We start from the raw sequence: 134,769 nt of genomic DNA on the forward strand, positions 1-134,769 counted from the left end.
CCTACCGTAGAACGATTGAGCCAAAACTTGTTGTGGTTTTGAGGGTACCGTTGCATTCACAACCAGAGAATTGAGGTCAAAATCAGGTAAGCAGAGAATCAATGCACTGCTAGCAACATCAAGAATCTCATCCAAAGGCACTGGACCATAACCCCTAAGAATGTAGTTCTGAAGCTCAAAAGTCTAAAAATGGGATGCCATAAAAGCAATTGAAGAGACAATAGTGGCACAATTAATACCTAAACCACCCAGACGTAATCGGAGTCTCAATAAACGCCACTGCAAAACGCCGAAGCCATCATTTTTTTTTTTGGTAACCTAATATACATCAATTTGTTTTTTTTTGTAACATAATATACACCATTTTTTTTGGTAACCTAATACACATTTTTTTTTTTTTTTTCTTTGGTAACCTAATGTACATTAGTTAACTTTTTTTTCTTTTTGGTATCCTAATATACACCATTTTCTTTTGGTAACCTAATATACATTAGTTTTCTTTTCTTTTCTTTTTTATTACCCTAATGTACATTTGTTTTTTTTTTTTTTTAATCGTAACCTAATATACAACATTTTTTTTTGGTAAACTAATATACATAAAAAAAAAAAATTGGTAACCTAATATACACCTTTTTTTTTTTTTTTTTTGGTAACCTAATATACACCATTTTTTTATAAACTAATAGAAAATGTCTCTGATATAAACATGTCGGTATTTGAAACATGGAAAATATCGACAATATGCTGCACGGTACCCGAAAGCATCTAATCTACTCTTTGTGTAAACATGGCATAAACCACCGTCCAAGTAAAAAGGAATCATGAAACGGTACCAGATAATAGAACGATACTCCACCGGTGACATACACTGTCCAAGTTCCTCTATCGGACTAGCAAGTAGAAAATCATTTACGTGTTCCGACTGCAAACATCCAATGATTGCCCTTTGACGAGCAGATAAATCAAACTCCCTCTCAAGACCAGCAAAAATCCTACCGTAGAACGCTTTCCGCCAAAATGTGTTGTGGTTTTGATGGGACGGTAGCACTTACAACCAGAGAATTAAGGTCAAAATCGGGTGGGTAGAGACTCAATGCACTGCTAGCAACATCAAGAATCTCATCCAAAGGCACTGGACCACAACTCCTAAGAATGTGGTTTTGAAGCTCAGAAGTCCAAAAACGGGATGCCACAAAAGCAAATGTAGAGACATTAGTGGCATAATAAATACCTAAACCACCCTGACAAAATGTTAGTGTTAATAAACGCCACTGCAAATTGCCAAAGCCATCAGTTTTTGTTTTTTTTTTTTTTTTGTAACCTAATGTACCTCAAATTTGTTTTTTTTTGGTAACCTAATATACATCAGTTTTTTTTTTGTAACCTAATATACACCATTTTTTTTGTAACCTAATATAAAATGTCTCTAACATAATCATGTCGGTATTTGAAGCCTGAAAAATGTCGACAATGTGCTGCATGGTCCCTGAAAGCATCCAATCTACTCTTTTTGCAAACTGGGCCTAAACCACCGTCAGAGTAGAAAGGAATCATGCGACGGTACCGGAGAATAGAACGATACTCCACCGGCAACATACACTGTACAAGTCCCTCCATCGGAATAACAAGTATAAAATCCTTTACGTATTCCGACTGCAAGCATCCTATGACTGCCTTTTGACGAGCAGATAAATCAAACTCAATCTCGAGACTAGCGACAATCCTATCGTAAAACGCTTCCCCCAAAACGTGTTGTGGTTTTGAGGGGACGGTAGGATTCACAACCAGTGAATTAAGGTCAAAATTGGGTAGGTAGAGACTCAATGCACTGCTATCAACATCAAGAATCACATCAAAAGGCACTGGACCACAACTCATAAGAATGTGGTTCTGAAGCTCAGAAGCCTCAAAACGTGATGCTACAAAAGCAAATGTAGAAACATCAGTGGCACAATAAATGCCTAAACCACCATGATGGAATGGGAGTGTCGATAAAGGCTAATGCAAATCACCGAAGCCATCAATTTTTATTTTATTTTATTTTTTTTGTTAACCGAATGTACATTAGTTTTTTTTTTTTTTTTATTAACCTAATATATATACATCAGGGTTTTTTTTTGTTAACCTAATATACACAACTTTTTTTTAGTAATATAATATACAATGTCTCTAACATAATCATGTCGGTATTTGAAACCAGGAAAATGTCAACAATGTACTGCATGGTCCCCATAAACATCCAATCTACTCTTTTTGCAAACAGGGCATAAATCACCGTTCGAGTACAAATAAATCAAGATACAGTACCGGAGAATAGAACGATACTCCACCGGTGACATACGCTATCCAAGTCCCTCCATCTGAATAGCAAGTAGAAAATCATTTACGTGTTCCGACTGCAAGCATCCCATGACTGACTTTTGATGAGAAGATAAATCAAACTCCCTCTCAAGACCAGCAACAATCCTACCATAAAACGCTTCTACCAAAACATGTTGTGGTTTTGAGAGGACGGTTGCATTCATAACCAGAGAATGATGTTAAAATCGGGTAGGCAAAGAATCAATCCACTGCTAGCAACATCAAGAATTTCATCCAAAGGCACTGGACCACAACTCCTAAGAATGTGGTTCTAAAGCTCAAAAGTCTAAAAAAGGGATGCCATAAATGTAATTGAAGAGACAATAATGGCACAATTAATACCTAAACCACCCAGACGTAATGGGAGTCTCAATAAACGCCACTGCAAATCGCCGAAGCAATCATTTTTTTTTTGGTAACCTAATATACATCAGTTTTTTTTTTTTTTTTTTTTTGGTAACATAATATATACCATTTTTTTTTGGTAACCTAATACACATCAGTTTTTTTTTCTTTTTCTTTTTGGCAACCTAATATACACCATTTTTTTTTCGGTAACCTAACATACATCAGTTTTCTTTTCTTTTCTTTTTTATTAACCTAATGTACATCTATTTTTTTTTAATCGTAACCTAATAAACACCATTTTTTTTTGTTAAACTAATATACATCAATTTTTTTTTTTTTTTTTTTTGGTAACCTAATATACACCAGTTTTTTTTTTTTTTTTTTTTGGTAAAATAATATACATCAGAGTTTTTTTTTTTTTTTTTTTTGGTAACCTAATTTACACCATTTTTTTTTGATAAACTAATAGAAAATGTCTCTGACATAATCATGTCAGTATTTGAAACTTGGAAAATGTCGACAATGTGTTGCACGGTACCCGAAAGCATCTAATCTACTCTTTTTGTAAACAGGGCATAAACCATCGTCATGATAAGGTTATATACTAAAATTATTACTTTTGTATTAACTCTAATAATTCTTTATATTTTGAATGAGAATCATATAGGCAAATGTTATGCATATTATATATGTTATTAGTTATATGCATGTGTCTAATACTTTATGTTGTAGATGATATGGTGTGTAGTGACACACAGAATATCATATCATCAATACATTATCTAATATATATACTGATAAAAAAATGAGTAGAGGTAGTAATGTAAATACTAAATAGTGATAAAGACTTGATGGATGACGCACATTGTAAATGTGTGTTTTGGTCACGACCTTATGAGTAGACATAGTTTATATTGGAATTGAGTGATTGAACTAAAGATGGAGAGAATGTGAGCAACGAGCTCTCCTCCTTTTCCTAGCCTCCTCTCAAGCCTCAAGCCTCAATCCCGGCCCGGTTCGGTTCAGGGCGTGTGTGGCTTTGTGTGAGCCCTCCCTCCTAACCCAAAAGTCTTTGTACCCTAACGGCACACTCTTAGTATGGGACTTTCACTTATAAACACTATTCACTAATGTTTCCTCTCCAATGTTGGACTAAAGTTCTCTACTTAAACAACTATCCCACAAAGAGGTTAAGGGATCAAACCACCACAAAGTCACTCCAAACATAACCACTTGTTTTATTGAAAATAACTCAACAATCCCCCACTTATTTTTGATAAAAACAAAATAGAAAATATACTTAAGGGCAATCAATATCAGTATCAACATGTTATGCATAGATGAAGGTGTCCAAGACTTAAACCTTTACGTAGTGAAAATTACTCAAAGTATAAGAGTCATAAGTGAGTAAGTCTTAAACTTTGGTATTGAGTATACAATAAGTTATAATCACGCACAACATATCCAGTGTTCTCCTTTCATGTTCTGCACATTAAAGGCCTTGTGCTCTCTTCCTGGATTCGTGAATAATATAGAGAATCAGCCCTCATTCTCATCGAAAGCGGCTTCTACTTTTACATTAACCAGGTGAGTCTATCAAGAGTGGTCATGTAGCTATGCACTCCGCGCGGCCATAAGGACCATAGAACTTCATTAAGAGTTTTTCCCAGAAAACCTCAACCTTTATTTATCGCTACAGGATTTCACACATTTTATTATCCAACTACGGGACAGATAAGTAACAATGCATATCTCACTACTAAAATTCTATGACTTGTTCTTCCATTTGAATCTAATTCTTAGGATCTCCAGTGCCTAGGTTGGGTTACCATCATAGATGTTCATCTTTCAATTGGCTTCAGTCCCATGCTTCTGGCAGTAGTCCATAGTTTTTCTTTGGCCAAAGCTTTGGTAAATGGATCTGCTAAATTATCATAAGATCTCACAAAATCAATAGTCACTGCACCTTTAGATATAAAATTCCTGACAGTACTATGTTTACGACAAATCTGTCGTGATTTACCATTATAAAACTTAATGTGGACTCGCCCAATAGCAGTAGTGCTATCACAATGTATCAAAGTGGCTGGTACCGGTTTACGCTAAACTGAAATATGAGTGAGAAGATCTCGTAACCAACCAGCTTCCTCACTTGCACTAGCCAAAGCAATCAGTTCAGACTCCATGGTAGACTATGTTATAATGGTATGCTTCTTGGACTCCCAAGATACAGCACCTCCACCAATGCTAAACACATAGCCACTGGTGGCCTTAGAGTCTTCTGAGAGAGTGTTCTAGTCAGCATCTGTATACCCCTCAAGAACAGTAGGATATCTCTGATAATGAATACCCAAATCAATGGTTCCCTTTAGGTATCTCATTAACCTGCCAATTGCTATCTCTAATGCCAATGATACTTGCATATTCATTACTAGTATATTATTCCGAAATAATTTAACACCTCAAAAGGAGTACCAACAACAAGGGTAGGCAATGTCGGGTCTATTATACAATCGTAGCATATCTCAAACTACCAATGATAATATCCGCCGATATTCATATATAATTAATTTATTCATTTTTATTCACCATTATTAAACTAATAATATAAAACTATAAATAATTTAACAGTTTTTATATTGATCAAAATTATTTAAAGCAAATAAAATTTTAATTAATTTGCAATCCCGATATCCGAGTTATAAATTTTTAATATCCATTCTTCAACATTTTCCATCGGATGTAGTGTATCGGTATAAAATTTCGATTCGATTCGATATCTGCATATCCGCATCCCAACCTATCCGTTTGCACCCCTACCAACAGCCATGCAATCGATCCTTCTTCAACATTTTCTCAATGTAGTATGCCATCAGACGATCTTGTAATATATTTTGATTCCCAACATTACATCAGCCTCACCTAAGTCCTTCATATCAAAGTTAGAAGACAACAGGTTCTTGGTTTCTTTCACAACATGTAAATTGGAACCAAAGATTAGTAGATCATCAACATATAAGCATATAATAACACATATCCCATCATAGTACTTATATTAATAAATGCACTTGTCACTTTTATTTATCTTGAACCCACTGGTAATGATAAAGTTATCAAATTTCTCATGTCACTGTTTAGGTGCTTGTTTCAACCCATAAAGTGACTTAAGTAATCTACATACCTTTTTACCATTACCTGGTTCCACATAACCTATTGGCTGATCCATGTAAATCTCCTCTTCCAAATCCCTATTTAGAAAAGCTGTCTTAAGATCCATCTGATGAATAACAAGATTATGAACAGCCGCAACAGAAAATAATACTCTAATGGATGTTATCCTTGTAACAGGTGAATATGTGTCGAAGAAATCAAAGTTCTCTCTCTGTCGAAAACCCTTGATAACAAGCCTTGCTTTAAACTTGTCCACTAAACCATCGGTTTTAAACTTCCTTCTTAAAACTCATTTGTTTCCTATAGTCTTGCAACCAGGAGGCAAATCAACAAGCTCTCAAGTTTTGTTATCCATGAGAGAATCAAGTTTTGGTATAAGCGACTTGATTAAGGTCTTGATATGAGCGACCTGGCTGAGGTCTTGATATAATCGACCTAGTTAGGGTTTTGGTATAATTATGTGATGAGTTGTGCTGGACACGTGTATAATATACATTGGTTGTGTATATTAGTCCCTCACACACATACTTCAATATATTTCATATTCTATTACAATGCTTCAAGCGTTTAGGAATTCCCTTGATTTTAGTTGAATCTCTAGGGCAAGGTCTATTTTCGATCTTGAAGTATCTGAACTTCGTAACTGCAATTACTTTATTTTCTTCTTTCTAAAAAAAATTGTGGAACAATGGTGGTGATGCTACCGCTCTCTTCTATACTCTGCAGGTTGCCCACATTCCAGGCGCACTTTTCTTCGATGTAGATGGAGTTTCAGATCGACATTCAAATGTATGATTTCTGTTGTTTTTTTGGTTTAACTAATTTTAGCTTAGTCTTCAGTCTTCACAAGGAAGTGCAGTACAGGAGTGGACAAGGTACACTATTCTATAGCCCAGGCAAGGCCGCAAGGGCGATTCTTTAAAGTGAACAGTATGATGTGTACATTATTCCATGGGAGATGTTGTTACTTATTTGCTTTAGTTTGTCCAGTTGTAGCTTAATTGTAAGTTGTAAGTTCACTACCAGTTCGAAATATCCACATATTTCCGAGGATACCAGTCTTGTAAATCATGTTGGTTACTTTAAATTTGACTTCATGACCACGTTCTATATTAAAGTTAGATTGCTAAAAGAAGAACCTCTTTTGGCAGCTTCATACCAGTACCGCATAAAGAGTTACTAATGCATTCATGTAAATCATATAAATCACTAATAATAATGTAAAACCATACGTTCTTAAAATAGATCAAACAATTTGAAGGTCTTAAATATCCTTAACAAATCAGTAGACAGGGGTTGAAACATCATTGCCTAAATCAGAAGCAAACTACTATGAGCTCCTACTTAAAACCTAACACGACACTAAATTAAATATTGTCTAAAACCATAAACAAAGGACTAAATCTTTGTAACTTGAAGTCCTAAACAATGCACTCGAATACTTGACTTTTAATAAGCCAATCAGCCATACTCTGATATGCTTTTTCTGTCAAGTGAACTCCATCCCAATTTATATATTGATCTGGATCAGAACATGCATAAACTCCTTCCATCCCGCACATACTCATCAAACTAAAGTTGTAGTCACCTCCAGTTCCGCAACATACTTTTAGAATAGACTTTGTTTCAAATCCTAAAATTCAGAAAAAGAAACGAAGTTAATATTAGAATTAATTCATTAGCACTTGACATTGCTTCAGACATATTCAGTGTATAAACTTACCAAGTTGTGGAGCATTGGTAAGAACCCATTCAGAAGCAATATTGCCACATTAGGGTACTCTAACCTTAACTGTTGCAAGGCATTTTGTAGATCTTGATTGTGATACCTGGCAAAAGTGTTAAGACCCTTCAAACAACCTTTGTCATCGTAAGAAGTTGAATCGTTGTTTTTAAAGAGCGTAAGGTACATAGGTGAGCATCCAATTGGAAAATTCCCAGGAACAACTAATCGAGTAGCTCCAAGGTCAATCAGTTTCTGCATCCAGCACCCAATATCAAAGCAATTTCAGTTAGTCTTTTGCATGCTAGCTTAAATTAATTATACGTAGTAAATCAGCAATACATATATCTCCAAACAATATTATTGATATATATAACTAAATCTTACCTTGGCAACGTCTCTGATGTTGTTAACCACAAGAGGCACTAAAGCAGTGGCATCCTCGATGCTTTTACCTTGTAAAAAGGCATAGTTGTAATCATTACCTCCAGTTTCGCCCACCATGAAGAGACCCTTTGAGTATGTTATATGTCTCTTAATCTACAAATAACCAATAAAAAAATAAATTAGTTATGAGACTGTACAAGTATTCAAAGTTCATATAAAATTCAATAGTATGATAAATCTCATTACTTTTGGCAGTCTCACAGAGGTTCTGGTAATGGGCCAAGAACCAATCCAGTTGAACAAGAAGAGAGCTATTGGTGACCGGTGAAAGAATTCCGTTCTGAAGCAAGACTGAAGTGTTAAGTGCTGTTGATCCTGCTACGGCAAAATTCACTCCATGATTGAATGAAACAGCAGGTTCACCAGGTTCCAGGTACGGATTCGGAGTAGGTAAACCAAGTTCCAGGTACGGCTTCGGAGTAGGTAAACCAAGTGCTTGTGCTGCAAAATCATCAAATTAATACACACGATAATGACTAAACTGTATCTACAATATAAGGTACCCAATGATATATCAACAAACGATTAATAAGTGTCTTAGGGAAATCCATCTTGTGGTAGTTCAGTTATGGGTGACAGTATTCTTGGGAGTTTCGTGTACCAAAAGCCTCCAAAGAATAGAGACGTTGATGTTTGTGAGAGCTCCTTTAATCCAATCCATCCAAATACTATTAAACCCAAATTTATTTAAAACAGCACACAGAGAAATTCTCCCAGTAGCTTTATCTTATGACTCCCCTCAATCTGGGTATCGTTTTTTGTCCTAACTTTCACGTCCGGTTTTGAATTCTTTTGCTAGGCTCGTAATTAAAAAACAGACCCACTTTCTTATGACTATGATTATGAAAAGGTTACGACAACAGTCAACATACTCACCACGCATGGCAGTTCACAAACCCAAGAGTATACCATGGGTGCAACATGTTAAAAAGGAAATTTTAAATAAACATACACTTACCAATAAAATCAATCATAAGACGACCATTGGAGCATCGACCAGTGGGTTCACCAATAAGTTTCTGACCATAAGGGTTGTGGGCGCAAGGAGAGCGTGGACCAGCAGGCTCAAGGATCTGATTTCCAGTATCTGAAATTGAGTCGCCAAACTGAAAAATCCCATCGTACTTGCATCTTTGTGGTTCTGGTTGTGGTCTAAGGGGGCGTGACTGTGTTCTTGATCTGTGGGTACGTGCATCACATTGAAGAAGGGCAATAAAAAAACTTGACAGAACCAAAAAAAGAACTAAACTTGTCTTCGCCATAATTGAACTAAGATTTAATATTGGTACGGTAGAGGGTGAAGCTTGTATTTATATAGACATAAGGGGTGTACGTCCTAGTTTTAACAGGATTATACACTCATTAAAACTCGTTGTCCTGATGATGCTCGAATTCTCTCTAGATGACAATTAGGATTTAAAACTTCTACTTGGAGTGGTCGAGTGGAATATTCCAAGTAGATAATTTGGACTTTTGGGTCCAACGTGATAGACCAATTTTCAATTTTGTGACTGTTTTTCATCTCCACGACTCTAAATGTAAATATGTAATGTCCAGTTTTACAAAAGTACTCCGTAATAGTAAAGTTAGAAGTAAAATACGGCGATAAAAATTAAGAGTCCTAATCCATTATAATTTTATTGATGAGTACAGAATAATAGAGAAGTAACCAACATTTATGAACCAGTCTACAAATTAATGACCACCACAGATCCAATTGTAACTATTCTTGAGGAGTTTTATACAAAGGAAAAAAATGAAAACTGAAAAGCCGATGGTAAAATGGCACTGATATATCACGATTACAAAGCATTTTAACCCATTTAGCAACTCCTGATTCTCGAGTATCAAACCAAGAAACACGGCTTCCTTGTGTTGATAAGTAAATGGGGCAGAATAAAAGACGGCAATCCTGTAGCACAGCTTCGAAGAACTTACTGCATTCCCTTCTTCGTCATTGTCCAAAAAGCAGCATTATATCGATTCTGCAATACATAGAAGAGAATTGCACAAGGTCCTTTAGCTATTAAACATTCTTGGTTAGACAGTCTGAAGAAATGTTTGGGAAAAATGAATTCTGTGAGGAGACTAGAAGATTCCACATGGAGCCTGAATTTTTTTAGGTAAACTATCAGTCATATCTAAAGCACAAAAAGTAAGTAAAATGCAAAATGAGCCAACAAGGCTGCTAGATGCGGTTTGTGCAGGTTAAATAAATCTGATTGAACCATTATGAATACAAAAGCATGCTTCCTACACAACCCTTTCTAAACAAGCACACATATATAAACAGCCTTACTTGCATCATAGCCTGAGGATTTGCAGTGTAAGTTGTCTCAACTATCTTCTCATGCTGTCACAGGAAATTAGTAGAACACAGTCAGCATTTCAGCAAGGTTATATACTTATATATAGTTTCTGACTAGCTAAAAAACAAGAATTTACATTATGGTACCTCCAAAAGGTTATATACTTATATATAGTTTCTGACTAGCTAAAAAACAAGAATTTACATTATGGTACCTCCAAATGAAATCCATAGTCGAAAGCCACTTTCATCACATCTTCCAAACTAAGTTCAATGGACATCTCCTGAGCCAAGAAACCAGAAAAAAACTTAGCCACTAAAACCAAACCATCGTTCAATGAGTTTGTGCATGTCTGGTAAGAGGTCTTTCAATGAGTGTGTGCATATATATGTTACCGGGAAGAGAGAGAGAGAATTACATCTTCCGTTCCATATGCATCCGCAAAGTGATAAAGTAAGGGTCCCAAGTTTATCCACACCTATATTACATACAAGACAGAGAGAATATCAAGTCAAATAGACGTCTTCAGAATTATACACACAAGGTAATTTCTTAACCAAGGGAACAGCATGCATATAGCAAGACAGGACTTGTTAATCTTCCAACAGAATAATACTTACACCACCATCCTTGAGAATTCTTGATATGATTTCAATGTATTCTACAATGTTGTGTGCTGTGTCCAGGAAGAAACAGGTAACCACGGCATCCCAAGCTCCTGCGATATATCCCAGAAAGTGTATAAAAAAAAATCCAGTTTGATAATATAAGCACGCGCGAGATGTGTAAATTATCTTACAATTGAGGACATGTTAGTCAGACATTACTTTCCAATTCAGCAATCTCGACTCTAGTAATTGATGAGAAACAATTGCTCCGAAAGACCGAACTTATAGGGAGAGGCACCAACTATGTATTTAAAAGATCATTGGTCAAACTGATAGCAGGTACACTCCTTAAAGCAGACATGGGGGTGGACACTTGTTCAATGGAACTCCCCCTTCGCTTGGACCACAGGTCATAATGTCACACATACCATAGGTATTTTACCAACAAATGTGGCCTAATGTATATCAAGTTTTTTGTTTTGTTTTTTTTGGTAAACTAATATACATTTGTTATTTTTTTTTTTGATAATTTAAAATACAATTTTTTTTTTTTTACGTAACCTAATATACACCTTTTTTTTTTTTGGTAACCTAATTTAAAATGTCTCTGACATAATCATGTCGGTATTTGAAACTTGGAAAATGTCGACAATGTATTGCATGGTCCCCCAAAGAATCCAATCTACTCTTTTTGAAAACAAGGCATAAACCACCATTAAAGTACAAAGGAATCATGGGCCGGTACCGGAGAATAGAACGATACTCCACCGGCGACATACGCTGTCCAAGTTCCCCAATCGGGATAGCAAGTAGAAAATCTTTTACGTGTTCCGACAGGAAGTATCCCAAGACTGCCTTTTGATGGGCAAATAAATCAAACTCCCTCTCGAGACAAGCAACAATCCTACTGTGGAACGCTTCCGCCAAGGCCTGTTGTGGTTTTGAAGGGACAATAACATTCACAACCAGATAATTGAGGTCAAAATCTAGTAGGCAGAGACGCAATGCATTGCTAGCAACATCAATAATCCTAGGCACTAGACCACAACTTCTAGGAAAGTGGTTCAGAATCTCAGAAGTCTAAACACGGGATGCCACAAAAGCAAATGTAGAGACATCAGTGTCACAATGAATACCTAAACCACCCAGACGTAATGGGAGTGTCAATAAACGCCACTGCAAATCACCGAAACCATCATTTTATTTTTGGTATCCTAATATACATTAGTTTTTTTTTTTGTTACATAATATACACATTTTTTTTTGGTACCCTAATCTACATCAGTTATTTTTTTTGGTAACCCCTAATATACATCAGTTTTTTTTTTTTTTTGGTAACCTAGTGTACACCTAATGTAAATCAGTTTTTTTTTTCTTTTTTTTTATCGTAAACTAATATACACCATTTTTTTTTTTTTGAAACCTTATATAAATCAGTTTTTTTTTTTTTTTTTGGTAACCTAATATACACCAGTTTTTTTTTTAGATAACCTAATATACATCAGTTTTTTTTTTTTTTAACCTAATATACAACGGTTTGTTTTTTTTTTTGGTAAACTTATATAAATCTATTTTTTTTTTTTTTTTTGGAACCTAGTATACACCATTTTTTTTTATAACCTAATATAAAATATCTCTGACATAATCTTGTCGGTATTCGAAACCTGAAAAATATCGACAATGTGTTGCACGGTCCCCGAAAGCATCCAATCTACTCTTTTTGCAAACAGGGTATAAACCACCGTCAGAGTACAAAGGAATTAGGAGACGGTACCGGAGAATAGAATGATACTCCACTGGCGGCATACGCTGTCCAAGTTCCTCCATCGGAATAGTAAGTAGAAAATCCTTTATGTGTTCCGACTGTAAAAATCCCATGACTGCCTTTTGAAGAGCAGATAAATCAAACTCCCTCTCGAGACCAACAACAATCCTACCGTAGAACGCTTCCGCCGAAACGTGTTGTAGTTTGGAGGGGACAATAGCATTTACAACCAGAGAATTATGGACCAAATCGTTTAGGCAGAGAATCAATGCACGACAAGCAACATAAAGAATCTCATCCAAACGGACTGCACCACAACTCCTAAGAATGTGGTTCTGAAGCTCAGAAGTCTACAAATGGGATTCCACAAAAGCAAATGTAGAGACATCAGTGGCACAATAAAGACATAAACCACCCAGACGTAATGGGAGTGTCGATAAACACGATTGCAAATTGCCGAAGGCATCATTTTTATTTTTTTTTATTTTTTTGGTAACATAATATATACAATTTTTTATTTTTTTTTAGTAACATACCATTTTTTTGGGTAACCTAATATAAAATGTCTCTGACATAATCATGTAGATATTTGAAACCTGGAAAATGTTGACAATGTGCTACATGGTCCCCAAAAGCATTCAATCTACTCTTTTTTGCAAACAGGGCATAAACCACCTTCAGGGTAGAAAGGAATCATGAGAGGGTATCGGAGAATAGAATGATACTCCACCGGCGACATACGCTGTACAAGTCCCTCCATTTAAATAGCAAGTTGAAAAATCTTTACGTGATCCGACTGTAGGCATCCCATGACTACCTTTTGACGAGAAGATAAATCAAACTCCCTCTTAAGACCAGCGACAATCCTACCGTCAAACGCTTCCGCCAAAACATGTTTTGGTTTTGAGGGGACGGTTGCATTCACAACCAGAGAATTGACATCAAAATCGGGTAGGCAGAGACTCAATGCACTACTAGCAACATCAAAAATCTCATCTAAAGGAACTAGACCACAACTCCTACGAATGTGGTTTTGAAGCTCAAAAGTCAAAAAATGGGATGCCACAAAAGCAACTGAAGAGACAATAGTTGTAAAATTAATACCTAAACCACCCAAACGCAATGGGAGTGTCAATAAATGCTACTGCAACTTGCCGAAGACCTCAGGGTTTTTTTTTTTTTTTGTAACATAATATACACAATTTTTTTTTTGGTAACCTAATATAAACCATTTTTTTTGGTAATCTAATATAAAATGTCTCTGACATAATCATGTGGGTATTTAAAGCCTGAAAAATGTCGACAATGTGCTACATGGTCAACGAAAGCATCCAATCTACTCTTTTTTGCAAACAAGGCATAAACCACTCTCAGGGTACAAAGGAATCATGAGACGGTACTAGAGAATAGAACGATACTCTACCGGCGACATACGTTGTACAAGTCCCTCCATTTAAATAGCAAGTTGAAAAGTCTTTACGTGTTCTGACTGCATGCATGCCATGACTGCCTTTTGTCGAGAAGATAAATCAAACTCCCTCTCCAGACCAGCAACAATCCTACCGTAGAACACTTCCGCCAAAACATGTTGTGTTTTTAAGGGGACGGTTGCATTCACAACCAGAGAATTATGGTAAAAATCGGGTAGGCAGAGACTCAATGCATTGCTAGCAACATCAAGAATCTCATCCAAAGGCACTGGACCACAACTCCTAAGAATGTGGTTCTGAAGCTCAGCAATCTAAAAACGGGATGCCACAAAACCAAATGTAGAGACATCAGTGGCACAATAAATACCTAAACCACCCTGACGGAAGGGGAGTGTCGATAAACGTCACTGCAAATCGCTGAAGCCATTAGTTTTTTTTTTTTTTGGTAGCCTAATGTACATCAGTTTTTTTTTTTTTTTTTGGTAACTTAATATACATCAATTTTTTTTCTTTTGGTAACTTAAAATACATTAGTTTTTTTTTTTTTTTTTTTTGGTAACCTAATATACACCTTTTTTTTTAGGTAACCTAATATAACATCTCTTTGACATAATCATGTTATTACTTCAAACTTGGAAAATGTCGACAATGTCTTTGCATGGTCCCCGAAAGAATCCAATCTACTCTAAATGCATTGAAATAATTCGAAATAATAATTAGCGGAAATCAAAATGGATATAATTGCATTGAACTAACCTCAGCATAAATAATCGAAACTAAATCACCGGATGTATTGAGTAACCCAAAGAAGTTATTAACGGAAAAATTGGCGGATCCAATCTGATAGTATCTTAAGAATAGTGCGAAATATTGAAAAAATTGATGAAATTATATTTAAACTAATATAAATAAATAATGCTTGAGAAATAAATTTGATGTAAGCGTATTGAACTAAACTAATTAACAATCGAGCAGATGCAAATCGTTAGAGAAAACCTCAAAGAACAATTAACATAAAATCGGAAGTGGATGCATTTGCATTAATAACATAAAGAATAATTAACGGAAAACCAAACGGATGCAAGCTGCATTAAACTAAAATAAAATCGAGATTAACTAACGGAAATCAAAAAGTGGATGCAAATACATTGAAATAACCTCGAAAATAGTTAAGCGAAATCGGAAGTGGGATGTAAGCGCATGTGACCTCAAAGCATAAATGTCGCTTTTAAACCTTATAACATGAGTAATTCACGATAATGGAACCAAACATGGCGAGTTTATAAAAGCAGATCTACGTGTATCTGTGTATAGAAATTGTAAGTATCGAACTAACACAGAAAAACAATTAATGATAAATCCCAATTGGATGCGAGATGTATTGAACTAACCTCGAAAGTAATTAATAGAAAATTAAAACACGGATGCAAATCGATGAATAAATCTCAAATCTTAATTAACGAAACATGAAAGCTGGATGCAACTCTTGAATTAACCTAATGAACTAACAGGAAAATTATAAAGTAGATGTAATTGTCTTAAACTAACCTAAAATAATAATTGAAATCGGAATTTGATCTGTGCATTGAACTAACTTAAAATAATAATTAATGAGAATTTGGCTTGGATGCAACGTCTACACATTAAACTAACCTCAAAATAATTAATGGAAAATCGAAAATTTGATACAAATGAATTGGCCAAATATACTAAAACATATTTGTATTTATTATATGTAAGGGAATAAATGTAAATGAGAAATATAATTAAGTAGTGTTTATGTAGTGCTTTTATTGTGATTGAGAATATGCTAGCTATTGATAAACTAATAATATTATCTTACGTCATGATAAGGCATTATCGCAAAACCCAATCGGGCTTCTATTGTTAAACCTAACAATAAAAATAAATCCCGATGAGTTTTATCAAAGTTTGCTCTTTTATGAGAGTGGTGCAAGAAATTTAAATGAATAATTAATATAATTTTAAATATCTCATAGCTATGCATAGTTCTTGTATTTTTAGAATAATTTAATATAATCCACACCGTTAAGAAGACACATCCATATGATAAATCTTTTTAAGTGGGGTAGCCAGATTTCATGGGATATGGAAACAATCAATATGTGGTTAGTGATTTATGACACATTAAGACAAGAGCTGGCGGTGAGCGGTTACGTTAAATCAATTATAAATTTAATAAAACTATTATCACAATTTAGGTCTCGAGTTTAAGATAATTTCATTTGAAAAATTCTGATTAATATCTTAAACCACAAAGTGAAGAAGCATCTCAATTTGATCCTTAGTTTTCAAGTACTTGTACACCATGTTGCCTTTCATTAACGTATTTTAGGTTTATTTTCAATAAAAAATATATTCTAATTCAAAAAATTTTTGTTAAATCACCATAAATCTAAGAAAACTATTATACAAACTAGATTGAGTTTAAGATAATTCTATTTGAAAATTACGGATTAATATTTTAAACCACAAAGTGAAGATGCTATAATCCCTGCTCATTGACGTATTTCAATTTATTTTCAATAAAAATGTATTATGATTCGAAAATTTGTGTGAAACATTTTGTAAAAGCCTTTTCAGTACACAAAATATTTAATAGATCCCGGAGTATGCCCGGATCCAAAATCTAGTTTTGAAAGACTAAAATAGACGGTCACCATTAATTGATGTTTCATGTTTGCAAGGAGTCGCTCGTCAGTGTCGCACACTCGCCACGTGCATCTAACACACACATACTATACACGGCGACTTTTATACAGAACGTCAAACTTACTAGAATAACTGGGGCTGGGGCTGGGGCGGAGATATGGGTTTTGGCAGTGTGAGTGGGGAGATTGGAGAAGAGGATATGACCGTAACCAACCTACATTTTGGCCCAAGCGGTTCTCCGTTGCTAATATATTTTCACATGCTTATTCACCCCATACAATCTCTCTCTGAATTACTGGATTAATACATAATAATCAATTACAACTTCACAAAAGCATCCAGTAACTCCATCTCAGGTTGGATTAGCGAGAAATAAAACAAAAATACCTCCATCTCAGGTTGGTGGTGTAGTGTTCCACTTCTATTTATCACATTTATCATTCAGTCCTTTGCTTTTTCCTAGTCAAATGCAAATTGTCTGTTTTTTCACCTGACTGTCATACATAATCAATTACAAAGCCTAGTTACTTATCCTACTTCTCCTCCAACTGTTCCAGTTCTGTGCATACAAACCACTCAAAAGTAGATTCTTAATGTTCATTGCTAATAATTAGTACACACAGCGCCAGAATAATATTTGCTAGGAATTCTCATCGTGATGATCCGTCTCATCAAAGATCTCCTCCTACACCTAAAAAATTTAATATCCAGAGTTACAATCACGAATGGGAAACTATTGAGAAAAATTGGAAAGAAAATGGTAGTAGGTAATAAAATGCGTGCTGCACCTGTAATAGCCTTTCAATAACATCTTCCATAGTTATGATGCCAACAGCTTCCCTCTTCCTCATCGAAGCTTTTTGCAGTGGGTTCTCATCCATTTGCAGGACATCTGCATCAACGCCTCTAGCCCACTTTTTGCTCCTCGTCCATGATGTGCTCCTTTGAGAATTGATACCGTTTGTTGGGAAAACTTTTCCAACCCCTGGAGTGGTCTCATCTTTATGCTTTTATCTCTTGGCAGCTTTTCACTATCAATGTCCACCTTCACGCCTTTTGCAGAGAACGACCCAATAAAAAGTCAGAAGAGGGAAACAACACGCAATTTATGCTTTTGCTACAGATACGAACATAAAACCACAACTTACCATATAAATACCACAAAATGACAAAAATAGACGGAAACTGAAGGAAACCAATAAAATTACTAAGCATCAAAGTCAGCACTTACCAGCACCTCGAGAGCTTGCTGGATGGTTGCTCCAATGTCATGTCATGACGCCTTATGACCACAGCCATGTGATTGTGACCTTTCTGGAACTCGCTCAAGATTTCCTTACAAACAAGGGCGCTTCTCTGGAACTCCTGGGTACATACATAGACAGATCAGTTGAAATGTTATTGAAAACGTAAGCACAAATAAATGTATAATCATTCCACTATTCCAAAATCAAATACCATTGTTTCAACTGGGTAATAAATCTTAATCTCCTTTGGTCATTGTCGCCACAAAATGGAACTTAATGCCAATTCAGAGTTCAGACTGAGTCTGTAATTGAGGCAAAAATAAGAGATTCCATTTCACTGCGGTACACAATGGAGTGAATATCCTCAGGACAAATGTAAGACCAAACAGACAGTAGTAATACCTAATGCTACCAGTTTGAGATTATGAATAAAATGGTTTGGGGTGTCTATATCACTATATTAGTGTTAATGCATAATTAGTTTGCTTAAATATCTTAGCTTTAGAAGGCATGGGACACTACCTTTTATTTAGTTCTTATATTACTGTGACTACATAAATTACTAATTATAAAGTCAGGATGGAAAAGGTTTACAGTTGGCGTCCAACAGACCCAACTGAAGCAGCAATAACAGGTTCAGAAGCAATTCAAGGCGAGTCCCATGGTGGGGAAAAATGCAATTCCTGCAGTGGAGCCCTTTAAAAGGCTGGCTGCTTGCCTAAATGAACAAATCAACATAGTCTTTGCAAGTGTTCTTTGTACTTTTTAGTGCCAGGAAAACCTTTTAATGTGCTTTTGATAATGACTGGTTGTTAACTTATTATACTTATATAGAGTACAAAGAAGGTCCTGTTAAAGTGTTTAATAATAGTATATTAAACAGTTAAAGTGTTTGACTAGAGGCTGTTTATCTTTTCAAATCATCTCTGAGTCGATCACAAAAGTTGTAAGTGGATTACCCTACAGATATAATTACCTTGGAATCCCAAGCTGACGGTGACATTCTTGACAGGTATCTCATCTGCAGGATGAATTGTTAATAAATTCTTCACCTACAATTCAAAGACAAATTAGTTGAGAGCATGGCATACTAATTTAAACAAGTCATTTTGCCTACTTAAACTCTAAAGTTGTAATGGACCAATCTTAATTCGAATTTTTTCTATTTTGTATACCTTCCAAAATAAAAAGATATCGACTTAAAAGGGATGTCAGTAAATATATGTTTAACTCAAACCCTTTTTCTTCCTATTGGTAAAATTATAAGCCCCTCCCAATTTGGCATATGATTAACCACTTCAAAGAGGTCCACATATTCTAAACAAAAATAAAGAAACGACTCATTTCACATCAATAGCAATTATGATAAGAATGTAACTTACAAGAACAAGCCCAATTATGTTTGTAGGTTGCTCATAGTAAACAGGAACTCTGCTATGCCCTTTCTCCAAAATCAGCTTCATCAAATCCCTGGATGATTCAAAACTATTATTTGCATAAAGACAGGATGAAAACAGATACTAATACACTATTCTTAATTATAACAAGAAACGAGCATATAAATAGTTGGTTTACCCTTTAAACATTTTACATACCTGTCAAGTTTGGCATTGATATCAATTGCAAAAAGTATCAGAAATAGGAGTCATGGCATCACCAGCTGTTTTTTCTGAGAGCTCAAGTGCTCCTGCAATGATAGTTGTTTCATCATGAGTCAGTTCTCCGCCTTTTCCAGCCTGTTTACAAGACCAAGGATGAATATCAGTATATTGTACAAAAGGAAAATGGCTAATGAGTGTGGTAAAACTATAATGTAAGAGATAAAGACAGCTAAGTAAGAGTTTTCATGACCAGTTAAAACAACAAAAATAGCACGTATCAAAAACAAGAATATTACAAAGTCGTAAATTTCCTATTCTGCATCACTAACCAGAACAATGGTGCTCTTAAGGATTCACAAGATAAACTCTGGCAGACTGGTCGTGAAAAATTAAATGATTAAAACAGCACACTCACCTCATTTCCATGAAAATCCACAAGTGTTTTCAATTCAGCTCTACGGAAAAGAGCTACATGCCTGTCTCCCAATGTAAAGTCTAATAGCTGAAATATAACATAAAAAATTGATTTTCACGAACACAATGTTCTGAGAGAGAAAACAGTGTATAATGCACAGAATTTTTGGGTAAAGAATAGAAGAATTAGAGAGAATAAGAAACATAAACAATTCACCTTGCTTATAGGATATGCAACAGGAAAGCAGATCCAAACAAGTACACGTACAAGTGGAGCCACTGCCGCACCAATTGCCAAACCGTGTCGGGAACAAACTGATTGTGGTATGATCTACGAGTGCAGACAGTCCATTGAAGTCAACTAAGCAATTCAATCATGGGCTCATGGCAAAATTTAAAAATCAATAAATATATAACTCAATTCAACCTCCAGATCGTAAACTGTATGTCTCCCAAGGTGGGTGGTACTTAAGAAGAGGAAAATAAAAAGTTACATAATAGATCTTTCAGTCCATCAATCAGCATGAACTCAATAAGATCTTCCAAATAACACGTTGAATTGTTAATACATAAATGGGTGCTACTTCTTATCAGTATATATATTTATTTCTAGCTCACCTCACCGAACAAGAGTATCAAGGTGACTGAAATCAGTATTGCACCCCAAGCAGTAATGAGACCATCAAGAAAAATGGGGAGGGCCTGAAGAAACAAAAATAGCAATGATTTCAGATACCAATTAACAAATTGAAAACATTATTTAAAATAAATTGACCTCCATGGCTGCAGCATTGTAGATAAGTAAAGTGCATAGCAATAAATGCTGCTGTCTGACCACCGGCAATATTTTCTCTGAAAGGAAAAAAGGCCACCCATTAATTAGGTGAGATAGTTAGAAGTAACGAGTATTAAATTGAGATCGATAGTACGAACCAGCGTGTTTCCGGTCCTTGGGAGTGCCCGATTTGGCAAGGACTTCAAGATCAACTATACTTAACGACATGAGGCCTAAAGTGAGTCCAGACATCATACCCGCGAACATCACCAGAAAAACGATCACTACTATGTATATGAAAAATCCCGTCTCGCAACATCGATGCTCAATCGTCATTCACTTCAGAATCAACTTGAACAACTTCAGAATGATGTCAGTTTTTATGCGTGGGAATTTTCTGTTGTTGTTGTTATTATTATTATTATTATATGTGTGGGGAAATGGATAAAGAGAGATAGAAACAATTGCGTCACGACAGTTGTCGTGATCGAAGGCCGACTGGTTATAAAGGTGACACGAATGTTGTAACGGGGATTTTGTATACAAAAAAGATTGGAGAGAGAAACAGAGTGAGACATTGTTGGTGGGGTTTTGCCGCAAGTGAATTAGACGGTAATATTAACGGGCACTCGACGGTCACTTGCAAAGTAGTATGTGTCATGTGTGGGTTCAAATAAAGTACTTTGGTTATGGAGTCGAGATCTCTACAACCGAGTATAGAGATCATTTCTGTAACCGTGTTATCTCGCCGTTGATCCGAATCTAAAATATATGTGTGCCTCGATGCCTGTGTGTGCATTCCGAAATATGTGTGTGCAATAAGATACGAGATGTGTGTGTGGTACAAAGATCAATTTCTGTACCTGGTTATAGAGAAACCGGTCTTGTTGGTTATAGTCCTTATCATTAAGTCGACTGCTACAACAGAATCAATGACTCTGGTCTTTGAACCGCCTACCATGTGCGCACCCACCAAGTGGCCATAGTTCTTTGTCCTTCTGTGGTGGCCCCATATAAAAAGGAACTCTGTTAGTTGGATGTGTTTAGAAATTAGAACACACACATAAGCAATGGATGTGATTATCGAAAAAAAATCAAATAAATAAGCAATGGATGTGTGAATGTGTCACGTCGTCATATGCACGCGCCATATCATAAAATATTAGGGTATGCGCTACCCCGAGACACTCGTACACGTTTACGGTACGCGACATAATACCCCTATACATAGGGATATAGATAGTCAAAAAAAGAATAAAATATAGATATATATTTCAAATAAAATTTCTTATTGTCTTATTTATTTATTTAATTTTACCGGGCTTTATCATACCCGAAACCCGAACTCGATGGGTATCCAAAATATAGGGTTTGGTCACACTTCTCAACAAAAATACCCGACTCGAACTTCGACCCGCTAAAAACTAGTCCGAATTTGGATAACCGATACCGCTCAAAACCGAAAAATCGGGTTCAACCTGGTCGGTACCCGTTTGGACATCCCTAACCATACACCAAAAAGCCTAGTAGGTGCCGCGAATTGGTCCATTGTTTGTTGTGACTTAAAACCCAACCCATAGTCCAAGAACTATTGTTGAATAAGAAAACACACGACCCACTACAATTGAGTTTATTATGAAGTGTGATTGAGTGGATCACACAATGAGAGTAAACAATTTATAGCCCGGAATATATTGGATCTGGCCATATCATAATTTTTGAGAAAGATTTGTAATCACGGATGGAACCCTTTGGGTTCCACAGTTGTTTTGTTAGATAGATAAACGCCACATGAGAACATTGAAATTGATCTCCAACGGTTTAAACACTCCCACACCATCTCAGTTGGCGCATGAACCACATAAGCATTGCATGCTAATTTGAACATTATGTTAGTATCCCACTCTAGCCTTCTACGACGCTAAAATGCTACAACCCAAACACCACAACATCAACTCATGAGCGTGAGAGAACACTGCATGCCACTTATATTGTTGTCCCACATAGCACACCACTTACAAGTTACAACTAAAGACTCGATGAGAAATAGGTCAAGAAAGTGACTTGGTGAGAAATAGGTCAAGAAAGTGAGTTTAGGTGCTCGAGCTCGACTCATTACTTACTTTCCAGCAGCTAAAGCAGAAAACTGATGAAGTATACAAGTGAATTCATTTAAAACAAAATACCCATAAAAACCTCCAACGCTCTTTGTGTTCAGCCTCGTGTCCATTCCGCACTTTGAAAGCCAAGCTTTATGAAGCTTTGAACCTTGCCAACTCCCTCGATGACTTGATGTGTGCAGCAAGATGGATTCTTTGCTTGCGATGGTAGCGATGGTAATTCAGGTTTGTAATTTCGTTCACATTTCAATTAAATTGCAAAAGTTATTTATAAACAAAACTAATATGATCATGTGAATTTGTCAAAGTGATTTTAGGTAAGCAAAATGATGAAAATAAAAGAAAATAGACTTTGATTTCAAAAATAGAAAATCCGTTTCAACGAATCATATCTCCATTAAGAGTTAGGCTCGATTTTTGATCCCTAATAACGACTCTTCATCTCTCAACGAGCGTTATTAGCGTGTGAAATCGATATTATTAATCGTTATAATTATGGGCTTATTCCTAAAATAGGCCCTTAAGGCCCATCAGTCTTTGAAGTCCTGAACACAGCTAACAATAAAACATTGAAGACGAACGTAGAAGCAAAGAATTTTGTAGAATGTTGTTGAGAAGCATCTCCCAGTTACGAACACCACTGAATTCCATCCCACGTGCACTTGTCACTTCCTTAAATCGAATCTCCATCATTAATCAACTCCCACAACTTCCAGGAACCCACTCTTTTTCATCTCACTCATTGAAACAGAAAACAGATGAAATATCCAACCCAAATTTTATCTACAACAAAGACCCAGAAAAACCTCCCAAACTATTTGTAGTTCAACCTCGCCTTCGTTCAGATGTCGCTTTAAAGGCTAAGCTTTCTGAAGCTTTAAACCTTGCCAACTCTCTCGAAGAGCAGCGAGATGGTTTCTTTGTTGGAGATATTAGTGAAAAGGAAAGGCCGGCTCATGTCGTTGTTCAAAATCCAGTTGCTCGATCAATTAATTCAGGTTCTTCTCATAATTTACTTTTAAGTAAATAAAGTTAATTTTTTTAATATATATAATGTCTGTTTAATGTTTGTTCTAGGCACATACTTTGGAAGTGGGACTGTGAAAACAATTAAATGTCATATAGATGCTGAGGAGACAAAGGTAACACGGGGTTTATTTTGATTCATCTTTAGTTTACGACTTGGGTGAGTTTAACAAGGACCATTTAGTTTTAGCAGGATGAGTTTGATGCTGTCTTTATAAACGCCATTCTTTCAGGGGTCCAGCAACGTAATCTAGAGGCAAGTTATCTTTTGTTTATAGTAAAATTCTGCCTATACACAGATGGTATGGTATTGATACTTTCAGAATTGTAATTGCAGCGTGAGTGGGGGAAACCTATTTTAGACCGGGTAGGACTTATAATAGAGATATTCCATGCTCATGCTCAAACTAGAGAAGCAAAGTTACAGGTAATTTTACTAGTTTTCTTAGGGAAATTTGTCAGTTTTTAATTTTAGTCTCTACTGTTCTTTGTTTCTTATATTTTATTTTCAATTTTGCTAGTCAGAGTTAGCCGCGCTAATGTACAGGAGGACTAGACTTATCCGTTTGCGTAGCCTTGAAGGAAAATTTACTTTTGGAGCTTCTGGAGAAAATGAAGTTGTTAGTGCCCGAGGGTGAGTTTAAAACCATTATAAGTTTGAGTGCAATATTGTGATCATAGAAAGAACTCAAAGAAGTACTTTAATACTCTTTACATGTCAAGCTGATAGTTTTTTGTACAATTCATTGATCTGAGTACGCTTCACATTTTCTGATCTTATTTCATATTGTAATGATTCTCTGAACAGTTTCTTATGTAAATGATTATCATTGCAGGAGAGGAAGTGGAGGCCGTGGTTTTATCAGTGGTGCTGGAGAAACTGAACTCCAGCTTCAACGACGAAGGTGTTAAACATACTTTTATTTGAGCAATTAATCCTATAAACTCCACTTGTTACTCTTTGATTATAAGCTTATGTAAATGGAAGAAAGAGTTACTGGATTAAGTATACTATAGTACAAATATAACAGTACAACAATAAAAAATAAACAGACACGAGCTAAAGGTTAACTACAATGCAACACAGCATCTCACAGTTCTCACTACATACCACCCAACAATGAAGCCCATATGATATTTAAAATCTCAAATGACGTGGCCTCCAAAGGGGAAAGTCAATGGCTTTGCCTATTATACTATGTGTTGGTTGATCCTGGGAATAAGGAAAAGTGACTCCTAATTGCTCAACAATTAAAGATTATAATTATCTGGTCTAAATGGTCTGATTTCACCAATGTTTCATGGGAATATTACTTCTACATCCTACCAAAAGGATTGTGATCAATGAATCTGAACAAATACTCAAAATGCACCGTTATTCACATTGGATTTCAGAATTCTGGAAAGGAGACATTATTTGCTATCCCAAATTGAAGAGGTTCGTTTCGAACTAGGGCTCTGCAACGTGCTTCCCCAGGGGGCGTGGTGGCTCAGAAGGTCAAGGCCTATCTACTGTTGCCATTGTTGGGTATACAAATGCGGTATGTCATTCTAAATTTGGTCGTTTCTATTATTGACTTAAATAAAAATTCAGAGAATCTGGTTCCATTGTCTCATTAACAAATCTCTATCGACCTATGTGTTCTGTAACAGGAAAATCAACTTTAGTTAACGACTTTCAGAGAGTGATCTGTACAGTGATGATCGGTAATTACCCACAGATCCCGTTTCAAGTGTAGAGGGCCAATTACGTTAAATATTACTGATGTTGCATGTTTGCTTGTACAACCAATTTGCAGATTATTTGCCACAGTGGATCCTCGAAAGTGAGAAGTGTTATGCTTCCATCTGGGTAATTATTAATGAGAACATTGAGTACTTTATATATCCAACCTTTTGAAATTTGAAGGAAGCAGAGCTCCTTTGGAAGCACGCCTTTCAAATAGTGAGTTTGATTTGTTTGTACTGTTTGTATGAATATAGGAGGAAAGTGCTTCTTAGTGATACTGTGGGGTTTATCTCGATTTGCCCGTGCAGGTATGAGGAAGAGATGCATAAAACTCTAAATTTTCCATGGATTAAAAGTTTTCCTCTTGGTTGTTTGTGTTTGTGTTTATTTTTTTTTTACTTTTTGTACAATTTATTTGCTGACTGACATCTCAAGGTTTTCTTTTCTTTTTTCCTGTAGTTAGTGGAAGCATTTCATGCAACTCTCGAAGAAGTGGCTGAAGCTGATCTTCTTGTGGTATGAAGAATTTGTTGCGTCTCTAATCTTATAGTAAAGTAACTGTTCATCTAAGAGTTTATTTTAGTTTCAATGGACTATAGTAACTGTTCATATATAAGTTAGTACTTCTTTTTGAGTTTCTGATTAGACTTTTGATCTCATGAACTTCAGTAAGTCCTAATATTAGAAGAATGCTTGAAAGAGTGGTATAATTTCGATGACTTTTTTAACCCGAAAGAATGTAAACTGTCTCTCTAAGAAGTTTCATCCATAGATGCTACACAGTCCAAAGTAACCTATTCTCCCGGTCACCAAAACAAACAGACACATATAAGTTTTACCTAAATACTTTGTTAAATTCGTTGCAGCATGTAATAGACTCAAGTGCAGTTGATCTGGAAGAGCAAAGGTCAAGTGTACTAGAAGTACTACAACAGATTGGGGTCCCAAAGGAGAAGCTTCAGAATATGATTGAAGTGTGGAATAAAGTACTATTCGTTACTTTTCTTTTTTCAGGTTTTTATTTGGATGTTTATTCTTTTGCCTTTTTTGTTTTTGTTTTTCTCCTAACGTTATTATTGATATTTATTATTTTCAACATTTTTTGGTAGTCTCTTGACCTCTTGTTCATTCTTGGGCTTTTCATTCAACCTTTTTTATTTTACAAGTTGGTAACTTAATATACTTCTGATTCAGTCAGACAGATGCTGCATCAGATGAAGTATTAAGTATTAACTGAAGTCTCAAATTTACTCAGATAGATCTTCGAGGAGAACGTGCTGATGACTCTCTGAGTGATACTGAAGATGAGTATGGTCTCACCGAAGCAGATAATGGTACAGAATCAGGTACATTGTCTGAAGAGATTGTTGATGAGGATAATTCGGTGAGTGAACTGACACCAGGAGAGTGTCGAGAGAATGTGGATGAACGAGAAAATGATTCCTTGGATGACTGGAAGGCTGTAGATGACCAACAAGATTCCTTGGAAGACTGGAAGGCTGTGGATGATCAAGAGAATGATTCCTCTGAGGGCTTGAAGACTGATAATAACACACAAGGCGAGTTCTCTGACGATAATGTGTTGGATGCTGATTTACTTTGTCAAGATGTTAAACCGCTGGAAACCTCTGCTATTATGGGGATCGGATTGCAAGAGGTGCTAAACCTCATTGATGAGAAGCTGGATAAACAAAATGTAGCGGGAACAAGGACCTTTGATAAGTTCAACCGTAAGTGGAGGCCGCCACGTAATGCTGATGTTGACACGGCAGTTGGGCAATAATAGGTAAGCTGCCATGTATGCAGTATATACTTCAGAAATTCTTGTAACTATCCAGGATGAGTTTAATTGTAGTTTCCCAGGCATCGCTTTGATTTTACTGTTGCAGTTGGTCTTTTTAAAGATGATTTTCATAGCCTTATTTCACACCCAAAGGAACTGCATATCTTGAAAACTGAGCCTTATACAGTATAATGTAGTTGAATGCCTGTAGAGTTAAAGAATTCTTTATGGATAAGTTTTAATGTTGGCTGCAGAGTCTTAGGCGTGTGGTACAAATATCTGAGATATGGACATTCAAATAGGTTTAGTGAAAAGAGAATTGTAATTGACTCCCCAGTTCAGCTTGCCGGTTCAGGCGTAAATGTGTTTTTCCAATCAGTACTGTTTTCTGATTGACCGATTTAGTAGAGCATCGACCTCATTATATACTCCTACTCGAGCACAGTTGTCATTATGTTCTCATGATTTCTGTGGTAACTTTGACTCGCGTTTGAAGTAAAACGAAAATGAGCAGGTCTGTGAAAACAAGATTCCTGCAGTCCAAATTAGGAAGGTAAAATCTGACTTTATTGAAAGTGTGCAATGCCAAATATATCCATGTTATCTGCTGCCAATAGAATGAATAGTAGATAGTGATGGCGCTAGATGTTTGGGTTCTATGGGCTAGGACGCTAGGCTATGAGCCCAACCGCGTTAAGCGTGGAGTCCTCCCAGTCAGAGAATAAAAATGTACATTTGGGAATGTTTACGGAAAAAATAAAAATAAAAATGGATCGTCCATGTCGGTAGACAAGGACCTTATAAAAGGATAGTGAAAGGAAAGGGTTTTGAGGCATTGATCGTGACTTGCAGTGCTTGCTGTCACACAACTTGTCCTTAAAAGAAATATGAAGAATATCGAAAAAAAAAATACTTAAAAAAGAAATATGAAGAGCCATCTCCTCACCATGGTCCATTGTTTATTAGCGTGCTTATGCTCCACGCCTTTCATTTTTAATATTCAATCTGACACCGACACTGACACTTCAAGCAAATGAAGTAGTAACGATTTCCTGCACTTGATAGTTCATACTTCATAGCTACTTAACTACCAAGCTTCTTTCCATAATTCCATGTCCATGCTCTACAGCATTTTAGCTACCCTACACTATTTCGGTTTAACAACACTTTTTAATATTTAACTTGTACTCTGTCTAGTTTTTTTTGGTAACTATTCTGTCTAGTTGTCTTAGAAGAACGATGTTGAAATTTTTTATCGGTTGCTAAGTTGATCTTATTATCTTTTAATATGCGCCCAAAAATAATGTTAAACTAGGCTGCAATATATATATATATATATATATATATATATATATATATATATATATATATATAGGGAGAGATCCATATACAACATTTTTTATACAACAATTTATAGGTGACTTCAGATCGGATTAAGGGCTTTCGAAAACATTTTTTTTCGAATGGTAATATCTTTTTCAAATCCGATTCAATTATTTTTCGGATGGCAATTTCTTTTCCAAATTTGAAAAATTCATAAAATCGAAATTTTTTCAGAATCGGCAAAATTCATTAGTAAATCATAATTTAAAATATATAATCGGGTTCTTTTTTAGGATAACCATTTTTTATCCAGTCAATACATTCACTTAACAGTCATTTTGAAATGTATTAATTGAGTAAACAACTCGATCTTTTTTAACACGCTTATTCAACAAGTTTTTTTTTTTTTTTTTCATGTTAATACATTAATTCAGTAAATATGAAGATGAGAGAACGAGAAACACGTATAATAATGACAATATTGATTTTTTTTAAGTTGTGAGAGAGACAATTTTCTACTCCTCTAAGGTTTTTATTTGATTTGTAAACTATATGTAGTTTTAATTTAGTAACTATATGAAATAGACGGCTATATGTTGAAAATTTATAAATTAATCGGAAATCGGATTGGATTGGATTTTGAAAACACATCCAACTCCGATCCAATTATTTTTTAGAAAAATCGGATATTCGAAACACAAATATCATTGCCAAATTCAGAAAAAATATCATATCGAAATTCGGAAAAAAGTGACACCCCTACAATAGTTTACACAACACCTTGTTTGAGTTGATTTAAGAGCTAATACTTTGTAGGTATGATCTTTTTACTATATATAGATCATATTCACAAAATTTTAGTTCATTTCGAAATCTCTATCCATTTTAAAAGTAGATTTGAAAATGTGATTTTTTTTAACGGCCAAGATTTGAAATTTTGCAACTCTCTTTTGACATATTTAGAAATTTCTAAATGAGTTCATTTTTTATAGGAATGTTATCTACGGTGAGAATGTAAGATCCACGAAAGAAAAATCTTGAATGAATTGAGTTTGTAGAGTGAGATATAGACTATGGTATAAGTTATTGCATAAAAAGTGTTATATATATATATAATCAATATCTTAAGATGGTTGAGAATCACACAAAATCTCCAACTGTTTGAAAACTTCACAATGATTCGAATTTTAAGCTTTATGATTTTCTTTAAGCGAAGAAATTTTCAATTCCAATATCTTAATGTGGATTATTTTAAATAATATGTTTGGATTGTTGGGAACGGCGATACCAATCGATTTCCACTAAGATAATTTGTACTTTGACAAACTACTATTCCAACAAAAATATAAACTTTCACTACAACCAACAACAAATTCAACGTTCCAAGCAATTAACAACTATCACAAATAAGTACTAATAATGCAAAAAAAGTTAAGCATACCACAACACAATATGTAACGTGGTTCGGCCAATGATGTCTACTTCCACAATAGTTAATCATTTTATAAGTATGAGAAGGAATATTACAATCACTCATCTCAAATGTCTCCACTTTATTAGATCACTTATATTTTCTTACAAGTTTTTCTCTTTGCAAGAGTTTTTTTATCAATTTTGATTGCTCTCAAAATTGGGTTTCTATCAAAGACTTCGTTTTCCAAAACCTAACTTCTATTTTTATAGTAATCTGAAATTTTGGTGCGTTTGCAAAATTTCACATTACTGTGGAGAAAATCAGAACCCAACTTATTCAGTCACGAGCACAGGCGCGCTCTCAGATAGGCAAATTTGAGAGCGTGCGTCCTCTTATTTTCCCAGTTCAAAAAGTCCAGTAACTTTGTTTTATGAGAGGTTGGAAAAAAAAACTATTTTCTTTTCACGGCAAGGGCACAGACGCACCTTGGGCAAGGCCAATTTGAGCGCGTGCGCGCTCAAACTTATTCACACAAACAGTACTAGTTTCTCTCCACTTCCTTATGTGAGAGATAACTCTAACATGGATAATATGGGTGAGTTGCATACATCACATTCAGGGTCAGCTTAATTTTTTTTCTTCCTAATGGTTCGTTCACCTTATAATGCCCTGATTAGTTAATGTAAGAACAAAAACAGTAAAAAGTATAGACAAAATTGCAATCTACGGTAAATTTGAGTTCCTCCATAGTCCATACGATTTAAAAGTCTCACAACAAACCTCACTTTAGTAAGTGTCACGTGATAGTCAATTAGTCATAATGTAAGTTTAACCAAAAGGATTAACTAATTAAAGCAGGCGAAGGGGGAATATAAAAATAAAGCTGTCTCCAAGGAGGTAATTCACATTTCTACATTTCTATTTCACTAGACAATAGACTTCACAACCATAACCTCAGATTGGGTTTTCAGAGCAGAGAATCTGAAACAGAAAAAAAAAAAAAAAAAAAAAACAAAAATTAGATCCGCACTCCCAATGCGATTTCTTCTTTAATCTATTTCTCTCCTCTCATATCTCAGGTATGTTCTTCTAGATCATTAATTTGTTATTACTGAATAAGATTCATCATTAATCATCTCATAATAGATAGATCTCGTATTGTTAAATCGTTTTTTTCTATTAGTTAATTGAATCAGTGTGGAGCTTGAAATCGATAATAGCAATGTCAAGGAGGCCAGTAAATCCGGCAAGGCGATTCGCGGACAGTGCAAGTGTTCCATTTACAAATTCATTACATTCGAAATCACGCTCTTCGCCTTTCCTATCTATTGGACTTGTACTTGTGGTATATCTATTTTTCTCGTGTTCCTCGATATGATATTTTTTATAATTAGTTTTATAATTTCGGTCTTCTTATATTTTGCAGGGTGCTTTACTTCTTATTGGTTATTCTTACAGTGGTTCAGGTTAGTGTGTAGATCTACTGTTTTGTCTTTTTTTATTGCACTAGTTATTGCTTCTGATTTTTACGTTCTAATCTCTCACAGGTGGATTTGGTGGTGATAGTAATGTTGTTAGCAAGGCTGAAGGTAATTATATCATCTTGACATCTTGACATGACCGAGCTTGATGTATTGATATTGATTTGTTTAGATTTGTGAAATTATTGGTAGGGAATGTGAGGAGGTATTTGCAATGTTGTGGCACGGATTGTCAGTGTCCATAGAAGTATATAGTCATAAGGTCGTAGAAAAATTGAGAATATGTCAATGTCAGTGTCCATTTTAGGCTTTTAGTTGCCGCTATAAATTTTTTTTGAAAAAAATGGTTCAAGAGAATGAAGTAGAATTGAGGGAAACAAACGATCGAACATTCTTGCATTACTGCAGTTAATTCTTGTATGAGTTTGGTTAGAGAAGAAATATTGCAGGGTATCCATTCAACATTCATATTTTACGTGTTCTTGAAATTCTTACAACAACTTTTACGGGGTAAATTTCAAATTTATTATTGCACAAGTACATTTGTGAAGTTGTTCTCTGCGAGTTAAATTTATTGTCACTTGCATAAATAAAGAGATACTTGAAGGCGTAAACTCAAGTTGTTTTGCATAGTTATGCGTATCCAAATTTGTAAGACCCTTTTCAGTTTCCTTTTGAGAAGGATTTTCGTGAATCAGAAAGAATTTAGGAACTAGTAAGTACTCTTGTTATGTATTCGGTTTCGGCCTTCATGACTGTTGCCCGTGTTCATTTTTTATTCGTTGTCGAACATTTTTTAGGTGTAGTCGATGTAAAACGCCTTAGCAAGGTCGCATTTAGCTTAGGTGAAGCATCTTTGTAAATAGATGGAATAGTTTTCTGTTTATTATGAATTGTTTTACGTGAACAAGCATAGCAGATTGGTAGCAAGGATCTCCTGGACATATTTTTCCATAATGTTTCTCGTCCTTTTATTAAGATTGTTCTTAGTCAATGAAGCTTCTTCTATTTAAAAGTCCTAAGAAAGCTACTAAATTTGGAGCTTAATGCCCTGTACGTTGGAAAAATCTACGTTAATGATTCATTGATTTTTTTATAAGAAAGTTTTAACTGAAATGAGAGAAGGGAATGCTTTTTTTGCAGAAAGAAAGGGAGAAGGGAATGTTAAGTCACATTTTTGCATTTGTAATGCATCAAAAACTACTATGATTATGCTGAATGTTACCCACTTTCCACGTCCTTCTATTTTGTTCTATACAGATCATCGCCAAATTATGTCAAAACAAGATGTTTAATCTGTATTAAAATTTGAATGTATTCATGTCTGAAGGTGATCTCTCATGCACATCGGAAGTTCTGAGAGCAATACCAATACTCAAGAAAGCGTATGCAGATAGTACGCGTAAAGTTCTGCATGTTGGCCCTGATACTTGTTCTGTTGTCTCAAAATTGCTAAAAGAAGAAGACACTGAAGCCTGGGGGGTGGAACCATATGAAATTGAGGACGCTGATGGTAATTGCAAGAGTCTCATTCGCAAGGGCATTGTGCGTGTAGCTGATATCAAGTTTCCTCTTCCATACAGAGCAAGATCGTTTAATCTAGTTTTAGTGTCAGATGCACTGGATTACTTGTCACCAAAGTACCTAAACAGAACTCTTCCAGAATTGGCAAGGGTGTCAGCTGATGGCCTTGTTATTTTTGCAGGTAGTTTCCTAAATAAGTTTGTTATTACACACGCAAATTTCACAGTACATTACTGGTCTACTTGAGAAGCTCAGTTACTAATTGATGTGTGCATATCGTGCGTAATTTTTGCAACAGCCAAAAAAAAAAAAAAATGAATAGGATAAATTAATTAGATATATATAGAAGGAACTTTATGAAATACACAATACTCCGTATCCTCTTCCCCCAATATAGTAGCAAACATATTATCTCATAAAAAGCCTTGCAGTTATACCCTTCCTTTACTTACAATGGTATGAATCCAATTTTCATTCAAACAGATTGTATCTCCTCGATCATCTTTTGTTCACATATCTACATGCCTTACTTGTTCTTCATGAAAAGAAAATCAATTATAGCTTAGTTGGTAAAACCTTTAGGTGATGATACTAGAAGTCTGGGGTTCGAACCCTGCTATACACAATTGAGTTATTGATCTCTTTAAAAACAGGCTTGCCCACATATTTTTTTTTGTAAGTGCTTTCTAGCTTAGTTAGTAAAACCTTTGGGTGATGATACTAGAGGTTTGGGGTTCGAATCCCTCTACACGCTATTGAGTTAGTGAGTTACTGATCCCTTTAAAAACAGGCTTGCCCACACATTTTTTGTAGGTGCCGACTAGCAAAGTCGGTAAAACCTTTGGGTGATGATACCAGAGGTTTGGGACTCGACCCCCGCCTGCATTAAAGAGTTACTGATCTCATTTAAAACAGGCTTACCAATAAAAAAAAAAAAAGTTTAAAGACAGATTCTGCCTATTATTTATTTTATCATATATGTCTAAGTATCTTTCCTTTGACGACTTCAATCTCTAGGTTATCCAGGTAAGCAGAGAGCTAAAGTTGCAGAGCTATCGAAATTCGGCAGACCGGTGAGTGGTTATTAATGTGTATCTTATTTTTGGTTTCTTATCTATTATGGTTATAAAGTGTCTTGGATGTTGTATTGGATCCTTGGTCCTGAAGTCAGAAAACCCGTTAATAAACCTTTTTGTAATGATTTTGTTCTATAAGATATTTCGTGTATAACAAGCTTTATCACGTATGATGAGGCGTTAAACCTAATTTAATTTCAACACAGTATATGCATCTATAAATTGTATGGATCGAGAGACACGTTAGATCCATTAAAACTGCTAAAAATTTACCCATGCAGCTTCAGTAGAAGCCATAAAAGCCAGAACTTCTGCGGATAAAGCAGTAATAACAAAGTCAAGTTGTCGAAGAGTTTGGTTTAAAAAAGGAAGTACTGAACTAATGATCTAACAAGCTACTGCATCTCTATGCTGACATAGTCAGTGAGCTTTGTGCATCAAAAGAACCAGAGTTGTTTACGTGTTCCTTACACTGTTCAGTTACTGTTTCTGGGTGCTCAACTTCAAGCTAACCACTTGTACAACAGAAGTCTCAATGTGCTATTGAAAGTATTGATATTTTTATTTGGTTCTGGTTTTTGATTTATCTAGTTCTGCAGTACAATTTAGTGTGGGATATTTAATTATGCGAACTGCTTTGTCACGAGAAGTAGCCATTCTATTTTCTGTTTAATTATGAAAATGACATTTTGTTTTTTCTACTGAAGGCTAAACTGAGGAGTTCATCGTGGTGGATAAGGTACTTCGTTCAAACTGGCTTAGAAGAGAATGAGTCTGCCATCAAGAAGTTTGAGCAGGCTGCTAACAAGAGGGCATACCAGCCAAGTTGCCAAGTTTTTCATCTCAGCTCATACCATTGATACCACGATATGTGGGCAGCTTCTTTAAAATGGAAATTCTCCAGATATCTCCCAAGGTCGACAGGGATAACTTTTTACCCTTATGTTTGCTGGTTCGTAAGATACCAAATATTTTTTATTTAAACTTTTATAGGGAAGGTTACATTTTTACTGTGCTGTATTTGTCAAATTTGCTTATTTAAACTTTCTGTTGTAAAAGCTCTGACAGTTTCGTTATCTGTCATTAATCCCAAGGATTTATTATGGCGAGGAAATTTTCTCATTCCAGGACTGCTGTCGAATTCTAAGATATTCAGTTTTTTAATATATATATCAGACAATGATGTAGTAGTGACTAGTGAGGGCACTGTCTGCTCCAGCCCTTCTTTATCATGGTTGGCTACTTGGCTAACATATACCGAAACACACAATTTCGCTGTACAACATGCATGCTTGGGTTTATGGCTATTGCTAGATTTTCAATGTAAAAGTGAGAAACACTTTACTATACGGACTAAGATTAAAAATTTAGCAGCGCCTTGACAAGTTGACATGAAGTGAACAAAAGGGAAATGTCACGGAACAAATCATAAAGAGACGAGAAACCTTAGATAAGATGACGAGAGAGAGAGAGAGAGACGATATTGCTATTATCGACAAGTTGTATTTTATGTACATTTGTTTTATTGATTTGGTTTCAACATCTCTCTCTCTCTCTCTCCCCCCCTGTGTGTAAATTGGACCCAAAGCAATCATCAGCCAACAGGTTTGTCCTATCATTCCTTGTTTTCTTCTTTGTTGATTATAATAGCTGCTGCACACATCTCCACGCCATACCTTGTATTCGTTGTGTTGGCTGGACTCCTTGTTTGTTCATTATCTATTGCTCCCACACAGACCTGATGTTCAATACATTCTGCTGGATAGACAAATTGGTACTCGGTAATCCTTGGATTTTGCTACTGTTGAGTGTAGTTGTCTTTTATCTCGATGCATGTAAACGGTCTAATACCTTTTTGTATTAGCAAATCCACACCTCATTGATGCAACAGCAGCTGTGTAATTCGTTAGTGCTCATTACGCTGTTGTTGACTTGAAATTTATTTCCTTTATCTGGAAATTTACCCTCTTTCTTCTACGTAAATATTTCGGAGAAAAAATAAGTTGGTTTTCCTAAATGTTCAGTTTTGTTCACCACTTGAGAAAAAAAAAAGTATTTGTAGACCAAAGATTAGAAAGAAAAATCAATCTTTTCTGATTATCTTAACGCAAATTGGTTACTTCTGTTTTTTAAATGTTTTTATTTTTGCAAAAAGAATTCATGTTTTCTACTATTTTCAATTTGTTGGAAAACACTTCTCTTTCCAACGAATATGTACGTCTCCTTTATTTCAAAATTCCAGCGTCTTTTTCTTGATTAACGTTTTTGTGCTCCTTGTCTGAAAACCTTTTTGACAGCGTATGGCCGTATGCTGAGTAAAGAATTTCCTCACCCCAAAAGTCTCTTCTTTTCAAACAGTTTTTCACATTGTTTCTTTTTAAAATTAAAAAAAATTCTAATAATTTTCATCACTTCCTTTTTCAAAAAGAAATACATTGCTACCATATTGAGAGTCATTTTTTTTGGAGAAAAACAATCTTGGTTTTCTGTGATTTTAATTTTTAAGCACCACAACTAAAACCTAATCTAAAGCCAAAAACACCTGATCTACGTCAGATTCGAAAGCCACATATATATAATTAGAAATGTGAATTAGAAATGTTTTCCAAGTTGGATATATATAATTATATATATGCAAATAGTGTGTTCAGTCTAGTTTGCATGTTATTGCTACTGGGGCAGGCCTATTTGGCTCAATTTTTTAAAGAATGAATGTTTACTGTTACCAACTAGCAATCTCACTGTTCTCTATAACAACCCGATGGTAACAGTGATTTCTATCTTTGTCCTTGACCTCAAAAAAATAATTTTGAAAGAAAAAATCAAAGTAAAATTAGTTCTGCTATTGCACTAATCAATACTATAGGAGGAATGGATCAGAGTCCTGGCTTGATAAATCCCTGAAAAGAGATATATAAAACGCATAGTATAATCTTAGTCGATCATCTGGGGAAAGGCTCATCACTTCCATCCTATTTTCCCTACGTAGTCTTTGAAAAGCATCGTTATTTGGTGAAACCAATTATAAGTAATAGACTAATTGAAGGAAGAAAGAAAGAGTCTCAGACATCCAAGGAAGGAATAAAAGCAGCATAAGCTCTCAAGCCCGGCGAAAGGCGAAAGCTCTTAGGCGGCCACTGCGAATGTCTCTGAGAAACAAGCCTTAAAATTTGTCATCACAGACTCTTCCTAAATTTTTACTTTCAAACAACCAAGAAACAAAAAAAAAAAGAGAAAGAAAAATTTCAAGCTAATTCCGAATGTAACAGAGAAGTTTTCGAACGTGGTGAGTTGTGATTTGTGAGAGGTATATATATATATAGATTAAAATTAGGGTTTGGGTGGAAGGGTTAGGGTTTTAGATTTTGGCGGCTATGAAAAATGTGATAACCGAACTAATTCATTCAACAAATATGTTTTGGGTTCGGCCCAATGGGTATCAGTACAATCGAACCAGTATTGAAAACTTAAATGTGCTAAAAGGTCCATTTAAGGCTCAAGTCTCTTATCCATATACTGTACCAGATCCTACTGGTCTCCTTAAGCCAGAGGGAGGAATTAGGTAAGGAGATTCTCTTTCGCCTTTTCTCTTCCTCATATGCGTGGAAGTTCTATCTAGACTCCTTGACAAAGCTAAAATCAACAAGCAAATCCATGGGATCAAAATTAGCCGATCAGATACTCCCATATCTCATTTGCTATTTGTTGATGACAGTTTTATTTTTTGCAGGGCTAATATTAATGAGTCTCACAAGCTCAGAGATATCTTCGATGTTTTTAAGAATGTTTCTAGCTAGGAAATAAATTTTCAAAAATCTGGTATTTTCTTCAGCAAGAACACTCACTACACACCCTAGAGATTGGTGAAACGGATTCTGAAGATTAGCAAAAGCATTACTTCGGACAAGTACCTGGGAGCACTCTTGGTATTAAGCAGACGAAGTACACAAGACTTCAATGAGGTCACTACTCGAGTTTTTCAAAAGATGAAAGGCTGGAGAGCTAATATTCTCTCCCACACAGGAAAAGTTACTCTCATCAAATCAGTCCATCTTATCTTATATATGTCAATATTTGATATACCGGCTACCACATGTTTTAAACTGGACTCAATGAATGCAAACTTCTTTTGGGGACAGAACAAGAACAATGGAAACAAAATTCATTTCATCTGTTGGAACAAAGTTTTTCAACCCAAATCACAGGGTGGGCTAGGCATCAGACTTGCCTCAAACCACAACACAACTTTACTGGATGGCTAAGCTTTTATGGAGATTGATCAAAGAACCTGAAAAGAATTGGGCATCTAGCCTTATCAAAAAGTATTCTCCTATAACAGCCATTCTTAGAGTAAAAAACTCGTCTCATTCCTCCAAAATTTAGAAGGCCATTCTAAAAGCTCGCAATGAAATCCTACCAAACTTGTGTTGCCATATTGGTAATGGTGCAAACATTAACATTTGATTGGATCCGTGGATCCCTACCATACGTGACCATAAACCTTTTGGGCCACCACCCAAGCCAAACCAGTTTAAGTTTGTATCCGATCTTATTGATCCCATAACCAGGGTGTGGAACTTGGATATTATAAACGAGTTATTCATCTCTACATTGATAGACAAAATTCTTAAGATCCCACTTAGTGGGACTGTTTATGATACGATACTATTAGATGGTTGGGAGAGAAGAATGGTGAACTCACAGTTAAGTTAGTATACAAATATTTTAGCAGTGATTACCAATAAAATTCACATTTTTTTTTTGGAATTACATTTAGCATCTCGACACTGCTCAACGGGTAAAGCTCTTCTTATGGAAAGCAGTAAAAAATGCCTTGCCGACAAATAACTAACAACAGTTACACTAGAAGCGTGAAGGAGATGAAGAAGGAATGTGGTATCATTTTCCTATTGACGTGCTTCCTCCCTTTCCCCTTCCTCTCACAATTGTTTATTAGTTTTTTCTTCGGTGGTGACAGCCTACAGGTTACATATCAGACACACACTAAGATGAGGGCCTATCATCAAACGGCCTTGCTGATTTGTTGGTATACAACTCGCCTGCTATAGCTGCCCCCACCCATTGTGATTTTGGGTGGGTGGGTGGGTTCCGTAGCCTTACATTGTTTCAGGTCTCGGTTCTCAATTTTGATTCAGGCCGGGTTTGTGTGGCCGAATAACTAGTGAAACAATTCAGATAGGTCTGCTGCATTGATCGTAGAACGCCTTTGACATGAATATGACAATCACCCACGACTGAGAATGGGATGGAACCACTTGGTACTCTGTCAAAGCTTTGGTAAAATATCATTTTTTCATGTTCTTTGAAGAAACAGTCTTTTCTGTGCAATAAAAAAAGCACAACTAAAACCTTAATCTAACGCAAAAATTAATAGCCGTCCTCAAAAAGTCATTCTGTTATTCCACCACAAACCCAGTAATCCAGTGAGTCAACTCAGTTTCAAAGAATGTCTGTGTCTGCACAGCCTGCACTCGAGGAACACAAGCCCAAACAAATCCGACTTGAAGTTGGCTTTGAGGTTCTTTAACGACTCTCCATGATATGCGGATCCATTGTTGATGGAATGTAATTTACCAAGTGCACAACCACATGCTTTTTAAGCCCTGCTTGCCCATTAAATCTGAGAAGTTTTTTTTTGTTTTTTTGAATTGGTTATGGGGGTTAGGCAGACCCCAACCTGTATTAACTTTGAAACTTTTGGTACATGGTGCCTCTTGCATCATCATCTATCATTTCTGATAGTTTGGCATCAAGAGGGTGATTGATATACATAAAAACTATATAATTGATAATACATAGTTTTGACAAGTAATCTGCTGGCTTGTTACATTCCCTGTATGTGTGTTGTATACTGAATTTCTCCAGTCGGCTAATGAGGAGGGTAATGGATGCATGAAGGTTCAGGCAATACCACGGGATGGTTTCCTTACATTGAATGATTTGCATTGCTCTGTACGAGTCAGTAGCTACTCTCACTTTCTTAAGGTTCATAAGAAGTGTACACTCAAGTCCTTTCTCAACAGCCAATAACTCCTGAAACGTGACTGATCTATTGAGTGAGCTCCCTGTGTAAGCACCAAGAACAACTCCTTCTCTATTCCGTAGGACATCTCCATAACCACAACTGCTGGCAGTGACTGATCCATCTGGGTTCAACATAACTTCATCTTCTCCTGGTTTGATCCATGAGCATTCAATGAACGAGGGGACGTAGTTAACTTGCAGACCTATTTTGTGCATGAACTCTCTTGTACCAATACTATCAGTGGTGTCCTTGACTGCAGATTGCAAATACAGCTTCATAGTGTTGACCATTCTCCAGTAGAGTAATTGAGGCGTAGTACTCTGATTTCTAAACCTCCTAGCATTTCTTTCTTGCCAAATCCAGTAGACCGTTGCACATATCAAGGTTTTTGCAATTTCAGCTTCTTTAGAGGCACCCTACAATTTCTAAAGATATCATACCATTCTGACAGAGAAGTTTTAACCACAGATTCCCAACCAAGTAGAGCTCTCACATATGACCGCACTTGTTTTGTGAAAGGACAATCGAAAAACAAGTGATGTGAATTTTCTCTAGCATTACTGTCACATAAACAACAACTCGAGTGATTCAAGATATTTTTCTGCATCAGTTTATCTTGAGTAGGAAGCGCACCTACAAAAAGTTGCCAAATAGTAAAAGAGTGTTTGGGAATGACGAGTTTACCCCAAACAACTCTGAACCACTTTACCTTCCTTCGAATAGCCTTAAGAGCTGCATAGGCAGAGTTGACAGTGTACTTTCCATTGCTTATAGCAGTCCACACTAACTGATCATTTGGTAGCAAAGAATTAATAGGAGTTCCTATTATCATAGATTTGAGCTCACATTGAGGTAAATTGGTGATGCTATGCTCGCACGGAAAGTTGAAGACATAATCTTCACCAATAATCATCACAAGAACATCTACCTTCTTTGAAGCAGTGAAACCTAAGTGAATCTCTAACTGTAATTTCTCTACCAACAATGGCAGAGATGAACTTGATTGCGTTGTGGCAATCCCCACATATCCTAAGATTCTTCACCACAAGTATAGGTTCTCCATCTTGAGTGTTCATCAACCCAAATGCTACAGCAAGTTTCTCACTATGGTGTCCTAACACCATCTCCTTCTCCCCCTCTAAGCAATCATCCTTAACTAAAGCCCACCTCAGGTCTGGCACATATCCAGCTAGCTTCATCTTCTTGGACATCTCCTCCAAGAAAATATGTATTTCCCTTATCATTGGGTGACACCTATCTTCGGCAACAAAGACATGAATATTCTTTTTCACCTCAATCCAACTGCAACCAGGTTTCTTCTTTACTCCTCTGTCTCTCATCAGTCTCTTTACAGTTGCATACTCCTCCCATCTTCCAGCACTGGCATAAATGTTTGCAAGCATCACATAAGGAGCAGCATTGTTAGGCTCAAGCCGAAGACAATGGCTTGCTGCCTTAGCTCCAAGCTCTACATTTCCATGTGTCCGACAGGCACCAAGCAATGCTCCCCAACTAATTGAGCAAGGATCAAATGGCATAGTCTCGATCAATCTCTCGGCTTCATCCAATTTTCCCGCTCGTCCAAGTAGGTCAATCATACAAGAATAATGTTCGGCGTCTGGTTCAATCCCAAACTTTTCTTTCATCATATTAAAATATTTCCAACCTTCATCGACCATTCCCGTGTGTGCACATGAAGAGAGGACAGATACAAAGGTTATGCTTGTAGGCAGAACCTCTAATTCAAGCATTTTCTGAAACATAAGCAACGATTTGGTTCCATGTCCATGCTGTGCATAGCCTGCAATTATCGAATTGAATGACACGGTATTATGTTCTGGCATCGTCTGGAACAACCGTCTAGCATCCTGGAGATTACCACATTTTGAGTACATTGCTATTAATGCATTGCTCACTGATATCCGGTTAATGGGAATATCTGATTTTAGTGCCAAAGAATGAAGCTGCTTGCCTTGGGAGGGGGATGACAGGTTCGAACAGGCACTGATGACGCATACAAAGCTGCAGTCATCAGGATAGTAACCTACTCGTTGCATCCGTCTAAAACAATCAAGAGCATCTTCAGAATGTTTTTCTTTTTGTGAATAACCCGAAATCATGGTATTCCACAAAACCAAATCCGGTTCTCGGATCTCTTCAAACACCTTTTTAGCACCTAAAACGCCATCCCCACATTTTGAATACAAATCAACCAAACCACTTCCCACATGGGAATTCTCATGACACCCGGTCTTGATCAACTTTGCATGAAATTGAAGCCCACCCCTGAAATCCTCGACGCATGTAAACGCAGTCAGAACACAAGCCAACGTGAACATGTCAACATTGAAGTCCCTGAGTATCATTTCCTGAAACACTTGCAATGCTTTCAATCCTTCCCTATGTTGCCCGTACGCAACAATCATAGAATTCCAAGAAACCTCATCTTTAATCACACTCATTTCATCGAAAACCCGTTTCGCTTCCTCTAAAAACCCGTTTTTGCTATAATAAGTTAGCAACGCATTACAGACAGAGACAAAAGCATCAAAGCCAGAACAAACAGCTACACTATGAATTTGAGTAATCAAAACAATGTCATCACGAGAAGCATTCAACAAGCCAGAAAGAGTAAACCCATCCATCTCCAAACCCATCATTCTCATTTGAGTAAACAAGTTAAATGCAGATAAAGTATCCCCTCGATCAGCATACCCAGAAACTAGAATGTTCCAGGACACAATATCTGGACTTGGAATTTGGACAAACAAGTGACGGGCAATATCCATTTGAGATTCCTTTACGTAAGCAGCTATCATAGTATTGTAAGTGAAGACATTTGGATTATGAGTATAGTCGAATGCGTTGCGAGCAGAAACAATGCGACGACATTTGGCGTAGAGAATGATGAAGTGGTTGGAAATGTAAGTTGATGGAGGGATTATGGATTTTATGAAAAGTGTTTGAAGTGATTTGCCTGTTAAGATGTCTCTTTCGGAAATGCATGTTTTTAGGATGTGGCAATATCTTTTTAGGTTCCATGAAATTATTTGGTTCATCTACTACTTTGTGCTCAACGTCATGTCATGTGGTGGAACTATTTTTATAGGTGAACCGTGGATTTAAATGCCGCGATATTTGGTCACTAATTCATTCTCGAAATATTCAATGTAAAATTTATCACGTGCGTGGTGCGTGCCTACTTTTTATGTGTTTAAACCCCGTTTTCGTGTATAGCCCATGTGATGGGGAGTCTGGTTAAGCCATAACGCTGAGATGAGAGCATCTTTAGGTGAGACACTATCTTAGTATCATACACTAAATTTTTAATAATTTGGTGTTTTTTCATCTTTTTCGAGAAGAGAGACACATGTTGATGAAACTCAAAAAAGCAAAACACCAAAATTTAAAATTTGGTATTTGCTTTCAGTCTTTTTTGTATCAAATCTCTCTCATGGTTTTTCGAACACTGCATGGGCTTAGGCTAGAGTGTGGGCTTTAATCACGCAATTTTTGCGAAAACTGCGCAAGAAATTTGAAAATATAAGAAAGAATAAAGTTAATGTGCGACACATCGTGCGGTTTCTGGAAAACCGCGTGAGCTTGGGCTTCTGTGGTACGCTTTTGTATAGTTCGGAATTTCCGAATTCTCGGAATTCTGACAAATCCGAAAACCAAAACCGGAATTCATTAAATTTCGACCCCTATTACATTCGGAATTTCGGATGATTTTAGAATTTCAGATATTTCGACTCTATATTTAGAATTCTGGTTTTTTGAAAAACCAAAATTTCAAGCGGAATTCCGAAGTTTCGTTCGGAATCACAAACTATGGGCTTTTGTAGTACGGTTTTGTGAAAGTTGCGTGGGATATACAACGTGGTTTATCCAAAACTGCATCATTTAATGTCAACTATTTGATATGACTCCTGAAGTTTGGTTTGGTTGGTGTTTTTTAGGTTTGGTATTTGGTTTTGGTTTAAATATTTAAGTGTTTTCTTGGTTTCTCTTTTAAAATGCTCTAACGTCGTTTTCCACCTAATACTATATCAATGAAAATACAGTATAGTGGCATAGCAGAGGAAAGAGTGCTTAGAGAGAGAGAGGGAAGAGGGCAGGGAGAGGGAGAAAAGGGAGACGAAAAAGAACAAAAATGAGGCCACACATACAAACAGAAACCAACCAAATCACATTTTTGCCACATGCACAGATGAATGGACGATGATTAATATATTATATTGTTGGGTTTGGACTTTGGAGTGATTCTGCAGCACTTGTATTCTCTCTCAAATTAATGGCCGCGAAAGATGAGAGCTCGAAAAATAAACTAAACAATGTAAAAACTTTATTTCTCTCTCTTGTCTGCTTCGTTTCTCTTTTCCTCGTTTTATCATCTTTCAAAACTTCCACCTCCCAAGAAAACCACCATCCACAATCCCTAATAAAACCAACTTCATGTAACTACACTGACGGTTCATGGATCTACGACCCAACACCCACACCCATATCCACTATTACCCGCTACGACAACACATGTAAAGAAATATTCAAAGGCTGGAATTGCATTTCCAACAACAAATCCAACGCTCCTGAAATCACCAAATGGAGATGGAAACCCACCCGCTGCAATCTCCCTCGCTTCGACCCGGTTCAGTTTCTCCAACGCTTCAGAAACACCAACATTGGTCAGTGGCTTCAAAAGTTTATTTTTTTAATATCAATTATAATAGAGAATAAGTAATGAGTTGAGTTTGTAACAGTGCAGGGTTTATAGGGGATTCGTTGAATAGGAATATGTTTGTTTCGCTTGTTTGTACTCTAAAACGAGCATCCAGTAATGTAAACAAGTGGCGTCCGGCGGGGGCAGACCGGGGGTTTACGTTTCTAGATTATAATCTTACCATTGCTTACCACAGAACTAATCTCTTAGCGCGTTATGGTAGGTAAGGTGGTGCATTATCAACTTTACTATTGTACCTCAATGTCCAATAAAACTTTTATCTGTAGCTTTTGTTTTTAGTTTTATCTTAATTCGATGAGTATTCGCGTCCTTACCAAGTATTTGCAATCATAGATTATACTATTACTTCATTGTTGCATTATGGTTAATGTAATCAACATTCAATATAGGTAGTACACTGCATTTAATGAGTACATAAGTTTGACGCCTTTAATGAGTACACTGCATTTCAGATCATTTGATGGCTGCCTCAGGAGAATGGTGTTGTTTAGCATTATTAGGTCCATTTGTCCACATGCATCATCAGTTTCATAGCCCTTTGTTTGCTTTGTAACTTTTGGAGCTCGTTTGCTTAAGGAATCTAAAATTTGTCTGTTTTTTTTTTCTCCTTCCTTTGGTATGTCTGTAAACTAATCCGTGTACAGTTGTACTGCACTTGTTATAATTGATAGTACTGAATGAAGGACCTGGGCAAAAGCCATTCTCATATATTAACTTTTTTTTTTATGAAAAGGTGGTCAGCTGATGGTGGTGTCCTTGAATCTCTTGGATACAAGCAAGGCTTCAGGGTGGATGTTGATGTTCCAGAAGCCACTTGGGCAGAGGCTCCAACCTTTCATGATATTGTTATCTTAAATACAGGACATTGGTAATCATGTTTCCTCTCTTTTTTTTTTTAAACACAAACTAGTTTAGTGTCTGAGACAGACCTCTATTACTTGCTTTGTGCTAATTTTAGTGCAATTCGAAAAAAAGGGATGGGTGGAGTTCTGATAAGGCTATATCTCTTGTACATGAGGGACACCGCATTTGGGATTGCGGGATATTATTAGGGGGACTTGCTGTCCTTAATGTTGATAGGATACCTTGTCTTTTTAACCATATCTTACTTCGGCTATGAACTGGTGACATTGGGTAGGGTGGGGTTGGGGGGAATTCCGATATAGTTGTATGTTTCAGATGAGGACACTCCAGGTCTACGAGTGGAGTTTGGAGGGGATTCTTGTCCTCAATGTGTTTAGGTTACCTCAACGGCTCAACCTATCATGTGTTCCCTAATTAATTATTCAAATCTTATTGAATGTCATCTGGCATCTGTTCACACCTTTCCGGTAACAAGGAAAAATATACTTATACTTATACGAAGGTTAGAACAGTCCCTTATCCATATTTTGATTCTGGTACAATTGTTACATTTTCCATTTTACAGGTGGTGGGCACCTTCAAAATTTGATCCTATCAATTCTCCAATGCTATTTTTTGAGAAAGGCTTGCCTGTTATACCCCCTATACAGCCTGATCTTGGCCTAGATGTGGTCTTAAAGCAGATGGTATGATACTCAGTCCTTTACATTCTGATAAATCTATGGGAAAGATGTTTTTGATAAAATCAACGAGCCTAGTTGCATGAATACTCATTCAAATAGACTTGACTACTGATCTCGAGAAAATAAGATTGGCACCATAATAATACGTAAGTTATTTATCTATAAAAGTATTTATCTGAATTGTAATGTGAATTGAAAAATATTGGAAAGATAAAATTAGGAAAAAAGAAGATTTGCAAAGAAAGTGGAAAGGTTCATTGGATTAAAATTAAGAATTCGTGTGGATGATACTAATGCAGTCATGCAGACATGCAGAAAAGATGCAAGTTCATACTACTACTCATCCTAATGTAAGTATTTGACACACTTAGGTCGAGTTGCATTTTAAATATATAAATAGGTAAATTGGTTTTATGAAAATTTCCATTTGTAACATGTTGTTGATGTCATTTCCTCTTTCACTTTCATTCGTTATTAGTGGCACTATTTTGTTTTGAAATAATGGCATATAGGAAGTCACTATGTTTTCACTTTTCACCCAATCATATACATTGGTGGGTCATATCAAGTTGGGATGATTTTATTGCCTGTGGCAGTTTTTGCTCTATTGTTTGATATAATTTCCTTCTTAAATCAGGTAATGTTTGTGGAGAGAAGTATGGAAGCGGGTACAATCGCGTTCTTTCGTACACAATCCCCAAGACATTTTGAAGGAGGTGACTGGGACCAAGGTGGTTCATGTCCACGCGTGCAGCCACTGTTGGCGGAGCAAGTAATATGCTATGGCCTTTCACTTTCCTTGGGTCAGTCCATTTGGTAAGGGGAGACTGGTATAGTGTGGTGGTTTAGATCAAATCACACATTCTTGCACTCTGAAAGTCTAAATCTATATTGTGGGAGTTAGATCAACTTGTCATTCCATTGGATAATCTCTAAATAGAGATCACGTATAGGCGGTATAGCTGGTGATGGGGGTTGTCTACATTTTTAAGATGGGTATATATGGGATTGGTATGTTGATTCGATAGCTGCTGTTGCTGTTGCAGGTTGATGATTTCTTTTCTGTGGAGAGTAATGGAACAAATGTGGAAGCACGCTTGATCAATCAACACTTGTACAAAGCACTTAGAGGTTCTAGTTTCCGAATTCTTGACATAACCCGCTTGAGTGAGTTCAGAGCAGATGCTCATCCTTCAGCTGCGGGTGGCAAGAAGCATGATGACTGCATGCATTGGTGTTTACCAGGCATCACCGATACTTGGAATGACTTGCTCATTGCATATCTGAACGATATCTAGAGATGGAACTTCATTATTATTCACTTTCATTTAGAAAAAGGAGCTTGAAAGTCACAAAAGTATTTCCCTCAGCATTCTTTCTCATGGTTTTGACGGCTAATGCATGGAACATAAGAATGGAATGATTTCATGCCATTATCTTCAGGGAAGCATTTAGCCAATGGCATTGTGCAACGAATGTTTCCATCACTGCACTAATGATTGGCAGGGCTAGTGTAGCACAAGCTCAAGATGGATTTATATGTTTTCCTCCTTTTAATTCAGTGTCGACAATTTCAGTCTACAAGGAATCTCTGTAGTTAAAGTCGAATTAGTCGGTGATTTGGTTATTGGATCAAGAGCTGGACTACCCAAGCCTAACACAAGCTGTGAGTGGTCTCTAAATCTCCAACCCAAGCCCTGCACAAGGTAACTAAAGCTCAGCCCAGTTGTGTTTTTTCAGAATTGATCGGGGTTATTGGTTGATGGAATTATGGAAAGGCTTTATTTGTGTTAGTAATTTTAATTATCTTTTGGGGGCGTTCTCACTTTGTCGACATTGGATGATATCCTGGGATAAAACTGTTTTTATAAATCAGTTTGATATGGTTCTCATTTTTTAGCGTGCTCTACCTTGTACAGTGACAATGTGTGAATACTCTGGTAAGTACTAGCAAAGTAGCAAGTTCTATATGATAGATCAAGGTAAGTAAATTAGTTTAAGTAATGTTTATATAGCTATAATTCAGAGCTGAATCGTGAATGGTTGTTAAAATTGTGTTACTACCATATTTACCTGAGCACCATAATTAATGAAGATGAAGGGATTAATAAGATGGATTCAATTCCCTTATACGGAGTTCCTCCTTTATGGGATCAACTATAGAAGCTACGTTAGAGTGTTAGTAATTCCTTTAAGCCGATCTCAGTATAGAGGTTTTTTTAATGGATTGCCATTTCCAGTAATCCTCCTCTTGGAGTTCTCATGTCCGGATATGGATAAAAAACCAGGTCCAAACATAAGCATCTACGCCCTTATTCTATCAGTTCGCCTTTCTGAGCCTTTGTCCAAATAACTTGGTAAAATGGGTATGACTAAACTAATATCTCCTCTAGATAGGAGGTCCTCCTTGAAAAGTAGTACCATCTGCTTGAGCTTGAAGAATTCCTAGAGGACCAGCGTATTCAGGACCAACACGGCGTTTCTGTACCCTTGCGGATATCTGTCTTTCTAAGTTCTAACCACACAATTACCAGTACCCCTATTATGATTCCGGATACGGGAGTAAAAATAGGTTAAATAGGAACACATTTTAGTAGTATCAGAACGACCCAGCTTTGTACACTCAGTGTGGTGCAGCACAAGTTCACTGTCAGGTGGTCTGTGGTCATTGCAATGCCTCATGTCATAATGTGTTTTAACCCTCGGGTAAAGCCTTAGAGTCTGCATTAATATAAGTATAAACTAATCTAGTAATCCATAAATCATAATTGTACTATGCAACAATAATGTTATGCATATATGAAAACTACCTTCAGCTTCATGACTTTAAAATACTCCATCAAACCCTTAATGTTAACATATATAAAGAGGTCAATTCCAGTGCGTAAGTGCAATCTGTAGGCCACTTACTAGTCAAGAATCAGCAAAGATCACTTTCATGAGGGGTCTTATTGTCTCTATTGACTAGCAATAGAACACAAAGCCCACCTGCTTAATCCTTTAGCATGCATGGGTTGTTTTTTGTTTTATTTGGATTGATAGATAAACCTATTAATTAGAAACGGTCCCTTACTCAGATCTTTGATGTGAATCTGCTAAACCAAGTGTTGCTGCTGTCTATGGAACTCACGCTTGATGACCCACATATATATATATATGAAGACAAAATCACCTTGGTTGGAAAGAAGAATACACCTATAACATTGTTAAATGGGGTCCTCGAATATTAATGTTTGTCACTAATCTTGTGTTTAGTTTGATGGAGTTGTTAGACAACCTGTAAAGCATGTTCTACAATGTTAAGGAAGATTACTTATCCACTAACCAGCAGGTTTTATATCCGTGTTAGAGGATTTGCCGGCCGACTAGTCTATATCATATTCATATGTGGTTGGCGTTTCATAAATTCTTCCGAATGATATTGGTCTCTTTTTAATTGCTGATAAACACTTAAGGTTGGACTTCCAGGATTCAGCTGCTTTGTTTTTTTTTGTTTGCATCTACGTTATTGTTGAATTTTCAATTATCGTTCCTAGATGATAGTGTCATGGCCCTTTCATTGAACGGAATATTCAGTGGCTCCTACCAAGTACCAAGTGCCACATGACGCAATGATATGGGTCCCAATAATCCATAACTAGCCAACCTATGTTAATCAAAGAAAGAAGAAATCCACTAAAGAAAATTATTGTGGGTTCTGCATGTTGATTTTCTTTCTTCTAATTTCCCGTACAAAATGTAGTGGCGTTCTAGAAATTGGGCACCCATTTTCACCGAGTATAGTTGGCGCATCCTATGATGACAAGTATGCAAACCATGGTGCGCATTTATTATTATTATTTTTTTCTTCTAAAGTCTTAAAAAAACCCGTCCATCAAGTTCGATAGTTAATATGATTTTTTTGGATTATAATTGGTAATTGTAATTATGTAGAAAAGACTCATCTATTTTTTTAATAGAGAATAATTATGTTATTTAAGTTACATTAGAAAGGTTTTTCTAAATTATTAATAAAAGAGAACTTGTTCTAATATTAGCGATGGAAATTGGGAATAATTATATAATTTAAGTGATATTAGGGAGGCTTTTCTAAATTATTAATAAATAAGAGGTTTGTTCTAATTTTTGTGAAGGAGGTGTTTTGAAATTGAGCAACTATAGAGATTACAAATTGCCTACTCCACAGTGGAGAGGGGTTCCTAAATACCTGGCTATCATATAGTGTAGAGATGATCAACCCAGACGTTAGTCTAGCTTGTTTATAATATGTCTTTTGGATCTTAAGGGAGTTATGGCATCTAGGGGCGGCCGATGCAGGATTCTCCACCAGGGGGCCTACTAGCACTAATTCACACCATAGTACAAAATATCAGGATATGACAAAATATCGACTCCTGATTTATGGATATGTATCGTAGATATATTATCTTCTTTAGGGATATTTGATATTGTTTCATATGCAAATATCATGGATATATCTAAAATATTGATAAATATCGTAGATATTGTAGATATTTATTTATATATCATGATATATAATTTATATTTATTTGAAATATAATAGTAAATATTAAATAAAATTGTTATCTACACAAAATATCGTAAAATATCTCTAAATATTCCAAAATATTGTATATATTGTCAAAATATCACCGATATTTGCAGTCTTATATATCTCTAAACATATTGTGATATTTATATATCTTTTGTTGAAATCTCGATATTTATTGTGATATTTTGTACTATGATTCACACTACTATTTTTTTTTTTTTTTTTTTTGACTTTTTTGGGAGTATAAATTATGAACAGTTACCACTATAATTTATTTTTTGGGGGTGGCTACAGCCCAGGTCAGCCAACTCCTAGATCCGCCCCTGATGGCATCTTCAAGCACACGAATTAATGTAGGTCAGCCAATAAGTACTACATGATAATTATTATTTTTTGCTAATTGGGTGTCCAGGCTAGCTTACGCACACCTTGACTAATCTCAGGGTCCTAGTTGGAAATTTGACTGGGTATTGCCTCGCCAGTATCCCTGAAGGGAATTGAACTAGTGACCAATGGAGAGCAAACCCAAAGACAGACTAGTTGTGATACCCCTCAAGGTTGAAACTGTGATGATTAACGCATTTGAAACTGTGAAGGTTGGATTTTAAGCTCAAAATGATTACTAGGGAGAATACGTCTATGTGGGCTGGTTAGATATCAATACTCAATAGACATGCCTTAGTTTCTAAGGGTGGCTGTGGTAATGATATTAGCTAATTCTTGTACAAAATTCACATGGGCACATGTTTGAGCACCTGTGTTCCATCTAAGCATTTGAAAAAGAGAATAAACCAGAGCATTCCAATTCGAATGCTGATTAGTAATTTAGTACTATACAAAGAAATTAAAGCCTTAAATAATGTAAATGTTTAAATTTATTCTGATGGATTATTAGGACATTACACCAAATTAAAACTTAGTTCTTAGGTTAGAATGAGAAAAGATGATAGTTTTGGTTGTTGTTAATGGTTGCTCTTCGTAAGATGAAGATTCCTACGTATCAAGTTTGTGTATTGGGAAATGGTAGTGAAGTTAACTCAAATTAGGATTAGTAACCAGATTGGAATCAAGTCACACGTACTAATCTATTAGTTTGCTAGCTAGTTGTATTGATCTTTCCCATATTCTAGGAGATATATTTGTAAATCTATAACAACCTTGCATATATATGAAACGTGAACACTCTCAACAATTTGTGAGAGTCAAAACTTAGTCTTTAGCCTTCTTATTATTTACACGTAGTTTCTTAGAGTTGCTTTTATAGGCGTTGAGAGTGTGCATCGGATGCGACACATGTACTGACGAGAATAGGTTTGCAGTCGAGATAAGTAGCATGCTTCCAGAAAGGGGTACGTGGGTAGTAGCTATAAGTGTTGTCTGAAGTGATATAGGGTGTAATGATGATGAGTTCTCCGTAAGATGGTGAGTGGTTGTAATGGTTCACGTATTACGGTAGGAATGAGGCTTAAGGATAATATTAGTAATGATAACAGTGGCAGGTGATGATGTCACGAGTTGGAGTCGAAGATGATTTGCTGGTGGTGATGTGTATGCGAGTTTTGAGTTTGACGAGTGTCTGGGGTCAGCCCTGAGTGTGATGAGTATTCGTATGTCTACGGTCGATCTATATTGGAGGAGTCGTTATATGTGGACCTTGTGCACATCACATGTTTGGTGGGATGTCCCTTGCAAATAACATGATATCTCTTAATATTTTAGCAATCGAACGTTGAAGTATCACTCGGGTAACTTCAAATAACCAAACAACAAGGACAAAACGTGCAATATGCAAAGTGCAAACACAACGAGGGACTACGCCGAAGGTTTGGATTTTGGAGGGTCGAAATTTCAACATATTAGTGCTTAATTAAGACTTACGATAAGTACTAACACATACATGAGTTTTGGACTCTTTAGTAAACTGAAAATGCAGTTCCGAATTTACTCATTTCTCTGTTGATATTGAGGACCGAGGAGGGTGTTAACTGATGAATGTCAAAACTTTGAAGTCAAAATCATATTAGTTCTGACTTAATATTTTTCAAGACTTCCGTTGAAGCCAACATTGAAAAGTTGTACAATTAAAACATGAAATTGTTTGTCTTAAGGCCAACATTTATATGTTAAGCTGGTATATGTGGTTTTCGTTACCTCTTAAGGCTTTGCTTAGTTAACATTAGATAGGGTTTGAAACTTAAGACAAGTTAAATACTAAAAAACCCTTACCCAATGCAAGGATGACAAAGTTGGTGACTTGTAACTAAGTCACAACGAGGGTAGCATTTACTATTGAGATTTTCACTGAGTTGTGAGCTTCAGAAGGAATGTTTTATTCCATCTCGTGTTTTTTTTTTTTTTTTTTTTTTTCGCGTGTTTTTTCAATTGTTTTTCGGTTTTTTTTAAACTTCAGATGAGATGTTTCATTCCGTCCGGCGCGTTTTTTCGAATTTTACATTCAGACGGAATCAAACATCCAGTCCGAGATTCAAAGTCACCTCTACATTAGGCATCCTCACCTTGCTTTTCACCAAAACGGTAACAAAGAGGAGAAATTGAGCCTACATGGAGGTGAAAAACACTTACTTGCATTGGAAATACTCTTATGGATTCTCAAATTCAAATAAAGCGGTCAAAGGTGTTGCCATGTCATGTACTGGGAAGCCCTAGTACAATTCCCAGAAAATTTCAAGATTATAGGGATAGCTACTGAGTTTTAACTTTTAAGTATTCATATTCCAAACTTCTTACGAAATATAGTTTTTTCAGGGGTTTATTTTGTAGAGATTTAGAAGCTATCAGTTTATTAGATATTGAAATTTGCAGCTGGAAATTAGATATAGAAACGGCCATTTTGTACTATAGGGATGTATGTGAATGGCTAGGTTAGGATTTGAGGAAGTATAGCAGTTCTCACTCAACATTTTTTCATCTTTCTATACTTTGAATTAACCTTACTTCGATTTCCAAAACGTAATTATAGTATAGGTTTTTCATGACTAGAATCAGCTCTAGAATATAGAATCATTTGACTGAAACTTATGTAACAGAAAAACAAGGGTATTTATAAGGCCCAGAACTGCACTACGCCTTGCATCATTGTTTGAGGGTTGCCCACACTTCGATCTCCTCCCAGCCTGTTTTTTTTTTATCGGTAAAAAGGTGTCGTATTATAGATAATGAGGAGATACAAGGGAAAGATCAACCAGTACATCCTTACAGTGAGGGAGATCCTCACATTGATAACAAATAAAAAACCAAGTCCAGAACAGTATAGAAAAAACCAAGAATCTCCTCCCGGCCTGTTGTGGGTGCTTGAAACTCGTTTTGCTAAGAATGAGAATACAGTAGACAGTTCCTTCATTTTAAGTAGGGTAGTAAAGGTTAGAGCTGTTTCAGGTATGATTTCAAGGATCTTGTTTTGGTTAGCTATTTCATAGTTGATCTTCTATATATAATATATATAGAGGCCTCGCAGTCAAATTCCATTGCACAAATAAGTCCAAGATTACTAAGTCGAAGAATAGAAACAGTAATCGTGTCTTTGTCTCCAAGAAATGTGAGAGGCATGGACCGATTGTGAGCATCATGTTAGGTGTCACCATGGCCCTGGTAAATGATGGTCCCAAACTCTAGTGTATGTTTCATGGTTTTGGTGGGGGCACCCAAATGAGGGTCTCACATGACTTAATAACCTTTCTTTTCTACAGTCCACATGCCTCTTCATCCCACAGCCCACTCAACTGTTCTTTGCTTTCCAAACTATCATATTTTCTACATTTATACCTTCTTATTAAGCATTTAATAGAGCGTAATTTTGAACTTGGTTTTGTTTTTGGATTTTTGAGTGGCCCTATTTTGGGTCCAATTTTGCTGACAAGCACCATAGGTCTCCTCGTGAGATATTCAATTTTGTACTTAGAATACTGAAGAAGGATGAAAGAAATGGATTTCATATTAAACCGACCAATCACCAAACTTTATACGCTAACACGCCCTGAGACATTGATGCAAAAATGGATTTTCATTGTTCTTCTCAAATGACTTTTAAAAAATAACATTTTAGGCTTATTAATGACTTTTTGTTACCGTAAAAAGAACTCGATTAACATCACTCAATGTGAGTGTTTCGTTGAGGCTTTATGTAATACTCTGCATATTTTGCCTATCTTGATCTATACATCAAAAATCAGTTTGACTACTTTCTATATCAAATCTATATTTAGAATACAAAAACAAAAAACTAATGTGCGAAATTGAAATCAACTAGACAAAAGATCATCGCGATGAACTGATGAATAGTCGTTTCCACGTACATAAGCAAATCTTACGTGCAGAGTCACATGTGGGGTAAAAACCAATTACTTACGAAGCCACATTCCAAATGGGAGTTGCATTGGAACATGTTTGTGCGACTATCTATACTTCTAAATAAATATTAACACAATTGAGACATTTGACCGTTTGTTATGGGCTTGCAACCATGGCACAGGCCCACAAGTATCAATTATCATTTGCTGTTGCACTCATTCCAGCGTCGCGACGTAAACATGGTCAAGTTGTTAGTGAAACTGTGAAAACAAAGTAATAAACTTATTAACACTACAAAAATTTGCATGATCCCCATGGGGGGTTGCAAGCCCACCTAACTTTTCTGTCGAAAAAAAAAATATTAATTATAATAGTGTATAATTCATTCTAAAAAAATATTTGTAGTGTATGTTAGTAGTAGCAGCCTCATTAGGGGCAGATCTAAGGGCTGCCTACTCAATTTTTCGGTTGAAAAAAAAAATACTAGTTATAATAGTGTATAATTCACCCCAAAATATATATTTGTAGTGTATGTTAGTAGTAACAGTCCCTTTGAGTTGCAATCGTGGATCCGCCCCTAGCCCGCCTTAAAGAGCAATCTTGGAATGACAATTCTGGATCCACCCCTAGCCCGCTTTGAGTGACAATCCTGGATCCACCCATGATGATCCCCTGATGACCATCAGAATGTTCATAAGTGAAGTAGTCAACCACCAAAGACCAAACGATCAATTATTTGGAAGGGACCAACAAAGACCCAGTTTGAAGCTTTAACCATTGCCATAAATAAAGAAGTAAATAGCACGCAGCCTCGAGCGAAAGCTGTGTGTCGCATATATGAAATTGCTGGCCTTAATGAAATTGCTGACTCTATTAGCTAACCAATTTCAACCATTACAACGCCGAAATTGTGAGCTGTTTCTCATGTTCATGAGCTGATGAACACGATTACCTTATATTTCGTATACAAACTCTAGCTAGTTTAATTCAAACTCTAGTTTAATTACGCAAAATGAACAGGTTTTGATTGAAAATTCTGGATCCTTTTTCTGAATATGTTGATAGAGACAAGTCCACATTCGAGATTTGACATTTTGTCAAACGTAACAGTATGAAAGGAAAAGTGAAGATCATTTGGAATTAAAATAGAATGTAATTATGTGTGACACTATACGAGTAATGTTTTAGCCAAAAAAGCAAAATGATTGGCAAAAAGAACCTAATCAACGCGGATTTATTATCTCTGTGACTATGTCATTCACGGACTCACCAACTCTCAACTGTTGTATTCACCTAAACAAACACATTGGCGATCACAAGCTTCACAGAATCACAGCCCGTTGAGATGTATATTCCTACATTGAAAAATGAAAAGGTTTCATAAAAATATATAAATTACCAATTAGTTTTGAGCTTGATGCTTAAAGTTAAAGATGCAAAATGTCATCCACTAAATCAACGTCCACATTTTAGGCTCAAGTCACCCCACACATCATGAGGAGAACTCATCCGATTCATCAAAGGGAAGACTGTGTTAACACCTCTTCTCAATGTCTCACACGGATAGTTTACCAATGCATATGCCAATGTCAACACCAAATTTGATACACTTGCCCCTCAACACCAGGGCTGGAGGGACTAGAGCTACCAATCACTCCATTTTTTTTTTTTTTACCCAACTCATTCATTCCCGGGTTGATCCCCTTTGATACAATTTGAATAAACCTATGGGTAGAACTCATTCTTGAAAATTGGCTTGCAAGGTGAGGGTGCCCAAGTGTTTATTTAAATCTTCCGTAAAAATGTATAAATTTTTAGGGTCGCTCCACAACAATGCCCATTAGTTTTGAGTTTGATGCTCAAAGCCTCAAAGTTTAAGAATCAGACTGTCATCACTAAATCAGCATCCACGTCTTAGGCTCAACTCATCCCACACTGGGTTATTGAAGTAATTAACCACTTGAGTGCTTGAAAAGTTTGGAAGGAAACACCTCAATCTTGACAGTCAATGTTATGGAAAATCTGTTAAATTGCAGCTCAAAAGTTTAATTTCCAGCCATTTGATGGAGAAAGTGATATTGAAGGGGAGAAACATAAACATATTCAAACACAAAAAAGAGGGAAAATCTAAGTGCTTTTAGAAGAAGGATCAGTGACTACACTTTGTGTGTATCATCGCTACATATATTGTCGTTGACTTTGAATCAAACGGTAAATAACTAAATATAACAAAACATGGGAGTAGCAAAACAAGAGAGCTGAACATGATATGGAGTTAGTGGGGTCATAGGGAGCACTCCCTGGTCCCCCTTGCATGGCTTTGTGGGTAGGGGCCATTTTCTATGAGATTTTCTGTCGGCAAACCTTTTCATCAACGAAGCAGAACAAGCTAAACTAACAAATCACTTCAATTTTCTGTTTTCATCTCTTTTATTTTTTTCTTATTCAATTTTGATTATCTCATTACAATATCCAAGTATGAGAGTTGAGTCACAATCTGTCTCTTGGTCAAACCATAGATTTCATATGCATAGCACATACATACATTGGGCCAATGGAGTCATTCCTTCCATTTTTGCCTAACAACTCTCTCTATATATATGTGAGAATCGCTCACTTCTTCAAGTCATTCCAACTTCTCTAACACATACAATATATAACTCTACTCATTCTTCAACCCCAAATCCAAAAACTCACTCTTTCTCCCTCCCTTTTTTATCTATCCAGAAAAAAATAATCTCTGAAAGCTTTTCAATTCCTATCACTAGCGCTAGTCTTTGATACGTAACAGAAAGCTAGTGAGACAGTTAAAATATAACAACATGAAGTTTCTATCTACAAAAGCCACGTGCAATTCACACGGACAAGATTCTTCATACTTCCTAGGATGGCAAGAATACGAGAAGAATCCTTATGATGAGGTTCGGAATCCAACAGGAATTATTCAGATGGGTCTAGCAGAGAATCAGGTACATACTTGGCATAATAAAAATTCAACATGAAGATACTCAACTGTTCTGCTACGTTTTATCTTTATTGTTATTTTTCGTATTAATTTCTCATGTTATAATGTGTTTGTTGTGCAGCTTTCCTTTGATATTCTTGAATCATGGATGAAAGACAACCCAGATGCAGCTGGTTTCAAAAGAGATGGAGAATCCATATTCAGGGAACTAGCTCTCTTCCAAGATTATCATGGCTTGCCAGAGTTCAAGAATGTAAGCATTTTGTTCATTTTCATACTTCTCTATTCATTTTATTAATTGATGTTTAATATGTTTTCATCAAAACTAATATTGGTTACATGTAAACGTGCAGGCCCTGGTTGATTTCATGTCAGAAATAAGAGGAAACAAAGTAAGCTTTGATGCAAACAAGCTGGTTCTCACCGCTGGTGCAACTTCAGCTAATGAGACTCTCATGTTTTGCCTCGCCAACCCTGGCGAAGCTTTCCTTCTTCCCACTCCATACTACCCAGGGTGAGTCTCTGTACCTCTATGTTTCCTTGATATCTATGCCACTGTATAGTACATGTTACTACAACACTTTTTATGAGTGTGCTAAACCCCTTTTTCCTACCTATCTATAGGTTTGATAGAGACCTAAAATGGAGAACTGGAGTTGAAATTGTTCCAATACAATGTTCTAGCTCTAACGGCTTTGAAATTACTCAGTCTGCACTCGAAGAAGCATATCAACAAGCACATGAGCTTAATTTGAAAGTCAAAGGAGTGCTAGTCACTAATCCTTCAAATCCGCTTGGCACAACACTGACGCGAGAAGAGCTCGATTTACTAATTAGTTTTGTTGATGACAAAGAAATCCACTTGATAAGCGATGAAATTTACTCTGGGACGGTGTTCGACTCGCCTGGCTTCGTTAGTGTTCTAGAGGCTCTAAAGGATAGAAACCTTGAAGATAGTGATGTTTGGAGCCGTGTACACATTGTATATAGTCTCTCAAAAGACTTGGGCCTTCCTGGTTTCAGAATCGGTGCCATTTACTCCAACGACGACGTGGTTGTTGCTACAGCGACAAAGATGTCTAGCTTTGGCCTTGTTTCGTCGCAAACTCAGTATCTATTGTCAGCAATGTTATCCGATAAGGAGTTTGCAATCAATTACATTGCAGAGAACAAGAAGAGACTTCAGAACAGACATGACATGCTTGTTTCTGGACTTCGAAATGCCGGTATCAGTTGCTTGAACAGTAATGCAGGACTGTTCTGTTGGGTAGATTTGAGACACTTACTAAATTCTAATACTTTTGAAGCAGAGATGGACTTGTGGAAGAAAATCCTTTTTCAAGTTAAACTCAACATCTCTCCTGGCTCATCTTGTCATTGTACTGAACCGGGTTGGTTTCGAGTTTGCTTTGCCAACATGTCTGAAGAAACATTATTACTCTCGTTGCAACGAATTAAGGCCTTCGTCGCCTCCATTGCCCCCGTTCAGAGTACCCGAAGTAATACTCATCTTCGTCCTATGGGACACTCGCGGAGGATGTCGTTATCCAAATGGGTGTTTCGATTATCATCGCACGACTACGAGCCAGAACGTTAGACAACACAATTAATTAATATTGAAATTGTAATTGTAATTTTTGTACCTATTTTTGCTCAGTTTCATTTTTGGATGCAGCGAGAGCACTCGGTCCACTTTACTTTGTTGGATTTGAAGTGACCCAAAGCTTTGTCTATGAAAGCTGAGTTGATGGAAAAATGTTCAAAATTTTATTTTGTGATAATGCTAAATCAAATAAATCTAATTTTAGTGTAATTAAAAAGCTTGTTTGACCTTAACATTTTATTTATTTATTATATATTATGAAATGTGTGTGTTGGTCAAAAAGAAAATTAGTTTAAGCAAAGTTTTCCAGTTTTTTATGAAGTGAGCAGGATATCGTAGTGGCAGCACCGAGATTGGCGCCTATTCATTACTGGTTGCCGACGTTGGCCGTATGCCCGTATCAGACCAACCGACTTTTGGAGGAGTGCGCATTTTTTTACCTAACGTTGTTTTAGCCGTATGAGTAGGAGGACTCCTGGTTTATGGGTGTCTCATTCTTTCTTTGACTGCAGTTCATAGAGGATAGTGCAGAGAACTTTCCTGGCTATGGGCTTGTTGATCAACAGGCCCCGTTTTGAGACCAAGATAATGCCATGTGAGATGTGACAAAAATATCAAATCCGGCCATTATGAAATTCCATTTTTTGGGGCTACTCAAGCTGGGCTCGAGCTCAATTGAGTATATCACAATTCACAAGGCTTCATGCCTATTAAATAATATATACTGGGCATTTTGTCTGAAGTCTGAACATACTAAATTGAACTAGACTTGATACTTGACTCTGAGCTTGAACATATATTTGCCTAGTGGTCGGTATGATTTAATTAAAAACAAAAGGTTTGGTAAACTAAGAGACTAAAAAATTAAATATAAACAAAGGATAAATTAAATAAAAAAAAAGGCATATGATGGCCGGCATTAGCTAGGTCCGATCAAAGACCGTGAGAGCACAGTTCTCTATAAGTTGCATAAAATCTTCTCTCGTGGGACTGTGAGAGAATACATGAGAACTACATTGTCAACAACTCAACACAAGGTAGTTCATTAATTGCGCACACACATAAAACACCTGCTTTCTTTCCAATTTACTCAAAACCCAAGGACATGGAAGTCAATGAGAGTACACCACACAAACTAGTTTACCTTAATTAAACAATTATTTCCAATAAGATTAGCGAATTAGTCATAAGCACAACACTTGGACTCTTTAGATCGAGTGGGAATTTTGCTTTTCTGTTTTAGGGCAAACCTCAAAGTTCCAAATAACTCATTTCTTCAATTCATTGGGTGAAAAGGGATGAAAAGTTTCTACGTTATTAGTTTCATGTAAAAAAGCGTCACTCACTACGTAAGAACAGAAACAACTCAAACAAGGTTGCTCCCATGATTCAACAAACAAGTCACTATTACAAAGTTACGCGTCTTTGTCATTAATTATGATATTGTTTTTATATAAAATTGTGTAAAGGAGGTTATTGTATTTGATTTCGCTTTTGAGCTTTGTTAATCACTTAATTGTAGTCGCGAGAACATGCATATTGTTCTTACTTTCTTGCTCATTTCGTAGTCAGTTCATACTAGAAACTTTACGACCCACATAAAAAAATTGAGCCAAGAATCTCAGTCACAATTTGTTTTTTTTGTTATGTATGTGTCTTAATAAACATCCAAGATATGCGCCTACTTGTTTTCGACAAAGGCCTATGATACTAAGGATCGGAGTTGTGTGAGTGAGTTTGGTGGTTTTTTATTGGTTGATGAGAAGAGTAACGTAACATACTATTAGCTAGCTAGAAGTGAACAATAAAAAAGGGCATTTTGGTCGATCATCTTATCATGTGACATGTTTCAATATAGATTGTTGAGATTTTGGGATTTGATTAATCATTAGTGTTTATGATTGCGCGTTTTTGGATATTCACCAGAAGTGAGTCTCACACCATTTATCTAAAGTCTAAACGCTATTAATAATCACTAAATGATTAATTTTAATTGTCCTACCGCTTATGTTAGTGCTTGCCACTATACTGTGTCTCATAGTACAGTATGATATGATTATGCTACTAATACATACCATTTCAGAGGAAACTGCATTGCATTTGTTTTAGTATAGTAGCATCTGCACCTATAAAGTTAGACACGGTTCCCTTAATTAAGGCAATATAAGGATCTAAAAGGAGATTGATGATTTGCTCAATCTGTTAGATTTGTCTCATGGAAAAAAAGCTTGAAGATATAAGTCATATAACCATAGTTTTAGATTTCGGAATTTTCAGAATTCATAAAATTTAAAAAACCGAAATTGATAATATTTATTTTGACTAATTTCAAAATCATTAATATTTCAACTTTATATTGTTTTTTTCCGTTTTTTTAAAAAACTGAAATATCTGAAATTCCATTCGGAATCGTGAACACTGCTTATGACACCACACAAGAGCCACTTGGGGTTCCAAAAGGTTACTTTAAACATACATATAGCGTTACCAAACTATAATAAACCCACCAAGCAGAGCAATACTATACTGACAAGAAATTCTTGTCTAACTCGATTTGAAACAATCTCTCTACGTTGCCACCATCATTTAGCGCACTTGAAATTGGTTACCATGATATAGAAGAAAAGTTACTACTACGTGTTGAAGGTGCCATACTAGAGATTATGAGGTATGGGATGGCATGTGGAAGTCACATGTGGACAATATTAATTGGATTGCACATGGAAGGGAACATAGAACCACCTGCACTCTCTTTTAAAGCGTTTTGAGAGGTTTAGTTATTATAGTTACCTCTGGTATCTCTTTGGAAGAGCAACCTGGTATAACTTAATTTGGCTTTGTTCACTTTGATGGAGACAATTAGGGCCGCGTGAACATTGCAGCTTGTCTAAGACATTTGGTGTCAAGAAAATGTTGCATAACATCAAGGTCCTACACCTTTGAAAAAGTGATGACATGTTGGAATCTCCATGTGAGTGTGAGTGAGTGAGAAAGTAGTAGTGAGAAAGTTGTAGTTGTAGTGGAATCTCCTTGTTGGGGGTGAAAGCAGTAGTGAGAAAGTCTGACTTTGGGGTGTTTTTCACAGGGATGATTAAGGATGCTGTGGAAAACTGTTCTCTATTTGTTTTACTGAAAGTCTATCCATATAATCAAATGTAAATTATATTCCTATTGGGGTGTGTCGCTCTATATCATAGTTCGAGATTTCAAAATCATCATAATTCCGATTATTACGATCATATTTTGAAATCAATATTTTCCGACCCTATATTAATACGAGTATGCGAATCGTGCTACGCATCGGTGTTTTTTCAAATCTTTAAATCTGTCGCTCTAACATCTCTTTGATAGTATGATTTTTTGAATTCTAGTTATAATCTAAAAAATAATATAAAAACATTAGGAGGGGTTGAATATAATTTGAGTAAGGTGAATGAGATTTTCTAAATTTTTTTAAATAATATGAAGCTAATTCTAATTTCAATAAAGTGAGGGAGTTTTTGGTAAATTGTTTAAAAAAAGAGAACTGATTAGAATAATTAAGGGAGGTGGTTCTAAAATCATAAAATAGAGAGATTACAAATACACAATTCGGTTGAGAAATTTTCCTCATATAGTATAGAGATTTCAATTCCGTTTCGTTTTTTTCCAAAAATCAAAATATCTAACAGAATTCCATGATTCCGTTCGAAATCGTGAACACTTACATGATATTTATTTCGATATGGAAAACACTTTAAAATTTTAAATAACACTTAGGCATTTTCCGCATAAACAAATATCATTAAATTGTCAAGAGTAGCATTTGGCCAAAAAGAAGAAAATAAAACTTATAACATTATATTTCTTAAGTGCATGCGCAATGCGGAAAATTACCTGATATTTAATGGTCATGGATTTAATTAGTTTAACCAAATTATAGTTTGGAACATATGTAATGACTGCTGTTTTTCTATATGGTTAAAAATTAATAAAAAATGTAATTAAACATCATATTTTTCACCTTTTTTTTTTTTATTGTTTTATTAAAATGTTATGCGCTTATGTAAAATTTATTTATTATAAGTAATAAAAATCAAATACGGCTTTGATAGAGTTATATTTGGGCTTATTTAACATGTCAAAATTAGCTCATGGGTTAGCATAGGTTCTTGGGCCTTTTTGAGACCCATTAAAATGCCAAATATAGTCATAATATGTTTTTCAAATTAGGTTTTAATTAAATACGAATTTGAGATCTATTTCCATTATTTTTAATTACTTAAAACCCCAAAACAAATTAAATTAAAAAAAGAAGAAGAAATAAAATGAGAGAGTGGTGAAAAAATGAAATCAAGATATATAATTTTCGTATTAAAAGGTGAGAAAACATCCTATAATTTTTATTTTGTTATTGTTATTGATAATACTTATAGGTTGATTTGATTAAGAAATAAAGTGTTGTGCTTTAAATAATCCATAATGTAGATTTATAATACAAATACTATGACTTTATTGTTTCATTGTTACAAATATTTTAACATTAATTGAATTCGAAATTCTTGAAATCGTTATTTTAGAATTATATTTCTCGTTGAACGTAGTTGTTAGAATTCAACAAGTCCTGGTTAGTTGAATAGAAATTTTTGAGACAGTCAAAATGCATATTTCGTTTGTATTGTTTGTATAGTTTTTCGATTTTATAATATTTTTAAAAGTTTCTGTGTTGTGTGAATTTTATAGTGTTTGTTGTCCGTGATAAAAATCTGAGAAGTTTAAGGATTGTTCACATTATTGAATATTGTATTCCAATTTAATTTTGTAATTTTTAGAAGTTTGTAGACTCACTGAATAAATTTGCTCACATATGAAGTATTTATTTATGATGTTCGTATATATCCAAATTAATTTTGTGTTATCAATTGTATGTATCTAGTAAATGAATATGAATTGATCAAGTGAACTAGAATAAACAAGTGAACGCTAATATTGTTATTTTATGTAATTATAGATGCTTGTATTTATTGTATGATTTCGAATGATTGTAAGATGACTTTATTTATGAAAATATTGATTACTAGTTATAAATTGAGAATTGCGTTTATTTACGTAAAAATTTTATGATGAAGTGATATCAATGTGAATAGCCACCCAAGAAAAAAACTACGGTGATCGCCTTGAGGGTTGGTGTTAGTGTAGGTGGTATTCCTCGAATATGTGAGAATGATAATGTTTTATGAATTGGAATATTGTGTCACGAAATATATTTAATTACGAGTGAAGAGTTTCATTGTCTGATATTAATTATTTGATTAGTGATGTTTAACCATATTTTACAGGAGGCTAGGGACTATTAATATTTATTAATATTTTATGCAGGGATATCGTCCTACCCTACTACATGGTTAGCTTAAAGGTAATGTATGCATAAGTGTTACGTTGATCAAAATTAAAGAAACCGCTTGGAAGAAACTTATTGTTATTGTTTTTGATAAACGAAATTACTTGTCTTCCGAGTTGTAATTAGTTTTATTAAATAAGTTGTTAGGAAATGGTTTGTGGTATGTTTTGAGTTTGTTTTTGTTTTGTCTATTCACACCAATAAATTCACTTTGTTGACCCCATGTTTGTTTTTGTTTTGCAACGGGATGCATTCTTAAGAGCGTAGTTGGTGAAGAACATTGAAATAAGAAGTTGATCTTGGAATCGTTAAGTCTTGGAGTTATTTTTTGTTTTCAATTTTCTTTATTATTACTTTTGGAAGGTTGTAAATTTGGATTCAAATTATAATGTTTGAGAATTATGTAATGAACTATTTAGATAATAGAGATGGAGTTATTATGGTTTAAGTTTCATACAATTGAGTTGTTTATTAGATTACTTTTATAGTTTCAAATGTTTTGATTATGTTTATACATATGTGGACACGTATGTGTCGTTTATAGTTCACACCATAGGTCTTAAGTGATTAGATATTAGGCAGAAATCTGCATTTTTTATTGAATATCTGATTACTTAAAATTTGGAGTGTGACATAACAGTACCGAGTAGCTAAGTTCCAAACCTTTGTGTGTAACAGTCTAACGAACATCGCATTTGCATTTCTTGTTTTTACAAGAAAAATTAAACTTGTGGTCAAGAAACTAAATTTCGGTTTCAATAAATGTTTCGATGAGCACCGAAAAAAGAAATTTTTATGAAATTTAATTTTAGTGAAATTTTCGGAAAATATCAAAAAATCAAACAAAACTATGAATGAAATATTGAAATGTTCACTTATCCATCGAAAACGAAATTATCCGAAATTTAGTTCCTTGCTTGTGATGCTTCTTTTTCCTCCATGCTATTCTCACCAACCAATGTGAGTTTCTCATCATTGGCCAAACATATAATTAACAAGAAGACAGGTTATAAAGTAGATACACTTTAACTGCGCATCCAGTCATCTTGTTCGGATATATTTGGAAAATTGGTAGACTACTCCAACTCCAGCAAAGGAAAAAAAAAATGACAGAAACCATAATAATGCAACCATGACCAACTCTATGTACGCACCAAAGCTTAGCTAGTCTCCAAAACCCAAACATGATATTGATGCCTATTGAATACTTGTCGAGGCCCTAGTGAACTAATCACGATAAATGGGCCAAGTTCTACATGAAATGTTATTGTGGATGAAAAGGTCATAATTAGGTTCGCCACCAATACAAATATTAAACCTACCTCAAGTCTGGGACAACATTATATTGGATGAGTTGCAGAGTTGAACCATTCTTTACCCTTCAGTACATGAATTTTGGATGCATGTCTATTCATTTCCCATGATCCCATCTATCTCTATTTTATTCCTTGGAACTTCAGGGCTTTGGAGTTCAGTAAGGACTAAAGAGAAAATTGTCAGTCATGGCCAAAAGTTTCTCAACATGTAAGCAATTTATTGGCAAAATATTATTTGCTATCCTCTTCGAGATGTAAAATATACACTTTTTTAAATTATTAAAGTAGTAAAACGAAACAAAACAGAACATATGAGCAGATTCCACCATGTAGAACACTACACTTATCTCTATAGAATGATTATTCTCTCTTCGTTGTCAATGTTCCACTCTTAAACCAATCAATGGATACTACAAAGTAACATACAAAGCCAATGCCCAAGGGCCAAATGCCTCCCTATTTTTGGTCAGGACGTCAGGTTTTTGTTCCCTTTGGCTGTTTATAACTGGAAATAGAGCAAGCGGCTTGTAGTATTGGTTGAATTGATTTGTCAAAATGTCAAATTCAGGTTTGTTAATGGGTTTTTCTTGGCATAGAGGATAACTAAAAAAGGGTTTGACTTGCAGAAAAAGCCATGGATGTATCATAGTGACCCTTGGTGTTGTGGACATGGTTTTTCTCCCCAAATGGGCCTCCGCATTTATTCCATAAAATAATTGAAAGTAAAGAGATTTTTGAAAATTTACCAAGTAACCACCCATTATTCTTTTTTTCGTCCAAATTGGAAATATATTTTGAATCGAAAAAAATTGGATCGGTTGGCTCCCATATTAGGTTCGAAAAAAATTTGGAAAAATTCCGAAGGAGGTTAATCCGATCCGATCCGATCCGAAGTCACCCCTACCTTCAGTACATGAATTTTGGATGCATGTCTATTCATTTCCCATGATCCCATCTATCTCTATTTTATTCCTTGGAACTTCAGGGCTTTGGAGTTCAGTAAGGACTAAAGAGAAAATTGCCAGTCATGGCCAAAAGTTTCTCAACATGTAAGCGACACATTGGCAACATTATTTGCTCTCCTCTTCGAGATGTAAAATATACACTGGACAAAATTATAAAAGTAGTACGTACGAGGCATGACAGAGATATGAGCAGATTCCACCATGTAGAACGCTACACTTATCTCTATAGAATGATTATTTTCTCTTCGTTGTCAATGTTCCACTCTTAAACCAATCAATGGATACTACAAAGTAACATACAAAGCCAATGCCCAAGGGCCAATGCTTCCCTATTTTTGGTCAGGACGTCAGGTTTTTGTTCCCTTTGGCTGTTTATAACTGGAAACAGAGCAAGCGGCTTGTAATATTGGTTGAATTGATTTGTCAAAATGTCAAATTCAGGTTTGTTAATGGGTAGCCAGAGGCATAGAGGATAACTGTAGCAGCATTTGACTTGCAGAAAAAGCCATGGATGTATCATAGTGACCCTCAGGCCTCATCCCATAGACAACAATGTCGTTTATTTCAACAAAAGATACAGGGGGTGGGGCACGGGGGTGATACAAAAAGTCAAAAACTAGAGAATACAGATGACGAGTAACAAAATTATAGACAGCAAGCTATGTAACAAGTACCAACAGCAATAAGAACTGAGCTTGATTAACTCCTTATGGTCTAAAATCTGAATAGAGCTGATCGATAGTATGCATATTTTTTTTTTTTTTTTTAATTTTGTCAACGCATTGGCAAACAAGCTTCTGTAATAACCCTCATATTGAGATTTGTGTTTGATTAATTTTTCAAATCAGTTTCGATTGTCAGCGCATATTCGTTCGTCCATACGACTATATGTCTATATTCATTCACCAATCATACCTGGACGGATATAAATGTGATACTCAAGTATTGTCAACAGGCTAATGTATATCGTGATAAATTTTTGTCTGGATTGATGGAACCATCAAGTTGAGTTGATTAATTATTAGGAGATGAGGGTGGAAAGGTAGTCTATGCATATCATGATGATGATGATGATACCCCATTCATTGCACACACAAGTACTTGTAAAATTCATGGTCGTAGAGGTTAATGTGTATTTGCTTCAAATCTACTTTTAGTGACATGCATCCCTTTTTCTTTTATAAAACATGCATCCCCTTTTACAAAATCTACTTTCATTCTTTGCTTAGAATGTGGTTGTAAGATCCCTTGTATCCCGCTTGAGCAGAGATATTGTGGAAGAACATTTGAATACTGGGGGCTTATCTGTTTTGTGCTTTTCTTGTTGTTAAAAATGGTTGGATCTAGTATGGGCTCAAGCCCTGGGCATTATATACGTGATCGGTTTGAAACTTTGAATCCATCGAGAGTAAGGGGGTCGTTAACTCGTTATATAGATACGGACCAAATGAGCAATCTTGTCTGAAAAGCTAATGGCCCCCAACGATTGGGCTGATGAGGTCTTGTGACTTGTGCAAATAAGGAGGTTTTTGTTCGATAACCTCATGCAAATAAGGAGGTGGGGGACTCTTTCTTGATAAAAAAGACTTGAAAAATGTGAGATATCCTCAATATTTGAAAATATATCAGGAGTGTCAAATAACAGTAATCTACAGCACAAAATCTTAAAAGTTGCCAAAAATAACTGCAAAAGCGTTGCAGATACTGTGATCCTACTTAATGATTTATTTGAGAGCACTATAAGAGTCTATCTATAGTCCCCAGTAAAGGGATGGGAATCTGGGATGCAAGAAATTATTAGTATATTACAGAGACGATGAAGATAGTTGCAGGAAATGTCACCCTAGTGTTGAAGACTCTATTTGTGGTTACTGTGGTCGTTGCGTTCCTTATTTGTTGTGGTAAGAGAAAGAAATTACCTCATTTTGATTTATTTTCTGTACTGCAGAAATCCATGAATATAGTCTACCAAACTATTGGAAATGATAGTCTTGTGAAAATGCTGCGAGCTTTATCTTCTTCTTCTTCACCAGGGAAGTAGAGGAAGATGTTACTGTGATGTGTGATTAGAGTATTTCACACACCCCCCTTGCATATGCCTTGAAAAAATTTCAATTGGTGAAAGTACTTGCATGCAATTATATACAGATTTAAGAAAATGCTAACATCCTTTTTCCTGGGGACTGAATTATTAACAGGAAATGCGGCCATATCTTGTGAAGGAAAATGTGAAGATTTTCAAGATTGCAACCACTTTTGCACAACCGTTGCAGGTTACCAGAGAGGCCGATGTGAACCACCGTTCTATCAGTATTGTTGTTGTCGTTCGTAGTAGCAACCCTATAAGAGAATTTCTCAAAGCTTTCCCTATGTACTGAGCTTGATGCCATTTTAGAATATGGGAGGAAATCAATAATCAATAATTTATATAAGGGTCGCACTGCTTGGTATCTCAGTTACTTTTAAGCATAAGCTGGTAAATGCCTAAGCACACCCTGACGGGATTTTGAGAAGGAACATATTATTTCTTTGTGCATATGTCAGGTTAAACGGCTGAAGGACATAGCAAGTTAATTCGTATGACTCTTAAATCATCACTAGTACACAAAGGTAAAATGAACTAATGAAGTACTGAAAACAAAACACAATCCAGATCCGCAAGATAGGAATTTCACAACCAATATATCCTCGAGAAAAATCTGGATAAAATCATCTCTGTAATTCATATCTAATCATGCAAATTAGTCAATTAAGAAGTCCGACTCTAATGTGATGGCACTACAGATAAAGAATGTGAAAATCAGAAAGAGGTTTTCTGCAGAAACCCTTATCAAATCATTCAAGGGGACATATTTTTAAATGGAATACATATCTACAGTTGGAATTCATAGAAGACCCTTTTTTTTTCAAGCTAGCAATTTGTATTCATATGAAAAAGGTGTTACAAGAAGTCGTCTTAATTAGGAGCATGTTTCCTAATTAACAGGCCCTAGAATGATTAAGGAACAACTGCTAAAATGTCAAGACAAAAATTTTCATTAATTGTACAACATCAAAAACTGTGCATTTTTAGTGTTCCAAATTACCAGTTATGGAAGTTTCTTGGAGCATAGATGATTTTTCCATTTCATTGCTTTCACTTTCTTTCCGCATCTTCTTCCAAAACCATAGAACCTGCATCAATCCTCCATTGCCAACATGGGAAAGAAAAACCTGTCCACCTACCGTGACAAACGAGGAAGCCACCTTGGCAAACACAAAAATGAAACTAATGCCCAAAAGATGCCATTTCAATTCTCCCTCCTGCACAACAAAGGATATATACATATATACCAAAAGCATTAGTGCTGGGAACAGAAAGGATGTGAACGTTAAATACATAAATGAGATGCCAACAGACAATCCTGTTTTGCTTAACGAGTGTAAAAAGGATCTGTCTGGCCCCTATAACATTAAGAATATACATAGACAAACAAAGAATTCTTAAGCTGCCTCAATCATATGTGAAGGTCAGCCTAACCCATAAACAATTGAAAATAAATTAGTAGATAAAGAGCCCTTACGTTTCGGCTCTGGAACAGATCCTGAGAAACCTCCTTAAAGAAATTGGTCATCACGCAGCCAACGAAAAGCCCCAATGGAATTAGTAACTCTTTGTTTAAATAAATTGAAAGCATGGCATCTGATAAAGAACTAAAGATGAATAACATAGCCAGAGACCACATTAACGTTTTCTCTCCGACAACCAACAAACGCTGTACAATCATATTCTCTGCCTTCTTCCATGGCAACTCTTTCAGAGGCTGAGGGAACACGTCCCACAACTTATCTCTGAAATTAGTCACATACATAATGAGACTTCTGGGTTTGCTGAACTGTCCCATGACTACTATTTTCTTTGAACATCTTAGAGATGTTTGATGATTACATAAGCCTGAAAACGAGTACCTATGAACTGGATAATTCTGACCAGCAAAAGACTTCATCTGCAATGCAAGATAGAGATAATTAAAGTATCTTAAAGAATTTCTTTGGAGGCACTAAATGGGAATGTGCTTACCTAAAAACTTAGCTAATATAGTAAACTCCCAGGGCATTTGCTCCAAGGGTTCCCATCTAACTTCGTAACCATACATGTTTCAATATTTTTGCACCAAAAACTCTAGAAAGTTTTCATACTAGAGATAAACTCCAGACAAATAGCTACTGTAAAATTTGGTATATCAACTTTACCACCCAATTCCAAGGGTGGCAATTTGGTTATCACTCATTGCCTTACGACCATAAAATCAAAACCAGTTTGCAAAACTTCATTGCTTGATATTATTTGTAGTCTTAATATGACTTTGTGATTGAATAGGTTTGCTGGCTATTTTCAATTTATCAATTTCTACAGGTTAAAGACCACGATTCTACCAAGTACACCAAGTCCAGTTCTAATAGTCCAAAGTTGTAATCAAGAATCAACTCGGGAATTAAGCAAATGAGTAAGTAAGTAACAAAATACCCGATAACTGATTGAAGGAATAGCAGAGGCGCTTAGAGCCATCACCCTCTCCGTCGCGTAGTTCGAAGTCATGCCATTAACAAGGCCCATGTGTAACATAATATCAATTAAGCCCAATATAACAATTAAGAGAACATAGACACACCAAATATCAATAAAGCCCATTATTTTTTCAATCGATAAGAAAAAAAATATCATTTGCAAGTTTGGTGCCAGTGGGGCTTTCGCAGACGAGACACTTTGGTAAGGTTTTTTTTTTAAAGTTTTATTTTTTAATATTTGTGTTGGGAAATTCGATTTGAAATTCTGTTACCAGTTTTATTTATAGTCAGATTCTGCTTGGAATGCCGGATGACTAGTTTATTTATAGAATCTTTGCTTTATGGATATTGTTACTTGTCTGATCCCAAGGTTGTGCTTTTGTGTTTGGTTTAGTGTTATGCTGCTATCAAAGTTGGGTTGATTCGGAACTTGTAACTTGTCTAGTTTCGTGTCTTTCCTTCTGATTTTAATGGTCTTGGAATTTTTATAGGGTTTCACCAGTGCATTATATTGATTGCCTACTTCTTACACTTGTTTCTTGTTTCTTTTTGTCAATTTTCACCAGTGCATTGCATTATATTGATTACCTAATTTGTTTAGTACCACTGAACATCTTTTAAATTAGCCGCCTTAGCTCAGTTGGTAGAGCGCATGGCTTTTAACCATGTGGTCATGGGTTCGATTCCCACAGACGGCGTTTTATTCCTTCTTTTTTGATCTATCAAAAATAAAGTATGGCTGAAGATCTGCTTGCTTCCGTAACAAGCCACCTCGGCCACCTTTTGTTGGCTCCACGGGCTCTCAGAATGTTGGGCCTTCTCTGTCTATGCGGGTATGTACATAGTTTAGAAGCTTGGTTTGTCGATATGTTTTTTTGTTTCCTTATAATGCTTGAGGTTTTAATACATTGCAGGTCTAACTTGCGCAACAATATTTGCATGATGGGGCAGTTGGGCAAGGTATGTCTGTGTGACTGTATCCAATCCTGGAATAAGCTCTGGTCAAAGCCGCAGTTGCCTCTGAGACCTGGCCATATGAATCAACGGTTCCCTCTGAGGCCTTGGCCATATGATCAGGCCAACCAGGTCCTCCTCCATCAGACCATCACCACCGTTTTCAGTGTCCGTAGTTATCACGCCTTTGACACAGTTGCAACATAGTAGTGCTCACCTTTCAAGTAATCATACCTCTGCTGTAGGTGGCTTGGGAATGCCTCCCTCCTCATATACTGTAACATTTCATGTTAATGTGTATGTGCCAGATGTAACTTACATAATAGTGTTAGATGGTTTCTAATCTTTAGATTGGACTCTTGTAGTTTGCACCATCTTCTTATGGTAAAGCTCCAATAACATCAATTCTTCAACTCAGTACCAACCAATATCTCAAATGCATGCACATGCTATTCCTTTAGCTGGCCAGCTTTGGTTGTCATCTGGAAGCCAGAGTGCACCGGTCGTCCCTGCTACGCAGCTGATGGGCCAGCAACCATCAGTTGTGGTTTCCGCAATTCCTGTAAGAGTCTATACCACATAAGTATTATGTTTCTGATTCTTGGCTGTTGTTTAGTGAGAGTTATCTTCTTGTTTTTTTCTGTTTGTTGCAATTTCTAGTCTACAGTTACCAGGGATTTAACCATCATCAGATTTGACAAGAGTATCACATTAGGAGAAGGTATATGGTTGCACATTTGAGTTTTGTTATATTGATTAGTTTAGAAGTATTCACTTACAGTCTTTGAAAGAATTGTTAAAATTTACCCCATTCCTTTTCTGTGTGATGTCTTCAGATATTATTTCAACAAGAAGACAGAGCGTTTTAGTTGGGAAAAGCCTCGAGATATAATGATGCTTAATGAGGTGAGTTTGGTGGTTTACCATCATCGAGTAATCATAGTTCATAGATATAGTATCTCTTTATATATGGGGAAATGTCCATCTTTATGTGCTTATTAGCTATCATATTTCTGCATAGACTAATCACAATTCTTTTTTATGCAAAGCTCAGTTCTTTGCATGTTCTTCCTTTGGGCTTTAGTATAAGTATGTCATGAAAATAATGGAGCTTAGCTGTATATTCACTGTTCAAGGTGGTGGGTTTCTCTTTCTCAGGGGCGGTAATCAATTTATTTTTATTTCTTTTAATTTTTGAAAACCTTTTATTTAGTGTTAAGGGTGTCACACAAATACACTGTTTGATACAAGGTAATCACGCGTACACGATCACGCACCCAGACACACAGTCTTCTATTTTTCATAATAAATTACTCTATAAATGTAGGATGAACAACATTGGATCCTCTTAGTAGACGAAAAGTAGTGGGTATATCCATATATGGTTCAATTCTTACTTCAAGAACCACCTCTTAGTTTGTTTGGGAGAAAATAATGACTTTGAAGGACAGACCGCGCCCAATAAGTGTATCCTACCCGCTTGTGGGCCATGCTCAGATCGTCTTGGTGTATCCACTTTTGGATGTACTCAAGTATCCATGTTCGATTTAACACTTCATATTTAACCAATTACTGAGCATAGAACAAAATTGGAGTGCGGGGGGCATTGGAAATAATGTACATTTACAAATGAAAAGCTTGAAATTATTATTTTTTTAATTTTATTTCAAGCTTTTAACCCTTTGCCCCTTTTTGTTTTGTTCAATGTGATTACGTTGACAGTCATTGTAACCCATATAGGTGACAACTTACTCGATGCACATCCCTAATTTAATACTAATGTTCATTCTGATTGCAAACTAGCGTGTTTTTTTTTTTTTTGTTTTTGCTAGGTATTGCAAACTAGTGGAAGTCAACCTATTAAAATACGAAATGCTAATTTGTTTGAAAGATATGGGTGTTACGTCATTATTCAAGTTTAATAGCATTCGCTTTGCTAGTTATCCTATTGCTTGCAATCTATTGGTAATTTTGTCTTTGGTAATGATCTCGTCAGAGACACTGAGATGGGCGCTAGCTTCTCATCAACACCGCCATCGTCTCCTTACTAATTATCCCTTAACACCTAGGACCAGTAATTGATTCTCTCTCTTTAGTAGGTAAGCAACGCTTATTTTCATAGGATTTCTTTTGTGTAATTAATAGGAGTTTTCTATGAGAATAGAGATGAATTAAAAACTGTTTGTATTACAGCGGCTTCAGATGGTAAACACATACACTTAAGTTATAACACAAAAGCAGATATATGAAATGCTACTTCAGCATAAAGAGTTATGTTCAAGAAAGTTTCCCGAGTGTTGTAGTTATTGTGGAAAAGTAGTACATAGAATGGAAGGAAATCTATCTATGAATGGTTTGGTAGATGGATCTTATTTGACAGCATTCCTTAAAATCTGTTACTGGGAACTGATTTTTGAGCTGTATGCTGTTGAGGAGTGCTACAGTCCATGGATGGAGTTTCTTGATTTGTTGACAGTTTTCATGTCTTGGTAAGCAAGTTGAGTGATAGGTGGTGTGCTGTTTAGGTTTCGATGTAGGTGATTCAATTTTGTTAGGAACACCAGATAACCTATTCTCCAAGTCTATTTTGCAGAGAATATTCATATTGATAAGAGCACTTCTGAGATTGGATGGAGTGGTCAGATGGAGCTCTCCATCCGAACACAATTTGGAGTGCATTTGTTATAGAATGAGAAGAGTTTTCATTGCTACAGACTGACAATTGGTGTCAATCTGTTTATGGGTGAATAACTTTGCCCACACAAATTTTAAAGTGGTCTTTTATTTTCTTGTTCGATGTCCAAAGCTATTGAGGTCTTAATATCTTACTTCTGAACATTTACTCCATGTTCTTCCAAATTTTTCGAAATTTTTAATTAACATTAACTTGAAACCGTTGCAGAGTAGCTACTCAGCTCATATCAAATCTGAATTGGTGATGATTGTTTTAGATCACTTCCCTTCTACTGCTTAGCAGGAAATCAAATGGAGGATGAGTATATCCACCGTGAAGGAACAAGTCAGCCACTACCTTGTACATGGCTTCTGTGAGGTGAACTCCGTCCCAGTTGATATACTGGGCAGGATTAGGACAGGCTTTAGACGCTGCTTGGGAAGCACATGTGGCAAATATGTCGAAGTTGTAGGGTGCACCACCAGATCCACAACAAGCCTTGAATGGTTCTGTGAACCCATATTTCTGTGTGTTCTTCATGATGATATGATAGGCATTCCAGTAGTCAGCGTAGGAGATAATAGCATGTGGGTAGCGTCTTCTCAGATACTGCAGCCTAGTTTGGAGTAGTGAATTGTGATGGTAGGTTTGATTGTTTGCGCTGGCAACACATCCGATATCGTCCCTGTCATCTGTGGCAGCAAGTGTCAGTGCAAGTGGTAGGCATCCAGTTGGTGGTGCTCCTTGGACCACAATGTACTTTGCTCCTAGATTCAGCATTTCCTGTCAGCCATTGTCAACATGCCTCAGTCGGTTATAATCCATTTAAACTTCTTATAACGTATGCAGTTTGATATAGTCTACATGGAAGACATGAAGGAGTAGAATATGATTAACCAAATACCTGTAGAAATAAGGTAATACTGTCTATCGTGAGCTTTTGGATCAAGGCATTTGAAACGCTAGATCCGAGATTGTATGCAATATCGTTCACTCCTATTTCACCAATCCAGAACAGTGAATCTGTCATCAAGGCATTGCATTCAGGCAATTTTGTACCTCGACAGTCACGACTCTTAAGGAATTGCTTGAACCAGGCAAGCTCTGTTAGTAGGGACTGAGGGGTTCTATTTTGGGTGAGATTGTTTTGAACAAAAAAACTGTGTTTAATTGCAGTTGCCCCAGCTACTGCAAAGTTTAAACCATGGAGTTGGTTGGCTTTTGCATTAAGATAAGGTGGTAAGTATGGCAGGGAGAGAGCTTCAGCTACAAAGTCAATAACAAGCCGACCATCTGTGTAGCGATTGGTTGGGTGATGAAAGAAAGAGATGCCATAGGGAAGCTTTGACACCTGCATGAAACCAGTTGGTCCGGTACCTGATTTTGTGTTTCCTGTATCTGTATACGAGTCTCCAAATGCAAAGATTTTTGTGAAATGATATGCATCGTGTCTACTTGAATTCACAGTAGTTGGAGAGGAGGATGTATGTGAAATGAAGATGGCGAGGATGAGGAAGGTAATTTGGAAAGAAAAAGAAACAAATGAAGCCATTGGTGGGAGTTATAACCAGAGTGAGTCTTATATATGCCCACATTTATATTCATATTTCTCAGATTTTTAATGTTTTTGTGTTTGACTCTAGTTGGCATAATTCACTGGCAGCTAATATGGGTAAGAGTAATGCATTAATCTCTTCATTCAAATGTCATTGAAACAGGCATTTAACCTTTTTTCTCTCTTTTTGTTTTTGGGTTAGCTGCTTGCTCCATCTCAGGCATTCCTTGGTTACCTGCAAAATGTTGCAAAACGAAAATTAAAAATGTGGTTTACAGGGTCATGTTCCTTGTACTCACATTATCGAAACAATACTATCTAGCTCTCAGTAAACTTCGGTTATTTATTAAAGTGTAATCTGGTCATTATAATGGTTGGTTGATTGTCAGTTGGAGATTGGTGAAGGTTTTAAATGGCAGTGGGAGCTATTTTTTCGTCTGAACCAGTTTTCACAGCTACATTTAAGAGGAGGATAAATGGTAGTTGATATCCAACAGTCACTCCATACTAGGCAGCATTATAGTATCATATCATTCAAAGATGAGTACTCTTCAGAGATTCAGAAATCACGAACTGAAATTGGAAATATAAAAAAGTGACCACATGGCATTAATTTATCCCGGCAAGGTTTTCCCTTCTGTTGGCAGATTTTTGGGTTGTTAGGAAGGAGCCTAGTTAGTAAGTTCGGAGACCGGAATTATTCGGAACGTAAATCAATCTGGTATAATTTGTTATTCATGAGAAATATTCTTCTAAACAGTAATTCATGAATAATTCGATAATCATTAAAAAAATTTGTAGATATAAACCACTTTCATTTCAATTGGCAAAAAATTTAATAATTTTAGGTAGTCAAAAAAGCATTTATGTATAGAAATATCTTTTCCATTTTAGAAAATTGTTTCTCTTTTCTTAGTGAGAGAAACAACTTGGCTTAACTGATGCTTGAATTTAAGAAATTATTTGTAACTAAAAATAAAACAACTTTAACAATGAAAAATATTCAAAATTCCTATTGAATTTCATATCTCATCCTAACACAGGAGTTTCTCTAATAAAAGTTTTTAAATTTTTATGAAAATTTCAAAATTTTGGGCTGAATTATTGCCGAATCTGAACTTTACCCGTTTAATACTTTTGACTGCCGAATTATTTGATTTCAAAAATTTTGTGTTTAAAACGTGAATAATTCGCAAATTTACTAACAAAGGGAAGGAGGAAGTTAGACAGTTCTTGATTCACATGATGTTCATTTAACGATAACGAATGTCAGGCTTAATAACAACATTTAGTGCTACTTTTGATTTTATATAGAAAGTTTGGAACGGTTGAGGGAGAGATCCACAACTGGATGGCCCAAAATTTCGAACCTCAACGGGAACTTCTGACACATTGAATGGGGTTTAAAATCTCACGATGGCCTGATTGAATTACATGTTGGCCATCGCATTACTTAGAGGCTGTTAGCATCGACTAGACTGGCTCCCAAACAACTCTGTTTGAAAACTTGATGCTTCTTAGGAAGCTTCAATTTAACAATATATTGTAAATTAAATACCAAAAGCCAAACTTTTGGCAATTTCATCCTTTGCAGAGATGGAAAAAGTGTTGCGGCAGTTCTACAAGGAAATGTAATCACAAAACATATATCTTTAGGCAAACGCTCAAATACTTGTAGACAATGTAGAACTGTACCCAAAGAAGAAACACGAAAATACCATACTTAAAAGTCTATCCCTTTTTCCTTCATAAAAAAAAGAGAAAAATGTGAGTAAAATCAAGACTGCCATCAACTGAAGTTTCTTTGGACTCCAAGACACCCTTTGACTGAAGATGTCTCCATATAGAGTCCGACTGCAAGAGCCAACTTGGAAAGCAGGAAGTGAACTTGTTGCTACCACAAGTGAAGTTAGCCCAAAGTTTCAGCATTTTTGTTCTCCATTAAGGCTCATCTATGGAGTTGTGGATAGTAGCTGTAAAACACAACGAACTCCAGAGTCCATAGGACACCTTGAAAAGAATTAAAAATCAAGTCTGGTGACAATTTGTTGAAGAGAAAATAATAAACTTAATTCATGAAAATGGCACCTAAAAAATTCTACCACAATTACACGCAATGAAGCTAATTAGCATTTTCTCCACGGCACTCACCGTCTCACCCTACTACATTCATTCCTACCTCACATACTTTTATAAATCGAAATGTTTTTTCTTCAAATTTTGTTTTTGATCAAGTCTCGCCCTCATTTTTCATAGATTTTTTTGTAGTTTTAAGCCATACGGCAGCCTTAAATTAGCTTTTGCTCGACTAAGTAGCACCAAGTACTAGAGTTAAGTGTGAACATCGGGAGCAAGGGTGTGAATGAGAGCATGAGCAAAACCCCCAGTGCCTGAAAAGACCATTCAGCAAGTATGCGAAGATGAACAATTTTCCTGTTGCATTTTACTACTAAACACAAAAGTAACCTTAGAGTATCTTCCTATGTTCACATCTAGAACAACTTCATAACGATTGAGCTTATTTTGGAGTATACATATTCCTTTAAATAGACACAGAAACGACCCACTAGTAGGACATTTACTTGGCCCAAAGTCCAAGAAATGAGAAAATAAAAAACTGGAATAAAGCAGTTATGGAGTACAGCACGCAAAATTTGTTTGCATAATCACAATAACTAGAGCACATTAAGAATGCCAAAACTAGCGATTTCGAGCTCATTCTGAATACACCCGTCACAATTGAAGCTAAAACTATATCTCTGTGTCATTTACTTTGTACCTTGGTTATTATCTAACCTGCTAGAGATCAGGCAATTGCTAATTAATTAACTAGGAAAAATTAGTAACAATGCCAAGTACCTCTATTATAAATGTAGATGCAGAGTAAGTTTGATCAAATAGACTTTCAGTAAGTATAAATGCAATATCAGAAATTCCTTACTACGCTATCAGGTTGGGATTTTAGAATGTGCCTATAACAACTGGTGAACGGTGAATCATGTACAACATTTTCTTCTTCTGTTTCTTAATCAGTATAAAATATACAATCATAATCATGAAATTGCAAAACCAGAAGAAGTTTCTTATTATAGAAATGAAACAAACAAAAGAAAAAAAAAACATGAACAAAGCTTTTATGTTGGTAAGCTATACTTACAGACAAAATGTCCAACCACTGCTATTTCCAAATGATCACCTTTATAAGCATCAAACATTTCCCAACAGATACAAGGTTCCTGCAGAGTCACAAATTAGTGTCTAAAGAAAAAAAGGAAAAAAATGTAACTTCGTTGCAAACTTGTAATGGAACAAGAACATTCTTCAGCGAAACCCCCAACCACTTCAACAATGATCATACAAGTAATCATTGGGTAAATCGTCACCCTAGCAAATAATCTTTAAATAGAAAAAACAAATAACTACTTGCCTGAGAAATTCGAACATTTATTCTGTGAGGTGTAAGGACCTGCCTCAATACAATCTTCCACTGCATTCAGAAGTTCCGCAGTAACAACTCTTCTTCTTAATGTTTCCATCAGAATCATGAACTTGATCCAACATGTAATTGTAATGGTAAGTTAGCTCCTGTAGAGGAGGAATGTTCTCTGAAGCAAAGAGCATTACATGTGGCATTCTCAAGTCACCATGATCGTATAGGAGATTTTGTGCATAGAGATTAGGAGAGCAACTGTGGTTAATGAATCTCCCAACACTCCCATACTGTGCTGCGTCAATCGTAAACCCCACATCTTCCATAGATTTACAAGAATCACTAGTCTTCAAGTCGGGAGGTATCAAATCCGGGAGCTGAAACACAGCAGGAGTACTATAGTTCCGCCCAATATCAAACAAATACTCATCATTATTAGTTCTTTCTTCAGCTTCCTTGTCTTGCAGTAATTCCCCTGTATACTCACAGATAAAACTTCCAGAAGGTATGGAGGTCAGTGATCGAACACCCCAACCACTTGATTCGGTCTTGAAAATCTCCAGCTCAAACTGAATACCATGTTGACTAACCCTGTTATGGCAGGACGGAGGGCATTTGCAAGAAGGACCGCACTCGTGCACAAGTGGCTTTGCAATAACTATAGCCCTGTCATAGTTAAATGGGATTTCTCCTCCATTCTTAACAGCACAATTACATTTTTCAGAATCTGAGCAACCATCAATGCATTCACAACCCATGGAGGGAGAAAGGTTATACAAGGAAGGATATGTCATATGGGGTATGTACTCGAACTGATGGGGTTTTTCATCATCCACTGTGTTGATTGCACTGATGGGCATCTTCTCTTTACCTTGAGAAATATCCTCCTCACAGAGTCCTGGACGTAGACAACCTTTCTTTGCCTTCTTCACTACTTTCATAGCAAGCTCTGGTTGTCCAGCTTTTCTTCTCAGTTGAAACTTATAGACAATGGTATTATAAGGCCCCTTTTCTGGCCAATACCTCTCCACCAGGTAGAGACCATCATATGTGTATGTTGCAACAATCTTCACCTTTGAACCTGATATACCAATCCTTTTGGTTTCTTTAAATCCATGTATAACTCTAACAGGGGTTTGTTCATCTAGACTGTTCTTCAGGGAGAGGTTTCCTCCCTCAAGCTTTTGATCTTCAGCTTTATCCTTATTTTTTGGATTTCCTCCTTGACCGCTATATAGTAACTCATCAGAGTTGTAAAATTTATCATCATAAGCCCCGGAAGACACGATACTTGTGGCAATAAGCTTACCATCTCTGTTCAGGTAGTCTATTCCAGATTGAAAAGGACGATGAAGACCAATAACAACAAGCTCCACCCTGTAACGAAACTCATCGCCAACTTCAACTCCAGGGACATCTCCCAAGATCGAAGCACCTGTGTTCACCCATTTCCCCTTTTGTTTTAGTGTATTTCCGGCTAATCTATCAACCCGCCCAGTACCTGATTTATCATCCTTTGACTTAGATTCTTCATCCTTCAAAAGCTTCCTGACGATTGCTTGGAACAAACGCAATGTTTCCCTAACTTTGTGACGAGTAACACAACCATCTTTGTGATCTTCTTCATCAACTAAAGGGTGGACGATTGATCCTATCACCCTGTCCTTAGAGGGCTCGATCCCAACATATTCCTCACCCTGAGATTGATGTGAAGTACAACCTTCATCTACAGGTTTGCCGGCAACATCTCCAACAATAAGTTCGCAATTGTTCACCCCACTAAACTTTTCTTTCCTAAGTCCTGAAGACCTTCTACCACAATGTGGTGGATAATCTCGGGAAGCTGATACTCTTCGTCGAGAAGGATATCTTTTATGCATGCTACCATCTACAACTTCAACAGGAACATATGGTTGAAATACCTGAAGCTGAAGTGCAATGTCAACACCACCATTAGCAGGAGGAGGTTCAACAAGTGCAGCACCGTTCTCGACTGAACCAACTGAGGCACCATCTACGTTTGATTTGGCACTGATCAGTGGGGCAATTCGTCCAGAACCAAGAAGAAATTCCAGATTCTCAGGACAAGAACCCTCTTCTCCTGGCTTTGGATTAGCCTGCGGGGCTTTTCGTCCACAACTCTGAGGGAATTCTCGTTTCGCAGAGACCTTCCGCCGCTTATACTTCAATGGAAAAACATGACTATTTGATTTCTCGGCAGTAACAACATCCCTTTTAACCGAATGCACCATTCTTGATGATTCAATCAGATTCACCAATTACAAAAGTTCTAATCCAATGGCAAAGAGATAATCTATCCTACAATTCAAGAACAAAATCGTCTTTAGTAACCAGAAAAAGGCTATCAAATATTATTTACTACAAAACAGAAGAACAATAAATTGAAACTGAAACCAAAGAAAGTGAAATCACATTGTACAGTCACGTCTTAAGTTCACGAGTTACAGCATTTCAACTAAACTATCAATACGAAATGTCATCCTTGAGGAACTAAAAATAAAAAAAAATGAGAATTTTAATCAAAACGGAACAACAACTAATCGATACAAAGCTCTAACCAACGAAAGCAAAAAAAAAAAAAAAATGCAATCATAGTTAAGTAGTACATCAGAAATGAAATGAATAGCTATACTCAAATAATAATCATTGATTACCAGAAGGAAAGAAAAATGAGATCAAAGCACTAGTGCACTTGTTGTTAATGCCTTATATACCTGAACACAAAGAGTGATTTCGAAAATATTTTTCAACTGCCACTGAAGGAGAGAGTACACCACCAACTTCCCCTCCAAAAATTTTAACATGTGTCACGCTCTTGTTGGACAATACGAGTTGTGCTGTCAAATTGAGGGGCATATATGTAACTTCGTGTGGAATTATGAACGTTAAATTTAAATTTAGAGGGATTTGTTTTCCTTAAATATTATTATTCTTTTCACTTAAGAAAGGAAAATAATTGTTCAATTATTCATTTCCTAATTTTGCTCACTAGAATTTCTCACATTTGAAAATCAGTTTTATATTTTCCCTCCAAATCTTATAGTTAAATATAAATTGCCATAAGGATATTCTCGGGGTAGACGAACTCAAATCTTAATCCTATCTTTTAGTATTTTCACTGTTGAGAATTTTAAATAAAAAGAAGCAGACAATGGGTTTAATCTCCCAAGTACTTAAATAGTTGCACAAAAACCCCCTATAAGCGAACAAATGCATAAAATCTTATTATTATTTAAAACATAACATTAAAGCCAAAATATACTAAAATATTCCTGTGAAAACCGGGATGACGTCATCCTATGTAAATTTGTATTTACATATGACAATATAAAAGTACACAGTCTTCTTAACCTATTTAAATTTAAATTTTTATATGAAATTTTTTTTCATAGAAAAATTTAAATTTATATTCTGTCTGGTATCGTTGGAAAATTTTCAATCTCAAAAGTTACTATGTAAATTTAAGTTTTTATAGTTCCAATGACTATATAAATATAGTTTTACATATATATGACTATGTAAAAATACATTTATATATATTCTGTCAGGTGTCAAAAAAATTTTAATTCCAAAAATTACTATGTAAATTTAAGTTTTTATAGCTCCAATGACTATGAAAATATAGTTTTACATATATATATGATTATGTAAAAATACATTTACATATAGTCGGAAAATTTTCAATCCCAAAAGAGTAAAAAAAGAAATAAAATAAAATGGGAAATAAAAACAGACCAGATTTTATCTCTTTTTTTAAAAACAGAAAGATTATTTAATGAGACCTAAATAATAGAGAAGTTATGTGATATGGGTATATGGGAGAGGAGTTTATACTCAACCGAGTTAGAACAAAGAGGTTGAGCCTCATTTCTTGAAAAAAGAAGTATCTTGCCGGATAGCATATAAATAGATACATGGTCCAAATGTGATTCAAACAGGGCAGTTGGGCCAAGACCAAATGAATAATCCAATTTCCAGTAAGCCTTTTTATCCAATTCAATCAAGCACATGCCGCGTCAAATCGACCTTCTTATCCAAATTAGGTCGCCATTGAAAACTTAGTCCTTTTTGTTGTCTTTATTAGCGGATTTAGAGGAACTTAACCTCGCATTGACGTTTCTCATTTTAATCCTCGTGGAAGTTTAATTTGTTTTTGTTTTTTTTTTCGATAATATGGAAGTTTAATTTGATCCGTAACATGTAACATAGGATAGACAAAATTATTTCCTGCTGATTGTTAGTTGTTTGCTCATTTGTTTTTTTATTGAGTCCATGTACAGATGTACTGCATATCTACACAACGACCCGCAGAAATTGGACTAGTATAATCAAGGCCTAAAATATCAAAAACCAATATATATCAAAATATATATATATATATTTTTTATGAATCAGTCAAAATATTAATATATATCAGAAATATCGCCCAATATATAACAATATATATCGGAAATATCGATTAAATAGTCAAAATATCGATCAATAGTCAAAAAATCAAACCAAATCAATAAGTATATATCGTATCACTGATATTTTTGGATATATGAGAAAATATGATATATATCAGCATAGATATATCAAAATTTTCCATATTATGTACCCAAAAACCGAGATATATTGAAAATATATCATAAATATCAATGATATTTTGGTTCATGGTTCCAACATGTCTATATCATTTGTCTATCTTCTAATATCTTTAATGGTTAGTGTAAATGTTTATTTTTATTTCGGGAGATTGACAAGACTTTACATTAAGTGTTTATGACTTAGCTCTAATTTAAATGAAAAAATGGGATGATTTTGGAGGATTTATTTTAATCTCGGAAATATCAAACCAACATAATTTTGGGGGTGACTTTTATAGAGATTGTGAGCAAATAGTTGGTGGGACACGTGTGGTGGTATGGATATGTGTGTTCTTTCCTCATTGACTTAGCTTCATGTATTATACTATTTGAGTATTATGCTATTTATACTATTCGAAATAAAGTCGAGTGACCGATGCGAATGTTTGTGTTGTTGGTGTCGAGTTAGACTAGTGGGTCACAAAGATAGAGAGAACACGTCCAGGTTTCTTAATACCCTAGTTTATAGTTTATACGTTTGTTTATTTCGAAGTCTTCAGAGAAATTGGTTACCAAAAAATAGACTTCAAAGAATTTATTTATTTTTGGCCCACTTTATTTTACTGGCACAGAGTCTAACATGGGCTTTGAAAGTTCTTGTGAATCAGAGGGAAAATCCTTTTATCATCATTTTTTTCCAGCACCATTTACCTTATAAATAGCCATTCATAATCTATCTGTTTTTTGTCAATAAAGAGCTTCAAATCCTTTTCGTTACATTTAAGAAAAACAAAATATTCAAGATGGCCATGAGAAGATCACTTGCTTTAGCTCTTCTATGTCTTGTGGGCTTAGCCGTGCTGAATGTCTCCCAAGGCCAAAATTCTCCACAAGACTACTTAAGTCCACATAATGCAGCTCGTGCCCAAGTTGGTGTTGGACCTATGACATGGGACAACAGTGTTGCTGCCTTCGCTCAGAATTACGCGAATCGGATGGCTTCGAGCTGCAATCTAGTCCACTCCGGTGGACCTTATGGTGAGAACCTTGCTGGCAGCAGTGGTGACCTCTCAGCTACAGCTGCGGTGAACTTGTGGGTCGGAGAGAGACAATTCTATAACTACAACACCAACTCGTGCAACGGTGGAGAGTGTTTGCATTACACTCAGGTGGTGTGGCGCAACTCAGTTAGACTCGGATGTGGCAGGGCTAGATGCAACAACGGAGGAACTTTTATCATTTGCAACTATACTCCACGAGGAAACTTCATAGGCCAACGTCCGTATTAATAATTTAATACACTAATAATACATACTAATGCAATAAACGGTTGTACACCAATCCGATAAATAAATAACGGTTGTACACAATCCGATAAATAAATATTAATATTGTTGATCTATGTTTTTAAAAATTTAGTTCGAAATATAAGTCGTCACTTATGGGAGACCAGATTAAATGATACCGACGAATCTTTTGAATGTAGTTGTGAACTTGTGATGAAGCGGAAGCGATTAAAAGTAAAAAGTATGAAAATTTAATAAATTGTTTAATATTGAATAATTGAATGAATGTTTAAAACACGTGACAAACATTTATATCAACAACATCACAAAAGATAATATCATTATACTTGCCAATAGAAAATGTGAGAAGACATTGTTCTTTAACATGTTGTTTGCACTCATTTTGTATCCAACCAACTTCATATAGGCGAGAATGTGGTTGGGTAGGAAGTTCCAATTTCGCCACTATTTTCTTTGACATAATGTTTTCATTACTACCAATTTCAATAATCAGATAACACAATTTGCCTATTGAATTGTACAAATAGTTCTAAATAAATTATGTTGGTATGAAATAGAAATTTGTGGAGTGTATAACAAATTGTGAACCACAAAACTAAAGTGTTCACCTTTGTCATTACCATATGTTGGTTCATCATCATCACAATCAATATTAGCCTCAAAATCATCATTCGTATTATGGATTGCATCTGTAAGAACAATATTATGTTTTCGACACTCATCAGAAGAATGACCAAATTTACCGCACACTTATAACATGTACCAGGTTTGGGATAGAGATAGGAATTGGTGGATGGAGCTTTAGGATTTATAGTGTTAGTGTTAGAGGAATTTGAAAAGCGAGTTGAGCATGTATTAGGACGGTTTTGAAGTTGATCATCATAGGTAGGTGTTTTATAAAAAGGGGTGGTGGGTTGGGACGTTGGGTAGGGGTACGGTATCATGTATAGTAGATAGGGTAGGAAGAGACTTGTGAAGATGGAGATGGTGAAACATTAGAAAATTGTGTATTATTATAAGATGGGTTGGATTTAATGGGTGTGGATTTGTGGTTATATGAAGGTCGGTTAAAAGGGTCAATTAAAAGGTTTAGGTCGCTCCATAAATTGTTCAACCTTACGTGCATTATTAATAGTGGTATATAAAGTGAAGTGTTGATGTGAAGCTAGATCTTTTTGAATATGTCATGATAAACCATTAATGAATATAGCAATTTGTAGATCATTATTCTCTTGCAAATCATGACGAGAAAGTAATCGATAAAATTCATCAATATATTCTTGAACAATACGATTATCCTTTGCAATTCTAAAGGATAGTGAAGAGAATTTGAGCAAAATTTGGAGAAAGATATTGTGTCATTAACAATTGTCTCATACATTTCCAATAACGAATCGGTTTCAAACTTTGACGAATACGCTCATAATAGTTTTTCTCCCACCTAGAAGATACACCACCAGTAAGTTTAAAAGCCACAATCTTAATTTGCTTCTCTTGAGGAATTTCCATAATCTCGAAAAAAAATGATTTACGGACTTGCCAATCAATAAAATCCTCAATATGTAAAAGACCAATAAAAGTTGTCAAATCCGTTTTGATGTGATACTCATTTCTATTATAACCACTATAATTATTTTCTTGGGGACGAAAATTATTTTGATTTTGTAAAGTTTAGGAATTATTTGGGATAACAATTTCCTCAATGTCATTATCGTCGGTGAGACCATCACGAAAAGAATATTGGGTTGGACATTGTTTTGGTGAGGTATAAAGCCAATTTGGGTTGGGCTGGAATTATGGAATGTGGTTTGATTGGGTATTTGGGTGGGGGGTGTATAAGAATATTGAGAGTGTTAGGCTGGGTCAGTTGGATAGAGGTTTGGGTGGACTGGGCATGTTTGATAAGATGTGGTCAGAAGTGTGTATGGTATATTGAATCTGTTGGGCTTGCGTGTAAGATTGGACTCGAGCCTGTTGTGTTTGGGTATATAGGGTCTGTTGGGCTTGATGGGTGTGGGCTTGGGCAGTAAAATTTTGACTAGTCAAAATTTGGTTTCTGGAAACAGATATTACAGCCCAAAGAAAAACCCAATAATAATTTCACAATAAGTCCACCTTTATTTTTCATTTCGCCTAAGTCCCAAACCAGACTGACGTCATCATTTTTTATTTATAATTTCAGCTCAATGACACATTTTTAATTTTAATTTTGCCATAAGTCCTATGTAAATATAAATTTACATAATTTCTTTTTCATATGAAAATATAAATTTACATATGATATGTAAATTTAAATTTGCATATGTAATTTTTTTTTCATATGCAAATTTAAATTTACATATGACTTATATATGGTGAAATTAAAATTGAAGTGGACTTAGGGTGAAAATATTTAGGAAAATTGGGCTATCAGCCCAATTACATGTTCTGGAAAAGTGTCGGCTACTACATTCTTCTTCTCCAAAAGTTTGTAAAGCAACACCTTCAATACCTGGGTTGTAGGGATGGATTAAGAGACCATAACATGGATTTAGATAGGTTGGGGACACATATTGGGGCAGTTGGGGCAGAATTTCAGTTATGGTGGTGTTCTGAAGTTGTTGAGTCGAGGGGTTTAATAGACGTTAGTTGAGAAGGTTGGGTCGAAATTGGTTGATATGGATGGTGGTACGTGGGTGGTTGTGGGACTTGTGGGATTAAGTTGATGAGTGACAGTATGAAATTAGGGTGGTAAATTAGATGATTGTTGATAGGAAGGATGTTGGTGGGTGGTGGAAATCTATAGTGGGTATTGAGGGGTTGGAGGAATTTGGTGAGAAATTGATTTGACGAAAGCAGATGGTGTATATGCAATATCGGTTTTGGGTGACATGCAATTTGTCAATGGGAATCATTGTTGGATATTGTCGTAGGCTGAACTTGGTGGAGTTGAGTAGAGGAGATCGGTACACTATGGGTGGTGCTTTGAAGTCGAACTTGCTTATCAACTGGGACGAATGGTGGTACGCCTTCTGCCGGATTATTCCCTCTTTCTCTTTCTTTGTTGAATTCCACCGTGATCACTTCACATATGAAGCATTGATTTTATAATTGAAGATCCACAAAAACTTGCCCCAAAGCATGATTGACATATGACATGGTAACAAAATCTCCAATATTTGCGTCCTGGGATCGCGATTCAGCATAATCATGATTGGTCATCGAACTTTGGCTCGATACCAATTGACAAAGTGGCCGGGAAGCAATTAAAAATAAAATATACTAGAAAATTTAATAAATTGTTTGATATTGAATAATTGAATGAATGTTTACAAGCTATGATTTGTTTATATAGAGTACTACGTTATTAATTTGAAAATAAAAAGAATGCTAAAAAGAAATCCTAACTAAACTAGGAGAAATAATTGGCAGTTACTAAAAAGAAAAATATAAATACATACAAATCCTAATTAGAACTCTAATTTCTAGCATGAAGTTGAGATATATTGTTGCAACCCAAACGCTCACAGACTCTTATAAGCAGGCACTTATACAGAGGCATGTTTCAAGTTTGGGCAAAAAATGTTGTCCATCACTATTATGCATGTCTTAGGCTCTTAGCATTGTGAGCACTAGACAGTTTGGCCTCATTGTTTAGTTAATTAGGAAAACTTTTAGAATATACTATATAAAAAGTTCTCAATCACCCCTTACATACTCTACTACAGGCGCGTGTTATGCAGTGCATTAATTTTGGTTTGTGTTTTGTGTTTGTAGATTATAATAAAGACTTAAAGAGAAGACACACAAGATGTATAGTGGTTCGGAGTCATTATGGCTTTCTACGTCCACTGGTAAAGAAAAGTGTTTATTGCTTAATTGATATATGGGTTTATATAGAGGCACATTCATTATGCGCACATTATATACCACATTGTAAATTAATTTAAGCAAAATTATAGATTTAAAAGTTGAATTAATGGTTGATTTTTTGTAGATATGATCTCCTCACCATGGAAAACATGCTCACAAAAATTTAACTCATTCAAAGAAGTCTAACATTAGAACATGCTCACAAAACTTTTAGACCGTTAGATGAAAAGTTCAAAAATGAACACAAATTAGCACTATTTTTTACTTAGTTAAACATATCCAGATATTATGATTTTTTGTAAGAATGATCTTCATGGTGGGGAGATCATCTCGACAAAAAACTAAGCCTTAATTCATTTGTATGTCGAAAATGTGGTTATAATGTGCGCATAAGAATGTGCCTCTATCCCTCCCATATATATCGCCTTGGCTAGAGTGATAGCCTTATAATGACATCCTTATTGTACATCCTATCAAAAAGTGCATTTCAACAATGAATTAGTGGCTGATTTTTTGTAGATATATTCTACCCACCATGGATTATATTTCTACAAAAAATTAGCTCAAATTAACTCAATTTTAAAATAATTTTAAGTTTGTCAAAAAAATATTGTTTTAATTTTTTGTAGAATATTCCATGGTGATCTATATCTACAAAAAAAATCAGCCACTAATTTAATTTTAAGTTTGACAAGGTTAGAATGTCAAATATATATATATATATATATATATATATATATACTAATTTTTTTTTAGTTCGTTAACCCATTTTAATTTTCTAACAAATTATTTTTAATGATAATCCATGAAAACATGTAGATTTTTTTTTAAAATTGAGAATATATTTTAATTTTCTAACAAAAAAATTAAGTTTAAAAACCCGTTTTTCAATCGGGAGAGACAGCCACTAATATTGTTGAAATGAAAAAACCCGTTTTCAATTGGGAGAGACATTTTTTAGTTCTAAAAGGAAAGGGAGATTCCCGTTTGAAGTTGGATAAAAAAAAAGGTTTATAAATATATTAATTGATGAGGTGGAATTTTGTGGGAGTGAAAAATATTGCTTTAATATTAAGATATAGATATAAAAGGTGGAGTTTTACTTATAGGAACCACTATGTAAAACGCAAACCCCGAACAAACTCGATTAGAGGGGCACGCCATCACGCTCTTTCTTCTCCCACAATGTTTATGTGTGATACATGGAATGCACCTAAACCTTGCAAATGTACGGCGCCGTTCACTCTATTTAAAGAGTAAAGTTAAAAAGAAGATAAGATGAGAAAACGCTTTTACGTACTCTAGCTTCTGTGAGTAAAGGTTACATGTCGTCATTTTCACACCAGTCCTAAAGTTGGTTAACTTCATTTTCACATATCTTCAATTATGTTGAAATATATGGTGGCTTAAAAATTGTATTGTCCTGCATAATTAAAGAAGCTCACAATGTGATTGTTTAATTTATGGAATTATCATTATGAGATCTCAAATTCATAACTTTTTTACAAATAAAATAAATTAGTATCCCTCCCTGTATAGACAAGTGTTCTATTAATATCAAAAAGCTAACAAAAAGTTCGAACTGTGCAAAGTACAGGCAACCAGGAAATTAAATAAAAGCAAGGAATAATCTGCTTCGTATGGATTAATAAGATTACTGACAATTTTTTGACGGCATTGCTGACCAAATAATAAAACGGACTCCGCACTGATATGATCAGTATATTGATTGCTAACAAGATATGCGTCTACATGCATTTCAATTCAATGCAATTCAACATTATCTCAGGAGGGAATAGGAATATTAGGTCCAATTACGGAGTCGGAGACTCGGAGTACAAGTGCCGCCAAACTTACATAATTATATATATATATATCTTAATATTAAAGCTCTCACAAGGGGTATTTTTTGAATTCTATTAAAATTTCACGTCATTTCCTATTAAAATATAAATTTTTCTCATATTTAAAAACGGAAATTTTTTTTTACAACGAGAATTCATCTCCTATTATAACGGGAATTATTTTCTATTAAAACAAATTTTAGCACTTCTAATTAAAGCGGGAATCCTTCTTCTACTAAAACAGAATCTCTTTTCCAATTGAAAAAACGGGTTTTTAAAACTTAATTAAAACTTAATTAAAAATAATTTGTTAGAAAATTAAAACGGGTTAGCGACTAAAACGGTAGTCCTAATTTTCTAAAAAAAATCTAAATGTTTCAAAAGAGTCGATACGTATACACGGGCCTACAAGCTAGTTCATTTATATAACTAGCACATATTCTTCCCACTTCTATTGCTAGAATATTTAAGTTTTCCCATGATGCCACTTCTATTAAATTGAGCATTTTCGGATAGGGTATAGTAACTTATCAATGCTTAAATATTAAAATTTGTCTATAAGAGTGCTTAAATATTAAAGAGAATGTTGCTTACTAAACCATTAACAATTCGATAAATCAAATCTTTACCATTGTTATTGTTGTCCATGAAGCAATAGTGCCTACCATAGTATAAAATATCATAATATGGGTATTTATCGATATTCAATTTCTTGATATGTATCGTAGATATATCTAATAGACTAATATCTCTTCTTTAGAGATATTTTACATTGTTTTATATATAAATATCGTAGATATATCTAAAATATCGATAAATATTATAGATAGTGTATATTTCTTAATATATCACAATATATCATTTATATATATTTAAAATATAATGGTAAATATTAAATAAAAGCGTTTTTTAGACATATTCCCTCCCCATTTATAATTGGAAATTAGACATAACCTCCACTCTAAGTTTCTTTAGACATGCTTCATCCATTTTAATGCTTGATGCCGGTCAACTAGATTTGACTCTCATTAACCGTTAGTACAAATTTTCTATTTTCTTCCAATAAAAAATATAAATAATAATCTAAAACTCTCATGATGAAATATCGAATATGCTCTCAATGATTTCTATTTCGTATGCAATTTGCTATTTAAAACCAAGTATTTCTATTCTACTATTTAACAAGCATGAACCGATAAACGCACTTAATGGGTGTTTAAAGTTTTAATTCATATATTTGATGGCTATTGAAGGCATATTCGGCATTTCATCATAGGAGTTTTAATTTAGATTATTATTATTATTATTTTATTAGAAAAAAATAGAAACCTGGACTAACGATCAATGAGAATCAAACCTAATTAACCGGCATCAAACGTTAAAATTGGATGGGGGAGTGGGGATTATGTCTAACAAACTATAAATAAAATTGTTATCTAAAAACTAAAATAAAATTGTTATCTAAACAAAATATCGTCAAATATCATCATATATCTCAAAATATTGCCAATATCATCGAAATATTATTGATATTTGTAGTCTTATATATCTCTAAACATATCGCAATATTTATATATTTCTTGTTGAAATCTCAATAGATATCGCGATATTTTGTACTATGGTGTCTACTGCTTGCAACCTTTCTCCAAAAAAATTTAAACAATTTCCGTGGATTTTATTTCACTGGAATAATTTACGTTAATTCAAAAGTTACAAGAACCTCTCACAACTAATTAGATATAGTGCAACAGCATTTTAGCTCTACTTTTGACTTTTAGTAACGCCATGTTAATCTACTAAACATTTTCTTTTACCCATCCATCATCCCATTTTAGCTCCACTTTTAGGTTCAACGCCATGTTAGTCTACTAAACATTTTCTTTTACCCATGTTACTAAGTCCCAGTGCATGTATACAATATAGCTTTACCACCATTCAAGCGGAAAATGTTTTCCGCGACTTTCGCGGTCCATGAACATTCAACAGTCTCCTCACATGATGAGGCCAATCTGCAACACTATATATATTGCTCGATCAAAATGTCTCATTCTTCATCCAACGGAAAACACTGAACAAAGTACATTTTTAGAGCGAAAACTAAGAAGAAACATAAATGGAATTTAGCAGGATTGAACTAGTTCTTCTGTGTGTTCTGGGCTTTGCGATGGTGCAGGTTTCCCTAGCACAAAATACGCCGCAGGACTTCCTTAATGCCCATAACACTGCTCGTGCTCAAGTTGATGTTGAAACTATGACATGGGACGACGGGGTTGCTGCCTACGCTCAGAATTATGCGAATCAGATGGCTTCGAGCTGCAATCTAGTCCACTCCGGTGGACCTTATGGTGAAAACCTTGCATGGGGTAGTGACAGTAGTCTAACTGGCACAGCAGCAGTGAACATGTGGGTTGCGGAGAAACAAAATTATGACTACAACAGCAATACTTGTAGTTCAGGAGCTGTGTGTGGACACTATACACAAGTGGTATGGCGCAACTCTGTTCGTCTTGGGTGTGCGAAGGTGATATGCAGCACCGGCGGGACATTTATCATCTGCAGTTATGATCCCCCAGGAAATTTTGTAGGCGAAAAACCTTACTAGGGACGAGTAGACGATTCATTGATCTGGAATTAAAGCAGTAGTTCTTACCGAGAGAGTACAGCATATATACTATAGTAATAAAAGTTTGGCAAAGGATCTGTAAATTTGTCACAGCTATTTGGAAATTGGTGAGGACTATTGTACTATATATGTGTGTGTCTTTCTAATGCATGTGAAAGATGGATGCACGTAGTCGAATGTTTTGTCACTTTTGTGTACTCAGTTGCTATATCCTATATATATGCTGTTTCAATTCAGAGCTCAATAAAGTTTACGATAGTACAAGGCTACAAGCTATAAGTAAGTTTCTAGTTCTATTTTGGATGAATAATTGAGACTATTCTTCCTTTGGTCTTGGTCTAAAATCCTTGACTTGCTACCTGCTAAAGAAGAAAGACAGTTAAATCAAACAAACTCCCCTTCATAACGATCGACATTACCATTTTCCCCTTCTGAGAAAGAGAATTTCTTCTGTGAAAATAAAAACAGATTGCAGCAGACAAGGCAAAATAAGATTTACTATCTATTCGAATATAATTTTTGCAACAAGAACAAACATGAATATAAAAAGGCTGAAACACGGAGCGGTATGCATTTTTTAAGGTTGTTTCGCGTTTGTACTCTAATGGCACACCCTTAGTATGGGACTTTCACTTATAAACACTAATCACTAGTGTTTCCTCTCCAATGTGGGACTAAAGTTCTATTTAAACAACTATCCCACAAAGAGGTCAAGGGATCAAACCATACACCACAAAGTCATTCCAAACATTACCACGCACTTGTTTTATTTAAAAATAACACAACACTATCTCCAATGTATTATTTGTATGCAATCTATTAATATTCTCTGGTCTTTTCACATGTGCTCAGTGTTGGAGTTATCCCTCACCATGACAGCAGTGATACGAGTTAAGTGTCTCACTAGAAGGCAGCATGATACTGGTGTGCAGTGAGACAGCTTGGATGTCTCAGCAGTATGGGTTTTGTATACAAACCCAATTTCACCAATATTTCGGCACACTCGAAATTTCAACAATGTAAACATTTCGTGTTGGGCCAAAAAAAAAATATTTATTACAAATTTGTCATTGACTTAAAAAACATGTTTTATGTTGGGCGCCCCCAAATATATAAAGTTAACTTGTTGGCAACCTCTTATAGCCCTTCTCCTCCACTTTTGATTCCCACATTTAAAACTCACGAGTTCTAACTAAACTAGTCATAAACCCTAATCTCTAAAAACTATACCATAAGTCCTTAACAACTTAATCAAACATAATCAAAACAATAAAATAGAAGACCCTAACTTAATTTTTAGAACATGAAGATCCCATCTACGACGGATGCCAACGTGTTTGGATTCGATTTCTATTTTGACCCGAGCTACTCATCTATTACAAGCAAATTTAACCCTTAAGTTATTCTACTATATTTCGATTTGGATTCGATTTCTATATGCTAATTTGGTAAATGCGGTTAGAGAGTGGTTGAAGAGAGAAAAAAGACATGAAGGTTGAAACTAGTTAGTACCAGTTTCTCAGTTTTTAGTGAATTGGGTGGGGGATGTACGGGACCTTGTGTAGTGCCCAACATAAGTACATCATAATCCAAATTGGGCAGGGATTTGCCCATCACAATTTGGGGGGTCTCAATAGTAGGACCCTAAATAAAACATTGTTTAGGGTTGAAAAACATGAGAGAGAGAGAAACCAATTTTGAAAGAAAACCCTTGTAAAGAGAAAAAATTTGTAAGCAGAGAGATTAGTGAAGAGAGATCTAGTAAGTGTGGAGATACTTGAGATGAGTGATTGTAATCTTCTTTTTCATTCTTATAAAATGATTGGTTTTTGTGGACGTAGACATTATTGGCCAAACCACGGTAATCTTATGTCTCATTGTGATATGTTTTTATTTTCTTCATTGTTAATTATCACTTGTTAGTGATTGTTATTTCTCTAAGTTGAATAATTGAAAGATTTGCTTGTTGTTTGGGTGGCCGGTAGTAAAAATTGATTAGTATTGGAGTTTAGAGTGTCCAAATACAAACTATCTTGAGAATGATCGATTAGTATTGTTTTCCCATGTCTTACATATGAAATTGGATTGGCTATGTCACAGAGTTGTTTTGGAACTCGCTGCCTATTTTGATTTTAATTCAAAATTATTTTCATATGCAAATCTCAAATAAACATATTTTAGTTGACCAGCAAATTTCAATAATTTTTCCATTTTTGTTTCAAATTAAAAGAAGCACTCGGCCTGGGCAATCAGGAAAACAAATATAAATGTTCATGAGAACGGGCTATGGGGTGGAGGGTTTGGAATACTTCTTCAATCAAATACATAAAGCATTAGCACATGAAGTTTAATTAGGACTTCTTAAATGTTTAATGCAAAGTGCCCAACTACCCATAAGGTTTTTGACGGACACGCTGCAGGGTTTTGGACATTTTTGAACCTGAAATTGTTGTAACCTGAGTTTCTAGAACCAAAACTGTAGTAGTCATATTCATAGATGGATAGGTATTAGGCCAAGAGATAGGCCTAAGACCATACTATAACCCATGAGGTAAACCTAAAGAAAAGAGAGAGAGAGAGAAAAAAAAGAAAGAGGAGGCAGCTCATAAGAGAGGAGGAGAAGGGTGAGGAAAAAATAGTGAACTACGGCGGCGCAGCATGATCCCGAAATAGGTACGTAGGCAATCTAAGATGTTGGTACAGCCGATCAAGAATAGAGCTTTAATGCTAGTAAGGTTAATGGTCGCGTATTTGGGTGTGACAAATGGCGCCGTCTGTGGGGAATGATGTAAAGTAGAGAAATTTCGTTCATTGTATTGAAAGCTTGTGTATTAGTAGGAAAGAAGAAGAAGAGTTACTGTATCCGGAATTCGTATGGGAACCGAAATTGGGTTTGTGCAGTTTCGAGTTGTCTCTTTTCCCCTTTAATTCCAATTTAGAATCACAACTTCTTGTTGTTTCTAAAAGCAAGGTTTCTGTCTCAGTGCTTTCAAGTTAAGATTTTTAACTCATATTTGGAGTTGGGCTCTTCATTAACATCTTTGGGGCGTGCCTACTGAAGGTTTTGTATATAATAGTTCTGGCAGTGACGGTACGTGCTTCTTAGGGATCAATGGGAATGAGGGTTGGCTCTCTGAAAGATGACGAACAAAATTGTGTTAAGCTAAGGCAGACAACACCAAATCGATCAGTTGATCGTATTAGTGAATTGCCGCAGGACATTCTGTCTCGTATACTCTCATTGGTGACTATTAGAGATGCTGTCAAAACAAGGGTGTTATCTACGAACCGGAGATATCTTTTTGCGTTCACATCCCATTGAAGCTGAATTGGTTAGCCGGATGCGGCTGATATGCAGTAGCACCTTCCGATAAATTATGTGGAAAATAATGTCACCATGGCTTTTAAATTTGTTTCTTGTTTCGGCGTGGGCTTTTTCTTTTGTTCAGTTCAAATTTATTTTAAAGAATATAATTAGATTTGATTTTACTGGCAGAGTGTGCTACACGTTGTTATGCAGTTATTGTACGCTTATGTTGTTGCCATGAAAGAAAATAGAAAGAGAAAAGAAGAGGACGGAGAGGAAAAAGAAGGAGAGGAGGTAGCTCATAAGAGAGGAGGAGAAGGGTGAGGAGAAGATAGTGAACTATGGCTTGATCCTGAAATGGATGCGTGGGCAACATATGATGCTGGTACAGCCAATCAAGAATAGAACTTTAATGCTAGTAAGGTTAATGGCTGTGTATTTGGGTGCGACAAAAACCTTGATAGTAATAAGTTCATAATAAAGATCAGATGGTGTTCATTTGGTCTAATAATATTCGCCACATAAATATCTGCCCAATCAATTAATGTATGGAAGTAAATAAATATGTGTAGTCCATTTTCCGTCAACAAATTCACTTATTCATAGGATGGCTAAAAATCTGATCGATGCATGGGAGATACAGTTTGAATGAAAGCGTCCCTAATAAGGTCTTTGCCCAACAAAATTGCCCGGTGGATAATAGTTGCATGAAATGAACACCTTGTTCGCAACAGTGGTGCACTGAGCCATGCCACAACCGACTTGTACCGTGTTCTTCCAAATGATCTGAGTGTAGTGCAAGCAATCTTTACCATCTATGCAAGTGTTGGCGTTGTAGTCGTAGTAATCTATCTCTTCGTCCACCCAGCATCTCATAGCAGCAGCTGCATCTGTGACTCCTTCACCTTGACCCCAATATATGTTCTCACCATAAGGCCCGTGTGAATGAATCAGTTCACAATCACCTGATCTTTTTATAGCGTAGTTCTTAGCGTAATTTTCTAAGGTTCTATTCCATCTTAATGGACCTACACCAACCTTTGCTCGAACATCATTATGGAGCTTCACCCATTTTTCTGGTGTGTCTATAGCTTGTACTACATGAAGGTGGGCCAATAAGCCCACCATGCACGTAAAAGTAAGTACTGCTGATTTCATCTCAAATTTAATAGAAGCAGGTCAAATATATTGCTGCTATAAAAAAAGGAAAAGACCCCTAATCTATATTTATAGTGGTAGTATTGACGACTTGAAACTGAAAGACCCCTAATTTACGTAGGATCAAGGTCGTTTTCATAATATTAGGACAACACCGAATTCTGGTCAATAGGAGAGGCCAGATTTTAACCAGGACCAACTGACATTAATTTTACTCTTATCAAGTTTGTTTTTTCAACATAGAAAAGCTCTGTATGACCAGCTTTTTCATATCTGTCAACAAAATCCATTTCCAGTGTTCATGATATTTCACCCTAATCTTCCATTTCTCAAATATTATTTTGAGATTCCATACCTCAATACATATTCAGCAAATCGCTTCCAACGTAGACATTACACAATCAAAAACTCTTGCAGGGCCTAAATATTGCAACTAAGTGCAATATTCCAAGGAACACTCTGGCAGTCAAAGTTGAATAGAGTATCGCTAGTTACTTAGTTGTTAATGTTCATTTCCCTAGGTAGTACAAGTAAATGAGAAACAGGTAAAATACCAGCTGGTGTAAATCTTCAATCCAACGTCGTGATCAATTTTTCTTTTCAAACTACGATTGATTGAATTGGCGTCACATTGGCACCATAACGGCTTAAATAGTAAATCTGGAGAACGCAGACGTGGTCTAAGGAGTGGACTGTGGGCGCATCATATTTACATTATTATTTCCTCCGCAAATTCCTGAGCAGACATCCGGAAGGACACCATCAACTGTTGGAGTAAGAGATGAACTTACATTGGATGATTATTCCAGATGGAAAGAGGCAAAAATCAAATCTGCCTACTCATGAACATGAAGCTGCCTACTCATGACTTTCGGGGGTTTTTTTTAGAAATCTCCAAACCATACTCATTAATTAAGTCGGTTCCAATTTGGTTTCGATTTCTTTTCAGGTTATACATTATTATTACTAAAATTATGTTTTAAATTATGTAACCGATATAAAAAATTTGTTTTTAGTGCGACAATAACACTTATAATAATGGTCCTAAATTCAATAATCTTTGAAAATTTTATAAAAACTTTAAATGCATCTCATAAATTGTACGTACCAATGTATTAACCTGCATTTGCAAATCGAGCATGTGTGCATTATACTATACATACATACATACATCCTATATAAATATATATCACACACTAAATTTTAAAATGTAGAATAAGTATATATACTACAATAATTAGCATTACACGCATTCATTATCTTATATATACATGTATACACGTGTAAGATATCAAACACGTGCACTTATATAAATATTAATTATCATGTACACATTAATTAATTAGTATATATAATGAATTAATTAATTCATAGTATACGTGTGTATAATCGTTGACATTATTATTACTATTTATAATACACATGTTCAATATAATGTTACAAAACATGCATTTAATAACATACATTCACTATTGTATGTTACCCCTATATATTTAGTAGACTTTTACACCTAACAAAAATTATATATTATAATGTTTGGGTTTGTATTTATTTAGTGTAATATAATATTAAAATTTATATATCAAAATCATAATAATTATCGGTTCCAGTTTCAGTTCGGTACCCATTGGTTTTTTACTATTTGATTTTAACGGGTTCGGTTCTTTATCAGTTCGGTTCTTGAAGACCCAATTTTAATGGGTCTAACATTTTAAGACCCACAGCTGCTATAAACGGTTCGGTTCAGTTTCAGTTAATCAGATACCCATGCACACGCTACACTCACAAAGAACAGTCTATACGTTTGTTTATTTCCAAGTCTTCAAAGAATTTCTTTCTTTCTGGCCGGCTTTATTTTACTAGTTCAGAGTCTAACATGGGCTTTGAAAGTTCCTGTGAATTAGATGGAAAATTCTTTTATGATCATTTTCATTTTCCAGCACAATTTACCTAATAAATAGGCATTCATAATCTATCGTTTTTTGTCAATAAAAAGCTTCAAATCCTTGTTCGTTACCATAAAGAAAAACAAAATATTCAAGATGGCCATGAGAAGATCACTTGCTTTAGCTCTTCTATGTCTTGTGGGCTTAGCCGTGCTGAATGTCTCCCAAGCCCAAGATTCACCACAAGACTACCTAAGTGTACATACTGCTGCTCGTGCCGAAGTTGGCGTTGAACCTATGACATGGGACGACGGGGTTGCTGCCTACGCTCAGAATTACGCGAATCAGATGGCTTCGAGCTGCAATCTAGTCCACTCCAGTGGACCTTATGGTGAAAACCTTGCATGGAGTAGTGACAGTAGTCTAACTGGCACAGCAGCAGTGAACATGTGGGTTGCGGAGAAACAAAATTATGACTACAACAGCATGTTGGAGTTATCCCTCACATGAGGAGAGAAACCGAGCCGAAAACGGGCTTAATTCGGCATCGCGAGAAGTCGAAGCCAGTGTGGCTTCGATAGAAGCGACTTCGCCGTCGAGCTCCAAGAATATTCTTTTTTTTCTTAAAATGAGTTGGCCATTTGGTTCAGCCTTCACCCGACTCACCAGAGGAGCGTAGCTTAAGTGTCATATTTTTTGGGCCCTTGCTACAAGACTTGCGAATTTTGGTTTTGGAGATAAAACCAAAAATCAAGGTTTTGGAAAACCTAACCTAAGAACCCAAATAAGTCGGAAGGATTGGAATCCGTGACTAAAACAAAGAGAGAACCTTTACGAGATACAACCCCGTGAAAGAGATAAGAGTGATCTAGTAAGGTGAGAGATGTTTGAGAGATTGTAATCTTCCTTCCCATTTTATTAAAAACCGCTTTGTGGAAGTAGGCATCATCAAACCACATAAATTTTGTGTGTGGTTTTGCTTTTAATAATTTTTACATTATTATCCGCATTGTTAATAGTTGTTTAGCGAAGTTGAAGGGCATGTTAGTATAGGTTGTAGTTGATATTTAGATTTTGTCCCGAGAGTCAGTGTGTTCATACAAGTTATCCGTGGTAGTGGGAACCGATTGGTATTGGTGTAATCCCCAACAAGTGGTATCGAGCCTTGGTTAGAATAGCCTAGGGTGTTATCCGAATCTTGGTCGGGCGTGTTTGACCAATTCCCCGAGAAGATTTGAGGTTAAATAACTTGTAGAGATGGACCATTCCGTGAACACTTTTGATGATGAGTCCGAATAGGAAGAACTACACCATCCTGAAAGCCAAGATGGAAGACTTTGCTATAATCGCAAGGACTTGGCACTTCCCATCGAGAATGAGGGAGTAAAACCGTAAAAAGACATATGAGGCCGAATGGAAAAAAGCTTGACGTAAAAGCTATCGGGTACATTCGACAATGGATAGACGATGTTGTCTTTCACCATGTGGCCTAAGAGACTACCTTCTTTCTATGGAAGAAACTCAAGACCTTTATGAGGAAGAAGCCCCGTGGAAACAAAGTGCTAGTCGTTAAGAAGTTTGCGCACCACGGCACCAAGAAGGTTCTTCAATGTCCGAAAGCATCTTAATGAAGTACGTAATATCATCAATCGATGCATTTGATGAAGATCAATTTGGGAGACGGTTGAGGCTTTGTTTCTATTAGGCTCTCTAACCGAAAAGTTGGGAGACATTAGCGGTTTCTCTATGGAGAAAGGATGGAATTGTTACCATGGAGATGGCTACCACGCCTTTGTTGAATGAGGAGACTAGAAGGAGTGCAGAAGCGCTCTTCTAACTTCGCAGGTCCTTTCACGCAGAAACGGGGAGAGGTCGGGCGAAAACCATCTCGCTCTGTGAGGTGATGACGTAAAATCTAGGGGTGAAGCTTTAGAACTCCTAAGGCGCAGAGGCAATGTTACTATCAGTGACACCAAAGGCCACTTCAGGGATATGAGTCTGCGAATAGGGATGAGAAGAATAACCGTGTATATGAAGACATGGTGCGAGGAACTAAACAAATCGAGATACTTGACCGCGACTAGTCGATGACCTAGTGGAATTGTGTCGATCAGGGTGTGTGTTTTGGTGACTATTACCTCATGTCGTCGATACGAGTGGGTGATAGATACGAGCATCCTATCACGCCACAATCCCATTGGGGATTCTTCACTACCTACGGTTGTGGTGAATATGGTGAAGTGAGGATGGGTAAATGCTATGTCTCAAAGATTATAGGCATTGGAGATGTTCATGTAGAAACCAATGTCGGCTACACCTTGACACTCAAGGATGTAAGACATGTCCCCGACATACGGTTAAGCCTAATTTGCTACCGGAAAATTAGATGATGATGGCTTTGTAAACTCGCTTTGGTAACGGGGTATGGAAACCGAAAGCGAGGTTCCATTGTAGCGGAAAAGAGGAAAGAAAACTTGCTCTCTTTACAAAACACGAGCTAGTTTGGTGAAAGAAGAATCTTAACGCGCGTAAGAAGAAAGCATCCGAATCGTGGGCAAAGAGATGATGGTCACACGGGCATAAAAGGGATGGAAGTTCTTGCTAAGCAAAAGGCCATGCCGCATTTAAAGGTACACATTTAAATACATGTACTCATTGTTTGGTAGGAAAGCAACACATGGTGTCTTTCCAAAGATTCCGCCTCACGTAAAGCGACATCGTCCCAATCTAGTGCAATAATGCACTTATGTGGTCCTATGAGAGTGAAGTCCCACCGGGAGTTCATACTTCTTGACATTCATTGATGATGGCCAAGAAAGATATGGGCCTATAGTCCTAAGACCAAGGATGAAGTACTTGGCGTGTTTTTGAGAAATTCCACAAAGATGGTGGAAAGAGAGACCGGAAGTTGTTGCAGTGTATTCGCCGGATAATGGGGGTGAGTACATTGGGCCATTTGAAGAGTATTGCCGTGAGTCATCCATTCGTCAATGAGCGCATCGCCCCCCAAGACACCGCAAATGTAATGGAATAGCAGAATGAACCGCACCATTGTAGAGGATAAGATAAGATGCATGCTATCTCACTCTAAGCTACCTAGAATCTCGGGTAGAAGCAATGCATACCGCATCATGTGATCAACCCGTCACCAAAGAAAGCCTCCGAATAGTGATTATCCCAGAGTATGGTCCGTAGATGTTGATTATGGATACTTCACAATTTGGGTGCGGGGCATTTGTGCATATTCCGGATGAGAGATTCAAGCTTGATGACAAAGCCAAGCAAAGTGCATTTTTCCATCTTATGGAGATGAAAAGTTTGGTTACAAACTCTATGATCCGATTAACAAGAAGGTAATCCAATCCCACCATGAAGTCGAGATGTTGTGTTCTTGGAAGACCAAACCATAGCAGACTTTGAGGAAGGTGAAAGCTACAAGCTTTCACCAATGATCTTGTTGATTGAAACCGAAAGTTCCCTACCGTGGAACGTCGCGGTCGGCATTGAGAATGCAGAGAACCATGAGTTTGAAGCTCATGATGAGAATCCTATTGCTCATGACGGGATAGAACCTATTGGTATAGAAGATGCGGATGAGATGCATGAACCACCACCGAGAAAGCAAGCAGAAGTGCAACCTCCCCGAGGCACCCTGCCAGATGGGGCAAGGAGGTCCGACAGGGAGAATAGCTTCAACTGTATCCACCACATAATGACGCATTTACTATCGGATGGTGGAGAACCTATGTACTATCAAGAGGCACTTCAAGGTACGCATAAAGAAAAGTGGTTGAAGGCCATGATGACGAGATGGATTCTTTGCATAAGAATCACACTTTACATGAAAGTTAGTTGAGAAACCCACAGGGAGAAAAAGTTCTCAAGAATAAGTGGATATACAAAGTCAAGCATGAGGAGAATAAATCCTCACCCAAGGCACAAAGCTCGCCTTTGTTGTGGGATGTTCGGTCAAAGGAAAGGGGATCGACTTTGATGAGATTTTCTCTCTCTTAGTGAAGATGACTTCTATCCGGGTGGTATTGGGTATGGGCCGCAAATATGAACCTAGAGGTTGAAATCAGCTAGATGTTAAGACAGATCTTTTCTTCATGGAGACCTTGAAGAAGATGTCTACATGGACCGACCCGTAGGGTTTGAGGTCAAAGGCAAGGAGGAGCACCTAGTATGCAAGCCGATAAAGAGAGCTTGTATGGGTTGAAAAAGCACCGGTGATTGGTACATAAAAGTTTGACTCTTTTATGGTGAAGCAAGGATACAAGAAGTCCGCCTCCGATCATCAGTTGCGTTTGTTCGAGATTTCCGGATTGGGATTTCATATAGTTATTCCAGATGTGGATGATATGTCGATAGTTGGCCCAAACATCAACAAGATATCCAAGCCAAAGAAAGACTTGAGTAAGTCCTTTGAGATGAAGGATCCGGTCAAGCAAAGCGATACTTGGGATCTTTCACTTTCGTGACAAAAGAGTGGGAAGTTGTGGCTTTCAAGAAAGCTACATTGGTAAGGTGTTGAAGAGATTCAACATGGATCAAATTATGTAACCGGTCGGTTATTGTCCGCTTTTTGGCCAGTTCCGCATGACCAAAGAGATGTGTCCTAAGGGTGAGCATGAGCAGAGTCGATGGAAAAGATTCCTTATGCATCCGCAGCGGGCGTTTTGATGTATGCCATGGTGTGTACTAGACCGGATATTGCTTTCGCCATTGGGGTGGTAAGCGATTTACATCAAAACCGGGTAAAGAACATTGGGAAGGTGTTAAGTGGATATTGAGATATCTCAAAGGCACTTCCAAATCATGTTTGTGCTTTGGTGGAAGTAAGCCCTTACTTGAAGGCTACAATTATATATGGCGGTGATGTTGACTCGATGAAGTCCACCTCCGGTTATCCGTTACTTTTGCGGGGAGCAATTTCTTGGCAATCTAAGTTGCAAAAGTGTGTTGCCCTCTCCACTACGTAGCCGAAGTATATTGCAGCCACCGAAAGTGTTGTAAAGAGTTGCTATGGATGAAGAGGTTCTTCACTAACCGGGCTAAAAAGCGTTTAATAAATTGTAGTTCTACGTGATGTTACCCCTATATATTTATCCACTTGAAAGCAAGAATCCGAAAATTCTAGATCCAAGCACATACATTTGGCGTTATCATTTATTAGAGAAGTAATATAGACAAGCATTTGTGTATCGAAAGATCCATACCGACAAGAACGGGTCGGATATGATGACCAAAGTCTTACCGAAAGGTAAGTTTGATGTTTGTCTTTATCACGGAATGGCGTGACACTCCTCCGCTTAATTTGGCAATTGCATTTTAAGCCCCCACCGCTCGAAAGGGAGATTGTTGAGTTATCCCTCACATGAGGAGGAGAAAACCGATACCGACGCAAACGCAAATTCTATATCGTTTGAAAGTCGAGGCCAAGTTTCTGATAGGCCGCCTTTCAAGCACAGAGTTCAAGAATATAGGGCATGGGCTTTAAGTTACTAGCGCCAGCTCTAACATGGGCTTTGAAAGCCTTGAATTAGCGACTTCTTTTATGAGTGATTTTCACTTTCCAGCATATTTTCGTGGGCCCTTAAACAAGCATTCGCGAATTTGGTTTTGGAGATAAAACCAAAAATCAAGGTTTTGGAAAACCTTAACCTAAAGAAAACCAAAATATTCAAGATTGGAATCCGACTAAAACAAAGAGAGAACCTTTACTATGATACAACCCCTTAGAAAGAGATAAAGAGTGATCTAGTAAGGTGAAGATTCACCAAGGAGAGATTGTAATCTTCCTTCCCATTTTATTAAGAACTGGCTCTTGTGGAAGTAGGCATCATTGACATGGGACGAAATCTTTGTGTTGTGGTTTGCTTTTAATTACTTTACATTATTATCCGAGCTGTTAATAGTTGTTTAGCCAGTTGGGCATGTTAGTATAGGTTGTAAACCTTATTTAGATTTTGTCCGGAGTTGAAGTGTGTTCATACAAGTTATCTGTGTAGTGGGGAACCGATTGGTATTGGTGTAATCCCCAACACAGCAACACTTGTAGCTCAGGAGCTGTGTGTGGACACTATACACAAGTAGTATGGCGCAACTCTGTTCGTCTTGGGTGTGCGAAGGTGATATGCAGCACCGGCGGGACCTTTATCATCTGCAGTTATGATCCCCCAGGAAATTTCGTAGGCGAAAAACCTTACTAGAGACGAGTAGACGACTCATTGATCTGGATTCTGGAATTAATGCAGTTCTTACCGAGAGAGTACAGCATATATACTATAGTAATAAAAGTTTGGCAGCGGATATGTAAATTTGTCACAGCTATTTGGGAGATCCATGCATAATGAAGTTCACGTACTATATATGTGTGTTTATTCAATTCCATCTTTCTAATGCATGTGAAAGATGGATAATGCACGTAGTCGAATGTTTTGTGTACTCTGTTGCTATATGTTTCGGAGCTCAATAAAGTTTACGATAGTACATGCTGCTATGTGAGTTTCTAGCTAGTTCAATTCGGATGAATAATTGAGACTATTCTTCCTTTGGTCTTGGTCTAAAATCCTTGATTTGCTACGTGCTAAAGAAGAATGACAGTTAAATCAAACAAACTCCCCTTCATAACGAATTAACGATCGACATTACCATTTTTCCCTTCTGAGAAAGAAAACTTCTTCTGTGAAAATAAAAACAGCTTGCAGATAAGGCAAAATAAGATTTCAGTTATCTCCAATATATTACTTGTATGCAATCTATTAATATTCTATGCTCTTTTCACATGTGCTCAGTGTTAAGGATAACATATGTGTATAAGTGCATCCTTAACACTCAGATCAATGTCTTGCTTATGAAATTGGATCGGCTATGCCACAGAGTTGTTTTGGAACTCGCTGCCTGTTTTGATTTTAATTCGGGTTCGGGTTCCCCACATTTTATAGAAGTGTTGGCGCCGTAGTCATAGTAATCTATCTCTTCGTCCACCCAACATCTCATAGCAGCAGCTGCATCTGCGAGACTGTGACTCCTTCACCTTGACCCCAATATATGTTCTTGTCGAGCAAAAACTGTAAGCTACAGATCTACCAAAACACTCTTGAGAAACTAACCTTTTGAATATCACCCCCTACAGAATTATGCACAAAATATCAAAGTAACGATGAATTGGTTTGTTTGAGATGTTGAGACTGAACCACTCTTTAGTTCGTTGGCTGCCTACATACCCAGAGGGATCAAGTCCCTGAAAGTCTACGGAGTATTAAGCTTTTAATGTGTTGCTGAAAACCCTTCAATATGTAACCACCCGAAAACCTAAAGAATCTATGGATTTTTATCCCTAGTTTTCAGGTGCATTGAATAGAGTCAAAACCTCCGGATTTTGTGGGATCCAGCTAGGCCTTGTTTTCAGCTGATTGCGGGCTTATAGCGAGGCTTGGCCCACATGTCATCCTCCGCCTAGCTACGAACCAGGGCTAAGCATGCAGATATGAAGGAGTCCAGTCTGGTTGTCATGTCCAGCGATCATGCCCAGCTGATCGATAGAGGCATTGTGCTACTGAGCATTCCATCGAGTTGGATGTCTCACTACGCAAATCGATCCAACGATGCCACAAATGAGGAGGATCAAATAATGTCATATGGACCATTTATGAGGGTCCACACAATTCTCACCATAAGGCCCGTGTTAATAAATCAATTCACAATCACCTGATCTTTTATAAGCGTAGTTCCGAGCGTAATTTTCTAAGGTTTATAGCGTAGTTCTTAGCGTAATTTTCTAAGGTTCTATTCCATCTCATTATCTCAATGGACCTACACCTCTATAGCATGAACACACCTACTAATGGGTTGTGTCCGCGTCACACCGAACACGAACATAGCATGAATGCGCGTCGGACGTGGTCAAGATGCGGTCAACTAAACTGGACACGGGTCAAGACACAGTCAATATGGTCAGGATGCGGATTTTGATCCAAAAAAATAAATCAAAATAATATTAAAAATTCAATTTTTTCATTATTTTATTTTGTTAAGACTTATGACATGTTTTTAAAGTTTGATTAGGAAATGTTAAATTTAATTTTGTAGTTTCACCCATTTTTCTGGTGTGTCTATAGCTTTTACTACTTGAAGGTGGGCCAATAAGCCCACCATGCACGTAAAAAGTAAGTACTGCTGATATCATTTCAAAATTTAGAAACAGATCAAATATTTTTATTGTTGCTATAACAAAAGGAAAAGACCACTAATTTATATACAGGGACCGACTCTCAAGGACAAATTCCTCGAAAAAGTAACTCTCAACACCACCCTTTTTTTTAATCACTCACAAGGACCGGGTAGATGAAAAGTCCCCCTAACCCAATATATATAATATGAACAATCATTTTTTTATACCTTTGACGCGAAATAAAAAACAGCTCAGGTAGATAAAAGATACCCCTGACCCAATATATATAATATGAACAATCATTGTTCATATACAAAACATGCGAACTCATTGTCCATACCTATTATAGTATAAACACTCATTGTTCATACCTATTGTAAAATATGAGCAATGATTGTTCATATCTACTAGAGTATGAACAAAGCGTGTTCATCTCTATTGGAGCTATGAACACTCATTGTTCATACCTTTAAGCAGCGATGAACCAGAAATGTTCATACCCCCAATTATGAATATGAGCCTCCCTTTATTTTTCTTTTATTGTATTTTACACTTTTTCTTAATAGAAATTAAACTTACCAAACAAAAAAAATATATTCATAGCTCATAACTATCAACAATCATTGTTCATAGCTCATGACTATGAACATTGATTGTTCATAATACAATATGGACTATAAACATTCATTGTTCATAGCTCATAACTATGAACAATGATTGTTCATAGTTCGGTACCTATAAACAATCATTGTTCATAGTCCAATTGTGGTATGAACAAAGAATGTTCATAGCTCATGACTATAAACAATCCTCGTTCATAGTCCAATTGTGGTATGAACAAAGAATGTTCATAGCTCATGACTATAAACAATCCTCGTTCATAGTCCAATTGTGGTATGAACTAAATTTACCTGATGATCAATTTCTCTATCAAATAGAAGATCTTCAACTAGAACACCCTGTATTTGTAAAATTTCATCTGACCAAGCGTTGCTCTTCAAAAAATATAAGAAATAACTATTAGTCAAAAAAGATATTTACTCAAAACAAATATGGACAATAAATGTTCATACCCAAAATAGATATGAACATTGATTGTTCATACCTACTTTAGGTATAAACATTTATATCTGTTTTGGGTATGAACATTGATTGTTTATACCCAAAACAGATATAAACAATAAATGTTTATACCCAAAACAGATATGAACAATATTTGTTCAACAGTAAAAAAATGAACAATATTAATCATTGTTCATATTTATTGGACTATGAAGAATCATTGTTCACACTTAACAATCATTGTTCATACCCCTATTGGACTATGAACAATCATTGTTCATACTGAACAATCATTGTCCGAGGACAGGATTTGCAGTTCAGAAAGGACTTGCGTCACAGCTTGTTGCACGCTTGTCCTAATTATTTGTAAAACTTGTTATCATTATAAATAAAATTTAAACTTAAAAACAACAACAAAACCAACATTTTCTTTTATTCGAAGAGAATATACTACAAAAAAAAAAAAAAAAAATTTTTTATTTGAAGAGTATATACTATAAATAAAAAAAAAAAAAAAAACAACAACAACAACAACAACAACAATATTTTCTTTTATTCGAAAAGTATATACTAAAAAAAAAAAAAAAAAAAAAACAACATCATCATTTTTCTTTTTTTTCGTAGATTATCCACTACAAAAACAAAAAAAAAAAAATAAAAATAAAACCCTATAAAAATAAGACAAATAAAAAACTCACAAAAGCAAAGCTAACTGAACTTATTCTGCTCAAATACAGTCGGGTGCACTACTCTAAATGCTCCAAACAACTTCCACTATTGAAGTTTGCGCCATCAATTCAAAATATACATGTTGGTCTAACTACCTTGTGAAACATTCATCCATATGTTCTACCTCATTACAAAGTCACGATCTTCATCAAGGAAATCTGAAGTTAAAAATCCCATCTTGAAAAATTAAGTTTTCACGCACATACCACGTAAGAGTGTTCAGACAAAAGCACATGTCTTATTTTATGTGCTTTCTCTTTCCTATTGTGTGATAACACGAGGAGGCTTGTAGAGTTAACCAGCATTGTTTCATTCCGTTCAGTTTCGACACAATTGCTTTCTTGGAACAACAATCTGTTAAGCTCCTTAAGTGATTGCAGATAGTTATGGACTACAACCTAATGACAGTTGGTTCTAACGAGTTTGTATTCAGGAGGATAGGATTTGCAGTTCAGAAAAGGACTTGCATACACAAAATTTTGTTGCACGCTTGTCCTAATTATTTGTAAAATTTGTTATCATTATAAATAAAATTTAAACTTAAAAACAACAAACAAAACCAACATTTTCTTTTATTCAAGAGAATATACTACAAAAAAAAAAATTTTTTCTTTATTTGAAGAGTATATACTATAAATAAAAAAAAAAAAAAAAAACAACAACAACAACAACAACAACAATTTTTTCTTTTATTCAAAATTCAAGATATAATATACTATAAAAAAAAAAAAAAAAAAAAAAACATCATCATTTTTTTTTTTTCTTAGATTATCCACTACAAAAAAAAAAAAAAAAAAAAAAAAAAAAAACCCTATAAAAAATAAGACAAATCAAAACTCACAAAAGCAAAGCTAACTCAACTTATTCTCGCTTCAAATACAAATAGCACACTACTCTAAAAGCTCCAAACAACTTCCACTATTGAAGTTTGCCATCAATTCAAAATATATACGTTGGTCTAACTACCTTGTGAAACATTCATCCATATGTTCTACCTCATTACAAAGTCACGATCTTCATCAAGGAAATCTGAAGTTAAAAATCCCATCTTGAAAAAATTAAGTTTTCACGCACATACCACGTAAGAGTGTTCAGACAAAAGCACATGTCTTATTTTATGTGCTTTCTTTTCCTATTTTGTGGTGATAACACGAGGAGGCTTTTAGAGTTAACCAAAGATTTGTTTCATTCCATTCAGTTTCAGACGACATTGTTGTTTCTTTCTTGGCAACAACTGCTAAGCTCCTTAAGTGATTGCAGATAGTTATGGACTACAACCTAATGACAGTTTGGTTCTAACGAAGTTTGTATTAAGGAGGATAGGATTTGCAGCTTCGAAAAGGACTTTGCATCCACAAATTTTGTTGCACGCTTTTCCTAATTATTTGTAAAACTTGTTATCATTATAAATAAAATTTCAACTTAAAAACAACAACAAAACCAACATTTTCTTTTATTCGAAGAGAATATACTACAAAAAAAAACATTTTCTTTTATTTGAAGAGTATATACTATAAATAAAAAAAAAAAAAAAAAAAAACAACAAAAACAACAAACAATTTTTTTTTTATTCAAAAAGTATATACTAAAAAAAAAAAAAAAAAAAAAAAAAAACAACAATCATTTTTTTTTTTTTCAGATTATCCACTACAAAAAAAAAAAAAAAATAAAATAAAAAAAAAAAACCTATAAAAATAAGACAAATAAAAACTCACAAAAAAAGCAAAGCTAATCAACTTATTCTCGCTTCAAATACAATAAAGCACACTACTCTAAATGCTCCAAACAACTTCCACTATTGAAGTTTGCCATCAATTCAAAATATACATGTTGGTCTAACTACCTTGTGAAACATTCATCCATATGTTCTACCTCATTACAAAGTCACGATCTTCATCAAGGAAATCTGAAGTTAAAAAATCCATCTTGAAAAATTAAGTTTTCACGCACATACCACGTAGAAGAGTGTTCGACAAAAAGCACATGTCTTATTTTATGTGCTTTCTTTTCCTATTTTGTGATAACACGAGGAGGCTTGTAGAGTTAACCAAAGATTGTTTCATTCCGCTTTCAGCCTTTAATCGTTGGTTTTTTGGCACAACAACTGCTAAGCTCCTTAAGTGATTGCAGATAGTTATGGACTACAACCTAATGACAAATGGTTCTAACGAAGTTTGTATTAAGGAGGATAGGATTTGCAGCTCAGAAAGGACTTTATACACAAAATTTTGTTGCACGCTTGTCCTAATTATTTGTAAAACTTGTTATCATTATAAATAAAATTTCAACTTAAAAAACAACAAAAAACCAACATTTTGTTTTATTCAAGAGAATATACAACAAAAAAAAAATTTTCTTTTATTTTATTTGAAGAGTATATATAAAAAAAAAAAAAAAAAAAAAAAACAAACAACAACAACAACAACAATATTTTATTTTATTCAAGAGTATATACTACAAAAAAAAAAAAAAAAAAAAAAAAAAAAAAAATTTTTTTTTTTTTTTTCAGATTATCCACTACAAAAAAAAAAAAAAAAAAAAAAAAAAATAAAACCCTATAAAAAAAAAGACAAATAAAAAACTCACAAAAGCAAAGCTAACTAACTTATTCTCGCTTCAAATACAAATCGTGTGCACTACTACTAAAAAGCTCCAAACAACTTCCACTATTGAAGTTTGCACCATCAATTCAAAATATACATGTTGGTCTAACTACCTTGTGAAACATTCATCCATATGTTCTACCTCATTACAAAGTCACGATCTTCATCTAGGAAATCTGAAGTTAAAAAATCCCATCTTGAAAAATTAAAGTTTTCACGACATACCACGTAAGAGTGTTCAAACAAAAAGCACATGTCTTATTTTATGTGCTTTCTTTTCTATTGTGTGATAACACGAGGAGGCTTTTAGAGTTAACCAAAGATTGTTTCATTCCGCTCAGGCCGACAATCAATTGGTTTCTTTTGAACAACAATCTGCTAAGCTCCTTAAGTGATTGCAGATAGTTATGGACTACAACCTAATGACAAATTGGTTCTAACGAAGTTTGTATTCGGAGGATAGGATTTGCAGCTCGAAAAGGACTTGCATCACAAATTTGTTGCACGCTTGTCCTAATTATTTGTAAAAAACTTGTTATCATTATAAATAAAATTTCAACTTAAAAACAACAACAAAAAACCAACATTTTTTTTTATTCAAGAGAATATACTACAAAAAAAAAAATTTTTTTTTTTATTTGAAGAGTATATACTATAAATAAAAAAAAAAAAAAAAATAACAACAACAACAACAACAACAATTTTTTTTATTCAAGAGTATATACTAAAAAAAAAAAAAAAAAAAAAAAAAAAAAACATCATTTTCATTTTTTTTTTTTAGATTATCCACTACAAAAAAAAAAAAAAAAAAAAAAAAAAAACCCTATAAAAAATAAGACAAATCAAAACTCACAAAAGCAAAGCTAACTCAACTTATTCTCGCTTCAAATACAAATCAAGCAAGCACTACTCTAAAAGCTCCAAACAACTTCCACTATTGAAGTTTTATGCCATCAATTCAAAATATACATGTTGGTCTAACTACCTTGTGAAACATTCATCCATATGTTCTACCTCATTACAAAGTCAATGATCTTCATCAAGGAAATCTGAAGTTAAAAATCCCATCTTGAAAAAATTAAGTTTTCACGACATACCACACGAAGAGTGTTCGCACAAAAGCACATGTCTTATTTTATGTGCTTTCTTTCCTATTGTGTGTGATAACACGAGGAGGCTTTTAGAGTTAACCAAAGATTGTTTCATTCCGCTCAGTTTCGACAATCGTTGGTTTCTTGGAACAACAATCATAAGCTCCTTAAGTGATTGCAGATAGTTATGGACTACAACCTAATGACAATTGGTTCTAACGAAGTTTGTATTCGGAGGATAGGATTTGCAGCTCGAAAGGACTTTAGGCCACAAATTTTGTTGCACGCTTGTCCTAATTATTTGTAAAAAATTTGTAATCATTATAAATAAAATTTCCAACTAAAAACAACAACAAAACCAACATTTTATTTTATTCAAGAGAATATACAACAAAAAAAATTTTCTTTTATTTGAAGAGTATATACTATAAATAAAAAAAAAAAAAAAAAAAACAACAACAACAACAACAACAACAACATTTTTTTATATAGAGTATATACTAAAAAAAAAAAAAAAAAAAAAAAAAAAAAAAAAAAAATTTTATTTTTTTCGTAGATTATCCACTACAAAAAAAAAAAAAAAAAAAAAAAATAAAACCCTATAAAAATAAGACAAATCAAAACTCACAAAAGCAAAGCTAACTGAACTTATTCTCGCTTCAAATAATACAAACTGCACTACTCTAAAAGCTCCAAACAACTTCCACTATTGAAGTTTGCGCCATCAATTTAAAATATACATGTTGGTCTAACTACCTTGTGAAACATTCATCCATATGTTCTACCTCATTACAAAGTCACGATCTTCATCAAGGAAATCTGAAGTTAAAAATCCCATCTTGAAAAAAAATTAAGTTTTCACGACATACCACCACGTAAGAGTGTTCGCATAAAAGCACATGTCTTATTTTATGTGCTTTCTTTCCTATTGTGTGATAACACGAGGAGGCTTTTAGTTAACCAAAGATTGTTTCATTCCGCTCAGTTTTGACATCGTTGGTTTTTTTTGCACAACAACTGCTAAGCTCCTTAAGTGATTGCAGATAGTTATGGACTACAACCTAATGACAGCTTGGTTCTAACGAAGTTTGTATTCGTGGAGGATAGGATTTGTAGCTCAGAAAAGGACTTAAGGCCACAAAATTGTTGCACGCTTGTCCTAATTATTTGTAAAATTTGTTATCATTATAAATAAAATTTCAACTTAAAAAAAACAACAACAAAACCAACATTTTGTTTTATTCAAGAGAATATACAACAAAAAAAAATTTTTTTTTATTTGAAGAGTATATACTATAAATAAAAAAAAAAAAAAAAAAAACAACAACAACAACAACAACAAAACATTTCAAGAAAGATATATACTAAAAAAAAAAAAAAAAAAAAAAAAAAAAAAAAAAAAAAAAAATTTTTTTTTTTTTTTTTTTATTATCCACTACAAAAAAAAAAAAAAAAAAAAAAAAAAAACCCTATAAAAATAAGACAAATCAAAAACTCACAAAAGCAAAGCTAACTGAACTTATTCTCGCTTCAAATACAAAAGCACTACTCTAAATGCTCCAAACAACTTCCACTTTGAAGTTTTTGCCATCAATTCAAAATATACATGTTGGTCTAACTACCTTGTGAAACATTCATCCATATGTTCTACCTCATTACAAAGTCAATGATCTTCATCAAGGAAATCTGAGTTAAAAATCCCATCTTGAAAAAATTAAGTTTTCACGACATACCACGTAAGAGTGTTCGCACAAAAAGCACATGTCTTATTTTATGTGCTTTCTTTTCCTATTGTGTGATAACACGAGGAGGCTTTTGTAGTTAACCAAAGATTGTTTCATTCCGCTCAGTTTCGACACACTTGTTTTTTGGAACAACAACTGTTAAGCTCCTTAAGTGATTGCAGAGATAGTTATGGACTACAACCTAATGACAAATTGGTTCTAACGAAGTTTGTATTCGGAGGGATAGGATTTGCAGCTCAGAAAGGACTTAAGCCACAACCTTTTGTTGACGCTTGTCCTAATTATTTGTAAAATTTGTAATCATTATAAATAAAATTTCCAAACTAAAAAACAACAACAAAACCAACATTTTGTTTTATTCAAGAGAATATACAACAAAAAAAAACATTTTCTTTTTTTTGAAGAGAATATATACTAAAAAAAAAAAAAAAAAAAAAAAACAACAACAACAACAACAACATTTTTCTTTTATTCAAGAGTATATACTACAAAAAAAAAAAAAAAAAAAACAACAAAAAATAATTTTTTTTTTTTTTTTCAGATTATCCACTACAAAAAAAAAAAAAAAAAAAAAAAATAAAACCCTAAAAATAAGACAAATCAAAAACTCACAAAAGCAAAGCTAACTGAACTTATTCTCGCTTCAAATACAAATAGCAAGCACTACTCTAAAAAAGCTCCAAACAACTTCCACTATTGAAGTTTGCGCATCAATTCAAAATATACATGTTGGTCTAACTACCTTGTGAAACATTCATCCATATGTTCTACCTCATTACAAAGTCAATGATCTTCATCAAGGAAATCTGAAGTTAAAAAATCCCATCTTGAAAAAATTAAGTTTTCACGCACATACCACGTGAAGAGTGTTCGAAAAAAAGCACATGTCTTATTTTATGTGCTTTCTTTCCTATTGTGTGATAACACGAGGAGGCTTTTAGAGTTAACCAAAGATTGTTTCATTCCGCGCTCAGGTTCGACATCGTTGGTTTCTTGGAACAACAACTGCTAAGCTCCTTAAGTGATTGCAGATAGTTATGGACTACAACCTAATGACAAATTGGTTCTAACGAAGTTTGTATTCGGAGGAGGATAGGATTTGCAGCTCAGAAAGGACTTCATACACAAATTTGTTGCACGCTTTGTCCTAATTATTTGTAAAATTTGTAATCATTATAAATAAAATTTCCACTAAAAACAACAACAAAAACAACATTTTGTTTTATTCAAGAGAATATACAACAAAAAAAAATTTTTTTTATTTGAAGAGTATATACTATAAATAAAAAAAAAAAAAAAACAACAACAACAACAACAACAACAACATTTTTTTTTATTCAAGAGTATATACTACAAAAAAAAAAAAAAAAAAAAAAAAAAAAAAAAAAAAATAATTTTTTTTTTTTTTTTTTTTTATTTATCCACTACAAAAAAAAAAAAAAAAAATAAAAAAAAAAAAAACCCTATAAAAAAATAAGACAAATAAAAAAACTCACAAAAGCAAAGCTAACTGAAACTTATTCTCGCTTCAAATACAAATCAAGGCACTACTCTAAATGCTCCAAACAACTTCCACTTTTGAAGTTTGCCCATCAATTCAAAAATATACATGTTGGTCTAACTACCTTGTGAAACATTCATCCATATGTTCTACCTCATTACAAAGTCAATGATCTTCATCAAGGAAATCTGAAGTTAAAAATCCCATCTTGAAAAAATTAAGTTTTCACGCATACCACACGAAGAAAGAGTGTTCGCACAAAAAGCACATGTCTTATTTTATGTGCTTTCTTTTTCTATTGTGTGATAACACGAGGAGGCTTTGTAGTTAACCAAAGATTGTTTCATTCCGCTCGGTTTCGACATCAATCGTTGTTTCTTGGAACAACAACTGTTAAGCTCCTTAAGTGATTGCAGATAGTTATGGACTACAACCTAATGACAAATGGGTTCTAACGAAGTTTGTATTCGTGGAGGATAGATTTTGCAGCTCGTAAAGGACTTATACACAAAATTTGTTGCACGACTTTGTCCTAATTATTTGTAAAATTTGTAATCATTATAAATAAAATTTCCACTAAAAAACAAAAACAAAACCAACATTTTGTTTTATTCAAGAGAATATACAACAAAAAAAAAACATTTTTTTTTTATTTGAAGAGTATATACTATAAATAAAAAAAAAAAAAAAAAAAAAAAAAACAACAACAACAACAACAACATTTTTTATACTACAAAAGTATAAAACTAAAAAAAAAAAAAAAAAAAAAAAAAAAAAAATTCATATTTTTTTTTTTTCGTAGATTATCCACTACAAAAACAAAAAAAAAATAATAAAAAATAAAACCCTATAAAAAAAATAAGACAAATCAAAAACTCACAAAAGCAAAGCTAACTGAACTTATTCTCGCTTCAAATACAAATCAAGGTGCACTACTCTAAAAGCTCCAAACAACTTCCACTATTTGAGTTTGCATCATCAATTTAAAATATACATGTTGGTCTAACTACCTTGTGAAACATTCATCCATATGTTCTACCTCATTACAAAGTCACGATCTTCATCAAGGAAATCTGAAGTTAAAAATCCCATCTTGAAAAAATTAAGTTTTCACGCACATACCACGTAAGAGTGTTCAGACAAAAGCACATGTCTTATTTTATGTGCTTTCTTTCCCTATTGTGATAATAACACGAGGAGGCTTTTAGAGTTAACCAAAGATTGTTTCATTCCGCTCAGGCCGACACACATTGTTGGTTTCTTGGAACAACAATCATTAAGCTCCTTAAGTGATTGCAGATAGTTATGGACTACAACCTAATGACAAATTGGTTCTAACGAAGTTTGTATTCGTGAGGATAGGATTTGTAGCTCAGAAAGGACTTTAAGGCCACAAAATTTTGTTGCACGCTTGTCCTAATTATTTGTAAAATTTGTAATCATTATAAATAAAATTTCCACTTAAAAAAACAACAACAAAACCAACATTTTGTTTTATTCAAGAGAATATACAACAAAAAAATTTTTCTTTTATTTGAAGAGTATATACTAAAAAAAAAAAAAAAAAAAAAAAACAACAACAACAACAACAACATTTTCTTTTATTCGAAGAGTATATACTAAAAAAAAAAAAAAAAAAAAAAAAAAAAAAAAAAAAAAAAAAAAAAAAATCATAATTTTTTTTTTTTTTAGATTATCCACTACAAAACAAAAAAAAAAAAAAAAAAATAAAACCCTATAAAAATAAGACAAATAAAAAACTCACAAAAGCAAAGCTAACTGAACTTATTCTGCTCAAATACAGTCGCGTGCACTACTCTAAATGCTCCAAACAACTTCCACTTTTGAAGTTTGCGCCATCAATTCAAAATATACATGTTGGTCTAACTACCTTGTGAAACATTCATCCATATGTTCTACCTCATTACAAAGTCACGATCTTCATCAAGGAAATCTGAAGTTAAAAATCCCATCTTGAAAAAATTAAGTTTTCACGCACATACCACGTAAGAGTTTTCAGAAAAAAGCACATGTCTTATTTTATGTGCTTTCTCTTTCCTATTGTGTGATAACACGAGGAGGCTTGTAGAGTTAACCAATCATTGTTTCATTCCGTTCAGTTTTTTACACATCGTTGTTTTTTTGAACAACAACTGCTTAAGCTCCTTAAGTGATTGCAGATAGTTATGGACTACAACCTAATGACAAATTGGTTCTAACGAAGTTTGTATTCGTGAGGATAGGATTTTTAGCTCGAAAAGGACTTGCGCCACAAAATTTGTTGCACGCTTTGTCCTCCTAATTATTTGTAAAATTTGTAATCATTATAAATAAAATTTCCACTAAAAACAACAACAAAAAACAAACATTTTGTTTTATTCAAGAGAATATACAACAAAAAAAATTTTTTTTTATTTGAAGAGTATATACTATAAATAAAAAAAAAAAAAAAAAAAAAAACAAACAACAACAAACATTTTCTTTTATTCAAGAGTATATACTACAAAAAAAAAAAAAAAAAAAAAAAAAAAAAAAAAAACATATAATTTTTTTTTTCAGAGATTATCCACTACAAAAACAAAAAAAAAAAAAAAAAAAAAACCCTATAAAAATAAGACAAATCAAAAACTCACAAAAAAGCAAAGCTAACTGAACTTATTCTCGCTTCAAATACAAATCGCTGCACTACTCTAAAATGCTCCAAACAACTTCCACTATTGAAGTTTGCATCATCAATTCAAAATATACATGTTGGTCTAACTACCTTGTGAAACATTCATCCATATGTTCTACCTCATTACAAAGTCACGATCTTCATCAAGGAAATCTGAAGTTAAAAATCCCATCTTGAAAAAAAAAAAAGTTTTCACGCACATACCACGTAAGAGTGTTCGACAAAAGCACATGTCTTATTTTTTATGTGTGCTTTCTTTCCTATTGTGTGATAACACGAGGAGGCTTTAGAGTTAACCAAAGATTGTTTCATTCCGCTTCAGTTTCAACATCGTTTGGTTTTTGGAACAACAACAACTGTTAAGCTCCTTAAGTGATTGCAGATAGTTATGGACTACAACCTAATGACAAATTGGTTCTAACGAAGTTTGTATTCGGAGGATAGGATTTGCAGTTCAAAGGACTTATACACAAATTTTGTTGCACGCTTTGTCCTAATTATTTGTAAAATTTGTAATCATTATAAATAAAATTTCCACTAAAAACAAACAACAAAACCAACATTTTGTTTTATTCAAGAGAATATACAACAAAAAAAAATTTTCTTTTTTATTTGAAGAGTATATACTATAAATAAAAAAAAAAAAAAAAAACAACAACAACAACAACAAACAACAACATTTTCTTTTATTCAAGAGTATATACTACAAAAAAAAAAAAAAAAAAAAAAAAAAAAAAAAAAAAAAAAAATAATTTTTTTTTTTTTTATCCACTACAAAAAAAAAAAAAAAAAATAAAAAATAAAACCCTATAAAAATAAGACAAATAAAAACTCACAAAAGCAAAGCTAACCAACTTATTCTCGCTTCAAATACAAATCGGCACTACTCTAAAAATGCTCCAAACAACTTCCACTATTGAGTTTGCGCCATCAATTTAAAATATACATGTTGGTCTAACTACCTTGTGAAACATTCATCCATCCATATGTTCTACCTCATTACAAAGTCACGATCTTCATCAAGGAAATCTGGGTTAAAAATCCCATCTTGAAAAAAATTAAGTTTTCACGCATTATACCACGAAGAGTGTTCGCACAAAAAGCACATGTCTTATTTTATGTGCTTTCTTTTCCTATTGTGTGATAACACGAGGAGGCTTTAGAGTTAACCAAAGATTGTTTCATTCATTCGGTTTCGTTTAATCATTGGTTTCTTTTGGAACAACAACTGCTAAGCTCCTTAAGTGATTGCAGATAGTTATGGACTACAACCTAATGACAAATTGGTTCTAACGAAGTTTGTATTAGGAGGATAGGATTTGCAGCTCGTAGAAAGGACTTAAGGCCACAAATTTGTTGCACGCTTGTCCTAATTATTTGTAAAATTTGTAATCATTATAAATAAAATTTCCACTAAAAAACAACAACAAAACCAACATTTTGTTTTATTCGAAGAGAATATACAAAAAAAAAAAATTTTCTTTTATTTGAAGAGTATATACTATAAATAAAAAAAAAAAAAAACAACAACAACAACAACAACAACAACAACATTTTCTTTTATTCGAAGAGTATATATACAAAAAACTAAAAAAAAAAAAAAAAAAAAAAAAAATAATAATTTTCTTTTTTTCGTAGATTATCCACTACAAAAAAAAAAAAAAAAAAAATAAAAATAAAACCCTATAAAAATAAGACAAATCAAAAACTCACAAAAGCAAAGCTAACTGAACTTATTCTCGCTTCAAATATAAATAAGGCACTACTCTAAATGCTCCAAACAACTTCCACTTTTGAAGTTTGCTGCCATCATCAATTCAAAATATACATGTTGGTCTAAACTACCTTGTGAAACATTCATCCATATGTTCTACCTCATTACAAAGTCACGATCTTCATCAAGGAAATCTGAAGTTAAAAATCCCATCTTGAAAAATTAAGTTTTCACACATACCACGAAGAAGAGTGTTCGACAAAAGCACATGTCTTATTTTATGTGCTTTCTTTCCTATTATGTGATAACACGAGGAGGCTTGTAGAGTTAACCAAAGATTGTTTCATTCCGCTCAGGTTTCGACATCTTTGTTGGTTTCTTTGGAACAACAACTGTTAAGCTCCTTAAGTGATTGCAGATAGTTATGGACTACAACCTAATGACAAATGGTTCTAAACGAGTTTGTATTCGGAGGATATAGATTTGCAGTTCGTGAAAGGACTTGTGTCCACAAAATTTTGTTGCACGCTTTGTCCTAATTATTTGTAAAATTTGTAATCATTATAAATAAAATTTCCACTAAAAAACAACAACAAAACCAACATTTTGTTTTATTCGAAGAGAATATACAAAAAAAAAAACATTTTCTTTTATTTGAAGAGTATATACTATAAATAAAAAAAAAAAAAAAAAAATAACAACAACAACAACAACAACATTTTATTTTATTCGAAGAGTATATACTACAAAAAAAAAAAAAAAAAAAAAAAAAAAAAACAACATCATAATTTTCTTTTTTTTCGTAGATTATCCACTACAAAAACAAAAAAAAAATAATAAAAATAAAACCCTATAAAAATAAGACAAATAAAAACTCACAAAAGCAAAGCTAACTGAACTTATTCTCGCTTCAAATACAAAAGGCAGCGCACTACTCTAAATGCTCCAAACAACTTCCACTATTGAAGTTTACGCCATCAATTTAAAATATACATGTTGGTCTAACTACCTTGTGAAACATTCATCCATATGTTCTACCTCATTACAAAGTCAAGATCTTCATCAAGGAAATCTGAAGTTAAAAATCCCATCTTGAAAAAATTAAGTTTTCACGCACATACCACGTAAGAGTGTTCGCACAAAAAAAACATGTCTTATTTTATGTGCTTTCTTTCCTATTGTGTGATAACACGAGGAGGCTTTAGAGTTAACCAAAGATTGTTTCATTCCGCTCGGACACATCGTTGTTTTTTTGGAACAACAACTGTTAAGCTCCTTAAGTGATTGCAGATAGTTATGGACTACAACCTAATGACAAATTGGTTCTAACGAAGTTTGTATTCGTGGAGGATAGGATTTGCAGCTCAGAAAGGACTTGGCCACAAATTTTTGTTGACGCTTGTCCTAATTATTTGTAAAATTTGTAATCATTATAAATAAAATTTCCAACACTAAAAACAACAACAAAACCAACATTTTGTTTTTATTCAAGAGAATATACAACAAAAAAAAAATTTTCTTTTATTTGAAGAGTATATACTATAAATAAAAAAAAAAAAAAAAAAAACAACAACAACAACAACAACAACAACATTTTTTTTATTCAAGAGTATATACTACAAAAAAAAAAAAAAAAAAAAAAAAAAAAAAAAAAAAAAAAAAAAAAAAATCATCATAATTTTCTTTTTTTTTCAGAGATTATCCACTACAAAACAAAAAAAAAAAAATAAAAATAAAAAAATAAAAAAATAGACAAATAAAAAAACTCACAAAAGCAAAGCTAACCAACTTATTCTCGCTTCAAATACAAATAAGGCACTACTCTAAAATGCTCCAAACAACTTCCACTATTGAAGTTTGCCATCAATTTAAAATATACATGTTGGTCTAACTACCTTGTGAAACATTCATCCATATGTTCTACCTCATTACAAAGTCAATGATCTTCATCAAGGAAATCTTAAGTTAAAATCCCATCTTGAAAAAAATTAAGTTTTCACGCACATACCACGTAAGAGTGTTCGCACAAAAGCACATGTCTTATTTTATGTGCTTTCTTTTCCTATTGTGTGATAACACGAGGAGGCTTTTAGAGTTAACCAGCATTGTTTCATTCCGTTCAGTTTCGACACTGTTGGTTTCTTGGAACAACAATCTGTTAAGCTCCTTAAGTGATTGCAGATAGTTATGGACTACAACCTAATGACAGTTGGTTCTAACGAGTTTGTATTCAGGAGGATAGGATTTGCAGTTCAGAAAGGACTTTATCACACAACTTTTGTTGCACGCTTTGTCCTAATTATTTGTAAAATTTGTAATCATTATAAATAAAATTTCCACTAAAAAACAACAACAAAACCAACATTTTGTTTTATTCGAAGAGAATATACAACAAAAAAAAAATTTTCTTTTATTTGAAGAGTATATACTATAAATAAAAAAAAAAAAAAATAACAACAACAACAACAACAACAACATTTTCTTTTATTCGAAGAGTATATACTACAAAAAAAAAAAAAAAAAAAAAAAAAACAATTTTTTTTTTTTTTTTAGATTATCCACTACAAAAACAAAAAAAAAATAAAAAAATAAAACCCTATAAAAATAAGACAAATCAAAAACTCACAAAAGCAAAGCTAACTGAACTTATTCTGCTCAAATACAGTCGCATGCACTACTCTAAAAGCTCCAAACAACTTCCACTTTTGAAGTTTGTGCCATCAATTTAAAATATATACGTTGGTCTAACTACCTTGTGAAACATTCATCCATATGTTCTACCTCATTACAAAGTCACGATCTTCATCAAGGAAATCTGAAGTTAAAAATCCCATCTTGAAAAAAAAAACTTAAGTTTTCACGCACATACCACGTAAGAGTGTTCGCACAAAAAAGCACATGTCTTATTTTATGTGCTTTCTCTTTCCTATCAGTGTGATAACACGAGGAGGCTTTTAGAGTTAACCAAAGATTGTTTCATTCCGCTCGGTTCCGACATTGTTGGTTTCTTGGCACAACAACTGCTAAGCTCCTTAAGTGATTGCAGATAGTTATGGACTACAACCTAATGACAATTGGTTCTAACGAAGTTTGTATTCGAGGGAGGATAGGATTTGCAGTTCGAAAAGGACTTAAGGCCACAAATTGTTGTTGACGCTTGTCCTAATTATTTGTAAAATTTGTAATCATTATAAATAAAATTTCCACTAAAAACAACAACAAAACCAACATTTTGTTTTATTCGAAGAGAATATACAACAAAAAACATTTTCTTTTATTCGAAGAGTATGTACTATAAATAAAAAAAAAAAAAAAAACAACAACAACAACAACAACAACATTTTCTTTTATTCGAAGAGTATATACTACAAAAAAAAAAAAAAAAAAAAAAAAAAAAAAAAAAAAAAAAAAAATAATTTTATTTTTTTTTTAGATTATCCACTACAAAAACAAAAAAAAAAAAAAAAAAAAACCCTATAAAAATAAGACAAATCAAAAACTCACAAAAGCAAAGCTAACTGAACTTATTCTGCTCAAATACAGTCGCGTGCACTACTCTAAATGCTCCAAACAACTTCCACTTTTGAAGTTTGCGCCATCAATTTAAAATATACATGTTGGTCTAACTACCTTGTGAAACATTCATCCATATGTTCTACCTCATTACAAAGTCACGATCTTCATCAAGGAAATCTGAAGTTAAAAATCCCATCTTGAAAAAATTAAGTTTTCACGCACATACCACGTAAGAGTGTTCGACAAAAGCACATGTCTTATTTTATGTGCTTTCTTTTCCTATTGTGTGATAACACGAGGAGGCTTGTAGAGTTAACCAGCATTGTTTCATTCCGCTCGGGCCGGACACAATCGTTGGTTTCTTGGAACAACAACTTTGTAAAGCTCCTTAAGTGATTGCAGATAGTTATGGACTACAACCTAATGACAATTTGGTTCTAACGAAGTTTGTATTCGGGAGGATAGGATTTGCAGCTCGAAGGACTTTATACCACAAATTTTGTTGCACGCTTGTCCTAATTATTTGTAAAATTTGTAATCATTATAAATAAAATTTCCACTAAAAAAAACAACAACAAAACCAACATTTTGTTTTATTCAAGAGAATATACAACAAAAAAATTTTTCTTTTATTTGAAGAGTATATACTATAAATAAAAAAAAAAAAAAAAAAAAACAACAACAACAACAACAACAACATTTTCTTTTATTCGAAGAGTATATACTAAAAAAAAAAAAAAAAAAAAAAAAAAAAAAAAAAAAAAAAAAAAAAATTTTTTTTTTTTTTTCAGAGATTATCCACTACAAAAAAAAAAAAAAAATAATAAAAAAAAAAACCTATAAAAATAAGACAAATCAAAAACTCACAAAAGCAAAGCTAATCAACTTATTCTCGCTTCAAATACAAATGTAATCGTTACTACTCTAAAAAGCTCCAAACAACTTCCACTATTGAAGTTTGCATGCCATCAATTTAAAATATATGTGTTGGTCTAACTACCTTGTGAAACATTCATCCATATGTTCTACCTCATTACAAAGTCACGATCTTCATCAAGGAAATCTGAAGTTAAAAAATCCCATCTTGAAAAACTTAAGTTTTCACGCACATACCACGTAAAGTGTTCGTGACAAAAAGCACATGTCTTATTTTATGTGCTTTCTTTCCTATTGTGTGATAACACGAGGAGGCTTTAGAGTTAACCAAAGATTGTTTCATTCCGCTCGGGCCGACATTAATTTGGTGGTTTTTGGAACAACAACTGTTAAGCTCCTTAAGTGATTGCAGATAGTTATGGACTACAACCTAATGACAATTGGTTCTAACGAGTTTGTATTATCGGGAGGATAGGATTTGCTAGCTCGAAAAGGACTTGGCCATCACTTTTGTTGCAATCTTGTCCTAATTATTTGTAAAATTTGTAATCATTATAAATAAAATTTCCACTAAAAAACAACAACAAAACCAACATTTTGTTTTATTCGAAGAGAATATACAACAAAAAAAAACATTTTCTTTTATTTGAAGAGTATATACAATAAAAAAAAAAAAAAAAATAACAACAACAACAACAACATTTTCTTTTATTCGAAGAGTATATACTACAAAAAAAAATTAAAAAAAAAAAAAAAAAAAAAAAAAAAAACAACAACATCATAATTTTCTTTTTTTCGTAGATTATCCACTACAAAAACAAAAAAAATAATAAAATAAAAAAACCTATAAAAATAAGACAAATCAAAAACTCAAAAAAAAGCAAAGCTAACTCAACTTATTCTCGCCAAAATACAATATATGCACTACTCTAAATGGCTCCAAACAACTTCCACTATTGAAGTTTGCCATCAATTTAAAATATACATGTTGGTCTAACTACCTTGTGAAACATTCATCCATATGTTCTACCTCATTACAAAGTCACGATCTTCATCTAGGAAATCTGAAGTTAAAAATCCATATTGAAAAAAATAAGTTTTCACGATTACATACCACGAAGAAGAGTGTTTCAGACAAAAGCACATGTCTAAATTTATGTGCTTTCTCTTTCCCTATTGTGTGATAACACGAAGAGGGCTTTAGAGTTAACCAAATTTGTTTCATTCCGCTCAGGCCAACATCCTCGTTGGTTTCTTTGGCACAACAATCTGTTAAGCTCCTTAAGTGATTGCAGATTGTTATGGACTACAACCTAATGACAAATTGGTTCTAACGAGTTTGTATTACGGAGGATAGGATTTGCCGTTTAGCTAGACTTAAGTCACAAAATTTTGTGTTAGACGGTTGTCCTAATTATTTGTAAAATTTGTAATCATTATAAATAAAATTTTCACTAAAAAACAAAAACAAAACCAACATTTTGTTTTATTCGAAGAGAATATACAACAACAAAAAACATTTTCTTTTATTTGAAGAGTATATACAATAAATAAAAAAAAAAAAAAAATAACAACAACAACAACAACAACAACATTTTCTTTTATTCGAAGAGTATATACTACAAAAAAACTAAAAATAAAAAATAAAAAAAAAAAAAAAAAAAAAAAAAAAAAAACAACAACAACATCATAATTTTCTATTTTTCGTAGATTATCCACTACAAAAACAAAAAAATTAAAATTAAAATAAAACCATATAAAAATGAGACAAATCAAAAACTCACAAAAGCAAAAGCTTTAACTCGAACTTATTCTCGTTCAAATACAAATACCGTGCACTACTCTAAAAGCTCCAAACAACTTCCATTATTGAAGTTTGCACCATCAATTTAAAATATACGATTGTTGTCTAACTACCTTGTGAAACATTATTGCAGACGTTCTACCTCAGTACAAAGTCACGATCTTCATCTAGGAAATCTTAAGTTAAAAAACTCATATTGAAAAACTTAAGTTTTCAGGGATATACCACGTAAGAGTGTTCAGACAAAAGCACATGTCTCAATTTATGTGCTTTCTCTTTCCTATTGTGTGATAACACGAACAGGCTTTCAGAGTTAACCAGCATTGTTTCATTTCGTTCAGTTTCGACATTGTTGGTTTCTTGGCACAACAATCTGTTAAGCTCCTTAAGTGATTGCAGATAGTTATGGACTACAACCTTATGACAGTTTGTTCTAAAGAGTTTGTATTCAGGAGGATAGGATTTGCAGTTCAGAAAGGACTTGCGTCATAGCTTGTTGCACGCTTGTCCTCATTATTTGTAAAATTTGTAATCATTATAAATAAAATTTCCACTAAAAAACAACAACAAAACCAACATGTATATTATTTTTGATGTGGGAGAAGCAGCTAAGAGAGCAGCGACAGGGAAGATGGAGAAGCTTGAGGAAGCTTGCACGGCTAACCAGCATTCTTTCATTCCGTTTAGTTTCGACACTTTCGGTTTCTTGGAACAACAGTCTATTGAGCTTCTCAAAATACTTCAGAAAGTCATGGACGGTAACGTTATGACAGCTGGTTCTAACGAGTTTGTTTTTAGAAAAATAGGATTTGTTATTCATAAAGGACTTGCGGCGCAGCTTGTTGCACGCTTGTCCTAATTATTTGTAAAAATCCTTATCAATATCAATAAAATTTCCACTTAAAAAAAAAAAAAAAAAAAAAAAAACTATTTTATTTTATTCGAAGAGAAGGTAAAAGTTTTATATCCTGATAGTACAAAATATCAGGATATGGGTATTTTTCGATACTCAATTTCTCGATATGTATCGTGAATATATCCTCCTCTTTAGGGATATTTGATATTGTTTCACATGCAAATATCATGGATATATCCAAAATATAGACAAATATCGTGAATATTGTGGATATTTATTGATATATCATGATATATTATTTATATTTATTTGAAATATAATGATGAATATTAAATAAAATTGTTACATACACAAAATATCCCCAAATATCACAAATATCGATGAAATATCGCCGATATTTGCAATAGTATATATCTATGAACATATCGTGATATTTATATATCTTTCTATGAAATCTCAATAGATATTGATAAATATCACGATATATGGCGATATTTTGTACTATGGGTAAAACCATCCACTTTTTCAATATAATACGTGGCAGTTTACTAGTTATTAGCTAAATTTTTTTGGAGTTTTGAAAACTAGTAAAGCAATGGAGTTTTAAACCGTAAAGCAGCAGCTCGTATAGTCCAGAAGGAATTGATTGAAATACTATGGAATATGAGATGTTAATACTTAATATATAGTGAAACCAATACACGCGCGACGCTTGTGTTGGAGACTTGGAGTGATTGTGCCGAGAGTTTGCTCATGCAGCAATATGGCACCATTTGATCTTTCAGATGGCCTGGCAGCAATGTCAGTAAGTCATTTCTAGGATCAGACACATGTTTTGCTAATTGCTCGATAGCCAAGAAAAAGAATCTCTGACTAGCTAAGTGTGTTGTTGAATGTTGAGTCGCTTCATCCAAAATCCTCTCATACTAACTACCTAAGCTACTTGTTTTCCATGTGCTATATGGCATGACCAGATCTTGCAAATAGTGATATGATCGATCTTGTTATTGAATCTTCATTACGATTAGTTTCCTCTGTGTGGTAGTCATGCGCGGTTGGAATCTTACTGCAATAAACAAAGAAGAAGGAACAGCTAATACAACTGAATTCCCAAGTGGGGGTGCAAAAGCCACATCCTCTCTCTCTCTCCACCACCCACATCTACATAGTTGGTTAAAAAATGTAGCTTAGGAAACCCACTGATTTGAGTGAGGTATCTTGTACAGTATTTTTACTCCAAATAACCGATAGGGGTTGGAGCATGTGACGAGCCTCCCAAGTTGCTGAAATTCATGTTCTTTAGAATATGATGATCTTCCTCCATTTCCATCTTGGGAAAGCAACCCGCTAGCTCTTCAGGAAGAAACACATATAATAGATTTGATTAATTGGAATCCTATATTTAAAGAATGTGCAGTGCGTGCATGGTAAAAATATCTGGTGTAAATAAGCACGGACTAGCTTAATTGGTCAGTTACCTAAAAAAAAGCTTAATTGGTCAAATTTGAGGAGCTAATAAACTGTGATATTAATGAAGAGATGGATCCATGCCAGTATTACGGTTCTACCTACAAAAATTTGGATATTTCCAGTTGGGCGGAAATTGCATAAAAGAAATGTAGGTGAATTGATCATAAAGAACAAGTTCTTTTAAATTTGGTGAATTGATGTAACAAACACCTGATGGGAAGCGCTCATACAAATAACATGGACACTATACGTGCACACATTTAAATGGAAAATCTTAACTATTTCCAATGAAGTTTAATTCATATTCAAATTAATAATTTGTCTCAGCTCATTGCATTTTATTTATACTGTGTCTATTCGATCGCCGCCCTATAAGTTTCAAACTAAAAAATAAGAGCTCCATTTGAACTTGTAGTCTTGGTACGTGGCGAAAACAGATAGTTTAAGGCAGTTTGCAAGTAGAACATTAGTTGATGAGCAGTACGTGGCTGTATGGATGTACAGTGTGTTGAAGTTGAATGTGATGACTATAATAGCCATAGAATGTCCGAGGATCGGAAGAAAGGAGATGGAACTCATGGAAGGGAGGCTGATTTGCTGTCACGTGGTTATCACATGAGTCTAGCTAGTTAATGTAATGTAGTGTGCAAAATTTCAAATATAGCAAGGAAGTCTGTCAGGGCAGTGTATTAGTCAAATCAACATCACATGATCAGCGGCTTCTAAGTTCCAACCTTATTAAACAAAACCAAAAATCAAATCACAAAACCATATTAAACAATATAGCATGGTGGAATCTGCAACTCATTAGGTGAAACTTTTTACTTTTCTTATCAAGATGTTGGTATATGATCTATTATAAACTAATTTAGCTAGATAGTACTAGTGTGTTATATATAAATCACAAGCAAAGAAGGCTACGTAATTCACTCGCCATTCTATATATCTTGTGTATTAGCATCTATTAACCCTCGCCCAAGAAGTGAAAGAAACCTGAATTGCTGTACTAATCGAGTCCTCTGTTTTTCATGTATCACTCGTAGCACTTTGCTTTACAATCCGGCTATCAACATTATTCATCGTACGTGAACGTACAATATGAGAAGTAGGTCAAGTAGCGCTGTGTCTTTGGCTGCTCTATTTGCCTTAGCGTTGCTTCTACTACTCCACATGTTTGTGTGCTCTTTCTATGGGTACGAAGAAACAACGGAGGAGATGAAAATAAACCAATATCCATCAAGAAAGCTGCTTCGTGTGATGACAAGTGCATCAAATGATGTTGAAATGAAATATCACCACTTGACGAGAGAGACCACGAAAGATCGGACCAAGAAAGCTGTGGAGACAAGCTTAAAGATAGCCCCGCCAAGCATACCCAACCCAACCCAGAATAAATAAAGCCTTGCATCGTCACATTGCCCTCTTTTTTTCTTCCTTAATTAGTATCTCATTTCCTTCTCCTACTAAGAATTTTTTAAGACGTTTTTTTTTTAACTTTTTCCGTATAAGATCGATATTCTAGTTTTCTATTTTCATTTCCCACCTAGTCAGAATTTTGTAGAAGATGAGTGAGCTGAATATGTCCTTTACATAAACTAAATTTTGTATAGAAAGACGGAGCTGGAAATCACTAGCTAGTCCATCATTTCTTTTTCATTAATCAATTAGAACATATATAAATCGAGTTGTTGGCTAGTTACATTTTAATTAACTAATTAAATTGAAGAATGAGCACCTCGAGCTCCCACATGGTCTGATCTGTTGCATTCCACTTACACTTCGAGTCCTCCGATTCATTTACATTAAATAGTAAATAATCTAGAATAAAAGTTGTCACTTCACATTACATGTATATATAAGTATACCTACTGAAGTATAGATATTTTTATTTTCTCTCTCTCTGGCGTCCCGGTAGAAGTAAGAATGTAACATGGTCCTCGTGTTCCAAAAACAGAAAGAAAAACGAAAAAGGGGAAAATAACATGCAACTGGTGCTGATGCCCTAAGCATTGGAATCAATTGGCAGGGAAAAGAGCATGCTCTCCTTCACTTAGTTCCTTAATAGATTGCTGTTGTGTACTTGTGTCGTAACTTTAATTTATCTAATTATCTAAAGCGAAGACGCTTGTTGACGCTTGTTGACGTGGACATGTTATTTATTTACTTCCAGTACTCCAATCCGATCCAGTCTCCAGAAAAACATGCATGTGTATAGTTGTTGGGATATTTGGTCTTGAAAAAACCAATAAACATTATTAATTATACATAATGATGTTTAATTAAATACACAAATCTTATTATTATACATATGGATAAACTAATATCATATGATGAAATCATAAGTTCCATAGATAATAGAATTAGAACAATCAAGCATATATGAAAAGTCATGTGCAGGAGATTTGATTGTATCTATTTACCTAGAATGCTCACAGTTATGGGTGAAGTCGGACGCTTCACTTATAAGACTGTAATATACATAACTGCTATATGATAGGATGATGATATCCCAATCATTTGAGTATGACTTTAAGTTTGTATATTAGTGTAGTCACATGACTGACACTGAGGGGATCAAAATGAGAGCACACTATAAATTCACTGTTAAAATTAGTGTGCAAATCTCACTCTACCAATTAATCCCTAGACTTCAGGAATTGTGAAAATTCATTATGTCTCAAATTTATTATTTTGAGACGTTAAAAAGTAATGTTTATTCATAGACTAGACTTGATGTTTTGGATAATGAATGTATGACATTTTGAATTACGAATTCTAATAAATGATCCACCACTCTACAAAGTTATGTATTAGGAAATTGTGACATAAATAATTGAGCTCAAACCCGGCCGGTAAAAGAAATAGTTTCTTATACTCAATTGATATTAAATGTCACATTGGGTCAATTAGACATGAGTGTGACAGTGAAGAACAAATTCCCAATAGTCTAATTGTGAATACAAATAAAGTGGAGGGACTTAGATATAATTAATAGTAGGAAAGGACTTTCTTGAAAATTATAGGGGCCTTATTGTAAATATGGATTTGTTAATGATCACTTTCTATATTAAAGAGATATATATTAAAAGTGTTTTAATATATCAAGTACAAGTACCTCTTAAGATAATAATGACTTTATAGTGAAAGTGACCATTAGTCTTTTCAGGAAAATTACAATTAAAAGTAGGATAAAACAAAAGGATTTTGTGGTGTGTTGTGTGGTGAATACTACTAGAAGGCTGAAGACTAAGTGATTTAGATTCAGTTTTGGAAAGTTTCTCTTTACTGTCAATCTCCAATTCCGCTTTGAAGGTATTTTTCATTTAATTTTTTTTTTTTTATCAATAATAGATTTAGCATGTTAAAAATGTAGGATTAAAGTAATTCCAACAATAGTATCAGTGTATCACCATAATGTGATTCACCCTTGAACAATGCAACTTGCATGCATAAG

General features: G+C 34.8%; 13 protein-coding genes, 1 long non-coding RNA gene, 3 other non-coding genes and 3 pseudogenes across 40 annotated transcripts; 9 read left to right on the forward strand and 11 right to left on the reverse strand.

Moving 5' to 3' along the window:
• Window positions 1–7,122: 7,122 nt before the first annotated feature.
• Window positions 7,123–8,107, reverse strand: LOC147478888 (GDSL esterase/lipase At5g03980-like). Its single transcript, XM_086583139.1, has 3 exons — window positions 7,991–8,107; window positions 7,604–7,858; window positions 7,123–7,513 (listed from the first exon to the last, which is right to left on the reverse strand). The coding sequence occupies exons 1-3, from the start codon at window positions 8,105–8,107 to the stop codon at window positions 7,490–7,492; spliced, it is 396 nt and encodes a 131-aa protein (XP_086439265.1). The 3' UTR covers window positions 7,123–7,489.
• A 31-nt stretch (window positions 8,108–8,138) lies between these two features.
• On the reverse strand, window positions 8,139–9,454 carry LOC147478889 (acetylajmalan esterase pseudogene; annotated as a pseudogene). The gene is made up of 3 exons (XR_015209892.1): window positions 9,009–9,454; window positions 8,237–8,491; window positions 8,139–8,143 (listed from the first exon to the last, which is right to left on the reverse strand). The product of XR_015209892.1 is annotated as an acetylajmalan esterase pseudogene (transcript).
• Window positions 9,455–9,662: 208 nt separating this feature from the next.
• On the reverse strand, window positions 9,663–11,290 carry LOC147478890 (uncharacterized). The gene is made up of 6 exons (XR_015208028.1): window positions 11,159–11,290; window positions 10,980–11,077; window positions 10,778–10,837; window positions 10,574–10,642; window positions 10,350–10,403; window positions 9,663–10,035 (listed from the first exon to the last, which is right to left on the reverse strand). It is a non-coding gene; the product is annotated as an uncharacterized LOC147478890 (long non-coding RNA).
• A 5,993-nt stretch (window positions 11,291–17,283) lies between these two features.
• Window positions 17,284–21,505, reverse strand: LOC147478891 (DUF21 domain-containing protein At2g14520-like; annotated as a pseudogene). Its single transcript, XR_015208678.1, has 11 exons — window positions 21,031–21,505; window positions 20,873–20,949; window positions 20,716–20,799; window positions 20,315–20,428; window positions 20,099–20,185; window positions 19,678–19,818; window positions 19,465–19,552; window positions 19,078–19,134; window positions 18,076–18,197; window positions 17,624–17,908; window positions 17,284–17,520 (listed from the first exon to the last, which is right to left on the reverse strand). The product of XR_015208678.1 is annotated as a DUF21 domain-containing protein At2g14520-like (transcript).
• A 2,036-nt stretch (window positions 21,506–23,541) lies between these two features.
• On the forward strand, window positions 23,542–27,785 carry LOC147478892 (GTP-binding protein At3g49725, chloroplastic-like). The gene is made up of 12 exons (XM_086582732.1): window positions 23,542–23,990; window positions 24,070–24,134; window positions 24,212–24,274; window positions 24,356–24,445; window positions 24,540–24,652; window positions 24,855–24,923; window positions 25,414–25,559; window positions 25,672–25,725; window positions 25,818–25,870; window positions 26,207–26,263; window positions 26,614–26,733; window positions 27,003–27,785. Exons 1-12 carry the CDS (start codon window positions 23,597–23,599, stop codon window positions 27,528–27,530), a joined length of 1,752 nt encoding a protein of 583 aa, XP_086438858.1. The 5' UTR covers window positions 23,542–23,596; the 3' UTR covers window positions 27,531–27,785.
• Window positions 27,786–31,179: 3,394 nt separating this feature from the next.
• Window positions 31,180–35,475, forward strand: LOC147478893 (putative pectin methylesterase CGR2). Its single transcript, XM_086583929.1, has 7 exons — window positions 31,180–31,346; window positions 31,451–31,612; window positions 31,694–31,733; window positions 31,815–31,856; window positions 33,079–33,453; window positions 34,290–34,345; window positions 35,056–35,475. Exons 2-7 carry the CDS (start codon window positions 31,490–31,492, stop codon window positions 35,206–35,208), a joined length of 789 nt encoding a protein of 262 aa, XP_086440055.1. The 5' UTR covers window positions 31,180–31,346; window positions 31,451–31,489; the 3' UTR covers window positions 35,209–35,475.
• A 1,744-nt stretch (window positions 35,476–37,219) lies between these two features.
• LOC147478894 (small nucleolar RNA Z103) lies at window positions 37,220–37,319 on the reverse strand. Its single transcript, XR_015209929.1, has one exon. It is a non-coding gene; the product is annotated as a small nucleolar RNA Z103 (small nucleolar RNA).
• Window positions 37,320–37,406: 87 nt separating this feature from the next.
• Window positions 37,407–37,533, reverse strand: LOC147478895 (small nucleolar RNA SNORD14). Its single transcript, XR_015209908.1, has one exon. It is a non-coding gene; the product is annotated as a small nucleolar RNA SNORD14 (small nucleolar RNA).
• Window positions 37,534–40,111: 2,578 nt separating this feature from the next.
• LOC147478896 (Pentatricopeptide repeat (PPR) superfamily protein) lies at window positions 40,112–43,483 on the reverse strand. The gene has a single exon (XM_086584569.1). The coding sequence runs from the start codon at window positions 43,451–43,453 to the stop codon at window positions 41,294–41,296; it is 2,160 nt and encodes a 719-aa protein (XP_086440695.1). The 5' UTR covers window positions 43,454–43,483; the 3' UTR covers window positions 40,112–41,293.
• A 986-nt stretch (window positions 43,484–44,469) lies between these two features.
• Window positions 44,470–48,574, forward strand: TBL13 (TRICHOME BIREFRINGENCE-LIKE 13). Of its 4 annotated transcripts, none has more exons than XM_086583694.1 (7): window positions 44,475–45,079; window positions 45,160–45,337; window positions 45,869–46,003; window positions 46,565–46,685; window positions 46,982–47,032; window positions 47,320–47,454; window positions 47,729–48,574. In XM_086583694.1, the coding sequence occupies exons 1-7, from the start codon at window positions 44,689–44,691 to the stop codon at window positions 47,978–47,980; spliced, it is 1,263 nt and encodes a 420-aa protein (XP_086439820.1). In that variant the 5' UTR covers window positions 44,475–44,688; the 3' UTR covers window positions 47,981–48,574. The 4 variants fall into 4 exon arrangements, with proteins under 4 accessions (XP_086439821.1, XP_086439820.1, XP_086439822.1 ...); XM_086583696.1 differs by having other exon boundaries at window positions 44,656–45,079; window positions 45,155–45,337; XM_086583695.1 differs by lacking the exon at window positions 46,982–47,032 and having other exon boundaries at window positions 44,470–45,079.
• A 9,607-nt stretch (window positions 48,575–58,181) lies between these two features.
• LOC147478898 (1-aminocyclopropane-1-carboxylate synthase 3-like) lies at window positions 58,182–60,327 on the forward strand. The gene is made up of 4 exons (XM_086582474.1): window positions 58,182–58,511; window positions 58,629–58,760; window positions 58,861–59,021; window positions 59,132–60,327. Exons 1-4 carry the CDS (start codon window positions 58,365–58,367, stop codon window positions 60,102–60,104), a joined length of 1,413 nt encoding a protein of 470 aa, XP_086438600.1. The 5' UTR covers window positions 58,182–58,364; the 3' UTR covers window positions 60,105–60,327.
• A 10,457-nt stretch (window positions 60,328–70,784) lies between these two features.
• Window positions 70,785–72,508, reverse strand: LOC147478899 (uncharacterized). The gene is made up of 3 exons (XM_086581989.1): window positions 72,279–72,508; window positions 71,335–71,757; window positions 70,785–71,074 (listed from the first exon to the last, which is right to left on the reverse strand). The coding sequence occupies exons 1-3, from the start codon at window positions 72,474–72,476 to the stop codon at window positions 70,841–70,843; spliced, it is 855 nt and encodes a 284-aa protein (XP_086438115.1). The 5' UTR covers window positions 72,477–72,508; the 3' UTR covers window positions 70,785–70,840.
• LOC147478900 (uncharacterized) lies at window positions 72,438–77,676 on the forward strand. 16 transcript variants are annotated; one of them, XR_015207387.1, is made up of 7 exons: window positions 72,531–73,152; window positions 73,234–73,279; window positions 73,692–73,835; window positions 73,934–73,994; window positions 74,110–74,179; window positions 74,328–74,436; window positions 74,601–77,676. XR_015207387.1 is itself a non-coding variant. In XM_086581991.1 (6 exons), exons 2-6 carry the CDS (start codon window positions 73,055–73,057, stop codon window positions 74,163–74,165), a joined length of 405 nt encoding a protein of 134 aa, XP_086438117.1. In that variant the 5' UTR covers window positions 72,438–72,521; window positions 73,012–73,054; the 3' UTR covers window positions 74,166–77,676. The 16 variants fall into 16 exon arrangements, 6 of the variants coding, with proteins under 6 accessions (XP_086438117.1, XP_086438116.1, XP_086438118.1 ...); XR_015207390.1 differs by having other exon boundaries at window positions 74,328–74,412; XR_015207391.1 differs by having other exon boundaries at window positions 74,328–74,409.
• On the forward strand, window positions 72,945–73,017 carry TRNAK-UUU (transfer RNA lysine (anticodon UUU)). The gene has a single exon. It is a non-coding gene; the product is annotated as a tRNA-Lys (tRNA).
• Window positions 76,038–77,499, reverse strand: LOC147478902 (GDSL esterase/lipase At3g48460-like). Its single transcript, XM_086581988.1, has 2 exons — window positions 76,852–77,499; window positions 76,038–76,730 (listed from the first exon to the last, which is right to left on the reverse strand). The coding sequence occupies exons 1-2, from the start codon at window positions 77,497–77,499 to the stop codon at window positions 76,221–76,223; spliced, it is 1,158 nt and encodes a 385-aa protein (XP_086438114.1). The 3' UTR covers window positions 76,038–76,220.
• A 1,458-nt stretch (window positions 77,677–79,134) lies between the features above and the next one.
• LOC147478903 (histone-lysine N-methyltransferase, H3 lysine-9 specific SUVH5 pseudogene) lies at window positions 79,135–83,768 on the reverse strand (annotated as a pseudogene). Of its 3 annotated transcripts, none has more exons than XR_015207384.1 (4): window positions 83,668–83,768; window positions 80,930–83,251; window positions 80,660–80,738; window positions 79,135–79,512 (listed from the first exon to the last, which is right to left on the reverse strand). The product of XR_015207384.1 is annotated as a histone-lysine N-methyltransferase, H3 lysine-9 specific SUVH5 pseudogene, transcript variant X2 (transcript). The 3 variants fall into 3 exon arrangements; XR_015207383.1 differs by having other exon boundaries at window positions 83,608–83,722; XR_015207385.1 differs by lacking the exon at window positions 83,668–83,768 and adding an exon at window positions 83,608–83,653 and having other exon boundaries at window positions 80,930–83,246.
• Window positions 83,769–86,263: 2,495 nt separating this feature from the next.
• Window positions 86,264–86,935, forward strand: LOC147478904 (basic form of pathogenesis-related protein 1-like). The gene has a single exon (XM_086582431.1). The coding sequence runs from the start codon at window positions 86,325–86,327 to the stop codon at window positions 86,808–86,810; it is 486 nt and encodes a 161-aa protein (XP_086438557.1). The 5' UTR covers window positions 86,264–86,324; the 3' UTR covers window positions 86,811–86,935.
• A 7,638-nt stretch (window positions 86,936–94,573) lies between these two features.
• On the forward strand, window positions 94,574–95,383 carry LOC147478905 (pathogenesis-related protein 1C-like). The gene has a single exon (XM_086582564.1). It carries the CDS (start codon window positions 94,638–94,640, stop codon window positions 95,124–95,126), a length of 489 nt encoding a protein of 162 aa, XP_086438690.1. The 5' UTR covers window positions 94,574–94,637; the 3' UTR covers window positions 95,127–95,383.
• Window positions 95,384–99,114: 3,731 nt separating this feature from the next.
• On the reverse strand, window positions 99,115–99,582 carry LOC147478906 (pathogenesis-related protein PRB1-3-like). The gene has a single exon (XM_086586306.1). The coding sequence runs from the start codon at window positions 99,580–99,582 to the stop codon at window positions 99,115–99,117; it is 468 nt and encodes a 155-aa protein (XP_086442432.1).
• Window positions 99,583–101,577: 1,995 nt separating this feature from the next.
• Window positions 101,578–107,998, forward strand: LOC147478907 (pathogenesis-related protein 1C-like). Its single transcript, XM_086582384.1, has 2 exons — window positions 101,578–101,986; window positions 107,548–107,998. Exons 1-2 carry the CDS (start codon window positions 101,655–101,657, stop codon window positions 107,708–107,710), a joined length of 495 nt encoding a protein of 164 aa, XP_086438510.1. The 5' UTR covers window positions 101,578–101,654; the 3' UTR covers window positions 107,711–107,998.
• The last annotated feature ends 26,771 nt before the right edge of the window (window positions 107,999–134,769 follow it).

Source organism: Coptis chinensis, chromosome 9 (assembly GCF_015680905.1).
Source record: "Coptis chinensis isolate HL-2020 chromosome 9, ASM1568090v1, whole genome shotgun sequence".
Taxonomy (NCBI): domain Eukaryota; kingdom Viridiplantae; phylum Streptophyta; class Magnoliopsida; order Ranunculales; family Ranunculaceae; genus Coptis; species Coptis chinensis.

What these genes read in the sequence shown, in the direction of transcription:
- LOC147478905 (XM_086582564.1), top strand. Translation starts at nt 94,638, where the DNA reads ATGGAATTTAGCAGGATTGAACTAGTTCTTCTGTGTGTTCTGGGCTTT.
- LOC147478907 (XM_086582384.1), top strand. Translation starts at nt 101,655, where the DNA reads ATGGCCATGAGAAGATCACTTGCTTTAGCTCTTCTATGTCTTGTGGGC. An exon ending in AATTATGACTACAACAGCAT is followed by an intron (nt 101,987 to 107,547) that starts GTTGGAGTTATC and finishes TCCCCAACACAG; the next exon opens with CAACACTTGTAGCTCAGGAG.
- LOC147478900 (XM_086581991.1), top strand. Translation starts at nt 73,055, where the DNA reads ATGGCTGAAGATCTGCTTGCTTCCGTAACAAGCCACCTCGGCCACCTT. An exon ending in TGATGGGGCAGTTGGGCAAG is followed by an intron (nt 73,280 to 73,691) that starts GTATGTCTGTGT and finishes TCTTCAACTCAG; the next exon opens with TACCAACCAATATCTCAAAT. An exon ending in GAGTATCACATTAGGAGAAG is followed by an intron (nt 73,995 to 74,109) that starts GTATATGGTTGC and finishes TGATGTCTTCAG; the next exon opens with ATATTATTTCAACAAGAAGA.
- LOC147478898 (XM_086582474.1), top strand. Translation starts at nt 58,365, where the DNA reads ATGAAGTTTCTATCTACAAAAGCCACGTGCAATTCACACGGACAAGAT. An exon ending in GCTTGCCAGAGTTCAAGAAT is followed by an intron (nt 58,761 to 58,860) that starts GTAAGCATTTTG and finishes GTAAACGTGCAG; the next exon opens with GCCCTGGTTGATTTCATGTC. An exon ending in CCCACTCCATACTACCCAGG is followed by an intron (nt 59,022 to 59,131) that starts GTGAGTCTCTGT and finishes ACCTATCTATAG; the next exon opens with GTTTGATAGAGACCTAAAAT.
- LOC147478896 (XM_086584569.1), bottom strand. Translation starts at nt 43,453, where the DNA reads ATGAACCAAATAATTTCATGGAACCTAAAAAGATATTGCCACATCCTA.
- LOC147478906 (XM_086586306.1), bottom strand. Translation starts at nt 99,582, where the DNA reads ATGGTGGGCTTATTGGCCCACCTTCATGTAGTACAAGCTATAGACACA.
- TBL13 (XM_086583694.1), top strand. Translation starts at nt 44,689, where the DNA reads ATGGCCGCGAAAGATGAGAGCTCGAAAAATAAACTAAACAATGTAAAA. An exon ending in CTTCAGAAACACCAACATTG is followed by an intron (nt 45,080 to 45,159) that starts GTCAGTGGCTTC and finishes GTAACAGTGCAG; the next exon opens with GGTTTATAGGGGATTCGTTG. An exon ending in ATGTGGTCTTAAAGCAGATG is followed by an intron (nt 46,686 to 46,981) that starts GTATGATACTCA and finishes ATACTAATGCAG; the next exon opens with TCATGCAGACATGCAGAAAA.
- LOC147478904 (XM_086582431.1), top strand. Translation starts at nt 86,325, where the DNA reads ATGGCCATGAGAAGATCACTTGCTTTAGCTCTTCTATGTCTTGTGGGC.
- LOC147478893 (XM_086583929.1), top strand. Translation starts at nt 31,490, where the DNA reads ATGTCAAGGAGGCCAGTAAATCCGGCAAGGCGATTCGCGGACAGTGCA. An exon ending in TGGCCTTGTTATTTTTGCAG is followed by an intron (nt 33,454 to 34,289) that starts GTAGTTTCCTAA and finishes TTCAATCTCTAG; the next exon opens with GTTATCCAGGTAAGCAGAGA. An exon ending in TATCGAAATTCGGCAGACCG is followed by an intron (nt 34,346 to 35,055) that starts GTGAGTGGTTAT and finishes TTTCTACTGAAG; the next exon opens with GCTAAACTGAGGAGTTCATC.
- LOC147478902 (XM_086581988.1), bottom strand. Translation starts at nt 77,499, where the DNA reads ATGGCTTCATTTGTTTCTTTTTCTTTCCAAATTACCTTCCTCATCCTC. An exon ending in GTATTACCTTATTTCTACAG is followed by an intron (nt 76,731 to 76,851) that starts GTATTTGGTTAA and finishes AATGGCTGACAG; the next exon opens with GAAATGCTGAATCTAGGAGC.
- LOC147478899 (XM_086581989.1), bottom strand. Translation starts at nt 72,476, where the DNA reads ATGATATTTTTTTTCTTATCGATTGAAAAAATAATGGGCTTTATTGAT. An exon ending in TTCCTTCAATCAGTTATCGG is followed by an intron (nt 71,758 to 72,278) that starts GTATTTTGTTAC and finishes CTTGCATTGCAG; the next exon opens with ATGAAGTCTTTTGCTGGTCA. An exon ending in ATCTGTTCCAGAGCCGAAAC is followed by an intron (nt 71,075 to 71,334) that starts GTAAGGGCTCTT and finishes TTTGTTGTGCAG; the next exon opens with GAGGGAGAATTGAAATGGCA.
- LOC147478888 (XM_086583139.1), bottom strand. Translation starts at nt 8,107, where the DNA reads ATGGTGGGCGAAACTGGAGGTAATGATTACAACTATGCCTTTTTACAA. An exon ending in ACATCAGAGACGTTGCCAAG is followed by an intron (nt 7,859 to 7,990) that starts GTAAGATTTAGT and finishes TGCTGGATGCAG; the next exon opens with AAACTGATTGACCTTGGAGC. An exon ending in TACCAATGCTCCACAACTTG is followed by an intron (nt 7,514 to 7,603) that starts GTAAGTTTATAC and finishes TCTGAATTTTAG; the next exon opens with GATTTGAAACAAAGTCTATT.
- LOC147478892 (XM_086582732.1), top strand. Translation starts at nt 23,597, where the DNA reads ATGTTGTTGAGAAGCATCTCCCAGTTACGAACACCACTGAATTCCATC. An exon ending in CTAGAGAAGCAAAGTTACAG is followed by an intron (nt 24,446 to 24,539) that starts GTAATTTTACTA and finishes CAATTTTGCTAG; the next exon opens with TCAGAGTTAGCCGCGCTAAT. An exon ending in TTGTTGGGTATACAAATGCG is followed by an intron (nt 25,560 to 25,671) that starts GTATGTCATTCT and finishes GTTCTGTAACAG; the next exon opens with GAAAATCAACTTTAGTTAAC.